This window comes from Peromyscus californicus, unplaced genomic scaffold (genome assembly GCF_007827085.1).
Source record: "Peromyscus californicus insignis strain IS unplaced genomic scaffold, ASM782708v3 Scaffold_4__1_contigs__length_199733344, whole genome shotgun sequence".
NCBI lineage: Eukaryota > Metazoa > Chordata > Mammalia > Rodentia > Cricetidae > Peromyscus > Peromyscus californicus.
In genome coordinates, this window is record NW_026294562.1 from 192,317,398 (window position 1) to 192,461,576 (window position 144,179).

General features: G+C 40.0%; 2 protein-coding genes across 17 annotated transcripts; one reads left to right on the plus strand and one right to left on the minus strand.

Annotated features, from left to right (window-relative positions):
• Positions 1–8,321: 8,321 nt before the first annotated feature.
• LOC128124468 (zinc finger protein 420-like) lies at positions 8,322–68,453 on the plus strand. Of its 16 annotated transcripts, none has more exons than XM_052760770.1 (7): positions 8,322–8,562; positions 10,140–10,297; positions 21,598–21,721; positions 22,334–22,426; positions 27,575–27,660; positions 33,179–33,305; positions 34,227–46,520. In XM_052760770.1, exons 4-7 carry the CDS (start codon positions 22,390–22,392, stop codon positions 36,338–36,340), a joined length of 2,364 nt encoding a protein of 787 aa, XP_052616730.1. In that variant the 5' UTR covers positions 8,322–8,562; positions 10,140–10,297; positions 21,598–21,721; positions 22,334–22,389; the 3' UTR covers positions 36,341–46,520. The 16 variants fall into 16 exon arrangements, 13 of the variants coding, with proteins under 13 accessions (XP_052616730.1, XP_052616731.1, XP_052616729.1 ...); XR_008222883.1 differs by lacking the exons at positions 8,322–8,562; positions 10,140–10,297; positions 34,227–46,520 and adding exons at positions 30,564–30,630; positions 47,320–47,377; positions 63,420–68,453 and having other exon boundaries at positions 20,483–21,721; XR_008222884.1 differs by lacking the exons at positions 8,322–8,562; positions 10,140–10,297; positions 34,227–46,520 and adding exons at positions 30,564–30,630; positions 47,320–47,377; positions 56,650–59,814 and having other exon boundaries at positions 20,483–21,721.
• Positions 68,454–71,184: 2,731 nt separating this feature from the next.
• On the minus strand, positions 71,185–120,002 carry LOC128124265 (zinc finger protein 420-like). Its single transcript, XM_052760438.1, is given in 9 exon segments — positions 71,185–73,288; positions 73,290–74,995; positions 75,897–76,023; positions 78,844–78,925; positions 89,664–89,774; positions 108,659–109,754; positions 110,683–110,809; positions 113,563–113,647; positions 113,801–120,002. Coding segments are annotated over 9 exon segments (3,534 nt in total). The 5' UTR covers positions 113,836–120,002; the 3' UTR covers positions 71,185–73,123.
• Positions 120,003–144,179: the final 24,177 nt, after the last annotated feature.

Consider the following 144,179-nt stretch of genomic DNA (forward strand, 5'->3'; position numbering starts at 1 on the left):
TACACTCAGGCAAAGGACAACATTAAAACAGGACTAGACAATTAAGCTTCTTTAATGTTAGGAATAGGTCTGAGCATCTCAAAATAATGGCAAGGTAAAAACATCTTACTTCTGTGGGAGCAACCATAGCTGTGCCGAGTCCAGCATGCAAACACATTCAGCAAGGGTCCCACTAGGACTTTGTTCCTAACTGGAAAGGGGCTAGTGTTTGACTGGTCAGACCTCACCTCACATACTTATGACAGTGGCTAAGATTAAACAACGCAGTTGACAACCTGGACACAATTTGAGCACCAAATGAAACTGTTATTTAACATTTTGACCTCAAAAGTGTTGTCGACCCTTGAGAAATTTGGAATAATCCCAAGCAGCATAAGTTATATTTTTCTGAGATGGAATTGTATCTTATTTCAGCTTTTAACAGAAAAGATGACAAATTTGTTTACATTTCTCACACTTATTTGTACATTTCAAAATGTCTGGTGAAAGCCACGAATGGTGGTGCAAGTCTTTAATCCCAGCACTCTGACCAGCCTGGTCTACATAGTGAGTTCCAGGTCAGCCAGGGATATTCAGTGAGATCCTACCTCAGAAAAGCATGTCTGAGGGCTGGAGACATGGTTCAGTGGTTAAAGTACTGGCTGCTCTTTCAGAGGACACAGGTTCTATTCCCAGCACCCACATGGCAGCTCACAACCATCTGTAAATCCAGTCCAGGGGAAACATTGACCTTTTCTGGTTTCCGTGAGTACTCCATGCAGAGGGTCCAAAGACATCCATGCAGATAAACACCCAACACATAAAATAAAAATAAATAAATAATTTTATAAAAAGCCCAGTGGAACCATCTGGGGTGATGTTTTCACTTTCTGATTTATGTATAGGAGGAGAAAAAGAAGTATATTTTATTTATCTGGGTTTAGCAGAGGAACCTGAGCTCAATACAGCCTTGGTTTTACAGTGAGTAATCTAACACACTGCTGCCTGCTACCTTGGTTTTTAATGTTACTAATCGTTTGTTCTGTAGGGTTGGTGGTCAAACCCAGGGACCCACAAAACTAGGTCAGTGCTTTATGACCCATCTACCTCACTAGCCCTGCTGGCAATTGTTGAAGTCTTTGCTCACAAATACCATCTGCCTGCCTCCTGTATCTACAGTGGAGGCACCAGCCCATGTATCCCTGTAATCAGGAGAAGGCGGGCAGCTGATAATGGAACAGGCAAACTCCTGTTCTGCAAGAATGGAATGGGGCCAGGCTGGAGAGATTGCTGAGAAGTTAAGAGCACTTGAGGCTCTTATCCAAGCACTTAGGTTCAATTCACAGCACCCACATGGTGACTCATAGCTGCTGTGACTGTAGATCTAGGGATGCAACACCTTCTTCTGACTTCCAGATACACCAGGCATGCATGTGGTTCAAAAACATACAGACATAAAAAAAAATACACATAAAAATTTAAAAGTGAAGGGAATGAGAAGAATTATTGAGGTAAGTGAAGTAAGAGAAGGGACAAGGAATTCGAGAGAGGGAAACCTACTTATTTCCATCTCTCTCTTTCCCTTCCTTCCAGGCTGGCCTCTCACTCTACAGAAATTAGAAAGCCATACCTATCGAGACAGCACCATTCTTAAGGAGTTTAAAGAGATCTGGAATAAGGAACCAAGAATGCATGTTAGCACAACAGGCTGCCTGTAATTAAGTCTGGGAATACAGAGAAAGAGGATCCCAGAGCAAACTGAATTGCAAGACTACCTGTGTCAGCCAACTCTGAGTTTGATTTAGAACCCACCCTCTGCTGGTTTGAATGAGAATGCTGCTCACTCCACTTTTCCCTTCTGGGCATATTTGCTAAACTTTATTTTGAAGGAAGGATGAAAGAAATAAGAGAAAATCAGAATAGATTTTCTCACTTAATTAGAAGCGCACTGCACTATACAATGCTCCCAGTCTTTTTGGATGAAGTTCTCTCTGAAGAAGACCCACTCAATAATCCTGTCGGAGAAGGAGTGAATATGACCAGAAAGAAATACTGCAGGCAGATTATGACGGTTTCCAGATTTGGAACTTCCCACACAGTCTCAGACTTAAGGTGAAAATAGGAAAGTTTAACCAATATCTTCCACATGGTGAACAGCACTATTTATTTGAAGACATGTTAGAGTGTGTCACAGAAGTGGACAGGTGAGTCTGATCTAACAGTACTGGTTTACACTACCCAGCTGTAACCACTGTCAAGTGTGGCCATTTGTGCTTTCTGAACTGAAACAGATTGTCAAGTAATAATCAATTTCTGCTCTCCTAAAACTGTCATAGTAGAAATCATAGCTGTAAAATGCATTTGGGGTCTCCAACATTTCATTTGCATATCTCTGGGAAATGAGTTCTTCTTTCATTTTCTCTTTTTAATAGGGGATTTTTACTGATTATTTGAGGATTCCAGGCATGTATACAGCAATATTCTTTTGGTACCATTCTGATTACTGCACAGTGTTTTCTTCTCTACTGCTGAATCTCTGACTGAGAGGTTAAAAACACTGAGGCTAATTGTAAGTAAGGTGTTGGAGAAAAGAAAAAGTATGCAGGCCACTAATTGATATTATAAAATGTTGTTCAAGCATTTTTACCAGGAGGTCATAAATGGGAAATGTATCTAAATATACATTAAAGTTTTCATGGCTCATTTTAGATATTTTATGAATTATAAACTTGGGTTTAATTAAATTTGTTTATTTTCTTTTTTATGTGCACAGATGATTTGCCTGCGAGTGTGTCTATGCACCACATGACTGCCTGACACCTGTGAATATCAGAAGAGGGATTCACATCCCCTAGAAATGGAGATAGCTTTGACCCCATTTTGTAGGTTCTGTGTATGAAACCTGCATCCTCTTCAAGTACATCAAATGCTACTGACCACTGAGCCATCACTCCAGCCCCCAACCCTAACCCATAGAGAAATTGGTCAGCAGATGACTCTTCCTTTGTCCCCTTCCATCTTGCACAGCTTCTTTAAACAAACAATAAGTTGTTAAGATTCTTTATCTGAGTGAAAAGGTACTGGTAGTAATATACAATTGCCTTTTGGGAGTGCTGCAAATGAAATACTGGGTTTGTGTTTCCCTGGGAATTTTAGGGTATATTCCTAATGTGTCTGGTTTTATAGTATTCGCTCAATACTGCCTTGACTTCAAAGTTGTGTGTTGAAAGGCTTTAGCTTCAGGAAAACCTTCAGTTTAATCTGAAGTGATAGCTCAAGTCACTCATATAGAGTGAAATCAATTGTGACTATTATATTCTCAGAGAGATAAGGAGAATCATTCTCAGAGAACAGGGCTCATGGGCAGAAATTTAGCTACTGAGTTACAAATGCAATTCAGAGGAGAGAAGCAGATCTCAAGCCTGCCCAAACTGGCCCCATTTCAACATTACCAAACCATCAACTGGAAGGAAACGGAGGACTGAAAAAACCCATCTATTCCCTACTCCCAAGTATACCTAATTCAATGCAGAAATAAAAGACATGTGAGGATATCAATATGGCATGACACAAAATGCCACAACCCTGTACTTAGGTGAGAGTAAACTCAATGACATACTAAACAAAGAATTCAAAGAATGGTTAGGAGAATGTACCATAAAATAAAAGTGGCACCAATCACTTCCTAGGGGGATTCAGTGAAATTCCAAACACTTGCATATCTTAAGGAACATATTTATGATGTGACAGAAATTCAATAAAGATAACAAAATAATGGAAAATGAAATGGAAGTGGTGACACATACCTTTAATCCTGGTTTATTGGTCTTTTTTTGTTTTGCTTTTTATCTTTGAGTTTTTGTAATTTTTTTGGTTCTTGGGTTTTTTTGTTTCTTTTTTTTAAAGATAAAGAAAACATAATGTTTAGTGCATAGGGAGTTGTAGATTATTTGGATATTTGGTAGGATATAAAATTGATCAAAATATATGGTATGAAAAATATATCAATAAAAGGTAGTAAATGAAAATAAGTTCAAGTCATTAAAGAATGAAATTGAAGATTTCAGAAGATGAAAATATGCTTCATGCTCATGGATCGGTTCAAATAATATAGGAAACATGACCATCCTAATCAAGGTAAACAACAGATTAAAATTCCCATCAAAATCCTGACATAATTCTTCATTTTATTTTATTTTTTTTACTTCTGGTGTTTGGTTTTCTCTTTGTTGCCCTGACTGTCCTATAACTCACTTTGTAGACCAGGCTGGCCTTGAACTCAGAGATCTCCCTGCCTCTGCTTCCAGAGTGCTGGAATTAAAGGCGTGCACCACCACTGCCAGACATCTTCACAGATCCTAAAGGAACAATTTTCAGCTTCTTTAGTTTCATGGAAACATGAAAAACCCAGGAAAGTCAAAACAAACCTGAATAATAAAAGAACTGTGGGATATTGCACTACAAAGCTATAGCAATAAAAACACCATGGTATTGGGGTGGGGGAACAGATACGTTGATCAATGGCATAGTTAGTGAGCTAAAAATCAGCTAAAGAATGAAATATTGTTGGGCTCCCTGCTCCAGGGTTTTAGCCCCAAATCCGATGGTTTCTTTGATATGGCATAGGGGGAGACAGAATGAAGTGCTTTGGAGCTTGCAGAAGACAGAAAGAAAGTGTGCTACAAAATTCTGTAAGTGACACACATCCTCCAAACTGTGCTGTGTCAGTGAATCCCATTGAACTCATGGTTAGATCCTTATGATTCATTGTCCGGGAAACATTTATTCTCTACACAAAAATGTAGTGATTTACTAGGGAAAAAAACTTTAGAAAAGACTGCTTTTCCCTTCACTGCATGGAATACCTTTTCCAAAGTCTCACATCCCATGCTGTAGCTTTAACTCAAGCTGAATCCTTGCCTGATAATCAAGGCAGGCTGGTGTTCTAATCCAGCCATGGCTCAGAATTCCCAACTATAAACTGCTCAGCCTCTCCTTATGCAAATTTTGTGGTTTTGGCTCCCATTTTACACACAAGAAAAACAGTACATGACTGAAATTCCAGGTCTGAAATAGGGTGTCCACAGTCAGCTCAGGGATGTTCAGGAATGATTTCATGTCATTGAGCCTTGCTTAGGAATTATTTTGGACACACAAATCAGTCTATAGAGAACTTATTCATGTAAACACTGTTTAGAACATAAAAAAGTTTATTTCCCCCAAGTTGAAAAAAATTTCCTTTAGAAATTTTCTTTTGGTGTTTTCATGTTAAAGGACCATCATGAACTTCATTAATTTTTAAAATATAGCATTTTATTGAAAATACTTTTATTGAATATACTGATTAAAATTTCTCCTCCCTCTACTCCTCCCAGTTCCTCCTGACCTCGCCTCCCATCCAGATGAACTCCCTTTCTGTCTCTCCTTAGAAAACAAGAGGCTTCTGAAAGGCAGCAGCAAAACATAATGAATGAAATTATAATAAGCTAAAATAAAGCCACCACTTCAAAGTTGGACACGGTAAATTAACCACTACGACAAAAGAGCCCCAATAGAAGGCACAGGAAGTTGAGAGCCACTGGTTCACACACTCAGGAGTCCCATAAAAACACTACACTGAAAGCTACAACATATACACAATGGACCTAATGATTATACACCTTGGCCCTGTGCTTGCTGCTTCATTCTCTGTGAGTTCATATGATCTTTGCTCAGTTTGTTTGGAGATCTTGTTTTTTTCTGGTGTCGTCTATCCCCTCTGTCTCTTACGGTCCTCCTGCCTCCTCTTCTGTGGGTTACCTGGGCTCTGAGATGTGGGATTTGCTGGAGACAATCCACTTAGAGCTGTGTGTTCCAAGGTCTCTCTCTGCTTAATGTCTGGCTATGAGCCTCTGTATTTGTTCCCACATGCTGCAGGAGGAAGCGTCTTTGATGGTGACTGAATAAGGGACAGATTTATGAGTATAGCAATATACCATTAGGAGTCACTTTGTTGTTGTTGTTTAGACCAGTAGTATTTTGGTTTTACCATAGTCTCTGGATATCTAGTCTCTGGTTCTTGGTCACCGGAGCAGTGTCAGGTATGGATTCAGGAAATTTAAAAGAAATCATCACTTCTCCTGATTCATACCACACACCAAAATTATACCAACACGAACTAATTCTAGAGGTTTATAAGCAGCAACAACAATGAAGCAGAAATAAATGCACTCTGTTTAAAAAGAAAACCCTAGAAGCAGATTGATTCCCCACAGAATTATGGCAGAATTTCAGAGGATAACTGATACTGAAGCTACTTAAAGTATTCCTTGATGTAAAACGAAGGCAAGGATTCCAGATTCAGTATGAAGTTAAAATTACCTGATATCAAACCAGATAAAGTGCAAAAATGAAAATTTTTAACTTTTATTATTATCTTTTTGTCATTTCACATGATATACCTTGCTTAGTGCACACTCTGATCCCTTACTCCCTACAGTCCTGGCCCATACACATCCTTCTCTCTGTCTGTCTCTCTCTCTATCCCCATCTCTCTCTCTCCCTCATTCCATAACTCTCTCTCATGTTCATTTCTACTCATTTTGCTTTTGACCCACGGAGATTAACCAGGGCCATCTGTGAGAATGTGGGTTTGGAGCTATGTTTTGGAGCCTGTTGGGCTTAGCAGAAGAGACACAAGTAAAGACAGTGATTCCCCTTCTCCTAAAATCTCTCCATAGCCACAGTTGAGAGCTATAAGGGTGGGACCCTGTGAGCCTCTCCCCCTCCTAGACTGATTGTGTCCAGGGCTGGCCTTGACTGAGCCCAGTGCAGGTGAGTACAGTTGCTGTGGGTTACTGATTACAACAGCTGTGTGGAGTCTAGAGTATGACATGTCCTGGCCGTTCCCCATGTTTTCTTATTTCCTTCCCACTGCCCCTTCCTCAGTATTCCCAGAGCATTGATGGGATAGTGTAACTGAGCTGTGTAAGGCTGTGCCATTTCAATGGCTTATTTTATGCATCTTGAACAGCCACAAGCTTCTACATTCACCCCTGAGTTTTCAAAAGGAATTTTCTGTGTTTTCCATAAAAGCACCTTCAGTATCCTTCCCAGAAGACCAACTTGTTTCCGTGTTAGCACAAGCACAACATCCCCATCTCACAGCACAGCATGACTTCAGCCCTGGGCTGTTAAAAGTCTGACTGACCACTGACTTCCTGAGATACCTATTTCCTTTCTAAACTCTGAGTAACTGAATTGTCTTCCCCCAAGTCAACGTTGCTAATAGTGTAATTCTGGATGTTTGAGTGGCAAGAGTGGAGTTCTGTGAGGGAAGGATGAAGATGGCTTTTTAGTGTCACTTCATTTGTATAGGGATGGTAATCATTATCCAGCCTCCCAGGAAAGCTCTCCAGAGTGAGGAACTGTGTCTAAAATTTAGAATATTTCAAATAAGTGTAGAATATACAGATGGGACTTCTCTTTTACCTTAACTAGTGCTACTTGCATGGAGCATTTTTATTTTAATTCTTTATTGGGGGGGGGGCATCCAGCTCCTCTACCTGTCTTCAAGCCTGATATTCTGTCTCCTACCTGATTGATCTCTTTGAGTTATTATTAGGGTTATTGCATTTTTCATTTCCTGTTTTATTTCAGTTTGGATTCGTTTTTCAGTGTTTCTGAGTACTTACCGAATTTAATTTTCATACCCTACAATGTCTTTACATCCTTCAGGCATTTGCTAGTGTTTTCTTGCCTACGGATCATTTTGTTCCAGTCTTCTTTTGAGTTGATTCACATACTTTACATGTTTTGACCATTTTGGACATGACTCTGGTTTTTGAGTTCTGTATATTGGATATCATTTAACTATTTTTTCTTAGGGGATACAGATACAGTTTGTGCTTTGAACCCGGGGCGTTTTATCTTAGTTTTAATTTGTTTTGGGGATGGGGCTTTAGTAACAGAATTTAGGGTGTTTGTTTTCTTTTGCTGTGTGTTTCACCCAGGAGGCTTGTACTTCAAGATGAAAACTTAGGCAGGATAACTTGTATCTGATGGGGTCAGAGCACAGGGTCAGAGCCCGGGATGCAGCGTCCTCCTAGATCCAGGTCTGGTCTAGGCTGGCAGCAAGCATGTGGGGAGGCTGTGCAGAGCGGGTCCAGGGCAGCCTGACAGCTGGAGCTGTGTGGAAGGCGGCTCAAGACGGAGTGGGAAGGACGGGTCCCCAATGGGCGGGAACACCTGCCTGTTCATTGGCCTTTAGGAAAAAAGAAACAGCGGGGTGGACTTAGATAAAAAGTAAGAAAAAGGGCCGGAGGTTGATGTTTGGAAAGAATCACGTAACCCGAAGCAGCGATGTATTGGGCGGGGCCAGGCGGAGCCGCTTCAGGGAACCAGGCTGAAGGGACAGGAAATTCCACCATTCCCTGTTGGACTCGGGGAATGGCGCGTTACGGGACTGGTTGAGGAAGACCCGGCGGGTTTTCGGAACCTGAAACCTCCGCGGAGCCGCAGTCGCCGCCCGGGGCGGCCTGGGAAAGTCACCAGTCAGCAGCGCAGTGGCGGGAACCGCAGCCCGGCGGCCCTGGAGCCTCCCAGGTCAGAGGAGCTGCGGGGCTGGGACACGGGAGGGAGGGACCGGGGTGTGCTCGCGGAGGCTGCTCAGAAGGACACAGCTTTCAAAATTTTGTCGTGGGTCGGGCGGTGGTGGCTTACGCCTTTAATCCCAGCACTCGGGAGGCAGAGCCAAGCGGATCTCTGTGAGTTCGAGGCCTGCCAGGGCTACAGAGTGAGTTCCAGGAAAGGCGCAAAGCTACACAGAGAAACCCTGTCTCGAAAAAACCAAAACAAACAAACAAAAAATTCTGTTGTGGATATCTTTCTGTTGTCGGTAAGGCTGAGATCCTATGAAGTGGGGTGTATCGTGATTTTTTTCTTTTATGGTTGCCCGAATATTTTCACGAAATAATCTCGTAGAGCATGTCCAGCGTCTGTAGTTTGCAAACGGGTTTTCTTTGATACTGTACCAGATAAGCGCTCCGAGAATTGTAATTCATCCATGGTTTCTTAACTCCCCTGCTCCACATCTTGCCTATTCAATAGAGTGGGCTTTGGCCGGAGGAATTGACTTCCCCAGAGAGCTTTGTAGATATTAGTCATATGAGGAACCTTTGTAGATTTGATTGAATTAGAAAATGTACGTTAAAAAGCACCACAGTTATGACTGTAAATATTAACATTTACTAAGCGAAGTTTTACTCGCCATTAATTTTCCATCTGAGATGTATGCAGTCTGTTGTAAACACAGAATTCCAAAATGTGTCTTCATGTGCTTAGTTGTTGATATTACACCTTAGGTCTGAATGATAAATGAGGACACGACTACTTTAAATGTGGTTGAGGAGAAGGTTTGTTGTAGGTATGAGGGAGAAAATAGCCAGAGGCATCTGGAAGGGCCCAGAATGGACTGGTCCATGAGAGGGGAGAGAAGAGGAGAGAGAGAAATGAAGAGAAGACGGGAGAGAGGTGGAGGCCAAGAGAGGAACCTGGAGCCTAGTGGCCAAAAGGGCACATAGCAAAAAAAAAAAAAAAAAAAAGGTCTGCTTTGATATGTTAATGGGCACCTCAGTTAGCCATTTGTCCTGAGTTTTTTGCCCCCTGACAAGGTCCAGGCAAGCCCAGTATACATGCTGTGAGAAGATGTTATCAGGTCACACTATTTTTATAGATAGAAAACTCATTAAGATGAACACAATATTAGAAAGCACCTTTTGAATAACTATGATTGGACACCTACATCAGAAAAATGTCTCCTTGTTCTAGAAATGCACTCTGCCCTTGCTCATGTGACAAACTGTTGTATTTTATGTCATGGTTTGTTGACATTCAGTGCTGTGACTGTGGACTTCTTGTAGGAGGAGTGGGAATGCCTAGACCCTGCTCTCAGGGCTTTTTTTCAGAGATCTCATCTTGGAGAAGTGCAGCAGTCTGGTTCTGAGGGTCAGAATAATTTTCTTGCAGTCTCCCTTGCTCCCCCTCAGGGTTCTTGGACAGACCACTCTGCATGTGTGTGAGGTGTGTGTGAAGGAGGTTTCACATCCCATAAAGTGAAAAGTTCAGAGATAAAGAGACGTTTTTCATGATATTTTCTCTCCTTCATGTTTATCCTTTGGCAGGTGTTTTCTTCTTACGCTTTTGTTCCATGGAAAGTTCCAGGTGCTTTCTGAAGATCCCCTTCCCCATATGCAAGTCTCACATTGCTCAGTGAGTCCTGCTCACTGAATCAAAGAGCCCTGCATAGTGAAGAGAGACGAGGCAGTAGCAACGGATCCAGGTATGTTACAAGGATTGAGGAAGGGGTGGTGGGGTAGGTGTCAAATGATGGTAGGAACAGGACATGAAATTAGTTTCGGCAGATTCTGTTTCATTAATGATTATGGAAAATTTCACTGAAAAAAATACTAGATGTTGTAATACGGATTTCCCTTTATTGACTGTGTATTAAGCAGTCAATTATTCTCAGTATTTGAAAAGTTGTGAGTCTCTAACATGACTGTTGCCCATTGAAAACAAAGTTTCTTTGACCCAGGCTGAAAGCAGCACCTTGGATATGGGTGTGAACTGAGCCATTTAAAGGCAGGTTGAGTATTTATTTGTACATATAGCAAATATCAGTAGTTTGTGTCTGTGTAGGCCTTGTTACCTTCCTTCCTTATCATTACTTGTGACCAGTACATACCAGGTTCCCAGTACTCCATGTATTTCCTTCTGTGGTGCTGGCCTCATATTGAACCAGAAAACCTTCTGGTATGCATAAAATAGTCTTGCCCCTATGACACCTGTGGGCATGCCTTGCCTGACAGATTGGGATTATTGCACACAGGATCCAAATCTGGTTATGGCCATTGATAACTGTGTCCTCTGCCCCATCCTGCATAGCAGTTTTTGACAAAATGAATTCTACGACCAGGGAGTCCAAGATATCTGTAGACAGTGTGAGTGGTCTGATCTGAGCTTTCTCAAGAGGGTCCCCTTGCTTTCTGACTCTCCTATTCATGAATTGTTTTGCGAAGTTCATTACAGTTGTAAGACTTCTCTCGGATATTCACATGCTGATGCACAATATGCTTTGAGCTGTGATCCAGGACCTTATATTTAACACACATGTGATTGTTGTGTGTAAAATCAGCACAGTTAAGGATAATAGGGATTGATGCATAAGTAATAGATTCAATAACTGTTGTTTCCTTAAGAAAAGTAAACTAGCAATGCTTAGGAATAGAGTTCTCAGCAGAGGCCCTTTGTGTTTCACTGTCCTTAAATGTAAGCTCAGAAGAACCTCCACTTAACCCACAAGGAACAATAATAAACTTCAGATTCTTAGCTAAACTGCACACCTTGCAGAAGGTCAGTTAAGTAACTGAGGAATATTGAACTCTGTAGAAGGAGCTCTCTGAACGATCATATGAAAGAAATTTCTCTGTTTTCTTGTGTATGCTTTTGAGACACAGTCATTATATATAGAATTGGTCAGCTAAAAACTATGTAACTAACCTGGGCTGTCATCTCAACATCTGTCAGCTGACCAGATCCTCTTGCTTCAGCTTCCCTAGTGCAATGATTAAAACCATGCTGTCCCAGGACTAAACATAGAGACCACATCTCAAAAAATAACTAAACAAAAAGAACAATATGCACACAACCATAATCTCTTTCTGTAATCTAAAAGCTTTCCATTTTTAAAATTAGAAATAGAATAGTTTAATCCAATAGTAAAAACAGAACATTCTATGTATACTGCAGTGCATTTCCTTGCTCTGAATATTCAGTTTTCTTTGAAGTTCTCATTAAAATCTAGATAAGAGGGCTGGAGCGATCAGGCAGTATATAGCATTGCTTACTCTTCCAAAGCACACAGAACATGTAAAGGAAGAACCATGAAAAGGTCGTGTTGATAACCAGCATTTCCCTTATTTCTGGGAGTCTCTGGATAGTTCAGGGAGTTTAAACAGGTTCAAAGTAGGTAAATACAAAGGATGAATCAGGAATTCTGTAAGAAGAGCATTCTTACTTACAAAGACTAGATTGCTTTAATTCTCCAACATGACACCCTTGTACAAAGCCCTCTAAGCAGAGTCCAGACAGTCTCATCCTTGAATGTCACCAGACCCTATCATGGAAAATTACCCATTTACCATGAGATCCTGGACAAAATGCTTTCTGGTGTAAAAGACATATAAGAAATTAGAGGCACTTTTAGTGATATAAGTGAGGTATGAATATTGGTCAAAGACAAGTTTTCTAAAGATGTTACAGAGATGACTCAGCAGTTAGGGATACTGGCTTCTTCTTCTAGAGGACCATGGTTTGGTTCCCAGCACCCTAGGGCACCATTCCAGTCCATGAGAACTGATACTTTCTTCTAAACTCTATAGGCAGGGGGCACAGATAGCAGTGACATATTTATTCAGCCAAACATATCCAGTCACATAAAATGAACATGAAAGTTAATTTTAATAAGAGATATTTTCTAGAATAATCATACTCTGTATTGTTTTTACTATACTCTACATTGTAATATGGTCTCATAATCAGCAAACTTGTTGGGAATATAAGATACACATTATAGATATAGAGGCAGATATGTACCATTATGAAGAGTATGTTGACATCAATCAGGATCCCAGTATCACATCTCAGATGCAAAAGTTATTTTGAGTGAAACTGTGCTTTCAAATTCTACAATTGTTAACCTTGATCAAATGTGGACACTGACTCAATCCTGTCTGCAGCTGGGCCTCACCTGATTCTACTCTAACATGCCCAGTTGAGATTCTCAGTACCCTTTCCAGAATGAAGAGAATACAGAATGCAGAAGTCATACAATAAATAAAAGTCAAAGAAGTTGTTTGTTGTTGTTTTTACCAGTAAGGACTGTAACTTCAGTGGATATAAACAATGATCCAATCAAGTAATAGAATCAAATATTTTGTGAAGTTACTTAATAGGAATATTTTGATAATCATGAAGCAAATAGAAAAATCAGCATTTGACAGCACTAATGTTTTTAAATTTATCTATGACTAGGCACAGCAATTACTGATGAATAATGATTTCAAAATTACACATGTGTTTATACTGCTGAATGTGGAGAATAATATAAATGGATGTACTATATGTTAGTGTGTTCAGATGAAATAGAAAGATCTGTGGTTGAAATGAATGTATTATCTATGTGAGGATTATACTGTCTTTATTAATTTTGAATAGATTGACTCAATTGAAAATTTATAGCTTCACATTTCAACTATTCTTTAGTATTGGAGCTCAGTTGTCTAACAGGATTTTAGGTTTCATAAACATAGTATCATTTATGATTTTTTTCTTCATTTTGTAAAAAAATTGGTTAGTTAGCTGCATAACAAATGTGTAGCACAGATGTGAACCTGGTGGCTAGAAAGGTATCTGTGCAATAAAGACATTTGCTGTTTATGCATGGAAACCCAGCTTCATTCTCTCTATATGTAGGGCAGGTCAAGACAGTACCTGACTCCAATGCCAAAGGTTTGGTACCAACTTTAGGGCTCAATGGCCATCATGTAGGCATGCATAGCACAGAAAAACATGCAGGTGAACACTCACATACTTGAATAAAACTATTATTTTAAAGAAATGGAAACCTGTCAATTGCAATAATTGTTCAGAATCTCAACATACATAATCCATAGTTTCAAGAAAAGGAAAAACACAGAGTTGGGAAGCTTTCCAAAGAAAAGGAAAGACTAAAGTCACCAGTTATATTTTGTTTTGGTATTCTCATTTTAAAGGGACATCATGAAATTCATTGATTTTATAAGATAGCTTTCTTCTTTTCCCCCCCATTTATTAAAAATAGATACTTTTCTCACACAATATATCCTGATTACAGTTTCCTGTCCCTCTACTCCCCCCAGTTCCTCCCCACCTCCTCTCACTTTTGGGTCCACTTTCTGGCTCTCATTAGAAAAGAACAGGCTTTTAGAGGTAATAACAAAGCACAACAAAATTAAATATAATAAGCTAAAATGAAAAACCATCACAGTGATGTTGGACAAGGCAAATCAGTAAAAACAAAGGAGTTCCAAGGGCAGGCACAAGAATCAGAGTCCCACTCATTCACACATTCAGGAATTCCATAGAATTACTAAACTTAAAGCTGTTAATATATACACAGCTGCCTGGTGCCAACCCATGAAGGCTCCGTGCTTGCTGCTTCAGTTTCTGAGTTCATATGATCTTTGCCCAGTTGTTCTCTTGGTATACTCCATCCCCTGTGACTCTTACACTCTTTCTGCATCCTTTTTTGTGAGGTTCCCTCAGCTCTGAGTAGTGGTATTCGATGAAGGCATCCAATTTAGAGCTGTGTGTTCCAAAGTCTCCCTGTGTTTTGTCTTGCTGCAGGTCTCTGTATTTGTTCCCAGTTGAGGCAAGAGGAAGGTTCTCTGATGGCTGAATAAGGCACAGATCTTTGAGTATAGCAGAACATCATTAGGAGTTGTTTTATTAGTGTTTCTTTTCTTTTTCTTTTTTTAAATTAGACCAGTAGTATTTGGCTTTATCATAGGTGTCTGTGCTATCTAGTCTCTGGGTCACCTGAGAAGTGTAGGGTATGGGTTCCATCTAGTAGATTGGACCTGGAGTCAAATTGAACAATGGTTGGTTACTCCCAAACTCCAAAAGCTTTCTGCCATCATTGTCCTAGAATATTTTACAGGTAGGACAGATTGTAGATAGAAAGATGTGGTCAATTGTGGCTGAGTTAATGCACATGTTTCTCTTTTGGTAACCTAGGAAGTACTTTCCTGTTCCAACAACACTAGAACATAGTGGTGAATGTTCTATGTAGGCACCAGCTACACCTCTCCATGTTTAATGAGTTGTGTGGGTCTTGTCTTCAGCATTAGAGCCTTGCTGTCACTTTGTGGAGAGCAACCTCTTCTTTTGGCAACAGCATGGATTATTTGAGGATTTCCATGGGATCCCTTTAGCCAACAACTCAATTGGATGTATCCTAGTCCTGGTACTGGAAACTTTATTTGGCGACTAGAGATGGCCAATTGGGACTCCATCTCCTTTATTATTTGGAGATTACCTTCATATATTTACAAAAGAGCACTTTGCAGTTCTTGTTTTTCTTACAAACATCAGAGGATTGCAAGAGTGCTACATGCAGCCGAGCTGTAGTTTTTTTAATTGCCTATTGTCAGAATCATTAAGTGTGGCAAGCAATATTATGAAAATAACTCTGACCTTCTAAGAGACTGGAACTTGTTGCTGGACCCCACAGCCAAAGTTAATAATACATCTTGAGGAAATTTGAGACTTAACCATGCTATGCTACTGTGTACTTAGCTTCTTTGTTTACCATGCTTTTAAGAAAACAATGTAAAAATAAACCTTATTTTCCTTGTATTTCTCATGTTGTCAACTGTTATACCCTAAGGTAATGCATAGCTATAACGTTAGGTTATGGGCTTTTCCATGCCCCCAAACCAGATAATGCATGTGTGTTGTTCGCTCAAAGTAGCAAATACAGAGGCTGAAAGTAACCTTCTAAAATGAATATGACCTGTAGGTATTGACTGATAAACAGTGATGTTTGTAATACTGTTTGTTATCTGATCAGGTGGTGTCAGTTGGAGCCAGTGACTTAATCCCTTGTAAAACTCTGTTAAAGATTTCAGTAAAGTATTCCATTCCTTCTGCATGTGATTCTTTCTATGCTGTTCAATAAAGACAGAGCACAGAGAATTGTTAGGGTCAGAGAGACACATTCAGGCGCGCACACACACACACATACACACAGACAACAGACTAACACATAGACATATTCACAAAACACTCTTCAGACAAGCAAAGATTCAAATTCATGCAACAGACAGAATGGGAGGGACAGAGATTCAAGTAGAGAATTCCAGTTTGGATTCATTCTTAGTTAAATGATTCCAAGAGAAAATGCTTACATTTCTTTCCTTGACTCAACATGGATGCATCATTGGTGACAAGGTATTAATCACTAATGTGTTTAATCTAAGCCCATATGCAAAATCTATTAGCTGGTGACATCATTGATTTACTTTTGCCTATGCAGGAAAACAATAAAATGTACCACAATGTGAAAAAGTGAACCTGTCATCTAAAGGTGCTCATGGGCTCAGAACTCTGTGCTCTATTGACAGACTTCTAGGTCTGGGTTTATATTTCTGTGGGCTCCCCCTCCTGCAGACCTGGACTGCCTTTTATTTGTCACAATAATGCCAGCACAGCTCGATCCTTAGAACCCACCAGAGAAACACGGTCCTCATTATAATAATGAAAAATCTATTTCTTAGCTAGAATCTGTAAAGAGATCTACGAATTCTAGAGTCTCATTTCTTTAGCCTTGCTGATGGGCATGGGTGCACATATAGAACTGTAGAGAACAACCAGGAGGCCATCTTGGATAAATGGCTAAACAATGTAGCATATATGGTACTTTTATTTCTCGTTTCTTGAGAAAAATCTAGCCTGTTTTCCATAGTGGCCACTCTAGTTTATACTCCCCAAAGCGATGTATAATATTGTTCCTTTCCTTACATTCATGCCAGATTTTGTTATTTATCTTGGTGAAGGCCATCTTGACTGGGGTGCAATGGAATCTTAAGGGAGATTTAGGTGCCATCTCCCTGATATCTGTGTACACTGAACTTTTTAATCAACAGGACTTGAGAAGGACCCAAGCTAGCTGCACATCCTAATCAGCAGATAAGTACATATGAGCATATCTTGTGCCTACTGACTTTAAAGACCTCTAGACAACTGGTTTTGAAACTCCAAAGGAAGTGGCCAAATCTCAATTCATATCCAATACCAATATAACACCACCATGAAATAAATGGATGATTAAGCAGCAACAGCAGTGAAGCAGCAATTCATGCACCCCATTAAAAAAAAAGCCCAGGAGCAGATTGATTCAACACAGAACTCTGTCAAGACTTCATAGAATAACTGATACTGAAGCTTCTTAAAGTGTTCCTTGATTTAAAAATGAAGCTAGGCTTCCAGATTCTCTATCTTCAGAATACTATGAAGCTAGTATTCCCTAATACCAAACCAGATAAAGACACAAGAACGAAAGTACACACTGAAGTGGTCATTTAAACGTTTGCTATTGTTTTGCCATCTCACATGATATATCTCGCATAGTGTACGCTCACATTTCTTACTCCCCACAGTTCTCGTCCGCAGTGCCAACACGTCTCTCTGGCTTCCCCTCCCTCCCTCCCTGTCTCCCTTCTCTCTGTCTCCTTATCTCTCTCTTATTTATTCCCTACCTCGTATGTTCATTTCTGTTCATTTTGTTCTTTGATCCACCAAGATTAACCAGGGCCACCTATGAAACTGGGTTTGGAGCTATGTTTTTGAGCTGTTGAGCTCAGCAGAAGGAACACAACTAAAGACAGTGATTCCTCCTCTCCTAAGTTCTGCCCATAGCCACAGTTGAGAGGTAAAGGGTGGGTGGGGCATTGTGAGCCTCTTCCCTTCCTAGACTGATTGTAGCTAGGGCTGGTCTTGAGTGAGGCCAGTGCAGATAAGTACAGTTGCTCTGGGTTACTGATTACTGTAGTTGTGTGGAGTCTCAAGAATGGCATGTCATGCCCATTGCCTCTCTTCCCCTTATTTCCTTTCCACAGCCTCTTCCTCAATATTCCCAGAGTCTTAGATGGCATGGTATAACTCACTTTTGGAAGGCTGTGACTATGTACCTTGCAATATCACCATCTAGTGGTGAAAGCAGAACAGTGCAGGATGAAATCAACACTAGGCTGTTAGCAGTGAGCTGATCGACCATGACTTCCTGACACACCTATTTCCTTTCCAAATCCTGAGTTCCTTGAGAAGTGTCTTCTCCCAGGTCAATATTGCTAATAGTGTAATTCTGGACATTTGACCAGCAATAGTGGAGTTCTGTGAGGGAAGGATAAAGATGGCTTTTTAGTGTCACATCATTTGCATAGTGGTGGAAATGATAATCCAGCTTCTCAGTAAAGCTGTCCAGAGTGAGTTATGGTGTCTAAAATTTAGACTATTTTATATAACAGGAGAACATGCAGTTGGAATTTCACTTTTATGCTGAACTAGTGCTACTTGCACAGAGAACTTTTTTTGATTCATTATTCTTCTGACTGAGCCATCCAGCTCCTCTACCTTGTCTTCAAGCCTGATATTCTGTCTCCTACCTGATGTGTTTCATTTATTGTTAGGTTCATTGCATTTTCTTTTCTTGTTTCATTTCAGCTTTTTTCTTTTTCTTTTATTTTTTTTTTTGGTATTTCTAACTACTGAGTGAATTCAGTTTTCATTTCCTACATTTTCCTCCTGTCCTTGAGCCATTGACTAGTGTTTTCATGCCCATCAATTAGTACCATCAATCAATTATTACGTTTCTCATTTCAAGTTTTTTTCCATGGTATTTCTTACTATTTATTGAATTCAGTTTTCATATCCTGCAATGTCCCCATTTCCTTCAGCCATTTGCTTGTGTTTTCATGTCCATCAGTCATTTTGTATTTATCCCGAGTTGATTCACATGCTTTATATTCTTTGACTCCCTTGATTATGACTCTGGATTTTCTCTTCTTCCTCTTGCATATCATTTAAATTGCTCTCCTTAGGGGATACAGCTATGGTTGTGATTTGAATCAAGGACAATTTGTCTCTTTTAATATTTTGTGTTCAGAATGGGACCAAAACAAATCAGAGTTTACCCTGTCTGTTGTATTTTATAGTGTGGTTTGATCCCAGAAGGCTGGCATCCCAAGATGAAAACTTAGGCAGAATAACTAGTATTGAAAGGGCTCAGTACCCAGGATGGAGGTTAGGTAGCAGAGTGCAGAGGCCTACTAGACCCAGTCCTGGACTAGGCTGGCAGCAAGCAGGTGGGGAGGCTGTGCAGAGTTGGTCCCAGCCAGCGTGACAGCTGGAGCTGTGTGAAAGGGAGCCTGAGACCGAGTGGAGGGACATGGCTCTGAGGGTTAGGGACACTATCCTGATCAGAAAAGTTATAGGTTAAAGAAAAAAAAAATGCATCTGTAAAACTAATTAAGGAATGGGAAGTGTGTGGCCTGAGTGTTTAAGAGGAACCACCGGGATGGTGGTGTAGTGGGCGGGTCCAGGGGGACCCACGTAAGTGATCCTGCCCAGAGTGACAGGAAACTCCACCATTCCCTGAGGGACCTGGTTTTAGTCACCCATCATCAGTGAATAGGCCAGAACTGGATCCTGGAGGTCCTAGAACTATCAAGGTCAGAGGAGCTGTGCAGCTGAGAAGTGGGCAGGAAGGGAACTGCCATGTTTTCCACGGCTGCTCATAAGGGTGCTTGTCTTAAAGCCTGATATTCTGTCTCCTACCTGATTGATGGACCTCTTTGAATTATTATTAGGCTTATTGCATTTTTTATTTCTTGTCATTTCAGTTTGGTTTTTGTTTATGTATGTTTAACCAATGAATTCATTTTTCATATCCTACAGTGTCCTCATTTTCTGCAATCATTTCCTTGCCAATGGATCATTTTGTTCCTATCCTCTTTGATTCCCATGCTTTATATGCTTTTACCTCCTTGAACATGTCTCATCTTTTTGAATTCTGTATATTGTATATCGTTTAAATTGCTCTCCTTAGGGGTTACCGATATGGTTTATGATTTGAGCCAAATGCTTTTTATCCTAGTTTTAATTTGTGTTGGGAATGGGACTTTAGCATCAGAATTTAGAGTGTTTGTTGTCTTTTGCTGTGCGTTTTTAACCCAGGAGGCTGTTTTCCCAAGATGAGAAATTACGCCAGATAACTTGTATCTGAAAGGTTGAGAACTCACTGTGGGGGTCAGATACCAGATGCAGGGTCCTCCTAGATCCAGTTCTGGTCCAGGCTGGCAGCAAGCATGTGGGGAGGCTGTGCAGAGCGGGTCCAGGGCAGCCTGACAGCTGGAGCTGTGTGGAAGGCAGCCTGAGACCGAGTGGGCGGGACGGCACAATGGGGTAGGGACAGAGCATGATGAGAGTGGTTTAAGGGAAAAGAGTCTGTGGGGGGCGCAGGAGGATTGTTCAAGTAATTAAGAAAAAGAGATCGTGGTAGGCAGGTTTAAAGAAAATGCGTAACCGGAACCGGGGCGTATTGGGCGGGGCCAGGAGGAGAAGGTCCATGGAACCAGCCTGAAGCTACAGGAAATTCCACCATTTTGTACTGGACTCCGGGAGCCCAGTGGTCAGTACCTGGGTGAGGAACACAGCTGGGTATTTGGGGACCTGAAAACTCCCCTGGGGCGACCCTAAGCTGTAGTCGCTGTCCAGGGTCGGGACCTGAAATCTCCCCGGAGCCGCAGTCGCCGCGCGGGGCGGCCTGGGAAAGTCACCAGTCAGCAGCGCAGCGGCGGGAACCGCAGCCCGGCGGCCCTGGAACCTCCCAGGTCAGAGGAGCTGCGGGGCTGGGACACGGGAGGGGAGGGACCGGGGTGTGCTCGCGGAGGCTGCTCAGAAGGACACTCAGCTCCCGCCGCCCGTGATGGAGTCGGTGGCAGTGGAAGTGGTAGTTTACATCGCCTGCAGCCAGGCTCAGACATTTCCACTCACTACAAGCTGGGTGCTTCCCTAATGGCCACTCGCACCCCTCAAAAGTGTTTGTCACAGTTCTCTCTTGCTCGTCACTTGCTCTCTTGTTTTCTGTCTGTCTGTCTGTCTGCCTCTGTCATGTCCGCACTCCGAGACGGCCTTTGGCTCTTTTGCTCATCCCCTTTCCCCAGTAAACCTCCCACCCTAGACCTGTTGCACATGGCATGTTCTCTTCCTGACCACCTTGGCCGTCCTCCAGAGGTACCCCGTTTTCCCCGGCTTTATCCTTACAGACACAGCTTTCCACATTCTGTTGATATCTTTGTGTTGTCGGTAAGTTTGATATCCCAGGAAATGGATCTTATCGTGATTATTTTCACTTATCTGACATTTGCCAGACTGTCATAAAATAATTCTTAAAATAACCTAGTAGAGTATTTTTATTTTCTATTGTTTGCTAACAGGGTTCTTTCTGCTATGGTGGCAGTTCCAAAGCTCCTGGAATTTAAATTCACCCATGCTTTCTAACTCCCGTTTTACCATTTGCCTCTTCAAGAGAAAGTGGCCTTTGTCCCTGAGACTAGACATTCTCAGAGAGCAGATAATAATTACATGAGGAACCAGTGCAGATATAATTAGACAGAAAATATATTTTATGGAGTCCCACACACATGGTTGTAGACATTAAGCAAACCTCTTACTCCCCATTAGTTTTCCATCTGAGATGTATGCAGTCTAGGATATAAATACAGCATTCAGAAATGTGTCTTCATATGCTGTGTTCTTATGTCACATCTTCGGTCCAGGCAAGCCCAAAATAAATAGTGTGAGAGTCTATCAGGCCACAGTATTTTATAGTTAGCACACTCATTAAAAATTGAATCAAAATTTTAGAAAGCCTCATTTGAATAATTATAATCCCTCACCTGTATCAGGAAAATGTATCCTTGCTTGAAGAAGAGCATTCTACTCATGTACACATGGCTAAACTGTCCTTTCTTATTTCAGGGTTTGTTGACATTCAGGGCTGTGACTGTGTACTTCTTGTGGGAGGAATGGGAATGCTTCGACCTTGCTGATGGGGCTTTTTGCAGAGATCTGTTGGAGAATTACAGCAGTCTGGATTCTGAGGGTGAGAATAGTGTTCTTGCAGTCTCCCTTGGTCCTCAGGGTTCCTGAGAAAACTTCTCTGCAAGTATGTGATCTGTTATTTGTAGACTAAAGTTTCTCAGTCTCGCCCAGGCCTGCTCAGGTAGCAGCTGTCTTTATAAAATAATCACTCAGAGGCTTAATTACAAACTGTTTGGTCTGTGGCTCAGGCTTATTGCTAGCTAGCCGTTACATCTTCAATTAACCCATTTCTATTAATCTATGTATCGCCATGTGTCTCACTGCTTTACTTGGCAGCTCTAAGCGTTTCTCGGACTCCCCCTTTCTTCTCCCTGTATCTCTGTTGGATTCCCCCCACCCCGCCCCGGCTATAACCTGTCTTGCCATAGGACACGCAGCTCTTTATTAACCAATGGTAGCCACACATTCACAGCATACAGGAAGACCATCCCATAGCAGTGTTTGAATGAGTCTCAATCTTAGAGAGTAAAGTGAAATCCTCAGAGAGAGAGAGACATCTTTCTTGATATTTTCTCTCCTTCATGTTTATTCTTTCGGCAGTTGTTAGCATCTTTCGTTTTCGTTTCATGAAAAGTTCTAGGTGTTTTCTGAGGAATCTCTTTCTCCTGTGCAGGTCTCACATTGCTCCGTCTGTCCTGCCCCCCCTTGAAGCAGAAAAAAGAACCCTGGATGGTGAAAAGAAAGGAGCCATTAGCAAAGGATCTAGGTATGTTAGAGGGTCTGAGGAAGGGATGGAGGGATGGGGAAGTGCACAAGTAACAGGACATGAAATTGGTTTTGCCACATTCTATTTTATATTCTATTTATATAGCATCTCAGGGATTCTAGAAAATTCCCTGAGAATAATCTCAGGATTATCCTATTGTAGTCCTTGGAAGTCTGTGTATGTAATTGTTAATAGTCACAGAGAAATACAGTTTTATTTGACTGTCCATGGGAGTGATATCGCTGGCTGTGTTCTTTTAACCAATATTAAGTGATTTCATGTCTATAATTTTACTATGGTGTTTAGTTAGAACCATTTAGACTACTTGGTTTCTCCTGCATGCAGAGTTTTGGGAGCATCTTTTAGTTCCTTCAGGTTCTGTGTCTTTTAGGGTACTTTCTCTATTTGGTTTGCAAGTATTTTATTGAGCATTTTTGCGTCTATGTTCCTGCAGGAAATTGTTTTGTAATTCTCTATCATTGTTGACTCTGTGTGATTTCAGTTTGATGGTGACTATGGTCTCGTAAAATGAATTTGGCACTGTTCTTTCTGTTTCTATTTTGTGTAGTAATTAGAGGAGTATTTGTATTAGCACTTTTTTGAGTGTCTGGGAGAATTCGGTGCAAAACCATATGGCCCTGGGCTTTTCGTTGGGAGTCTTTTAATGATTGTGTCTATTTCCTTTGGGGTTATAGGTTTATTTAAATTGTAGATCCAGATTTAACTTTGGTAAGTGGTGTCTATTGAGAAAACCACCCATTTCTTTTAGTTTCTAATTATTGGACTATAAGTTTTTAAACAATGACCCAATGATTCTTTTGATTTCCTTCGTCCTATTGATACATCCCCCTTCTCGTTTCTGATTTTGTTAATTTGGACATAATTTCTACATCTTTTAGTTAGTGTGCTTAGGGGTTTGTCTATCTTGTTGATTTTTCCTAAAGAATTAGTGTTAGCATTCTGAATATCCCCTTGGGGCTGCCCAGTGTCGTCTTTCTACGTAAAAGCCTCCATTAAGAAAAACCCCCTCCTTCTTCCTCTCTTCCTCCCTCCCTTTCTCACCATGATGTAGTGCACACCTCTGCTTTCCATCTTTCCCTCTCTTTCTCTCTCACTCTGTCTCTCTATACCCTCTCCCTTCCTCCTTTAATAAAAAACTCTCCACATGGATGTCATGTCTGCCTGGTGTGAGTAATGCCACCATGCTGCGGCCCACAGGGTCTGTTTCCGTCTTGCCTGGGGCACCCTGGCCCAACCCACCAAGACCTCTCGTGCAGCTTATCATAACAACCAACTCTGTTTCATTGATTCTTTATAATGTTTTCCTTTTTATTTTATTGATTTCAGTATTCAGTTTGTTTTCTGCTATCTACTTTTGCGTGAACTTGCTTCTTTTTGTTCTAGAGCTTTCAGGTGTGCTGTCAAATTGCTAGTATGTGGTCTTTCCAATTTCTTTATGTAGGCACTTAATGCTATGAACGTCCTTCTTAGCACCATTTTCATTTTGTCTTATAAGTTTGGGTATAAAGTATGCTATGGAGTCCAGCTCCAAGTCTCTACACACAGGGTTCGTAGAATAAACCATAGCGTAGCGAAAACTAATTTGGGACTTTATTTATTATGGAATAAATTCACACACAAACTGTTTGGGTCATGCTCTTTTATTATTCTGCTTCAACTTTTTCTTCACAGTCGATATACACATTTAATAGCAATTTTCGGCAGTAAAAAAGGTTAGAGAAAACTCTTGTCAGGGTCTCAAAGCATTCCTTGTATAAGTGATAAGAAACACAGGCAGCATAAGCTTGCCAGCTATTGATAGTGGGTGGCTGCAGCTGTGGATGTAAAAGGGAGGTTTCTGCCTGTACACTGTCTTCCTAAGGATATAAGCCTAAGAATTTAGAAGGGTAGAAGGCCAAACTATTAAGAGATCTAAAGAAAAAGTAAAGAAATCATGTACTACTCTACATTTCTTTCTTTTTTTTTTTTTTTAAAAAAAACAAATTGTACCTACAATTTTTTATTTTATATAACTTGGATACAATGTTCCATACCCATTTTTAAGATAAATGTGTTTGTGGGATTCACTCATCACATATTCACCACCATGCTGACTCAGTACATTCTCAAGGACCTAATTGGGGGCTCTTTCCAAGTCAGTCCTCTACCCAAGACCTGGGGTTACCACTGTTTGCTTTCTGCTACTATAGATTAGTTTTGTTTTTCTTAAAACTTCCTATGAGCAGGATCATACTCTATATTTTGATATTTATCCACATTTTACAGAAATCCATAGTTGGGTTTCATTGCTGAGTTTGGCTGGGAATAGCCACACAACTTGCTTATCCACCACCTCCTGAGGAACTCCAGCTGTTCCATTGTTTGGCTGTTATGAATACTATTATGAATAAAGCTATCATTTTGATTTTTTTTGTAGAAACAAGCTTTTCTTTCTCTTATATAATTACCTTTGAGTGTAATTGTTGAGTCATATGAAAGTATATTTTTAATTTTATAAGAAGTTGCCAAGCTGTGTTCCAAGGCGTGATACACTTTATATTCTCACCAATAACACACCAGGGCCACATTGCATTCTCAGGAACAGCGGACATGGCCAGTCTTTCTAATTTTCCATTTCCACCAAGAATACTGATACTGACCTTCGTTTCATGTGCTTTTGGCCAAGCATGTATCATCTTTATGATGTGTGTGTTCACATATTTTGCCCATTGATTTTGTCTTTACAGGTGGTTCAGGTATTTCTTATTCCTAGTCTGTGGTTCATATCTTTAGTTTTCTTCCCATGGTCCTACGTGAACTTTTGTTGCTATGGCAAACACTCTGTCCAAAATCATCTTAGGGGAGAAAGGATTTATTTGGCTTATCATTCCAGGTGACCGTCCTTTATTGAGGGAAGTCACAGGCAGGGACTCAAGCTGCTGTCATATCACACCCACAGCCAAGAGCACAGAGAAATGTGTGATGCTACCTGCTTCTTGCGTCTAGTTTTCCCATGTTTTCTATAGTTCAGGAGCCCCTGCCTAGGGAATGGTGTTGCCCACAATGGGCTAGGTCTTCCTACATCAATAATCAAAACAAATCCCCCCCAGACATACCCATAAGCCAACCTGATCTAGACAGTCCTCCCTCATTTAGGCTTCCAGTGAATCTAGCAAGTAGAAATTCCAAGCAAACCATTACTATTGTTGCTATGGTTTTGAGACAGGATTTCACTACATAGGCTGATTTTGAATTCACAATACAACCTCCCCACTCAACCTCCTAAGTGCTGGGATATCTTAAGTGTATTTAACACATTTCTTAAGTGTATTTAACATTATAGGCTAATATTATGTGGCAAAACTGTCAGTTTCTCTTGACAGCTTCCAGCAGGAGAGAACAGCTGGGAGCCTTATGCAAGTAACCAATGGGTGGAATGGTGTCTGTGGGTAACCATAGCCACCTGTGTAAATCAGATGGGGAAGCGAGCAGCTTTGATTCACATCAGTGCTTTCGTCAAAGGCTGGCTAGCAGAAAAAAAAAAAAAACCAACAGTGTCAGATTTAAAAAAAAAAAAATGTTTTCTGTCCTGTAGCCAGAGCATGGAGGGAACCTTGTAACTTTTTTGTGCAGTGCTATGAAGCCAGGCCATCTCCCTGTAGTTCTGACCATCTACGTAGCCTTTTTTTCTCTCACATGGTTAGCCGGTTAACAGCTTTTTCCTGTTAATCATGTAAATATCAGGACTTAAACATAGACATGTAGTTAACTGAGCCTGATATCTTGTATCATATAAAATGTTAACTACTAAGGGGTCAGAGCAGATAAACACTGTGAGTCTTGTTATCAGCTGCCATTGGTGGAAGCACAGGGCAATTCAGTATCTGTTGGACCTTGATTTAACAAAGTCAGACACTTTGTAATTTCATCTTTGAGTTTAACTGTGAAAGTCTTGTTTGTGATCTATCCACAGAGACTCCTGGTCTGGCCAAATTGCCTTGTAAGTAAGCTAATTATAGAGAACTGGCTTCTAAGTTTCTCACTATTATATGTAACAAAGACTGAACTATGAGAGCTTGTTTTATTTACCAGAAATACACAGTGTAGGGAGAAGTATGTATGATCACATCATCAAAAAGGCCCTTGGTGCCTTTCTTTCCTACCCATTTCTCCTTAATTTGTTTTTGTTATTCAAATTTCTTTAGCTCACTCTTATGGCGCTGGATTCAATAAGAATCAGGAGTCTGCATCTTCCTCTCCTTATAATTTTCCTGCTAATGCTGTTCTTCTTTTCTCTTTACTCTTGGTCTTGGTGTGACACACCTGCCCATTACTGTAGTGAGCTGTGTCCCATTTCTTCCTGTTTTCTTTAGAAGTTTATTGTAAAATCTGTTGAAGTTTGTCTAATGACATTTTAGTTTTCTACTGGGAATTTCTTATCACAGGGATTTGGTATTATGTGAGTTCCTTCCTCCCTTTTTTCCTTCCTTCCTTTTTTCTTTCTTTATTTCTAGTATTCTTGGTGGTAAAATTGCTAGTATTAATGTACTTCCTTCTAGGTAGAAATTGTTGTTTACAGGTTTTGTGTGTTGGATATAGTTTAGTACCCCACAGCTCTCTATTTGTCAATTTCTTTACATAATGTGATATTGTGTTCCCCAATATATTGTGCACCTTAATAAACTTATCTGGGGTTAGAGAACAGAACAGCCACTAGATATAGAGGCCAGAAAATGGTGGCACACCCACCTTTTTTTTTTTTTTTTTTTTTTTTTTTTTGGTTTTTCGAGACAGGGTTTCTCTGTGTAGCTTTGCGCCTTTCCTGGGACTCACTTGGTAGCCCAGACTGGCCTCGAACTCACAGAGATCCGCCTGGCTCTGCCTCCCGAGTGCTGGGATTAAAGGCGTGCGCCACCACCGCCCGGCTGGCACACACACACCTTTAATCCTAGCATTCCGAAGGCAGAGACCTGTCTGGATCTCTGTGAGTTCTAAATATATCCTCTGTGTTCTCCTGTGTATAGGAATGTGAACAGATTTCTGGTATCATTTTGATTTGGGGGTCTTTTAATGTGGTTTTGCATTGTTCAGAACAGAGTTGATTTAATTTTAACTTTGTATTTTTGATACCTTGATGTGAAATTTCAGCAAGAATTCCAGATTTTGGTCAAGAAATAGAAACTCAGAGAAGAACAACAAGAACAATGAATGCTTCTCTGGGAAATGCTCCCAAGGTCAGTGTCATGTTTACATTTTTTGAAGTTTGTTTTTTTTTTTTTTTTTTTTTTTTGGTTTTTCGAGACAGGGTTTCTCTGTGTAGCTTTGCGCCTTTCCTGGAACTCGCTTTGGAGACCAGGCTGGCCTCGAACTCACAGAGATCCGCCTGGCTCTGCCTCCCGAGTGCTGGGATTAAAGGCGTGCGCCACCACCGCCCGGCCTGAAGTTTGTTTTTATTATCGAAACCATTGAAGACTTTAATTCTCTACCTCTGGTAATGTTATCTAAAGTGTTTGTTTTTATGATTCATCTTTTTTTTTCTTCTCTAGTAATCAGGAGTAAGTCTGTAGATCTTTCACATACATAGCACAGCCCTTTCTCCTTATATTTTCATTCCATGTTTTACTTTGAGGACATAAATTTTCATAGACTGAAGACATGACATTGTGAAAGAGAATATATTGCAAATGGTATTCAAAGAATATATTGATAGCCAGTATCTACATAGGAAGGAAGTTCTCATGTGCCAGGTCACATTTCCAGAACCAGGCTTATGAATGTGGACATGCAAATACATGGACTTTTTTGGTGATATCACTGAGCAATTTATGGAAAATAGAATTGGAAGAGATTTGCTGTCTTGAATCCCAATAGTAAATATATCAGCACCCTAGAGAGTATGGATGATGGAAGGAATGTAGCTGGAGAGCTTTTATCTCCAGGTCCCGCCAAGTCCTGCCAGTCCCAGAGCCCACTTATAAAATAAACACACAGACGCTTACATTATTTAAACTGCTTGGCCATTAGCTCAGGCCTATCATTGTCTAGCTCTTACTCTTATATTTAGCCCATTTCTATTAATCGATACTTTGCCACATGGCTCATGGCTTACTGGTACCTTACATCTTGCTTGTCCTGGCTGCTGCTCCAGGCAGTCTCTCCCTCTGCCTTCCTGTTCCCTCAATTCTCCTCTCTGCTAGTCCCACCTATACTTCCTGTCTGGCTACTGGCCAGTCAATATTCATTTATACAGAGCGATATCCACAGCACTTCCCCTTTTCTTCTTTTTCAAAAAGGAAGGTTTTAACTTTAACATAGTAAAATTACATATAACAAAATAATTATCGAGCAAGAATTACAGTTACAATATTAAAGAAGATATCCTATCTATCTTATATTTGTGAGTTTAAGGTTTTATATCTAACTTACCTTTTATCATAACTAAGGAAAATTTTAAGTATTTAGTCTTTAACCACATCAAAGACCTCAGAAGGATATAATACTACCTGAGAAATGGGAGAAGGATGCAAGCAACTTTCAGGAGTCTTGTATGGTAGACAGAGTCAGCTGGCAGCCTGGACAGTCATCCAAAGTTCCCCTGTAAAGTTGGGGCATCTATCTTTAGCCCTCAGGGCTAGAGTCTCTCAGTTATTTTTTTGTGTGTCCTGTAGAATGTCTGGCAGTTTTTTTTGTGAAGCAGGCACCTAAAGGACCATTTTGTCAAGCAAAGTTTAGTGGTCACCTTTTCATGGGTCCTGCATATCCAATCGATCAAGCAGTCTAGGCAAGAACAGTTTCTTGTCCAAATGGCTATTTTTGCCAAGAAGAAGATAAACTCCATATAGAGTGTCTTCGATGCCCATCCTCCTCTCTGAAGTAAATCCAGTGCTGCCAGGAGCAGACATGTCTCACTGTCCAGAAAGTCTAAATTTTTAAAAATATTTTAAATGCCTCATTCTGTAGGTCTTTGAAGTATTTGAAGATTACTTATCTATCTGAAATATATCTATGTATACCTAGAAGACTTAACTAACATGGCCATAAGTATGATTATCATAGATGACTAAATATTAATCTACTTAATTATCCATTCTAATCTAAATAAGTTATATAAACATAATACCTCAAATGACAATAGAAATATATATACAGTATAACATTAAGTTTAAACTTGTATCAATAAACTAAAATCTATACCAATGTAAAACATTTTAAACATAAACTAAAATCTATACCAAATGTAAAACATTTTAAACAAGTTGTTGTTTTTTAATAGTAGGTTTATTAATCTACCCTTTTATCCTATCATATCTATATCCTATATATTTATATCATATCCCCGTTTCTTTAGAAAGAGATTGTATTTATAGTCAACCTGTTTTAAATAAAAATATTGGTTTTTTTCTGTCCCATACCAGAGGGCTCTTTTGATATGGGACAAAAGAATCTTTTAACCTTTTATTTTAGGAATATGTCTGGGTTTAGAGAGGTCGTGAGCCGATTCCATCTCCAAAGTCAGCTTGGTATATTTGGGAATTTGGGTGTAGCTTCTCTTACTAATTCCTGCTGAAAGGGGGCAATGTATCTTATGGGGACACAAAGAAAATTTTAGGATTATGGAGTAGTCCATGAGGGTGTATTGTCTGAGCCAGTTGCCTTCAAACCATTCTGGATGTTGGATCATCTGGGCCATGGTGTCATCGGAGACCTTTCAGGGGGTCTTGGCTGGTCAAACCTGATGTATCTTAATCTGGAAGAAATCCATAGCCTCTGGCTTTCTATGAAAACAAAAGCAGAGCCTCCTTTCCAAAGCAACATATCCTTACATCCAAATTTTGAAGCCAAGGTACCTTTAAAGTACACATTTTGGCATAACTCAACAGCTTTTACAATCAAATGTTTTTCTTCAGTTACGAATATCAAAGACAACATAATCCAGATTCTCTGTGTGTTAGCCATCTTTACGTGACTTATTACCTTTACTGTTTTTTTTAAAGACTTTGTTTTTAAAAACTATTTGTTTATATAACTGTATATATTTTTTGTTGTCTCTCTTTCAAGCCTACGTACATTTTTACATACATTGTAAACTATTCCATCTGAATCAGTCTTATTGTGAACCTATTGCTTTAAACTGCAGCATTCTAAGACTGAAACGGTGCTGTGGCTGCTGGCTCTGCCCACTTCAGCTTCCCAACATGGCAGTGGTACGTTTTCCGCCAGCTCTGGGAGCCATCAACTCTCAGAAATAGTGGGTCTATGTGTAGCAGCGTGTAGCCCAGAAACCTTTTTGTTTTGTACTAGCAAAGGCTAAATCCACCATGCAGCTTAAGGTGCCTCATTCCCGCTATAGAGCAGGTCCAGCGCGCACGCCAGGAACCCGCCATAGTAGATAGCAGGTCAAACACGCAGGCTGCCGCTAACTTGAAAGAGACAACTAGGAACTGTTTTTAGCTCTGTTTTAGTATCTTTTTACTCAGGTTTTAGGTGGAAACTCTTGCCAACACGTTGGGCGCCATTTGTAGCTGGTGAGCTTTTCTGTCCGGGTCCCACCAAGTCCTGACAGTCCCAGAGCCCACTTACAAAATAAACACACAGACGCTTACATTATTTAAACTGCTTGGCCATTAGCTCAGGCCTATCATTGTCTAGCTCTTACTCTTATATTTAGCCCATTTCTATTAATCGATACTTTGCCACATGGCTCATGGCTTACTGGTACCTTACATCTTGCTTGTCCTGGCTGCTGCTCCAGGCAGTCTCTCCCTCTGCCTTCCTGTTCCCTCAGTTCTCTTTGTTAGTTCCACCTATACTTCCTGTCTGGCTACTGGCCAATCAGTGTTTATTTATACAGAGCAATATCCACAGCAAAGGAATAACATTTTATTTAAGTATATATGTGTTCTCCATATTTTTATGCTCATAGCATGATGCATTATTCACCTGCATCCCTGAGTTCAATACGAAACAATGCCTTTGCACTGGAGACAAACACTGTAATGAACTGCCATGTGTGTAGAGAAAATTAAATTATATTTCTCTGCAGGAATAGCAAGTGCCTTTACCTCTGAGCCATTTCTCTAACCCCATGGTTTACATTCCTGTTGTATATTTGTGAGGCAGATAATGTAGAACCTTGCATCTTTTAGCTTTTGAGAAAGGAAGGAAGAATTAAAAATGACACTTAACTATGTAACCTAAAATCCTGTTAGATGATAAGCTCAAATACTGAAGCAAAGAATAAAGTTGAAATGAAAGATTTGAGTTTTCCATTGATCCAATCTCATGAGTTAAAAATTAATTAAGAATTAGTGTGATTCTCACAAAACTTAATACATTTGTTTCAATCAGAGTAGACTTTCTACTTGATCTGGATGCATTGTCACACACATTCCACTTTTTATACAATATTTCTAACTGTTCTGTAGTGAAACACCATATAGAATTCATGAAATTGTTATTATCCGCACTGTTATGTCAACTATTAGAAAAATTTACATAATATTCTGTCTATTTCTGACTTTTCTATTTACTTCTTGGTTATGAAAATTTTGTCATAAAATAACTGCACCAAATATTTGAGTCTGTGTGTTGTTTGGAACATTAGATGTATACGCTGATGTTACACGCCTTACTATTTAAAGAAAACACTATTTTTATTCTTATATGGATTATGCATTCCAAATTCTCTATCTTGGTTTTAGAAAGGTTGCAGCATTGCACCTAGGTCTCAGGATCTCAACTGAACATGTTAGAATATAGTATGGTGTGGCCCAGCTACACATAGGATCAATAGAGTGTCTGTAGTTGAGTTGGATTATAGAATTTGGAAGCACAGTTCAGTTTAGCTAATCATAAGTTAACCATCTGAGACTGACCCAGGGAATCTTATTTGATATTAACACATACATACTTCATAAAGGTAAATTTCTGCATGTGGACCTCACATGTGTGTTATATTCCCTAAAAGTTTGCCGATTGTGATACTATTAATGTCCTCTTCATAGAGATAGAAAATACAGTACAGCCTGTGGCCATTTTACTCTTTTAGTATAATTAAATTTCAGTTTTAGTTTATGTATGTGGGTATAATTGCCTGAAAATATTAGTGTGTGCTATATCCAGTCTGTATAGTTCAAAAGTGAGCTTGGGATCTCATGGAATTGCTGTTAAAAATCTGTTGTGTAGTACCACCAGGGCTCTGGGAACCCAACTACATTTTAAAGGACTAAAAATCATTACAGAATCCAAATAGCAGAGACCATTTTCAAATGTACTGGTTGTGGCAAATCCTTTATCTGCTGTTCACATCTTAGAAAACATCAGCAAATTCATGCAGGAGAGAGACCTTAAGAATGAATGTAAGGGCTGGGCGGTGGTGGCGCACGCCTTTAATCCCAGCACTTGGGAGGCAGAGGCAGGAGGATCTCTGTGAGTTCGAGGCCAGACTGGTCTACAGAGCGAGATCCAGGACAGGCACCAAAACTACACAGAGAAACCCTGTCTCAAAAAAACAAAAACAAAAACAAAAAAAGAATGAATGTAAGCAATGTAGTAAGTTGTTCATTGCATTGTCTATTAAAGGGCAGCAGTGATAACTTCTATCACAGTTCTGTAGCCCTGCAGAAAACTTTGTCTTTGAACAACTGCCATGCCTCATCTATGTCACAGATGTGTCTCTAATTCTTTAGGGTCTTTTATTTAGGAATGCATTTTGTACAGCAGCAATGGTATATTGGTATTTTTCTCTTGCAGTGTCTGTTAACATTCAGGGATGTGACTGTGGATCTCTCCAAGGAGGAATGGGAATGTCTAGATTGTGCTCAGAGGGCATTGTACATGGATGTAATGTTGGAGAATTACAACAATCTAGTCTTTGTAGGTAAGAATGCTCTTCTCTAGAATTCCTGATTCAATCATTTTTATTTACAATCTTTGTTTATATGTAATCTCTCTGAACTGTCTAGAAACTCCCAAAAATAAGGAAAATTCTGGTTATCAACATAGCTTTTTCATGGTGCCTCCTGTACATTTTTCTCTGTTCTGTAGGAGCATAAATAGTGCTATATTCTACGTGATCTCTCCAGCTCTCCCTTCTAGTTTTTAAAGAAAACTTCAAAGTTCAAAGGAAACTGAATATTCAGAGCATGAAGTAAATTGCAGTACACTCAATAATTGGATTATTGTGACTATACTATTGGATTTAATTACTCCCCTATTTCTGATTTTTACAGTTTAGTAGGTTTTAAGTGAAAATTGATCTGTTGGTAGTTAGCATGGGTTTTTGTTTGCTTCATTTATTTATTCAGTTTTTGATATGTGTTCTTTATGTTTAGCCCCGAGAAGGGATGATTTTAATCCTAGCAGTATGGATGCAGAAACAAAACTATATGTTGTGTTCTATCCCTACCTTGGTTACCATATGTGTTCCTAGCTGACCAAAGTGATCCAGTGTGGCTGTCTCAAAAATGTATACAGGAAAATAGATAAACATTATTTATATGATCTTTCAAAGTACTTCCCTGATTATTGCTTGGTCACTTATTTGTCCTATGTTCTGCAAGGTACACAGTTTAGATAAAGAAGGAGAAAGCCATAGTCGGTCCTTTTGGTTTGACATAGGTCAGACTGGAGTTTCTTCTGAGCATCTATTTAATGATGTGAGACAGAATAGACCTCTGGTGAGAGCTCTATCCCTGAAAATTGGAAGTTTATATGTAATAGAAAAACTTAAGGTTATCAGTCATTAAATCTCTTACTCATGCTTTAATTCCTGTTTTCCCTCCTTGTGGCAATTTTCCAGGTCAAAATCAAAGAGTCCAGAAAGAACACAAAAATACAGAGCTTGATAAATCTTTTGACTGTCAACATAAACTCTCACTGAAAGGAACCAATAGTGGAAAGAAAGCATACCAAAGCAGGAAAGGTAGAAACTGTTTCAAGACAGACTCAAGCCTTAAGAGACATCATAGAACTCATACTAGACAGAAACCCTATAAATGTACAAAATGTAGTAAATCCTTTACACGTTTGTCACAACTCAAACTACATTGCAAATTCCATTGTGGAGAAAAATCTTACAAATGTACAGACTGTTCTAAGTTCTTCTACCAGACTTCAGAATTTAAAAGACATTTGCATCAGAAAATTTGTGCACCTGGTGAATATGATAAATTCTTTACCCAGAAAATGAATCTTAGAACTCATCAGAGAAATCATACCAGACAGAAACCTTATAAATGTATTGAATGTGATAAATCCTTTACCACTACCTCGCATCTTAGAACTCATCAGAGAATGCATACAGGAGAGAAACCTTACAAATGCAGGGAATGTGATAAGTCCTTTACTCGGAAAGACCGTCTTAGAAGACATCAGAAAATTCATACAGGAGAAAAACCTTATAAATGCAATGAATGTGACAAATCCTTTACCCTGAAAAGCAATCTTAGAACTCATCAGAGAATTCATTCAGAAGAGAAACCTTACAGATGCAGTGAATGTGATGAATCCTTTACTCGTAAAGACCGTCTTAGAACTCATCAGAGAATGCATACAGGAGAGAAACCTTACAAATGCAATGAATGTGATAAATCCTTTATCAGTTGCACAGAACATAGAATACATCAGAGAATGCATACAGGAGTGAAACTTTACAAATGTAGTGAATGCGATAAATCCTTTACCCATAGAGGTAATTTTAATACTCATCAGAGAATTCATACAGGAGAGAGACCTTACAAATGTATTGAATGTGACAAATCTTTCATCCGGAGAATCCATCTTACATATCATCAGAGAATTCATACAGGAGAGAAACCATACAAATGCAGTGAATGTGGTAAATCTTTTAACGAGAGAGGCAGTCTTAATATTCATCAGAGAATGCATACAGGAGCGAAACCTTACAAATGTGTTGAATGTGACAAATCCTTTACCACTTCCTCACATCTTAGAACTCATCAGAGAATTCATACAGGAGAGAAGCCCTACAAATGCAGTCAATGTGACAAATCCTTTACAAGTGGCACAGACCACAAAAGACATGAGAGAATTCATACGGGACAAAAACCTTACAAATGCAGTGAATGTGATAAATCCTTTACACATAGAAGCAGTCTTAGTATACATCAGAGAATGCATACAGGAGAGAAACCTTACAAATGCAGTGAATGTGACAAATCCTTTATCTCAATATTCAGTCTTACTACTCATCAGAAAATTCATAGAGGAGACAAACCTTACAAATGTAGTGAATGTGACAAATCCTTTACTCGGAAAGACCATCTTAGAACTCATCAGAGAATGCATACAGGAGAGAAACCTTACAAATGCAGGGAATGTGATAAATCCTTTACCCTGAAAAGCTATTTTAGAATTCATCAGAGAATTCATACAGGAGAGAAACCTTACAAATGCAGTGAATGTGACAAATCCTTTATCAGGACATTTAGTCTTAGTATTCATCAGAAAATTCATAGAGGAGACAAACCTTACAAATGTAGTGAATGTGACAAATCCTTTACTCGGAAAGACCATCTTAGAACTCATCAGAGAATGCATACAGGAGAAAAACCTTACAAATGCAGGGAATGTGATAAATCCTTTACCCATATAGGCAGTTTCCATACTCATCAGAGAATTCATACAGGAGAGAAACCTTACAAGTGTATTGAATGTGAAAAATCCTTTACAACTGCCTCACATCTTAGAACTCATCAGAGAATTCATACAGGAGAGAAACCTTACAAATGCAGTGAATGTGAGAAATCCTTTGTCAGTTGCACAGAATGTAGAAGACATCAGAGAATTCATACCGGGGAGAAACCTTACAAATGCAATGAATGTGATAAGTCCTTTACCACTGCCTCACATCTTAGACTTCATCAGAGAATTCATGCAGGAAGGAAACCTTAGAAAGGCAGTGAAGGTGACAAATCCTTTATGAAAACTACTGTAGAATTCATCTTAAAATTCATGCAGAAGATAAACCTTACAATGCAGCAAATGTGACAAATCCTTATCTATAAAGGCAAACTTAGAACTCATCAGATAATTCATACAGGAGAGAAATTTTCCAAATGCCATCAATGTGAGTTCACCTCAAAAGCTATCTTAGAACTTATTAGAGAAATCTAGTAAGTCACTGAATGTGACAAATCCTTTAGCAAGAAAAGGCCATTTGAGACTTCAGTAGATAATCTATACAAGAGAGAAACCTTAACCAATGTCATGAATGTGACAGAGCCTTCATCAGTTGCTCAGACCATAGAAAACATCAGCAAATCCATACAAGTAGAGAAACCCTACATATGAATTATATGTGAAAAATCTTTTACATGTGCCCCCATCTCTTAGAAGAAATTAGAATGTTCATACACAAGAGAAACCTTACCAATGTATTAAATGCAAGAAATCTGCCACAAAATCATCCTGAGAATACACCAAAGTGTTTATACAGGTGAGAAAGTTTACCATGACTATGTGAGAAAAAACCTTTATTGTCTCAAGTCTGTCAACATAAAATTATGAAAGCTTTCAGTAACATTCAAATCTTAGAATATATCCAGAATTTATACTGAGGGAAATTCTAAAGATGTTAAAGTGTAGGAAAATTTTCATTAGAACTTTTTATACCTATGCAACCTTAAATGCTTCATAATGAAGATACAACACAGAAACCTGGAGAATGTGCTGTTAAGTAACCATTTCCTGGTGACTGCAGGCATGTGTGTTGTATAGGAACTGAGTCAGAAAACCTCAAAAGGTTTTCAAGCGATCCCTGAAACTGACAGATTTCAGTATGCTTAAATCAAATGAAGAAATTCAGATCCTAGTCCTTGAAAAGGTTTTGACAAAATGATCCACCAAGATAGGATGCTTTTTATCTAGTTGATATGCCTACAGGTGTGCAGTGTGCTCCCATTGTTATATATGTATATGCTGTATAACATGCTGGTTTGGAGCTTCATGATAAAAACTGTCTTTGAGTCCCCTCTGCTCCAGTAAGCAACTACTTGACCCTATTTCTCAAACTAACCCTAATAAAGCTCTTGGGTTTAACAGGGTTGACTTGGTTCTCTTTTTAGTTCCCTGTTGGGATAAGTAGCTTCACAGGTATAGTGCATTTCCCCAGGAAAAGTGTCTCATTAAACATGTGCTTAAGCAACTGTTCCTCCAAACTTGATGTACAACAGATAATAGATACCAGAAAGCATTTACATCACTAAAGCAGGGAAGACTTTTTGCTCACTGCTCCAGGTTTACTACTATAATAGTACTTCATTCAGGTAAATGTGCTCCACACAGATAGAATGTAAAGCCTTGGGGTGTTGTATTATATTTTCTTGGTTCTGACAAATAAAAGCTTGCCTGGAGATCAAATGGTGGAGCTAGCCACTAGTTACCCATAAGAGCATGGTAGTGGAGGCTCATGCCTTTAATCCCAGCACTAGGGAGGTAGAGACTGGAATATAAGGCGGGTGGAGACCGGATCCCCACACACACACACACTCACCTCTAATATGTGAAAGTGATTGTAACTGCCTTGATTCTCTGATTTATTTTTAAGCTTTCATCCTAATATCTGTCTCTGGGTTTTTATTGTTTTATGTGCCTGTCCTACTACATACCCACCATTTTATTTTATCATGTGGATGCTCAGTGGGAGTCAGAGTAGTATGCTCTGAACTTGTTTGCCCCACCTCAGGGGTCTCAGCAATTGGACTATACCTGTCTTAGGTTGGCTTGCCAAAGGGTTCTTAACCTGACTATCAGCCCTTGAAGATCATTCATCCCTGGGGAGTCACCCTGGGTGTGGAGGGACAGGCAATGGCCTGTGAATTTCAGAAAGCCAGGCATGCATAACATCCTGTGGAGAGCTATGAGTCAGATATCTAAGAGCCATTAACACCTGTAGAGTCACCTTAGTGGCCACCCTTTGTTGCCAGATGTCCTGTAAGAGACACTTAAAAGGAGGAAGTTTAAAAGTACCACCCCACCAATCAAAATGTAAGTTAAAATTCAGAAGGGATCAACCAGGCTTTTTACATCATGCTAAACATTTTCAAAAAATAAAGAGTCAAAGACCATAATCTCTGTTCTTGTCTAATGTGATTGGAAAGTTTTGTGTTTTAGCTGTCTACATTGACTGGGAAGGCAGCTATGGGCCAATGGACTGTCAGTGGAGCAGGCTGTGAGGGTTATAAGTTTTCCTTTAAAGATGTTTTTCATCCTCATTTGCTCTTTTGTATAAAAGTAAGGCTAGCTTTTTGTGATGATGGTCTAGCATTAATTTTCTTTCAGTTTTCAGCTATATTTTTCTGTGGGGCATTAGTATAGGAATTTGTAAAGGAATTAGAGAAAGGGGGGACCCACTCACAGTGGGGAATCCATCTGGGACCCTGGATTATTCACAATCCATACCAAAACAACTCTTCACAGAGAGATCTTTTATTAAGCAGGAAAGAAACGTTAAAATGACTGCTTTCTGACTCAGCAGGAAAACAAGAGCAAATGACCTTGCAGGTGGAATTCTTAAGAAGGAAAGAAGGGGAACTATGTGTTAGAATGGGCTAGCATGCAGGGGTAAAGGAGATAAAGGAGAAGGGGAAAGGGACAAGGGAAAGGGAAGAGGGATATTTGTCCTGGAGGGACAGAACACTGCCGCTGGATACAGGGATTAGAGATCTGGCACAAAAGCAAATGACAGTTTATAAAGGTAAAGGGGAAAACCCCCATGTTGGGATGAGGCGATTAAGCAAGGCAGAGGGAATGGGAGAGAAGGGCAAGACTTTCCAGAACCACATGTTCCAGTGGGCTAGTGGCCTTTCAAAGAATTCAGTGCTGAATCTGTCCAGTCCTGAGGCACTGTTAAAGGAAATTCTGACTGCATCGGTTTCATTACTTCCATATTGTTTGGCCTAGTTTTATGACATAGGAGTTTGAATTGTTCACTTGTTTCTAGGAAATCATCTTTTTCTTCTTGAATTCTCATTAATAGTGTATCAATTTCCACAGTACTCCATAAGGTAACATTAATGTCATTGACATATATTGTAGTATCGCTTTTTCAGATCTAATAATATTACTTTTTGAGATTCAGTCTCTTATTTGAATTGGTGAAGAAGAGTTTGTCACTATCTGTGTCTCTTTACTGCAAGAAGTCTGTACATTGACTCTGTCTATCCTTTGAGTCTCTATATCATTAATTTCTACCCTGGGTACTGACTCTCCAAACCTCCAGATGTGATAGAGAAGGGCCAATTTCTCCCTTTCTAAATCCTTTGAGTCTCTATATCATTAATTTCTACCCTGGGCACTGACTCTCCAAAACTTCCAGAGTAATCAATCAGATGTGATAGAGAAGGGACAATTTCTTCCTTTCTAAATGGGTTCGATGGCCCAACAGGATTCAGCATTTGGTCAGGAAATAAGTTGAATTGAGGGTTGTGAATTGATTCCCCCTTAAGTCACATGTTGATCCTGTGAATTCCACTGATTGTCTCATGGAACCACCTTCAGAACGACACATCCTGATTCTATTGCTACTCATAATTTCCTTCTTTTGTTAGTTTTAAAACAATGAATTCTCAATCCTTGTGTCCTTTGATGTCTGCTGCATAGGGTCGGTGAAAAATGAATTATGTCTGTTTCCTTCATCAAAGTTGATAATTTTCAACTATTGCCTCATATTTGTAGATGTAAGCACTACAAGCTGGTTTTCTGTTTATTGTCTTAATATTCTTGATGACATTGTTACTATCCTTCATTTAGTTCTCATTCATCTCATTTAGCTCATTGAGTACCTGGAACTCACTCTGTAGCCCAGGCTGGCCTCGAACTCACAGAGATCTGCCTGGCTCTGCCTCCTGAGTGCTGGGATTAAAGGTGTGTGCCACCACCACCCACCTCTTTTGAATTCTTAGTGTGGTAAATACCCATCATTGATTTGAGAGATTTTAGTATTTTATTTATCTAGGTCCTTTGAACAGTTTTTTGACTACTGTTTAATTTGATCATAAGAAATTTGGAGCTGTGTGTTATTTCTATATGATGGAAAAAGGTTAGAACAGTTCCCCCAAATCATGAGAGGTAAACATAGCCTCAGTTCACACAATGACCAGGATGATCAGGTAGAATGATGGTAGTATTAAATGACATCTTCTCTCCCATTGTGACTCTAAAGTACTTGAGCAGTAGCAAGGAAAGAAACCATCCAAGCATCAAGATTAAATATCAATTAAAACCATTAAATATCAAGAAAAGTATTTCATATTAGATTAAATGTAATGTCAGTGTAACAAAGTGCTATGTATATACTTACGCCATAGTCATGAATACATGTAGTAATAGTATTGCAACATTCACAATGAGTCCTTAATTTTGATATATGCATTAACATGTATGTATGTGTTTATATTCACATATGTGTATTTATATGTATCTATGCCAGGAGACCCATGTCACGCATTCTTACTTACATATGGAACTACAAAGTTGATTGCCAGAGAGGAAATCTATAACAACCAGGAGGTGAAGGGCATCACTGTAGTCATATATATTACTAATTGGGAACCTGAAAACTGCCTGGAAAAATACCAAGACACAGCTCTATCCATGTTTAGGAAGATAGGTGATAGGATTCTGAAGGATCTGGCATAATCAGTGATTAATTCCAAGGGCATACCCTGAGAATGAAGTCTCTTCTCTCCAGCAGCCATCATGTAGTTTCTGCCATGCATTCTCCTTGATGATTATGTCTGAACATTGTCTGAGACAATGGTTCTCAACCTGTGGGTAGAGACCCTTGGAGGTTCAAACTACCCTTAATCAGGAGTCACCTAAGACTATTGGAAAACACATTTCTGATGATCTTAGGAACTGAGGGACTGCTCCTCTATCCATCTCCAGGCAGGTCTGCTCACATGCAGATACATCCACATATGAGTACACAGAACTGTTTTAAAGGCTCACAGCTTTAGGAAAGTTGAAAAACACTTAATTTTAACATTTAGCATACAGACATCCCATTTAAAGACATACGGCTTAAATTATAATATTCTACCTATAAGTGCATTCACGTGGATTTCAAGGGATCAGTATTCTCACACAAAAGTGTGCATGCAACTTAGAAAACAGGTCCACATTGAAAGGAGGAGTAAATTGGAAAGATACATTTTACCCAAGTGAACCATGTAAAGCCTTCTTAGATGATGGTAAGAATGACTCTAACTAGTTTGTCATCTAAACTGGATGACAAATTTATTATCATTTTGAGAAAAAAACCATAATATTTGGCAGATAGACATGTAGTCCTCCAAGACAGTATGACACACATGGTAAATACATGTACTGTGTCTACCAGCTAAAATGAAATGAAATGTGGTTTCCAGATAGAGGAATTCTGGGAGAAATCAGTGGCACACAGAATTCACCAGCGAGTCATGGAGGAATCAGGAACACAATATGGAGGAGAGGTAATGAACCAAATGGCAGAATGTAGACTAATACAAATAGATTAATAAAGTGATTTTTTTATTGTTCTATTATTTAATAAAACTCAAGTGTCAGATATTGGGATAAAAGATTGATGATAGATCTACAGAGTAATGGAGAAACTTGCCTCTCCATGCTTCCCATATGGAAAAGGCCATGAACCTTTCCAAGCCCCCTCTATTCCTTCCTGTGTCTCTCTATCCTAATCTGAGTCCAACAAAACCTCTATGGTTAATTCTGGTCAGCGCATTGCTAAGTCCACACCCTGATTGATTCAAGGTCAACTTTATTGGCAGTCTTGGGAGTTTCACACGGTGTAATCAAAATGTCCCAAACAGGTTAATTTAAATTATTTGAGCTAGTTAGGAACATGCCCATGCTACCTAATCAATAAATCTTTTAAGTATAATTGGATTGAAAGTGTCTTTTCTCTGGGATCACAAACTCCATAACACTAGGTATTTTCTACTAACCTACAACTGCTGTATAGCAATGTGCAATGGTGAAAAATTTTGGAGCCCCTCAAACCTTTTGTCAGAAAGTGACTGATTTGGGAATGTGACTGTGTTTATATTGGAGATAATTTTCTGTTTATTTTGAGAAAATAACATCTTCCCCTGCCTTCTTCTATCAGTATGGAAGCCATTCTTTTCCTGAGCTGTGAGCTTGTGAGGCTATCATTTAAAACTTCACTCTTACCTCATGATACTATATAAAGAACACAGTGCCAAGTTCCTCATTCATGCTTTTGGGACTCTTCTTCCTCTAAACCTTCTTTCATGAGGGTAACTATTATCACCTGCCTTTCATTAAACAACTGCTGTCAATCTTGCAATACCCAGTGTGCTCTCTATTCTTAACTCCATTGAAAGCTCTTGTTCCTATCCCAAGCTCCTTTGTATAGATAGTTGGAACATCATTTGCTTATATCAAGCGGCCTTTTGTGTTTTATATATAATATATATGGCCCACTGTGAGTAAAGCCTAAGTATTTATTACATTTTATTTGCTACCATTCATTCTTTGTGTACTTTTCGGACCCACACAGCTTTGTATTCCATGAAATCCCCTTGTCATTTTTCTTGGTTATTTTCTGTGTTCCTGGAATCTCTTTCAGATTGTGTTTGCTTATTTCTAAATAATGAAGTATTTAATCATGCTTTCCTCTAGCACTTTGGAATTTCAAGTTTTCTGGGCAGTTCCTTGTTCTAGTTAGTGTTTTCTTTTTTGTAGGGTGAGAGAGATGGACCTAATATCACTTGTCTACACATGGATAATCATTTTGCCCAGCACTGAATGTTCAGTGCGCTCTCTCTCTCTTCCTGGGTTGGTTTTTGATGTATTTGGCTTACTTTGCTGTGGAATGTTCTGTATGTCAAATGTGTTGCTCTGATTGGTCAATAAGTAAAACACTGATTGGCCATTAGCTAGGCAGGAAGTATAGGCGGGACAAGAGAGCAGAATAAAGCTGGGAAGTGGAAGGCTGAGTGAGAGAGACACTGCCAGCCACCATGATGACAAACAGCATGTGAAGATGCCGGTAAGCCACGAGCCATGTGGCAGGGTATAGATTTATAGAAATGGATTAATTTAAGCTTTAAGAACAGTTAGCAAGAAGCCTGCCATGGCCATACAGTTTGTAACCAATATAAGTCTCTGTGTTTACATGGTCGGGTCTGAGCAGCTGTGGGACTGGCAGGTGAGAGAGATTTGTCCTGACTGTGGGCCAGACAGGAAAACTTTAGCTACAAATGGCGCCCAACATGGGGGCAAGAGTTTCCACCTAAAAACTGAGAAAAAAGATTCTAAAACGGAGCTAAAAACAGCTTCCTAATTGTCTTTCTCAAATGAGCGGCAGCTGCCGGTTTGAGCTACTGGCGGGTTCCTAGCATGTGCACTCGATCTGCAGTATGGCAGGAATGAGGCCTCTGCAAGTGGCACATTAAGCTGCGTGGTGGATTTAGCCTTTGCTAATACAAAACAAAAAAAGAAGTTTCTGGGTTACACGCTGCTTGGATAAAAGCATAGACCCAGGATAGCTCCCAGAGCTGGTGGTAAGCATAACCATGTTGGGAAGCTGAGGTGGGCGGAGCCAGCAGCCACAGCTGCTGCAGTTTAAAGCAATAGATTCACAATAAGACAGATTCAGATGGAATAGTTTACAATGTGTGTAAAAGATACGTAGGCTTGAAAGAGAAAGTAAAAGGTGATATATACAGTTATATAAACAAATACATAGTTTTAAAAAATAAAGTCTTTAAAGAGACAGTAAAATTAATATAAAAAAATAAGCCACGTGAAGATGAATATTACACAGAGAATCTGGATTGTGTTGTCTTTGGGATTTTTAACTGCAGAAAAACATTTGATCGTAAAAGATGTTGAGTTATGCCAAAATGTATATTTTAAAGGTACCTTGACTTCAAAATTTGGATATAAGGATATGTTGCTTTGGAAAAAAGTCTCTGTTTTTGTTCCTACAGAAAGCCAAAGGCTATGGATTTGTTCCAGATTAAGATACATCAGGTTTGACCAGCCAAGACCCCCTGAAAGGTCTCCGATGACACCAAGGCCCAGATGATCCAACATCCAGAATGCTTTGAAGGCAACTGGCTCAGACGATACACCTTCATGGACTATTCCATAATCCTAAAATTTTCTTTGTGTCCCCGTAAGATACAGTGCCCCCCTCCAGCAGGAAGTAGTAAGAGAAGCTACGCCCAAATTCCCAAATTATATGTAATTTTTACTTTGTTAAGGTTAAAACTTTCCTTTTTGAAAAAAAAAGAAAAGGGGAAGTGCGGTGGGATGTTCTGTATGTCAAATGTGTTGCTCTGATTATTCAATAAATAAAACACTGATTGGCCATTGGCTGGAAGTATAGGCGGGACAAGAGAGGAGAATAAAGCTGGGAAGTGGAAGGCTGAGTCAGAGAGAAACTACCAGCCACCATGATGACAAACAGCATGTGAAGATGCCAGTAAGCCACAAGCCATGTGGCAGGGTATAGATTAATGGAAATGGATTAATTTAAGCTGTAAGAACAGTTAGCAAGAAGCCTGCCACAGCCATACAGTTTGTAACCAATATAAGTCTCTGTGTTTACGTGGTCGGGTCTGAGCAGTTGTGGGACTGGCAGGTGAGAGAAATTTGTCCTGACTGTGGGCCAGGCAGGAAAACTTAAGCTACATTACTTTGTGTTTTTTTCTGGGATCTCTGTTCTGTTCAATATTCTATGTGTTTTTTTTAATATGTAGGACCATATTCCCTTTGTCCTTGTGCCTCTGTTATCATGACATATGTTCATATCTTGTGTGATGCCCCCAGCAATAAGATTTTTAAGGATAATTTCGATATTTGTGATTTTCTTGTTTCCATACAACTGTTTCTATATCTACTTTTGTGGAAAATATCAGTAATTGCTTATCAGATTGCATTAGTTCTGCTGATTGCTCTTAATAATATAACTATGTGCAGGATAGTTTTATGTCAACTTGACACAACTTATCAGAGGGGAGAGAACCTCAATTTAGAAAATGCCTTCAGAAGATGTGATATAATTCTTAATTAGGGGTTGATGAGAGAAGACCCATCCCATTGGGGGGGGAGGTGGATTAGTGGTCCTTGCTTGTATAAGAAAGCAAGCTAAGCAAGCTAGGGGAAGTAAGCCAGTAAGAAAAATGACAAAGGGATTTCATGGAATACAAAGCTGTGTGGGTCAGAAAAGTACACAAAGAATGAATGGTAGCAAATAAAATGTAATAAATACTTAGGCTTTACTCACAGTGGGATATATATATAATATATATATATATATATATATATATATATATATATTATATATATATCACAAAAGGCTGCTTGATATAAGCAAATATATCATCTACATGGCTTCTGCATCAGCCCTTGACTCTAGGTCTGGCTTGTTTATGTTCCTGTCCTGAATTCCCTCAATGATAAACAGTAACACTGAAATGTGAACCAAATAAACTCTACCCTACCTGACTTGCTCTTTGGTCATGATGTTTCATTGCAACAATAGAAACTCTATCTAAGACAAACCACATACACCATTTCATTCATTAGTCAGTTTGCATGGAAGGTCATTTCTTTGTGCACCATTACTTTACATTTTTCTCTTAAGTGCCTTGAAATTTTCTTCATAGAAGTGAATTCAACATTTCTTTGTGTTTTTCCTAGATTTTTCAGAAACAACCTGAATGGCTTAAGTTTCTAAATTACTTTTCACATTTTCATTATTAATAAATACAATAGTCAGGGGCTAGAGAGATGGCTCAGAGGTTAAGAGCACTAGCTGTTCTTCCAGAGGTCCTGAGTTCAATTCCCAGCAACCACATGGTGGCTCACAACCATCTGTAATGAGACCTGGTGCCCTCTTCTGGCCTGAAGGGATACATGCAAGCAGAACACTGTATACAAAATAAATAAATAAATAAAAATAGAATAGTCTTTTTTGTTAGTTTTGTGCTTTTCAATAACATGTGATGCACTTAGCAAATTTAACATTTTCCTGTGGTGACTCTGGAAAGTTTTTTGCCTGATCACATCATCATTAAAAAGGAATTTAGTGCCTTTCTTACCTGTTTCTCCTTAATTCTTTTTCTTACTCAAATTTTTTCTGGAGCACATGTTATATTACTGTCCTTTTAGTGTTTCTGCTAATCCTGTCCATTTTTTCCCTGCACTGTAATGTTGTCCTCAGTATAACATACCTTCCCTTTACTGTATTCAACTCTGTTCCATTTCTTCCTGTTTCCTTTAGGAGTTTATCATAAAATCTCCCCTGAAGTTTGTCTTATGACATATCTTTTTCTACTGGTATTTTCAGATCATAGGGCTTTTATTCATAATTTTTTTTATATTTTTCTGGGTAAAATTAGGGATAGTAGTTTACTTCCTAGTTAGAAATGATAGTTTGCTAGTTTTGTGTGTTGGAAATAATCTGGTACTCCGCAATTCTCCTATGTATGTATTTCTTTTGTAAAATGCCTTATTTCCTGGGTTGTCATAGCTAATTTCTCTCTGATTTTTCTATGTATACTTTGCCTCTAATTATTATCTTCAGCACAGCTTGAGTGGATGACTATTGTCATTTTATAACCCTCTTCATATGCTCTTCCTTCTCCATGAATTTTAAGAGCCCATGTTTCGGGGTGCAGTGATAAGGTTCATAGTCATTTTCTTTCATCACTCTAAACATACCCTTCCATGCTCTCCTGTCTGGAGGAATTTTGACAAGATTTCTGGCATCGCTTCAGTTTGGGGTATTTTTTTGTGGTTTCGGATTGACCTTAACAGAGTTGTATTAATTTTAGTTTTGCATTTTTGATACCTTGAATTGAAATTTCAATGAGAATTTCAGTCTCTGTTTCTGACAGATAAACTCAGAAAGGAGCAGCAAGAAGAATGAATGCTTCGGTGGTTAATGGTCCCCAGGTCAGTGTCATGTCTACATTTCTCTGAAAATTGTTTTTATTGTTGAAACCGTTCAAATCTTTAATTTTCTACCACTTGTAATGTTATTGAAAGTGTTTATTTTGCTTTATTTACCTTTTTTTCTTCTCTTATAGTCAAGATTATGTCTTTAAATCTTTCACCTATATAGCAGAGACTTGTTCCATAATATTTTCACTCAATTTTATACTGTGAGACCATGAATTTCCATGAACTTAAGACTTGAAGTTCTAAAACAATCTATTGAAAATGATGCTCAAAGAAATATATTTATTGCCATTTTCTACGTAAGATGGACTTGTGTCTTTTTGTATTAATGAGGGAGGACGGTCGCATGTGTCACATAGTTTGTATTTTTGGAATGGTCAGTTTTCCAGAAACAAGCTTATGAATGTGGACATGCCAATACATGGACCTTTTCACTGACATCACTGATCAATTTTAGAATATTCAGGTGAACCCCGCTTCAGACAGGATCCATCAAGTGTGCTTTTTTTTTTTTTTTGGTTTTTCGAGACAGGGTTTCTCTGTGTAGCTTTGCGCCTTTTCCTGGAACTCACTTGGTAGCCCAGGCTGGCCTCGAACTCACAGAGATCCGCCTGGCTCTGCCTCCCGAGTGCTGGGATTAAAGGCGTGCGCCACCACCGCCCGGCCAAGTGTGCATATTTAAGCAAGGTTGACAATTACATAATTTTGAAGCATACTTTTGCTGATTATAGCTTTACATCTGAGAGTGATACTGGGATTGTTTGACATCAACACATATTTCATAAAGGCACATTCCTGCATCGAGACCTAAAATGTGTATGGTATATTCCCAAGCTGCTGCTGAGTGCATGTCTGGGTCCATGGTCCTGCTGCAGCTGGGGCCTGTTGTGATGTTCATGGCCCATGTTAGCACCGGGGACTTTGGAACCATGCTGTGCTGAGCCAGCCCAGTCCTTCTCTGGTCCTATGGTGGCTGGTCCTGCCCCTTCCTGAATATCACAGTAGGCAAGCTGGCCCTATTCCTCAGAGGAGAGATTTCCCTCCACACTATAGCCTCACCCCTCACTATAAGCATGCACCTCACCTGGAAAGCACACTAGACCTGACCCTGGGGTTGGGGACACAGGTGAGCTGACCCTGAAGACATGAGGGCCAGAAAGTGACCCTGCCTACCCCCACCCCGTCGTGTGCCATATGGTGGCATGGGTGAGGGAAAGATGCCCCCCCCCCCCCCCCCCCCCCGTCCACTGCTTCCTACCTGTGGCAGGCGAGAGCTGGTCCTGGGGTATCTAGTGAGAGAACTAACCCTGCCCTACACCAACTACAACACACAGGCCCTGTATTCCACTGAGGCCTAACCTGCAGATTGCAAAGCAAGATCTCCATGATACTAGACAATGACAGGGTGTCAGAGAGGCGCACTGGGGAGAGCTCATCATCAGTGGTGTGGCAGAAACCAGAGGCCTAGAGTCAGATCAGTGACTCTGGTAATGAGCACTTCCAAGTAAAGATGAATGGACTAAAGGGTACACTGTGTCGCAATGGGCCATACTACAGCTTCTACAAGATTCTTCTTTTCTTTTTCTTTTTGTTACTGTTACTGTGGTTGTTTTTGTTGTTTTGTTTCTTTGTTTTTTGTTTTTTGGTTTTTCTTTTAAACTTGGTTTTGTTTTGGGGGGAGGTTACAAGGGCAGGGGGCAGATAGGATGCAAGGGGACAGGGAGATAAGTGGGACTGGAATGCATGGTGTGAAATCAACAAAGAATCAATAAAAGTTTAAAAAAGAGGAAATGAAGAAAGAACTCATTTTTTTTTCCAGGAGATCTGCATTGAAATGCTGCATTTATGTGACCCCAAATACATTCTACAGCTAGGATGTAGAATGCTACTGTGCCAGTTCTAGGAGAGTAGAAATAATTATTACATGACAATCCACTTCAGTGCAGTAAGTTAGGAAGCACAAATGGCCCCGCTTGAAAGCAGGCACAGCTGTGTAGTGTAAATCAGTACCATTACATCAGACCCACCTGTCCACTCTATCATGTCTTCAGATATAAATAGAGCTGTTGACCATGTGGAAGACATGGGTTAAACTTTGCTATTTTCATCTTAAGTCCAAGACTGTGGGAAATTCAAAATCTGGAAAAGGTCATAATCTGTGTGTAATATTTCTTTCTGGTCATAGTCACTACTTCTCCAACAGGATTAGTGAAGTGGGTCTTCTTCAGAAAGGAGTTCATCTGAAAGACAGGGAGCATCGTACAGTGCAGTGTGCCCCTAATCAAGTCAAAAAAATCTGTTCTGAATTCATCTTGTTCTCTTTAATCCCTCCCTCAAAATGCAACTTTGTTAAATGTGCCCAGGGGAGAAAAGTTAATGAAAGAACAATGACAAAATTATCATCACATTTCTAGGATTTTAATTCTTTGAAAAGAAACAACACACACATACACACACACACACTGAAAAAATATAGACACACATGTACAGACACACAGGCATATACACACTGACATACACATGTAGACACACTCATATATACAGATACATAATTACTGAAAAATAACTACACACAGACATATAGACAGTTTCACATACACAAATACAAAGACACATACAGGGACATACACAGACAACAACCCTTGAACATACATACAATACACACATAAATGCATTTTTGCATGGACACAAACTTATGTAGAGAACACATATGCACAATACTACACACACATAATACATAAATAGACATAGAAATAGACAAACACAAACAAAACACATATACATAACACAGAGAACCACATAGTCACACAGAGAAAACACACACACACACACACACACACACACACACACACACACACACACACACATTACTGATACTGAGCTAAATCCCACATCATTTTCTGTGTGATCATCATCAAGCACCAAGGCAGTGAAGTCCTCAGCATCTACAGTGGGCCAGAATTAGTTGAGAACAATAATGCAAACAAGCAGGTACAGTGCCCATGATATTTTTGTCAATTACAAAACAAGTTTGTATCACTGAAGGAATTCATAAGGAAAGACTGAATATGTTTCCTATATTAGAACAGATGTGAAATTGCTAAATACTTCTCTAATGAAATCATTGATCTTCATTGATAAATTCTAACATGCACTCCACTGCCTTCTTCATAAAGATGTATACTCACATCTAGATTTACCAGCTATCAAATAAGAATGTTCAGGAATTCTTCTATTTGGGAACTATTTTCCTAGCTTTCTGATTTGAGCATCTGATAGACTCTTAAATAATGCAACATTGCTGATACTATGTACCATTCGGTGGAAGACAAAGTCTCTCTGAGCAGTTAGAATCTGGTCTTTTCCCATTTTTGATTAACTACTTGTTGAAGAAGCATGTCATGGATGACATAGGCCACCACACACACATCATTGTATTCATGGTAAGTGCCATCACTAAGGGCCATGTCAATACTTTGTAGTGTTATCCATTCTGGTGAGGCATTGAATGAGCAATTCTTCAGTGTCTGCCAGTACCCATGTCGAAAACCATGGTGTGCATCTTTGTTACTACCCACCAAGCCACAGGAAACTTTTCAGAAGATTCTTGTCTTCCACAATTTACTAGGGTTCAGATCCAGATATCTGTGGGGTTCCCAGTACTTGGGACAATTTAAATCTATCCTTTCTGGTAGTTTTGGTGCAGCTGATTGGTGGAATTGACAACTTTACTCAGGGGTACAGGAAGAAGAGGCCCAGCCATGACCAGGATATACAGAATTGGAGAGAGGTGCATGTAAAATGAATCTTAAAAGGTCTTATTAATAAAAAAAAAACCTGGAGCCAGATATTGGGGTAATAACTGAAAGATCAGAGAAACAGAACAAGCCACAGCAACCTCACCTCACCAACTCCTCAGCCAATCCTGCTTCCATGAATCCTCAGACTGAAAGTCTCAACCCTGAGGGTCTCAGTTGAACTGCTGCTTAAAAAGCCTCTAGTTTCTGGTCCTCATGCCTTATACACCTTTTTGCTTCCTGGGGTTAAAGGCAAGTGTCTTTTCCAAGCAAACATATGAGATCTCAAGTGCTGGGATTAAAGGTGTGTACCACCATGCCTGGCTCTGTTTCCAGTGTGGCCTTGAACTCAAAGAGATCCAAAAAGATCTCTGCCTCCTGAGTGATAGGATTAAAGGCGTGTGCACCACTACTGTCTGGCCTCTATGTCTAATCTTGTGGCTGTTCTGTTCTGATTCCCAGGAAAGCTTTATTAGGGTACACAGTATATCACCCACAGGTGCATAATGATATCTAACACCCAACATAGACAGCCCTGTGTCCACTGAAAAGATGAACAGGAAGGTGTCTTATTTACATTTTTATTGCTATGAAGAGACACCAGGACCAAAGTAACTCCTGTAAAGTAAAACATTTAATTAGGGTGGCTTGCAAAGTTTCAGAGACTCAGTCCATTATCATCATGGCAGGGAGCACGGCAGACATGGTGCTGGAGGAAAAGCTGAGAGTCATACATCTTGGAGGCAAAAGGAAGTTGACTGACACTCTGGGCAGTATCCTGAGCAGAGGAAACCTCAAAACCCACCCCCATAGTGAAACACTTTCTCCAATATTTCTCCCACAAAGCTACACCTCTTAATAATGCTACTCTCTGTGAGATTATGGGAGCCAATTACATTCAAACTACCACAGAGGGTGACAAGCCATCCTGGCTTTTTGAATTGTTTCTTATTGTATGTATGTGTGGGCATAGTCTGCATGTGCATGTGCCCATGTGGGTGGAAGCACAAGGATGTTCTTTCTTATGTTCATTCTTTCTTATAGTGTCTGTCTTAGATACTTTTCATTTGCTATGACAAGATTTTATGACCAACGCAACTATAAGAGAAAGTATTTAATTTGGGGCTTCATGTTTCCAGAGGGTTAGAGTCTATAATCATCATGGCAGGGAAAATAGCAGCACACAGTCAGGCATGAAGCTGGAGCAGTCATTGAAATCTTACATCTGACCCATAAGCACAAGACAGAGAGAGAGAGAGAGACCTAACTGGGAATGATGCAGGGTTTTGAAACCCCAAAGCCGACCCTCAGTGAAAAATATTCTTGAGCAAGGCCACGTCTCCTATCCTTCCAAAACTGTTTTCTCTTCTATGGACCAAACATTCAAATATATGAGCCTACAGGGGGCCATTCTCATTCAAATCAGCAGAGGGTCCTAAATCAAACTCGGAGCTGACTGACACAGGTAGTCTTGCAATTCAGATTGCTCTGGGATCCTCTCTCTGGTTTCCCAGGCCAAGGTGGCTTGAGCTGATCTGAGGCATCATTAGTTAAAGCCAGTGAAACAAAAACTACTTCTTTTTCTTTTTATAGGTGTGATAAAGGAAGTGTATCACCACAGATTGTCCCACTTGGCTTTTTCAAAAGATTTGTTTATTAGATATGCCTTTGGACTATCTGCATTCAGTGCTAACAGTGACCAGAAGAGGGCAACAGATCCCCTGGACTGAATTTACAGATGGTTGTCAGCCACCATGTGCATGTTCAGGATAGAACCTGGGTCTTTGAAAGAGCAGACCACTGAGCCACCTCTCCAGCACTCAGATATTTTTTTCTCAGGCAGGGTCTCACTGAGTAGCCCTGGCTGGCCTGGAGCTCACTATGTAGATCAGGCTGGTCTTGACTGATGAAGATTAATCTGCCTCTGCCTCCAGAAGGCTGAGATTAAGACATACACCACCACTCCTGGAATTCACCAGATATTTTTAAATGTATAAATAAGTGTGGGAAATGTAAAGTAAATGTACTGTCTTTTCTGTGAAAGGGTTAAATAAGACACAATTCTGTTTTAAAAAACATAAAGAAGCCACTTGATAGAAATGCAATTTCTCTAGGGTCATCCCTTTTGAGGTCAAAATGTTCAAAAAGGGTTTCGTTTGGTGTTCTAAATTGTGTTCAGGTTGTCAGTTGTGCTGTTTTAACTTAGCCATCATTACAAGTGTATGAGGTGAGCTCTGACCAGTCAAACACTAGCCCCCTTTCCTTTAAGAATGAAGTCCTAGTGGGACCCTTGTTCACTGTGTTTGCATGATGGACTTGGCACAGCTATGCTTGCTCCCACACAAGTAAGATTTTTTTTTATCTTGCCATTTTTTGAGACACTCAGGCCCATTTCTAACATTGAAACAGCTTAATTTTCTAGTTCAGTTTTAATGTCTTCCTTTGCCTGAGTGTGATGCTTATTGAATATTTGTATTGATCAATTGGCTATATGTTGTTTAATTCATGCTTCGGAAATGTTCATATACTATTTATTGAATTTTGTTGGATCACATTCACATTAATTGGAGATGCAATGAATAAGAACAGTCTCTGCATTGTTTTCAAACATGTTTTTATGTTGCATTTTGTGACTTCTATAAAAAGACATAATATGAGGTGAAGCAATTCATGTCACTCTTTAAAATGTCACTAGTCAGCCTTGATTGTACACACAGTAATCCCAGTACTCAGGCACCACTGAGATGCTTTACCAAAGCTGAGGGAGCATGCATTGCTCCAAGCAGATCACTTGTAGAACATGTGCACACCCCTGGGTTCAATGAACATGTGCACACCCCTGGGTTCAATCCCTAGCACCTCAAAACAAAAACACACTTAAAAATACAGCAGAGAATTTTGCCTTTCCCTCTGTTTTGAAATCCTACAGGCAAGAGTATGACTGGCTACTCTTTTTGAGAAAATTTTATTTTCTAAAATTGAGAAGTAAATGTTGCCTGGAGTACTGGAGAGAAGGCTCAGTCATTAAGAACACTGGTTGCTCTTGCAGATAATCTAGTTGATTCCCAGTGCCCATAACCATCTGAAACTCCAGTTTGATGGGATCTGAACCCTTTTCTGACCTCTATGGACACTGCACTCATATGGTGCATCATCATACATGCAGACAAAATACTCCTTGAAAGAAAATATTGCCATGGAGCATTTTCTCCATATGTGTGTGTGTGTTTTGTATGTGATGCATGTTTGTATGCATATTTTTGTATATGTGTGGGAATGTGCATGCACATTCCAGAGACCAGTTCAGCAGTGTTCATGTACATGGTGTCCTGTAAACAATTTGATAGGGGACATGGATGAGCAAGATCTCTGTAGTAAGATATGAAGTCCTTTGGGTATACGCCCAGGAGTGGTATACCTGGGTCATATGAGAGTTCTATTATATATATTTTTGTAAAACCTTTAATCTTATTTCCACAAAGGCTGCTCTAGTTCATACTCTCATTAATGTCAATGACAGTTCCTTTTTCCTCACATCCATGCCAAAGTTTGTTGTCATTTGTATTCCTGCTGATGGCCACTGGACATTTGAAATAACTTCAAACTCATTTCTCCAGTGGTTAAAAATCATGCATATACATACATGCAGACATATACATACACATAAGTAAAAAATCTTTTTTAAATAAAAAAATTAGAAAGCTGTCAATTTCAGAAAAAGGATGGAGTTTTGCATTGAAAATAAGCCAAGATATAGAAGTGTTGTGTATTCTTTTTCTCACACTGGAAGCTAGAATAAAAAGAATGAATGAAAATGAGGACATGGCCACTCCTAGATATGGTTGAAAAGATTTTTATTGTAGATATGAGGAAGAACTCAGCCAAAGTAGAGAGAGAAAGTGGCAGATTGAATATGGCCTGCTGTGGATATCACTCTGTATAAATAAACACTGATTGGCCGGTAGCCAGACAGGAAGCATAGGTAGGACTAACAGAGAGGAGAATGGAGGGAACAGGAAGGCAGAGGGAGAGACTGCCTGGAGCCACCGCCAGGACAAGCAAGATGTAAGGTACCAATAAGCCACGAGCCACCTGGCAAAGTATAGATTAATAGAAATGGGCTAAATATAAGAGTAAGAGCTAGACAATGATAGGCCTGAGCTAATGGCCAAGCAGTTTAAATAATATAAGTGTCTGTGTGTTTATTTTATACATGGGTTGTGGGACTGCAGGGGGCTTGGTGGGACCTGGAGAGAAGCTCTCCAGCTACAATGGCCTGTAGAAGAGACCAGGTCATGAGAGGAGAGAGGGTTGGGAAGAACAAGAGAGGGAGAAGAATGAGACAAAAAGGACAAAGACAAGAAACAAGATGGTGCATGGCCAGCATGGCTGGGTTATATGAGAAGAGAAGCTGGGAGAAGGGAAACAAATCTCCGGAACTGGAGAGGTTTAAGAGGTTTGGTGTGTTGAATAGGCACTTCAGCCATTTGTCCTGTGTTTCTCTGTGACCTGACAAACAGCACCTGAAAATACTCAGGCCTTTCCTGGCCAGGATAAGGGCAGCAGGAAGAAGACAGTACAATAGAGGGCAGTAGTGCGTGCAAATGATCATGTGAAATAATACAAATTATACATAAATAATTACCCTCTACAACTCAATGGCAAGACCCTGTTGCTGAAGCTGTCACATACTTAGGGACAGAACACATGGAGGAGAGAGAAAATGGAGCTCTCTGATAGCTTAGAGTGGAATCATAGAGCAGGAATGTGTAATTTGGTTGTGGAATGGGAGGACAATGTAGAGAAGGCAATACAGCCAGGAATAACCAACACTATAGATCTCTTTCAAAAGTCTTCTGAAAATCTAGACTATAGACGCTCCCCAAATACATACACATATGTACATATAAAAACCTTTAAAATTGAGTTACTCTGTAGCATGACAACAAAGCCCCTACTAGACAATACAGTCTAGAATTAATCAAAATTTTTTGAGTATTGTAACAGAACCCCAGACTTTAGTCGGCCCCCAGCCATTAGCACAATTGACTTGATGATAGAAGTACCATTCAGGCTGTAAAACTCAGCACATAGACAACACCACCTTCCAAAACTAAAACAATGTCCTAATCCATCAAAGTCCATATAGTTCTGGGAAAGTCTCAAAATGTACTAATCTTATTTATTAGCTTCTGTAGTTCTGCTTCTAGCTAACTGTTCTTGTTAACTAAAGTATGTCAACACAGAACATAGTTTTTATCCTTAAAAGTTTACCCTGAGAAAGGTTCCGTGCTGTTCTGGGATCACAAATCCCCAGTGTGGTTGCCAGCAGGCTAATGAAGACTCTGTATTGGCTTAAACCCATGTCTAAGCATTCTTCTCTGATGAATACTCCATAACAGTACAATACAACATGACAGTTAATACAACATGTCACTAACTTTTTCCTTCTGTGTTTCCTCTTTGCAGTGATTACTCATCCTTCCCCTGTGACTATGATAATTTGAAAAAACTCAAGCATATGTTGGCTGCTTCCCACATCTTAAAGTTCCACTTAAATATTTGCACTTAACACAGTTTTTTTTAAAGATTTATTTATTTACTATGTACACAGAAGAGGGCACCAGATCTCATTACAGATGGTTGTGAGACACCATATGGGTGCTGGGAATTGAACTCAGGACGTCTGGAAGAACAGTCAGTGCTCTTAAGTGCTGAGCCATCCCTCCAGCCCCTTAATACAGTTTTAATTTGAAGTTTAAGTATAGATATGCAGAGTGAAACTACATCCTAAAGGGTCTACATGTTCTCACAATAACTGACAATTGGGAAATCATTTTTAGAATTTTCTCTTCATCTTTTGAACAAAATCCTATGTTAGGAAATTCATTGACCTCTAATAAGTCTATTGAGTGCTATGTGTGTATTTGTAACACAGGGACCACATTTGAGATCGGTGTGATGTCTATTTTTTTTCTTGGAATGTCATATATTAAGACTATGCAAACTTTTACTTCTGTTTTTAAAAACATTACATGGGGGCTGGAGAGATGACTCAGCAGTAAAGAACATGATGCTATCACAGAAGTCCCATGTGGTGGCTTTTAACCATCCACAATCCCAGTTTCAGAGGGATTACTGACCTCTTCTGTCTTTGCAAGGCACTAAGTGTACACATAGTGCACATGGATATATGCAAGCAAAACAGTTACACATATGAAAATAAATAAATTGAAAATACAAAACAAATTTTTATCTAAAGTGTTTGTTTTCTGAAAAGACTTCCTTTTCTTTTTCTGATAACCAAAATTTACCCTTTAAATCCATGTCTCTTGTGTACCACAGCCTTGTCTCCATTCTGTCTTCCCCTGATTCTTTGGTGAGGGCAAATGTTCTCCATGAACTTAAGACCTTTTTTTTTTCAGATTTATTTATTTTATGTATATTAATACTCTATCTGCATGTACACCTTTATGCCTGAAGAGGGCATCAGATCCCACTATAGATGGTTGTGGGCCACCATGTAGGTGCTGGAAATTGAACTCAGGACCTCTGGAAGAGCAGCTAGTGCTCTTAACCACTGAGCCATCTCTCCAGCCCCCCCAACTTAACACCTATAATTCGGAAAAGGTTAACACTGTGGCCAATGATAAATAAATATGCCAATACCCAATTACTGTAAAGAATGGATCTGTGTCTTTATGAGTGAGGCCTCATGTGACATGTAGGTTCAAGTAGAGGGTCTGTCAGGTGCCCAGAAACCGTTCTGTTTAATCACATATAACTCTGGACTGGAATCATTGAGAAATTTGTGGAAAGGTAGAGTTAGAAAAGACCTACTCTCTTGCCTCCTAGTACTGACTACTTAAGCTTTCTAGGGAGCACAGAAATTGACAGGCATGTGTGGCTTGATCATGCCACAAAACAGTTATTTTTGTAAGTAGATTCAGGTCACAGTTTCTTTCTTTCTCTTTTTGAACTTTAATGTCATGAAAGTAATGATGTGCCCACGTGTTTGCTGACATCTGGAATCTATTTGTCTCAGAAGAATTGCTGCTCTTACCATTCACTTGGTTAGGATACTCAGGTGTAATTTACCAAATTAGAGAGACCAGCAAGTGATTTTTTTTCCCTTTGGGGGGGGCGATGGAGTTGTCCTACCCTTTAGCTCCAGCTTGGCAGGCCTCTTTATGTAGCATTATGTTGAATCTTTAAGTACTAATTTTCTTGAGGGCATGGACTGAGTAATGTACATAAGACACCACATTTCATGGAGAAACTGAAAACCCATTAATTACATTCTTTTTTATCTCTGTATGGAAGGAAGTCTTTCCTTATTTTATAGGTGGAGGTTCTGAAAATGGGCTTTTATTAATAGGTTCACATCTCCATTTCTTTTCAATGGCACAGATAAACATCTAATATTGCTTCTTTATATTTTCATATATATGAAAAAAGAATAATATATAATACTTCTATATGTAACATAAATTTCTGTTAGAGACTAGCCTAATTACTAAACAAAACTAACATAAACAATAAAATTACTATATTTGGACCCAATAGTTTGATTTGTCTCTTGAGCCATTCTGTTTTATAAGATTTATTTATTTTTAATTTCTGCATGGGTTTTTTATTTTTCTGCATGTTTGTCCATGCTTCATGTATGTGCCACTGCCCATGGAGCATCATACCTCTGGAACTGGAATTGTGAGCAGCTATGTGGGTGCTGGGAATTGAAACCAGGTCCTCTGGAAGAGTAGAAAGTGTTCTTAACTGCTGAGCTCTCTCTCCAGCCCCTTTTGAGCCACTGTTATAAACAAAGTAACACTTGCAAAGCAATGTAGCATAACTAGAATTCTCACGTAATTTAATCTATTCAATTCATTCATAGAAAATTTTTATTTTACACTTGTGTGAGTCTATACTCACTTCATTTCATGGTTATATGGGTATTTGATTTTGGGGGGAATGCCCTCATTTTATTTTCAGTTCTTCACTAATGACAACATCTGCAAATTTCTGAAATTGTTATTTGTGTGTTGTGCATACATTTAGGGAAGAATTGGATAACCAACTGGGAATAATGCTCATTTTTTATGTACTTTATACTAGCCCAAATATTACAATAGAATAATCTCATGGACCATTTGATTTCATGTGCTGATGTTTGTAGAGTTGACATCATGCACTGTGGTTACACTTTTTGTTACTATGGCAAAAACAAGGAAAGAAGGAAAGGAAGGAAGGAAGGAAGGAAGGAAGGAAGGAAGGAAAGTAGGAAGGAAGGAAGAGAGCAAATAGGGGGGTATATGTGAGGGTTTGCAGGGAGGAAATTATATAATATTATAATTTCAAAATAAAATTTAACAATAGCAATAAATATTTTCTAGTTAAAGGTAAAAAGTAATGACGTATTTCAAATGTAGAAACCTGAAGAATATGACCAGACCCTTAAATACTCCTTCAACATTACTGTGCATCATAAAAATTCATGATTGAGAGAAATCATGTAATTCTACACCATAATGCGATCGTTGTGTCTATTTGTCAAATCTTTTATCTAGTGCTTAAATTGTAGACATGATAGAATGTTGATCCTGAAGAAAAAACCCGAGAAAATTCTTCAATCAAGACTCACCTTTTATAGCCAGGGAGCAGTAGTAGCCACACCTTTAAACTCAGCACTGGAGAGGCAGAGGCAGACAGACCTCTGTGTCTGTAAGGTCAGCCTGGTCCACAGAGTGAATTCCAGGACAGCCAGTGCTACACAGAGAAATCCTGTCTCAGGAAAAAAGAAAAAAAAAAAAAGACTTACCTTTTACTCACATTCAAAATAGTCATCCTCAAGCCAAACTGTACAACTTTAGCAAGCATGTGAGAAACTTTATAGTGACAATTTCTGAATGTGACAGCACATGCTTGATCATGCACAGCCAAGAATTTCCCAATTGCATGCTGAAAAATCAGATTTAATTAGTCAAGAAAATAAAGAGTAGTCTTTTGCCCACCTCCAAAGCACTAGTATAGACTGATACTAAAAATATTAAGTCACAAGATTTCAAGACATTAGACAGGATGGTGCCCTATGGTGAGCAAGACCAAACTAATACATGGATTTGACATGTATTTCATTGGAAGGGAATACTTATATTGGACTAAATACGAAAATATTCTTTGGAAAATTGTTTTTAATTCCAGGATTGGAGTTTGTTGATATGTAAAACAATTGGTTGGTTTGATCTGAAATAAACTGGTGCTGTGTTATTTCCAAATGATTCTATATTAACTTTTATCCATTGTTGCCACATCAGAGCTGATGAAACTAAGACAGGATATAGGTAGTTATGGAATGATCCCTAACCATCTGAGGACTCCAACCATCTTGAGAGAGTTCTCATTTCCTTCATGGATGAAGGCCTCTTTGCCTGATGGATGATGATGATGATGGTTGTATGTATATGGATGCTTTGCCTGCACATATGTCTGTGCACCATGTGTTCTTGGTATCCACAGAGGCAAGAAAACAGTGTCATACCCCCCAAGACTGGAGTTACAAACAGTTGTGATCTTCCATGTTGGTACTGAGAATCAAACCTGGGTCCTCTGGAAGAGCAGCCAGTGCTCTTAACTGATAAAACATCACTACATCCCATGGTTTCTATTTTTGAGGCAAATTCTCTCTATATAGCCCAGGAAATCCTAGAATTTACTTTGTAAATGAGTCTGTCCTTAAACACAGAGAGATATACCTGCCTCTGCCTCCTTTGTACTGGGATTAATGTGCCACCATGACTGCTAGGTTCCATTCCAAAACCATTAGAGTATTAAAACTAAGACAAAACACCCTTGACTCAAAGGACAAACCATAGCAATATCTCCTAAGGAAAGCAATTTAGATGATGCCCAAGATATGTACAATTTTCTGCACCCAATAATAGGTTTCTCTGCTGACACAGTAAGCATGAGCAAGCATTACTGAAAAAGCATAACAGGTTTATTTGAGCAAAGCAAACCCCAGGTGGGTTCTCTAGTCTCAGAGATCAAAGCATGAAGAACCATGCTCACTAACAAAAGCAGGGAGACTTTATAGGTTGTAGGTGAGTAGTGACAATGACAATGTGTCAGCCACAAACTGGGTTTTTGCCCAAGTATGGTCAAAGGCTGAGCACTTTAGGCAAGGACTTGGGCAGCTGGCAACTTCAAGGGAGGTAATTGCAGTAGCCACCAAGAATACATAAATGGGCTTTTTGGTCCATTTCCTTTGTTTGGTGACACTATGAGTGGGTGGAGTGTGGAAAGAGAAAGAAATGGGGCTTTCCTGATCATGCAGGGGCAGCTGGATGTTCCAACTGAACAATATGGAACTCAAAAGCCAGAGTCATGTTAATGGATATCAAAGCATTTGTAGCATCTAAATCAATTCAAAGGAACAGGAACAAAATGGTACCTAGGCAAAAAAACATTAGCAAACGATTGTTGGAGATGAGGACAATGTAGGATATGAAAATTAGATTCAATAACAAGTTAGAAACACCAAAGAAATCTCAAACTAAAATTAAAGAGGAAATGAAAAATACAATGAACCTAATAATAACTGAATCAGATTGTGTAAGAAACAAAATATGCAGTGAGGAAGAGGCTTGGTCCTGTCTCAACTGAATGTACCAGGCTTCGCTGACTCCCCATGGAAGGCCTTACACTTTTGGAGGAGGGGATAGGGGTGAGTCAGGCAGAGAGAAGGCAGGGGGATGCAGGACAGGAATGAGAGGGATATCTGTGTTTGGTATGTAAAATAAATTTAAAATTTTTTAAAGAAAAAAGAAAGTTATGAAAATACATATGTCATCTACTAAAGCATCATGGAAGATCATGATTAGAGCAAACTATTCATAGAATAACACAAGAGAAATTATCCATGTAAAGGAAAGTCACAGACCAGGTTTGAGGATGAAAATGTCTAGACTCAGAGATGTTGTCTATGTTACACAGAAACACAATTCAAGATGATTTAATGCAATAGATGCAAATTTGTTACAACACATAAAGACAATTCAATATATGTCATTAAATATCTAGGCTCAGCCGGGCGGTGGTGGCGCACGCCTTTAATCCCAGCACTCAGGAGGCAGAGCCAGGTGGATCTCTGTGAGTTCGAGGCCAGCCTGGGCTACCAAGTGAGTTCCAGGAAAGGCGCAAAGCTACACAGAGAAACCCTGTCTCGAAAATAAATAAATAAATAAATAAATAAATAAATAAATAAATATCTAGGCTCAATGAAAGAAGAAACATGACCATGCCAATAGATTCATCAAAATCTTGTGGGAAAATAACACATTATCCAGTATAAAATCTCTAAAGGGAAAACAGAAGGAATATGCTTCAGCATAATAAAGATAATGCGAAGAAATCCTAAAGTTAACATTCCACAAAATTAGAAAAGGGGAATAGTGTCATGCTAATCAGAAGAAAGGCAATGGTGTCAACTGTCTCTATAGTAACTTAACAAAATGCATCAGCTAATGCCCAGAGTTCAAAAAAAGGATGCTTTTTAAGGGACATATTCAGGAATGTCAAAAAGATAGTTATACACAATTCAAAACATATAAATATGCCAGTGATGGTCATATATGTGTTTAGTTCCAGAATTCAAGAGGTAGAAACAGGCTCTGTAAGGTGAAGCCAGCTTGGTCTACATAGCATGTTCCATGGCATCTAAGGCACCCAATAAGAACATTTTTAAAAAAAAAATGAAAGAAAATATAAATATCCCATGATGACTATATAGAGAACATATAAAATTCCCATACAATATCATTTGTTTTTTTACCTATGAACAAAAAGATGCTGAGAAATCAGCAGAGCACTCCATTTTCTCAAAGTACAATGAACTCACTAGCATGGCATTCAAACTTGAAATATGGCTCTGCAGGCTGCTGAGACAGAAGAATCATGAATGGCTTTATCAAATGCTGCCCCTGCATACTACAATACAAACCTTCCAGGCAAGGTATGTGTACTGCTGTAACATTGCCAAGACTATTTTATGGATAACAGGTTTTCTGGTTGGATGTGCAGCTAGCTACACAAAGTAAACACAGGCATGCCACTTGAAATCTGGATAAAATTCTATGAATTTCTTCCTCTAGGAGGGATTTCTTCCTCGAGGAGGGAAGTCATTCCTGATATTTTGTTATATATAAATTACTCAAACTCTCTTTACATGGTTCTCTTCACAGCACAGCCTAGAGCTTTCACCCAAAGTCAGAGGAACTTGTTAACAACGTACAAGACTATTTCAGAGATTCTTTATTGGTCCGAAATAGATAACAAGAAACTGCTGACTACACAGCCTATAATGAGACCATCACATCAGCGCATTCAAACCACAGAGGACATTACAGAAGAGACAAGAAAAGACCGTAGAAGCTGGAGGGTGGGCAGTTGACGAATGCCGATGTGGGAGCAAAACTGGTTATTTTTCAATATAACTAAGTAATTAGAATGGCCTTACAACGTTTTAATGTTTGGTTTATTATTAAAATGAAACTGCAAACAAAAACTATTTGTGTAAAGAAAGAAAAGAAGAAAGCAGAAGACTTCTAAAATGAAAGGTTTTGTTGTCAAAGGGAATGGAAGATGAACTGCAAGCTGAAAAGTTGTCCCATACTTATGGAATACTGACACACTGCTAGCATATATTCATTCAGAGAAGACAATGTAAGAGGAAGTTCGAGTTCCGTAAATATGTGAAACAATTCCTATGAAAGTCCTCCATGTATTTTGTGAAGAAACAGCCAAAATAATCTGCAAATGATATCAAAATGTGAAAAAACACAAAGCACTTAGAAACCCTGAGAGTAAGATCAAACCCATACATGATATGAAAATACATTATTATAATGCCATGAAAGGAACAGCAGGTATCAAATGGAAGATAAGGTAGATGGGATTTAACACTCTATGGAGACACACTGCAATTCTTCCCAAAATCCTGCAGGCACTGTTTTAGGATATGGAAATTTAATTCTAAAAGAGATAGAATCTGTAATAAAATAAAAATGTGCCAAAAAAAAAAAAAAAAACCTGACAGGTGGAAAAAACTTGAATGCAGCAAATTTTCAAAGTTTATACTAAATTCAACAGATATAATGGCAACCAGTCAACACTGGTATGAAGACATGGCCAGTGATATGAACGGAATAAGGACAGCCTCATTCCTATGCAGTCAAAAGGATATTTCCTCCTAGTATTAACTCTTACAGAGTATGTCTTCTACAACAATTCTCAATAGAACTCTCCAGAATCATTTCAAATGAAACAGAATGTCACAAAACTGATTTCATGTCTGGTTTACAGTGTCACTTCAACCCCTAATTACCATTGCCTCAATGCTGCCAACATTTCTGGATTCTTTGTTACTGTCTCCTCTCAATTCACAGTCCAGTGTTTTTTGTTCTACTCCACGGAAAACGAGCCTGGGTCAGAAGTGTGAGAAAGGCATATGGGAAAGACATTCTTCAGAATGCACCTAGATTCACTAATGTAGAACTGTGCTCAGTAGATAAAGATTTAAAAAAAAAAAAAAAAAAAAAAAGAGGTGGTGCATGCCTTTCATCCCAGTACTCGGGAGGCAGAGCCAGGTGGATCTCTGTGAGTTCGAGGCCAGCCTGGTCTACCAAGTAAGTTCCAGGAAAGGTGCAAAACTACACAGAGAAACCCTGTCTCAAAAAAACAAAACAAAACAAAAAGTCTCATTTTGGGCTGGAGAGATGGCTCAGAGGTTAACAGCACTGGCTGCTCTTCCAGAGGTCCCGAGTTCAATTCCCAGCAACCACCTGGTGGCTCACAACCATCTATAATGAGGTCTGGTGCCCTCTTCTGGTGTGCAGACAGAACACTGTATATGTAATAAATAATTAAATCTTTAAAAAAAATAAGAGGATTCTGGAAATGATTTCTTACCAGTCATATAGTTTAAAAAGACCAAAATTTATGGAGCATTTTTACCATGGATATCTTAAGGCCCACTTCTAACTGAAAATCACTCAAAACTCAAGGGCATAAAGGAAATGTCAGATTGTCATAACAATATTATACACTACTGAGTTTCTGAATTAATCATGGAACAAAAACAAAAGGAACCTAACACCTGACAAGACACGCAAGACAGAGAATGCATCATGACAAGGTTCCTTGTCCTTTGAGAATGACTGTATTGGATGACACATGAGACTCATTCACACACACCTCATGCATATGTAAAGTAGTTTGAAAGGGAATCCTGCGGATGAACACAAAGGCTGGGCATGGTGCACTCTGAAGATAGAGGCAGCCAAAGATAGCATGGTCTACATAGTGAGTTACAGCAAAGGGAGGGCTGTGAAACAAATACATAGTTTTAAAAAATAAAGTCTTTAAAAAGACAGTAAAATTAAGATAAAAAATAAGCCACGTAAAGATGAATATTACACAGAGAATCTGGATTGTGTTGTCTTTGGGATTCTTAACTGCAGAAAAACATTTGATTGTAAAAGCTGTTGAGTTATGCCAATATGTATATTTTAAAGGTACCTTGACTTCAAAATTTGGATATAAGGATATGTTGCTTTGGAAAAAGAGTCTCTTTTGTTTCCACAGAAAGCAAGAGGCTATGGATTTGTTCCAGATTAAGATACATCAGGTTTGACCAGCCAAGACCCCCTGAAAGGTCTCCGATGACACCATGGCCCAGATGATCCAACATCCAGAATGGTTTGAAGGCAACTGGCTCAGACAATACAGCCTCATGGACTATTCCAAAATCCTAAAATTTTCTTTGTGTCCCCATAAGATACAGCGCCCCCCTCCAGCAGGAAGTAGTAAGAGAAGCTACGCCCAAATTCCCAAATTATATGTAATTTTACTTTGTTAAGGTTAAAACCTTCCTTTTTGAAAAAAAAAAAGGGGGAGGGAAAGTGCTGTGGGATGTTCTGTATGGCAAATGTGTTGCTGATTAGTCAATAAATAAAACACTGATTGGCCATTGGCTAGTCAGGAAGTATAGGCGGGACAAGGAGGAGAATAAAGCTGGGAAGTGGAAGGCTGAGTCAGAGAGACACTGCCAGCCACCATGGTGACAAACAGCATGTGAAGATGCCGGTAAGCCACGAGCCATGTGGCAAGGTATAGATTAATGGAAATGGATTAATTTAAGCTGTAAGAACAGTTAGCAAGAAGCCTGCCACAGCCATACAGTTTGTAACCAATATAAGTCTCTGTGTTTACTTGGTCGGGTCTGAGTGGCTGTGGGACTGGCAAGTGAGAGAGATTTGTCCTGACTGTGGGCCAGGCAGGAAAACTCTAGCTACAGCTGTGTAAAGAGACACTGTCTGGAAAGATAAGAAATAAAGAAAAAATGAGCACTTTATTGCTAGGCATAGTTGTGCATGCTTTTAATTCCAGCACCCAGGAGGCAGAAGCATGTGGATCTCTTAGTTCAAGCCTAGCTGGATATTCAAAGTGAGCTCCAGGACATCTATGGCTGTCACACAAAGAAATCCTGTCTTGAAAAACCAAAAAAAAAACCACTTTATTTGCAATATAATGTGCATACAACTTATGTAGAGCACTGAGCCTTGTGCACTGGAGAAGCTAGGAAAGCTTAACACACAGCTTACCTCTTCAACAGAATGAGGTGTGAAGCTGCTATACCTAGAACACTAGGAATGATGTTGTTTTACAACCCGGTGATCCTTTGCTGTCTGATGAGACAGGCTCTACCTTACCTCCCAGAATATATGTTTTTTACTTATCCAAGACCTTTCCCCTAAATCTTCAGCATTGCTTTTAGACCATAAAACACACTGTTATGAGTGAGGTCACTAGTGCTTTACAATAGTCTGAGTAACTTCTATGTTATCTTAGGGTCAGGCCAAACCTAACAGCCATAGGCCAGTTGTACTTTATAAGGAATCTCAATGTAAACATGTCTTAATTTTTTGTGCACTTGGGACTGAGTTAATTGACTATTGTTATCTGAGTATTTTTTTCAAAAGTTGTGCTGTGCTTAAATATGACTAAAGCAAAATGATCTGTGTCAGACTATAGAAGTCCTGTTCCAGCACCAGTTATAATAAAACTGGGCTGAGCCAAATTTCATTCTTGTTTCTTTGTTGATCAGTTTTTCCATCCTGGTGTAAAGCCTGCAGGGGAATCACCACAGCTGGCACAATGTGGGACACACAACCCTCAGAGAAGGTAAGAAAAGTTTTCTTTAAAATGAAATTAGGGGTTTAGGAAATCCAGATCTCGCACCCAAGGGGTAGTGATCATAAGTGAGAAAGTGAAAATTAACATGTGTTCTTCACAGTCCTTTGAAACAAAGCATTTTGTTCAATTATAAAAATATTTGTTTTAGATCCAAAGGAACAAATATTCAAAGCAAAAGCTCTACAACTTTATATGCATATCTTATGAAAAGAGAGATAAAGTCCATGTTAATTATTTTACAAGTTGGAGTACGATAATGTATTGTTTGCAGCTACTCAGAAAAAAAGGGAGAGATGGAATTTTTCAGCCACAGATATGGGAAGGTCTTAGTAGGATGTGCCACAGTAGACTCCAGATGCACAGGCTTTCCAATAACACTCATTGAGTGATCTTGCTAGAACTCAAAGCCCTTGAACCTCCAGCTTTTATGACTGCCAGGGTTTGATGGAGCACAGTGAGTTCCAAGGAATGACCCACGGAACTCCAACACCACAACATGAGCTAGCTTGCCTGCCTCAGAACTTAATGTAGTTATTTGATTGATTTTTGTTTAAATGTTTAATTTTTCTCATAACTGAAATAACTCAAACTTAAAGGTCCTTTTATGGGAAATGTTTTATTTTTCACTCATCGTGGGAATAACTAATTTTCAATAGTCCCTTCATGGGAGAAAAAAACAAAGCCTATAGTATAGAAATAATTGCTATCAGGGTACAAAGCACTAAGCCAATGAATGCTGTTTGAATTTCTAAAGGTATTATTCATATAATATATGGAGTATATTATCTTTTCCTGATCATCAAATTAATGCTTAAGTAAATGCTTAACTTTCATGGTAAAAGCAAAAAATTTTAAATTGAAAGCCGGGCGGTGGTGGCGCACGCCTTTAATCCCAGCACTCGGGAGGCAGAGCCAGGCGGATCTCTGTGAGTTCGAGGCCAGCCTGGGCTACCAAGTGAGTTCCAGGACAGGCGCAAAGCTACACAGAGAAACCCTGTCTCGAAAAACCAAAAAAAAAAAAAAAAAAAAAAAAAAAAAAAAAAAAAAAAAATTTTAAATTGAGTCTTATTATTAGGAATGCTCTTATCTGTTTAGTACTACTAGAGATTTGTCTCTGTTCTTTAAGTTGCTTTCTGAACATTCTCAGTTAAATTCTACAACAAATGTACCACTTAAAACAGAACAGGCTTATTAAATAATACAGTTACCAAAGAGGTAATTCAAAATAAACCCTTAAAGATAAATAGCCTATGAAAATCATTGTGCTGCTAGAAAAAAAATCAAGGTCTTTTATTTGTTATACACTGATAATAATTGAAGGGGTTACATTAACATGTTACTGGGATTCCATAAAAACTCATCCAAAATTTTCCCTCTTAAGATTTTGAACATGCCCCATGGGTATTGGTAAAATAATATCTAAAAACTCAATAGATTTGGGATTTTTTAATCGAAAAGATACTGCTTTTAATGCTTTTTACAGATGACCCATTAAAGGGATAAGAAACATATATTCTTATTTAAATACCACATATTTCTCAAAGATTGTACCCATTCCAAGTGATATAGCTAAAAAGACTAAGCTTGCTACAATCAATCAGTTTAATTAGATGTTTCTCAGTGATTAAAATTTTTAACTGACTTTGCTGTCTCTTTAAATGTAGATGATTGTTTATTGGATGAACTAAGAAGAATCAGTCTTATAGTCATAATGAGTAGTGTTGGATCCCTAGTTTGTACATCTTCACCTTAAGTATTAATCTGTATTATTTAATGATACAATTTTAAATGTGTTGCACAAACATACCTTAAACAAGAGTAGAAATATACATAGAGCATAACAAAATTGACCTTCAATTTGTATCAATACACCAAAATCCTTATCAATGTATTTTAAGATTAACAGTTGTTTGATTGGGATTAAAGAAGATTCAATAATCTATTGTTCACTATTTCTATAACATATCCATCTTTTTTATTTAGAAAGAGATTGAGTATGACCATTAGCCATATATAATCAACCTCCTTTAAATAAAAACAAACTATCATAAACAATATTTTGAGAATTTGAGTGCAGCTTTCCATACTACTTCCTGCTGATTGGGGGTGCTGGCAATCTTATGGGGATCCTGAGAAAATTTAAAATTATAGTTAAATCTTGGCTGTAGTAGTCTGAGGCAGTACAGTCTCAACCAGTTGCCTTGAAGATGTTCTAGGTGTTGGATCATCTGGGCAATGGTTGTCATCAGAGACCTTTCAGGGGGTCTTGCTTGATCAAACCATATAAACCGGAAAGCAATCCATAGGTTCTCATTGTCTATGGAAACCAAAGCAGAACCTCTTTTCCAAAACAACATATCCTTAGATCCAAATTTCAAAAACGAGATACCTTTAAAATACGTATGTTGGTTTGACTTAGTAGGTCCCACAATCAAATGTCTCTCTGTAGTTAAAAATCCCAAAGTAAATGACTACAATTCATCAATAGAATTGGGAGAGCACTCCATAAAAATAGTGGTGATTCTTTGCATCTATTAGCTCCTGTAATTATTGAAGCCACTTCAGCCCTTTCATTGCCTATTCCAGAATGAATTTTTGAACTCAAAGAGAAGTATCTAAATTGCTCTGTATGATTAGTAAAAATAAGTAAAACTACAAATATAACTAGAAAACTATTAGTAAAAAGTCAACCAAGATATGAGTGAACTGGAGGCAACAGTAATATAATATAGAACTATAGATTATTTGTTGCTCAAAAATAATCTTGGTTGTCAACAATTACCTGGCATGTGTTGCTTGATTGTATCAGATTTTCTCATACTATTGATGATCAAATCAATACCCTGTATAAGGAGACAGATAATAATCTCTCAAGTGACTTTTTTTTTTTTTTTTTTTTTTTTCGTTTTTCGAGACAGGGTTTCTCTGTGTAGCTTTGCACCTTTCCTGGGACTCGCTTGGTAGCCCAGGCTGGCCTCGAACTCACAGAGATCCACCTGGCTCTGCCTCCCGAGTGCTGGGATTAAAGGCGTGCGCCACCACCGCCCGGCCCTCAAGTGACTTTTATAAGCCCCTTGTGGCTAAGAGCCTTTCCTGTTTCCTTGGTTCTGTTAGCTATTCTTATAATTCCCTTATGCTTGTATTAATTAGACTTTACATAGAGTCAATGCATTCAACCAGAGCCTCTATTATGGCTGCTATTTTTCTTCAAAAACTTAGAAATGGGAAAATGTAGAGGGCAGTCTTGTGCACCCAGATAAGGAGTGGACAATCCAGGAAAGTTAAACACACAGCATACCTCTTCAATGGACAGGCCCTGTCTTATCTCCCAGAATTTGTTTTTACTTATCTGTAGTAGAGGCTGGGCCCATAGGGTCGAGGAAATTGACTCCGATTGATTGCCAGGGCATGTACATGATGCACTTCCTTATGAACCAACATGGAGTCTGGCTGAGGGCTTAGTAACATGCACCGTCAGAGTTTCTGATCATACCCAGCCAATGAGGGACAACCACACAATGACACAAGATTAGGACACAGCATGAGTTTTGGGAGGATATATGAGGCCTTCCGTGTTATTGAATAAATAAGTTTGTTGTTTGCCTTCAACTGACTCCCAGTGTCTGTGCTGTTGATGCTGTGCCTTCACATGCCCTATCCTTAGGGAGCAATTAGTGTCCAGTAGCATCTGGCACCCAAGGTGGAGCTTCTGTTACTCTCTTTTCTGAGACAGATTCTTTTTTTTTTTTAAGATTTATTTATTTATTATGTATACAATGTTCTGTTTGCATGTATTTCTGCAGGCCAGAAGAGGGAGCCAGATCTCATTACAGATGGTTGTGAGCCACCATGTGGGTGCTGGGAATTGAACTCAGGACCTCTGGAAGAACAGCCAGTGTTCTTAAGCACTAAGCCATCTCACCAACCCCCCTGAGACAGATTCTTATCGTCTCCCTCCCTTCACTCATGGTGCTTGACAGCCAGACCCCAAGATAGTGTGTTTCGGTTGAAGGGCCCTCAGTGTTGTGATCTTTTGGTCTGTTCAGCAAGGAAGCATTGGGACTCCCATTTCTTTCCTTCTTTTGTGTTGTCTGTCATGTTTGCCTGCCTGTCCCATTAGGGAGGCACATTTTTTTTCTGTTTGCTTTCATCTAGAACCTCCACAAAATGACTGGACAACCAATGAGGGGTGCCTGGAGACATCTTGTGGGCATAAGGTCTGAGGACTAAAAAGCTACAGAAGTGCCCCACTAAGCATAAGACAAGGGTGTGATACAAATTTTCATACTTGTTAATGGTCATCTTCTCTCTGTTGTTTGCTTGCTGTTTCTCTATAAAAGATGGGTAATCTTTTCTACACAAACATCACTATGTCAGATATCTCTACAACATCCAAATGATGAGGAGAAAGTCATTTTGGGCCCTGCAAAATCTGTAAAGGAGAAAGCAGCTGTAATTATTAAGTCATGTACTGTTTCCCTCTCTGGTCTAACACCAGTGCAGGCACCTATGCCACCATCAAGGTATTCTTGGGGTAAGATACCCCACTACATGCCTCCCTCAGGAGGTAAATAGTCTTCCACAGGGCCAAGAGTCTTACAACCCTCACAGCCTGTACCACTGTCAGGCCATAGGCCCATAGAAGCCTTCCCAGTCAAGGTGGACAGCTAACACATGAAATTTTCCTATTAAGTCAGAAAAGGACAGAGGTTATGGCCTTTGACTCTTTATTTCTTGAAAGGGTTTGGCATGACATAAAAAGACTGCTAGATCCCTTCTGGATTTTAACTCGTGTTTTGATTGGCAGGGTGGTGATTTTAAGCTTTCTCCTTTTTAACAGTCTCTTACAGCACATCCGGCAATGGGCAGACACTAAGGGGACTCTACAGGTGTCAAAGGCTCTTAGGCATCCAAATCATAGCCCTCCACCATCATAGCCCTCCATCGCTGGTTGTGCATGCCTAGCTTTCTGAAACTGATAAGGCTGCTTACTGATCCTCCCCACTTGGGGAGACTCCCCAGGGATGAACACTCTTTGAGGGCTGAGAGTCAAAGACAGGTAAGTGCTTGTTTGGCAAGCCAATCTAAGACAGGCACAATCTAATTGCTGAGCATCCAAGGCAAGGTAAAGACAGCCAGGGCATATAACTCTGACTGCTGCTGAGCACACATGTAATAAAATAAAAGGGTGGATAAGTAGTGGGGCAGGCCCTATAGTTGAGGAAATTGGCTCAAACAAGTTACCAAGCAAGCACATAATGTACTTCCTCATAGGCCCACCTGGATTCAGCTTGAGGGCCTAGTAACTGACACTCTTTTGATTACATTTTATATATTGGTAAGGTTTCTTGTTCATGAATAATCTAATGTCTTCTAAGACATGGGGGAACTGATAAAGAATTTTTGACATGTAGTACACATGAAGGGTTTCTCTCCTGTATAGAATCTCTAATGTTTTCTATGATCTGAGCAACTGATAAAAGATCTGTCACATTCCCTACATTGGCAAGGTTTCTCAACTGTATGAGTTCTCTACTGAGGTCTAAGATGGGCTTTTTTTTTTTTTTTTTTTTGGTTTTTCGAGATAGGGTTTCTCTGTGTAGCTTTGCGCCTTTCCTGGGACTCACTTGGTAGCCCAGGTTGGCCTCGAACTCACAGAGATCCGCCTGCCTCTGCCTCCCGAGTGCTGGGATTAAAGGCGTGCGCCACCACCGCCCGGCAGGATGGGCTTTCTTGCTAGAAGATTTGTCACACTCACTAAATTTCTAAGATTTCTCTCTTGCATGAATTTTCTGGTGACTTTTAAGATGGTCTTTCCGGGGAAAGGATTTGTCACATTCACCACATTTGTAAGGTTTCTCTCCTGTATGAAATCTTTGATGAGAGCTGAGGTTGTGTTTATGGAAAAAGGATTTGTCACATTCACTACATTTATAAGGTCTCTCTCCCGTATGAATTCTCTGATGAAGTCTAAGTTGTGAGGCACTGGTAAAGGATTTGTCACATTCAATACACTTGTAAGGTTTTTCTCCTGTATGCGTTCTCTGGTGAGCTGTAAGACGGTCTCTTTGTGTAAAGGATTTATCACATTCACTGCATTTGTAAGGTGTCTCTAATGTATGAGTTCTCTGATGAGCTCTAAGATGGCCATTCCGAGCAAAAGATTTGTCACAGTCACTACATTTGTAAGGATTTTCTCCTCTATGTCGTCTCTGATGAATTCTAAGACTGAATACCCTGGTAAAGGATTTGTCACACTCATTGCACTTGTAAGGTTTCTCTCCTGTATGAATCACTTGGTGAGTTCTAAGATAGTCTTTATGGATAAAGGATTTGTCACATTCACTGCATTTGTAAGGTTTCTCTCCCGTGTGAATTCTCTGATGCGTTCTAAGATAGTCTTTGTGGACAAAGGATTTGTCACATTCACTGCATTTGTAAGGTTTCTCTCCTGTGTGAATTGCCTGATGAATTCTAATATTGCTTTTATGGGAAAAGGATTTGTCACATTCACTGCATTTATAAGGTTTCTCACCTGTATGAGTTCTCTGATGACTTCTAAGATGGTCTTTTGTGATAAAGGATTTGTCACATTCACTGCATTTGTAAGGTTTCTCTCCTGTATGAATTCTCTGATGAATTGTAAGAAAAGATTTATGAAAAAAGGATTTGTCACATTCAATACATTTGTAAAGTTGCTCTCCTGTATGCATGCTCTGATGAGCTCTAAGACTGACTTTGTGTGTAAAGGATTTGTCACATTCACTGCATTTGTAAGGTTTCTCTCCTCTATGAATACTCTGATGCAATTTAAAGGATGAGCCACTGGTAAAAGATTTGTCACACTCACTACATTTGTAAGGTTTCTCTCCTATATGAATTCTCTGGTGAGTTCTAAGATTGGCTTTCTGGGCAAATGATTTGTCACATTCACTACATTTGTAAGGTTTCTCTCCTGTATGAATTCTCTGATGAGTTCTAAGATGTGAGGCAGTGGTAAAGGATTTGTCACATTCAATACATTTGTAAGGTTTCTCTCCTGTATGTATTCTTTGATGAACTCTAAGACTGCTTCTCTGTTTATAGGATTTATCACAGTCACTGCATTTGTAAGGTGTCTCTCCTGTATGAATTTTCTGATGAGCTCTAAGATGGTTTTGTCGACGAAAGGATTTGTCACATTCACTATATTTGTAAGTATTCTCTCCAGAATGTATTCTGCAATGTCTTTTAAATTCTGATGTCTTGTAAAAACACTTAGGACAGTCTGTACATTCGTTGGGTTTTTCTCCACAATGGAAATTGCAATGTACTTTGAATTGTGACAAATGTGTAAAGGATTTACTACATTTTGTACATTTATAAGGTTTCTGTCTACTATGAGCTCTCTGATGTCTACTAAGGCTTGAGTCTGTCTTGAAGCAGTTTCCACATTTCCAGCTTTCGTGTGGTTTCTTTTCACTATTGGTACGTTTCAGTGTGAGTCCATGTTCAGAGTCAAAAGATTTATCAAGCTCTGTATTTTTGTGTTCTTTCTTTCCTGTGTGGACTCTTTGATTTTTACCTGGAAAATTGCCACAATGAAGGAAAACAGGGATTAAAGCATGAATCAGAGATTTAATGACTAATTATCTTAAGTTTTCTATCACATATAAACTTCCAATTCTCAGGGATAGAGTTCTCTACAGAGGTCTATTCTGTCTCACATCATTACATGGATGCTCCAGTCTGACCTATGTCAAACCAAAAGGACTGACATTGGCCTTCTCTTTCATATCTAAACTGTGTACCTTGCAGAACACAAGACAAATAAGTGATCAAGCAATAATTAGAGAAGCTCCCTGAAGGATCATATGAATAATGTTTTATCTATTTTCCTGTATGTATTTGAAACACAGCCAGACTGGATAGCTTTGGACAGCTAGGAACACATTATGTAACCCAGGTAGGGATGGAACACATATCCTTTTGCTTCTGCATCACTACTGCTAGCATTAAAATCATGCTTTCTCATGACTCAACATAAAGAATACATCTCAAAAACTGAATAAACAAAACAAACAAAAACCCATGCTAACTACCAGAAGCTCAACTTTTGTTTGAAACCTCCTGAACTGTAAAAATCAGAAACAGGTGAATAGTTAAATCCAACAGTAAAATCAAACTATTCAAATTGTTGTGTGTACTGCAATATATTTCCATGTTCTGAACAGTCAATCTTCTTTGAACTATGAAGTTTTCTTTAAAAACTAGAGGAGTGCTGGAGAAATCACTCAGAATATAGCATTGTTTATGCTTCTATGAAGCACTGAAAAATGTAAAGGAAGGCACCATGAAAGAACTATGCTGATAACTAGAATTTCCCTTATTTCTGAGAGTGTCTAGACAGTTCAGAGAGATTACATATAAATAAAGTAAGTAAATGAAAAGGATGAATCACAAATTCCATAGAAGAGCATTCTTACCTAGAAAGACTAGATTGTTGTAATTCTCCAACATTACATCCATGTACAATGCCTTTTGAGCACAATCTAGACATTCCCATTCCTCCTGTGAGAGGTCCACAGCCACTTCCCTGAATGATAACAGACTCTGTAATGGGAAGTTACATATACATCATGTGCTGCTGAACAAAATGCTTTCCTAGGTAAAAGAAACTAAAGAATTAGACACTTCGGTGATGTAGATGAGGCATGGCAGTTGTTCAAAGACAAAAGTTTTCTAGCAGGGCTGCAGGAATGTGTTAGAGGTTCACCACTGCTTCTCTTCCATACACAATTTAATGAAAGATTTATTACATTGCTTCCATTCTTAAGGTCTCTATCCTTCATGAATTTGCTGATATTTTCTAAGACCTGAGCAGCAGATAAAGGATTTGCCACAATTGCTACATTTGAAAATGGTTTCTGCTGTTTGGATTCTATAGTGACTTTTAACGTCCTTTAAAATGTAGTTTGGTTCACAGCACCCTTGTGGCACTATACAACAGGTTTTAACCCCAATTCCATGGGATCCCATGCTCACTTCTGAACTATACAGACAAAAGGTATACACAGTACACAATCATATGTTCAGGCAACAATACCTGTACATAAAACAAAACTGAAATTTAATTATAGTAAAACAGTAAAATGGTCATAGCCTGTACTGTATTTCCTATCTCTATAAAATGAGGATGACATTAATAGTATCACAGTCAGCAAACTTTTAGGGAATATAACACACATGTGAGTACTACATGCAGAAATTTACCTTTATGGAGTACGTGTTAATATCAAATAGGATCCCTAGGTCAATCTCAGATGGTTAACTATGATGAGCAAAACTGAAATGTGCTTCTAAATTCTACAACTGTTGACCTCACTCAACTATGGACACTGTATTTATCCTATCTGTAGCTGGGATACATCACACTAAATTCTACCATGGTCAATTGAGATCCTGAAGCCTAGGTGCAATGTTGCACCCTTTCTAAACCCAAGATATAGAATATGGAATGCAGAATCCACTGTTTTCTTTAAATAGTAAGGAGTGTAACATCAGCGTGTACATCCAATGTTCCAAACACATAAACTCAAATACTTTGTGCAATTATTTTGACAATATTTCACAATGACTAAGTAAATAATCAGAAATAGACAGAATTATTATGTAAATTTTTATAAAAGTTGACTCAACAGCACAGATAATAGCAATTTCATGAATTCTATATGGTGTTTCAAAACAGGACCGTTAGAAATATGTGTAAAAAATGGAATGTGTGTGACAATGAATCCAGATCAGGAAGAAACATTTTATGATTGAAACATATATATTAGGCGTTGTGAGAATCATACTAATTCTTCATTAATGTTGGATACATTACTACTCATGAGATTGGCTCAAATGAAAACTCAAATCTTTTCATTTCAACCCTATTATTTTCTTCAGGAATTGAGCTCTCTCATCAACCAGGATTTTATATTACACAGTTAAGCGTCATTTATAATTCTTAACTTCTCAAAAACTAAAAGATGCAAGGTTCTACACTCTCTGTCTCACAAATACACAACAGGAATGTAAACCTTGGCGTTAGAGAAATGGCTCAGAGGTAAAAGCACTTGCTGTTCCTGCAGAGAAATCTAATTTAACTTTCTCTACACACATGGCAGCTCATTACAGTGTGTAACTCCAGTGTCAGATTTGTTGCCAAGCTCAGGGATGCAGGTGAATAATGCATCATGCTGTGTGCATAGACGTATGGAGAACACTCATATACTTAAATAAAATGTTATTTGTAAAAGGAGAAGTAGAAACCTGTCCATCCCCACAACACTTAAGAATCTCTTCATATGAAATACATGGCCTCAGGGGGAGAAAAAACAGGGTGGGAGCAGCCTTATACCTCCAAAAGCAAAGAAGAGTAAAGGGTTTAAGTGGGACATTTGTTTATGCTTCAAAATTGATGGCTTATGCACAGCACCAATTCAATTCTCTCCAGAAAATTCTTAGTAATATATCCTACATGGTGCAATACAAAGGTGGAGACACTGGTACTTATACCCTTCTGAAAAATAAAGAACAACAACAACAAAATAATAATAATCATCTGCCTATTGACAACTTACAACTGAGTATTAAGAATCTCAATGTTCAAGGCCAGCCTGGTCTACAGAGAGATCCAGGGCAGGCACCAAAACTACCTAGAGAAACTCTGTCTCGAAAATCAAAAAGAAAAAAAAAAAATATCAGGACTTCACAGATGAGTAGATTTCCAATAGTAACACGCCTATTATCACTGTGTAATATTACATGTCAAAGGGAGAAACAAGTATACTTCAATTTGCACGTGAACACAAACCCTTTAATTTTATGGAAGAAGCCAGCAACTTATTCCTTCTATCATCCATACTATCTAGGGTGCTGATATATTTACTACTGGGATTCAAGACAGTGAATCTTCACTAATTCTACTTTTCCATAAATGGTTCAGTGAAGTCATCAAAAAAATTCATGTATTTGCATGTCCACATTCATAAGCCTGGTTCTGGAAACCTGACCTGGTACATGAGAACTTCCTTCCTCATTAATATAAAAGGACCCAGTCCATCCTATGTAGATACTGGCCATCAATATATTCTTTGAGTACCATTTGCAATATATTCTCTTTCAGAATGACAGGTCTTCAGTCTATGAAAATTTATGTTCTCAAAGTAAAACATGGAATGAAAATATAAGTAGAAAGGGCTGTGCTATGTATGTGAAAGATCTACAGACTTACTCTTGATTATCAGAGAAAAAGAAAATAAATCATAGAAAACAGATACTTTTGATAACATTACCAGAGGTAGAGAATTCAAGTCTTAAACGGTTTCAATAATAACGGTTTCAATAATAAAAACGAATTTCAAAAAATATAAGCATGGCACTGACCTCGGGAGCATTTACCAGAGAAGCATTCATTGTTCTTGTTGTTCGTCTCTGAGTTCCTGTCCCTGGACCAAAAACTGGAATTCTTGTTGAAATTTCACATCAAGGTATCAAAAATACAAAGTTAAAATTAATACCACACTGTTATGAACAGTGCCAAACCACATAAAAGACCGCAAAATCAAAATGATACTAGCAATCTTTTCAACATTTCTATAGACAAGAGAACACAGAAGGATATATTTAGAGTGGAGAAAGAAAATGACTGTGAACTTCGTCATTGCACCCAAAAACATCAGCTCCTAAAATTAATGGAAAAGCAAGAGCACATGAAGAAATTTATGAAATAACAAAGGTCATCCACTCAAGGTGCACTGCAGATCATAATTAAGAGGCAAATTACACATACAAATAGAAGAATGAAATTAGTCATCATAACATAACAAATAAAGCATTTTACACAAGAAATTGACAAATAGGAGAGCTGTAGAGTACTAGACCATGTCCACCACACAGAACCAGCAAACTACTATTTCTACCTAAAGGATTAAATTAATATGGGAAATGTTACCAACAACAAAGAGAGAGAGAGAGAGAGAGAGAGAGAGAGAGAGAGAGAGAGAAGAAGAAGGAGGAGGAGGAGGAGGAGGAAGAGGAGGAGGAGGAGAAAAAGGAGGAGGAGGAAGAGGAGGAGGAGGAGGAGGAGGAGGAGGAGGAGGAGGAGGAGGAGGAGGGAGAAGAAGAAGAAGAAGAAGAAGAAGAAGAAGAAGAAGAAGAAGAAGAAGAAGAAGAAGAAGAAGAAGGGAAAAAGGGACCATGGGCAGAAGGGCAAGGGGGGGTGGGGATGAATGAATTCACAGAATACCAAATCCCTGTGATAAGAACATAGGTAGGAAAGAAAAGCACCCAGGTCCTTTTTAATGAAGATGTGATCATACACACGTCTCCCTACACCATTTATTTCTGATAAATAAAACAAGCTCTCATAATTCAGCCTTTGTTCCATATTATGGTGAGAAACATAGAAGCCTGTTCTCTATAATTAGGTTACTAACAGGCAATTTGGTCAGATGAAGAGTCTCTGTGAATGGATAACAAGTAGAACTTCCACAGATTAGACTCAAGGATGAAATTACAGGGTGTCTGGCCTTGTTAAATCACGATCATTCAGAGACTGAATAGCCCTGTTCTTTCTCCAACAGCAGCTGATAAGGAGACTCAGTGTTCACCTGCTCTGATCCTTTAGCAATTAACAATTTGTAGGAACATTCTAACCTCAGTTCATGACACTAGATATGAGGCTCAATTAACCAACTGTCTATGTTTAAGTGTTACATGTCTATGTTAATTTACATGATTAACAGGAAAAAGCTGTTAAGCAACTAACCATGTCCAGAGAAAAATAGCTTTATGCCTAGTTACAGTGAGAAAGGCTACATAGATGGCCAGAATTACAGGGAGATGGCCTGGCTTCATAGCATTGAACAAAAAAGTTACAAGGTTCCCTCCATGCTCTGGTTACAGGACAGAAAATGTATTTTTATATCTGAGACATTTCTTCTCTGCCAGCCAGCCTTTGGCAAAAGCTCTGATGCAAGTCAATGCTGCTCACTTCCCCTTGTGATTTACACAGGTCGCCATGGTTACACAGACATAATTCTGTCCATTGGTTATTTGCATATGGCTCCTAGCATCTGGGCTGCAGCAGTTCTCTCCTGCTGGAAGCTCCGAAGAGAAACTGACAGCTTTGCCACAGAATGTTAGCCTACAATGTTAAATACACTTAAGGAATATAATAGTTTAGCCTTTTGCCCTTGTTAACCTCTTAGGCTAATCACCTTAGGAAGTTAGTGTACAGCCAAAAATCCCCCTTTTATATCCACAGCTGCAGCTGCCCACTATCAGAAGTTGGCACTTATGTAAGGAATGCTTTGTGACCCTGAGAAGAGTTTTCTGTAACCTTTTTTACTGCCTAAAGTTGCTGTTAAATGTGTATATAAGCTATGAAGAGAAAGCTGAAGCAGAATAAAAGAACAGGACCCAAACAGTTCATGTGTGAATTTATTCCATTTTTACCCCTCAGGTAAAGTGCCAAATTAGTTTTCACTACGCTGTGGTTTATTCTACAAATCCTGTGTGTAGAGCCTTGGAGCTAGACTCCATGGCATACTTTATACCCAAACTTATAGGACACAATGAAAGTGGTACTAAGAAGAAAGCTCATACCACTAAGTGCTCACATAAAGAAATGGGACAGATCTCACACTAGCCACTTAGCATCATACCTGAAAGCTCTAGAACAAAAAGAATCAAGTTTACTCAAGAGGAGCAGATTACAGAAAACAAACTGAAGACTAAAATCAATAAAATAAAAACAAAGAGAACATTACAAAGAATCAATGAAACAAAGAGTTGGTTCTTTAGGAAAATCAACAAGATAGACAAACCCCTAAACACACTAACTAAAAGATGGATGAATAATGTCCAAACTAACAAAATCAGAAACACAAAAGGGGGACCTATCAACAAACACCAAGGAAATACAAAGAATCATTGGATCATAGTTTAAAAACCCGTAGTCCACAAAATTAGAAACTAAAAGAAATGGGTAAATTTCTCAATAGCTATCACTTACCGAAGTTAAATTAGACTGCTGGTAATGAGGAAACCTTCAACCTGTAATCTCTCCTGCCTGCAAGATGTGCTGGAGCAATGGTGGTGCAGAACTTGGGGGAGTGTCCACACACATGCACAGTCAAATATATTTTTTTAAAGTATTGATGCTTATATGGGAAACCAATAACATGTACAATTAAATAATCTAGAGAACATTTACAGTAGAATACTCTAAAACAGATGTTCTCAACCTGTGGGTTGCAAGCCTTTATGGGGGTGGGGTAAGAATGGGGGATGGGTGAGGAGAGGGGAGGTAGAAAGACTTTTTCATAGGGGTTGCCTAAGACAAGAAGAAAACACTTCTGATGGTCTTAGGAACTGAAACATCACTCCTGTATCCATCTCATGATTCTGCGCACATGGAGATAAGCCCACATGTAAGCAGCTGGAACTGACTTTAAGTGTTGCAGCATTAGGAAGGTTGAGAATCACTGCTCTAGAATCATTTCTAGAGAAACAGAATGTGGCAAAAGCATTCTCATATCTCAGTTGCACTTTCATTGTTTTTATTTTTTTCTTTAGATTTTGTATGTTAGCTGATGGGTATCAATGTTTTGTAGCATGTATGTAAGTGCTCTATATTTGTGCCTGGTGTGAACTGTGGTAAGAAAAGGCATCAGGTCTCTGAAACTAAAGTTATAAATGGTTGTCAGCCTCCACATTGATGAAGGGAAATGAACCCATGCCCTTTTCTAGACAAGAAAGGGCTATTAACTGTTGACTCACCTCAAAACCCCTACCTCCATGCCTTTTCCACTGTCACATGAACCCCTCAAAACCTCTACCTTAATACATCCAAAATACCTGGTATATTTTGTACTGTCTAATTTCTCTCTGCCTTCCAGGTTTGTAGGTTCTGCATAAAAGTGAGCCGTTCTGGCATATCAATGAAACTACCTGAGAAAGAGATTCTTCAGAAAGCTCCTGGATTTCAATCACAGTATTGTACGAATAAAGAGAAAATGATGTAAAGGATTTTACGAATGGTTCACCAGGTCTTATCCAGTATATAAATACTGACAACAATTAGGGACCATATTCTGTTAGCCTAACTTGAGTCCTACCACTTCTAATCACAGCTCAATCAAAACACAAGGGTGGAAATGGAACTGAATGATTGTGATGACAGAATTATACACCACTGTGTTTCCGAGTTTATCTTAGAACAATAATTAAAGACTAACACCTCCTAAAAGGACAAACACAAAGACTATAGTATCATGCAAAGCACTTTTTATAAGGCCCTCGAGGCCTCCATGTGGCCAAACATGCCTTATGACCTGCAGCTAAGAAACTCTACCCACAGAACACTCTAACTGCCCTAAAGTCCAGACACAGCCCCTCCAGATACAGGCACACACGCTTCTCTCATAGAGTAAAAATCCCACGCTCTAGACTTGAAACCCTAACAATCTTTACACTGGAAATCTCCACATGGAAAGTTCCACCCCTAAGAAACGCTATATAAACCCTGTCTTCTGCTCAGCTCTCTGCTGCTTCCTGCCCAAGCAGAAGCACACCCTCGGGTTTTCCCTCCAAATAAAACTCTCATGTGAAGTTTGTTGTGTCGTGTGACTGCAAGAATACCTTTCCCTTCAGAGTTTTAACACTTGCATTGGGTAATCTTTCCCCATGGGAGCAGAGCTGTAACACTTGCACTGGGGAATCCTCCCACATCAAAGTTCCAATTCAGGAAACTTTTCCCCTCAGAGATGTAACACAGTGATGCTCTGATTGCAATAGGCTCTCCTGCTGCCTGCCCTCCTCATCTGGGTTTAAGATGCACTTGGACCCTATCCCTCATCTCAGGTCCACGTGATACAGATTCACCATCACCTTCTGGTTCACAGATTGCTGAGCAACCCATCCACCAGAAGCAATTCACTGTGTTTCCGCTTTGGCTAGTGCAAATGCTTCAGTGAATCCAACAAAGTGACAGTTGCTCACAGAGCACCCCACTAATACTCTAGGAGGAGGAGGTACCCTGCATCCTCAAAGCTATGGCTTGCCCTCTTCCCCTAACCCTGTTCCCCCACCCTTGGAGATGCAATCTTGCAGTTTCTTTAGGCCCAACTGAGATATTGCACCACTTCCTACCCTCTTCTCCCATCTCCTTTTTGGAGGTGCCCATAATCCCTAGCTCCTCTAAGCCCTTGTGGCTTTTGAGACTCCATTTTCCAACCCTTTCTGTGATGAGACCCCTCTCCTAGAGCTCCTTTCATCCTTGCCTTCTGCACCCCTTGCCTTCTGGCCTTGATGAAAGCCTTGGTACCAGTGCCCAGTCTCTCCTTCAGCAAAGGCAGACTAAGTCTGTGAGCCCTGCTGAATGCAGTTAAGTACACACAGAATGGACTGGGTTTTCCTCCAGTCCTGAGTCCTTGGGGATACCTGACAGAACACGCTACAGTGACATTTTTCCTCCCAGGCCCCTCTCTCATCCATACCCTCTCATGCCCCACTGGGATATCTTTTAGAAAATCTACAGTCTTTCCACTAGATGCTGGATCTGAAGTCCCCAAATTTACTTGCTTTTGCTACCAACTCTGGCCTCTATACTGTTAGAATTCTGCCCTCACTCCAGCTACATGATTGCACATGCGCAGTTCAGGAGTTAAGCCAAGAGTCTTACATCTTACATCATCAGTGTGCGCTCACGCAATCAGCGCATCTGTGGGGTAGCTCCGGAAGCCGCTTCATGGGGAGCCCTTAAAAACCCTACCCTCTCTCTCTGCTCTGCTCTCTCTCCCCCCACCCCACTATCTTTCCCTCTGCTCTCCACATGTGCTCCCCACCCCCTTCCTCCTAGTAAAACTCTGAAACTAATAGTGGGTTCTGTTGTGACCCTGACCTATCCACACGGTAACCAGAGCTGTTTATCATTCATTTCACATATCCTCAGACAATCAAACCAAAGGGCCACCTAACAGCACCCTAGAACCTAACATTATCTAGAACTATTACAAATTCTGAGAGCAATCAGGGAAATTGAAAGAGATTTCCCCATTCTCTATTTCTCTTTGCACTGCCCCAAGCCTGTTTGTATTTGTCTGGTTCCCCCCTCTTTCATCCCACAGTATATAAATGTCCTATTTTTCAGTTATTGTTGATGGAACTGTATGATGTAAGCTGGGAGCCATAAGCCAGACCTAGCAGGAGGGGGAGAAATCAAAGGATCAGGACAGCTGCAATGTGCCCACATCTCACACACACTTCCCTAGCTTGTAGTCTCTCAACTCTCTCCTACAGCATCTTCTGTCTTTACTCAGGGTTCAAAAATTCCCTATCTCTTAGCCTTCTTTTTGTCTCAGCTCACTGGATTCAGTTTTACAGAAATTCAGATGTCTTATTGGTATGAATGGCATTAGCCTGCTGTTTTATGCTCTCCCATGATGTAGAATATTATTTTAAGGTGTGTTACATTGTTTATGTTGTAGAATATTTGTTTAATCATTCAAAGATGTATTGCAATCTTTTATGTTTCATTTGTTTAACTCTGTAAAGCTGTGTTACTTTGCCTGTCTAAAACACCTGATGGTCTAATAAAGAGCTGAATGGCCAATAGCAAGGCAGGAGAAAGGACAGGCAGATCTGGCAGTCAGAGAGTATAAATAAAAGGAAAAATCTGGGAGGTGAATAAGGAAAGACATCAAGGCCAGCCACCCAGCTGCACAACAAGCCAGGGAATAAGAAATAATGAAAGGTAGCCGGGCGGTGGTGGCGCACGCCTTTAATCCCAGCACTCGGGAGGCAGAGGCAGGAGGATCTCTGTGAGTTCGAGGCCAGCCTGGTCTACAAAGTGAGTTCCAGGAAAGGCGCAAAACTACAGAGAAACCCTGTCTCGAAAAACCAAAAAAAAAAAAAAAAAAAAAAGAAATAATGAAAGGTATACAGAAATAGAGAAAGGTAAAAGCCCAAGGCAAAAGATAGACAGGGATAATTTAAGAAAACTGGGCAGGAAACAAGCCAAGCTAAGGCCAGGCATTTATATTTAAGAATAAGCCTCAGTGTGTGATATACATGAGAGCTGGGTGGCAGGCCCCCTCCCGAAGACAAAAGAGCAAAAACGACCAAACAACCTTTTGGTATACCAATGCGGGCCGAATTTCCATGCAGGTCCTGGAAAAGCTGGAAGAAAAAAAGAAAGGAAGGAAGGAAGGAAGGAAGGAAGGAAGGAAGGAAGGAAGGAAGGAAGAAAGAAAGAAAGAAAGAAAGAAAGAAAGAAAGAAAGAAAGGAAGAAAGGAAGAAAGGAAGAAAGGAAGAAAGGAAGAAAGGAAGAAAGGAAGAAAGAAAGAAGACTCAATGCTGTTCAGCTGGCAACACTTAATAAAAAATGCAAGCCAAGTAAAAACCACTTGTGGCAACAAAGGTACTGGCTGCATACACCTAGAAAGATTGTATGCAGTTCCAGGTCATGCACCGCCGACCAAGCTACCTAAGATTGGCTTTCGTGACCCAGGAAGCAAGTGGAGTCATTAGATAGAGCCGTGCAGAGGAACCAGGTGTAGTTTAGTAGTATAACGTTTACTCATGCAATCAAAAAAGACTAGAAGTATGTACCAAAAGAGGCCCAGATGTAAAAAAAATCTCTAAACAGGTGACAGTGTGTTTTACAATGTACATAGGCTTAAAAAAAGAAAAGAAAATGGGTATAGACAGTCACAGAAAGAAAGAAATTATTTTAAAAAAAAATGAGGTCTTTAAAGAGAGGGTAAAAGTAATATAAAAAAGAATAAGCCATGTAGAGTTGGGAAATACAGAGTCTGGATCCTGCATGTTATTGTATTGGTTTTGCATTTTTTGATTGGTAATAAGCAAACAACAGCTGCTGGCAGACATGGGCTTGTAAATAGGACTGCAAAATTGAACCAACCGAGATTCTTTGGGGCTATCTCAACTTTTAAAAAAAGTCAAAAATATATTTGTCAAATGGAAATCAAAAATCAAAAAAACCACATTGGATTGTGGTTGTGTGTCATTTCTACTGGGAATTTATTCACCCAAGTTCCTGTAAAGTCAAAAGAAGCAGGCAGTTGGTAAAAAGTCCTTTAGAATGTGACCTTTGCTTTTGAACATCTGTCCTTGAAGGGTTCTCTAGGACTAGTTCCCAGGGTCTTAACAAGAGAAATGTAAAAGACCACATGGCATTATGGATTAGATTCTGACACTGCTTATAAACTGTCCCTGACAGATACCTAAAAGAAAAGAGAAAAATTTTAAAAATTTAAAAAGAAAAAAAAAATGCATTGGAGTTTTGTTCCCACAAGAGACAAGGGGTTGTGGAATTCTTCAGGAATAATATGGTTCAGATTTGATCAAGGGAGACTGCCAGAACCATGACAGGTGTTTCTGAGATATGACCTTGTAACCTTTTATTACTAACAACTTGTTAATGAATGGATATACATATGCTTGGGAATTTGTAACTGTAGAACAATAAAGAGCACACAGAATGAAGAGCATTTGCTCATGTGATATGTTAAAGAAATCTTTTCCTTCCCTCGCTCCTGGAAGTTTTTCTCTGAGGTACTCTGGGTAGAGGCTGGGAACTGGACTGGGACCCTACAGATAGGGTTTAAGACAAGGGTATTAAAGCTACACCTCCATACAATGATATACAAGAATGTACCTCTGGCTGCAGCTCAATTGCTTTTACACAAATCAAAGAAGTTAAATTTGGGTCACCTATTACTGTCTTCTCTCTACACTCCCTGTCCCAGCTTCTAACATAAGTCTCCAAACACTACTCCCTTCCAGAGTTCTCTTGTCTTCAAGTAGCACTGGTAGAAGTTGGCATATTTACCTTCAGCCATGCAATGTCTCAACCCGTCAGACTCAAGCTGCTGATTTGACTCTCTTTAAGGTGTATACAAATCATCTGTTTCAGCAACCAATCATAGTTGGTTCCAAATTCTAGAGTCTGCCTCATCAGATGACTATTCCCTCCTCCTGATCTAGCCATTCCTCTCTCCTCGCCTCCTCAGTAATTATCATCTCTGTCTCCTGGAGCCTGCTATACTTTCTGGAGCCCCACCATATGGAAAAACCTCGAGTTATTAAGATACTTGCTCCTCTCCCTCTACTGGAACCAACCTCCTTGTTTCCTTGCCTCCTCCACCAAGGAAAGGTCTGCTGGGCTGCACAGCTTCCTTAAGCCTCTGCAACCTGTCCCACTGTCTCTCGGCTCCAACCTGAAGTCTCACAGCTTATCTATGCCATAAATGAGACTTTTCTCCTGACTCTCAGCTTGAACTTGGAGTATGTAAAAGCTCCTTTGGATGGAGTTTGTTTTGCAACCCTGCCTCCCTTTCTCCATGGATGTAGATTTTACTAAAGCCTTGTTCTGTTACTACAGTGTGGCCTCGGTACAGTTCAATGGCCACAATTGACATGTTGGATTTTCAATGGTGAGAACTACTGTAGAGAGTTCAATGAAGAATAAGACTGAATTCATGGAGACCTGAGGACACTCTAGTAGAGTGTCAGAGTGAATGACAGCTCATGAAAAGCAGTGACATGGAAGAGGAGTGACAAAGATACACTGAGAAGTTTAGGGAGCACTGGACAGTGTTTGTAAGATATCTGTCCATGGATGGAGAGATGGCTCAGAGGTTAAGAGCACTGGCTGCTCTTGCAGAGGTTCTGAATTCAATTCCCAGCAACCACATGGTGGCTCACAACCATCTGTAATGAGATCTGGTGCCCTCTTCTAGCGTGCAGGCATACATGCAAGCAGAATACTGTATACATAATAAATAAATCTTTTTTTTTTTAAAAAGATATTTGTCCATAATAATGTGACTGAGGGTTTACAAGCATAGTAAGTCAATGTGAAATGATATACAGAAAGATATTTAAAAGATTGTATAGAATTTAATGAAATAGAAACTAGACACAAATATAATGAGTCAAGGAAACAAACTTGTTTCTGTAAATTGACAAAAGGATGGATGAAGCACTTTTTACCTAGTCCAAACTAAAAGAATGAATCCCCAAGTAATAGAATTGGAGTTGAAAAAAAGATATTGCGACATATCCCAATAATATCAGACTTTCTTTATGGAGTATTCTGGAAAGTCATACACAACAAATTGGAACTGAAGAAGAAAGGGACAAGCTCCTAGAAATAAGTGAAAAACTGCTAAGGTATAAAGCTAGAAAGGCATTAAACAGTGCTGAGACTGAAGCAAGAAGTTCCCTAACAGTGTCTGAGGACTGGACAGATTCAGAAGAGAATTCTCCTTTCCTTTAGACAAACCTTACACTAAGACCACAAGGAGAATATCACATAAAACACAAAGAAAAGGAATGGTAGAAAGTCATCATACAAAGCTAGCTTTCCTCCCACACCCAAAGCAGCAGAGGCCAAATACCCAAGCAGATGAGCCCAAAGAAACGTATTCAAAGAAAATCCACAGACCAGATTCCAGGATCAACATAGACATAGAGATTGTGTCTAAATTACATGGAAATGGAATGAGAGGTGATTTAATGCCAAGAATGCAACACTGTTTCAATATATAAATTAATCAATGTTAGACACCAAATATGTAGACTCAGTGAGAGAAGAAATAGGATCATGTCAAGAGATCCATGACAGGTCTGTGGCAAAGTATAATACCTGCCAGTTATAAAAGCTCTGAAGAATGTGACAAAAAAAAGAATATATCTCAGCATAAAAAAAGACAATGAGACACAATCCTAAACCTAACAATACAAAAGGACAGTTGGAATCCTTTTGCCAGATGACAGAAAAGGGTGACTTCCACACTCAAAACATTGCATCAATGGTTACACAGTTCAGACATAGAAAATTTTAAAAGTGATAATATAATTCAGTAATAAAGAAAGGGGACCTCTTCAATAAGAAATAGAATGCTGCAATTTAAAAGTGAAAATACTCATGAGAAAGCTTAAGATCTCACAGACCTCCTCATATGCTATATAATGCACATATAACATCACTTTTTTTTACATACCAATGAGAAGCTGAGAAGTCAGCAGACCACTCACAGGGTCTAAAAACCATCTTAGACTCCCCAGTGGTAGTAGCATTTATAGTGTCAAAAACTGCTATGCAGGCTGGGACAGGGGGCAGAGATATCAATGGCCATAACCAGATTTGGATCCAGTGTGCTACAATACCAACCTGCCAGGCAAGGTGTCATAGTGGCAAGACCATTTTGTGGGTAACAGAAGGCCTTCTGGTTTCATCTGAAGCTGGCTCCACAGAAAGAAATACATGGATGGTACTAGGAACCTGGCCAAAAGACAGTGATGGTAAAGGTCACAGGCCCTAGGAGGGAATACACTACTGACATTCTGCCTCAGGTACAAATATTCAAACTGTATTTTACTGATTCTGAGCATACCATAGCCTGGTGTTGCTTTCGGCCTGGGTCTAAGAAACTTGGCTTTCAAGGGACAACAGTTATTTCAGTGACTCATAACTCAGCAAATACTGAGAACAATTAAATGATTACTGTATGGACTATAATGGGAATTTCATCTTCTCATATCTCATTTGCAGAGAACATTACAGAAGAGATAAAAGATTTTAAGAGCTGGAGGATGGGGAGGTGACGTGAAAAACTCTCTAGCCATATGACATGCTAGTTGGAATTAAGGACAGATTACGGCCCGGATACTTGGCCCAAATCTGCCCAAATCATACATGAAATATGAGAAGGAAAACTGGGAAGAAAACATGTTTACCCTGCAACAGGACAGATGGTAACAAGGGGTAATGGTGAGTAAATGAACCAATGCAATCATTAAATAATAATACGTAATAATTATAAAATTTATACAAGCAGAATTTAAGAGGAGATATCAATGACTTATTTGGTGGTAGAACTTTTGTTTGATACTATCTGATTTTGCTTTTATTTGATTAATTAAAACTGAACAGTAATAATAAAAACAATAGTTTGCAACCGGCCAGCAGGAAAGAGTCCAGCAGGCAGGCCATTCCACCACCACCACCACCCATTGGACTCTGTGACCTACAAGACCCACACCGCCACCCAAACCCACCAACCCAATCATCCTCCCATGGTCAATCATCCCCTGCAACATCAGCAGCTCCTAGAGGCACAAACTCCACCTATACCAGTTGGAAAAACAGACCCACTCTGCCGCCCAATCCCACCTACCCCAGTAACCTCCCTGTGAACAGCCTTCTCCAGCAACATCAACAGACCCTATAGGAACAAGCACCACCCACACCAGTTGGAAGAACAGGCACAGGCAAACTTAGACCAGATGGAAAAACAGACTCCATAGGCACAGGCACAACTCACACCAGTTAGAACAGACCCAAAAGGCAGAAGTAGAGGCCACAAGAGCCAGAAGAACTAGACAATACACTGGATCTGGGCACACAAACCCCTATGAACCTCAGCTAAGACAACCCTACTCAATTTAACCACCAGCCAATCACCAGAACCCTTGGCCATTCAGGCCAAAAGGCAATAAAGGAAACAGACAATAAAGGAACAAAAGAGCCATCCAATAAAGATATCAAAAGAATCAACACCAGTACCTATAATTATCCAAACCCAGAAGAGTAAACAGCAGTGTAAGAATATATTCAACAACATAAAGAGCAATATGGCACCACCAGAACCTAATGGTTCTACAACAGGAGATTTGATCATTTCTTTTAGAGTTCCTACTTTAGTTCCATAAGGTCTTTAAAGTCAGCAGGCATCAGATGCGCTTCTACACTCCTGTCTCCTGATTAGGCTGTGCAGTTAGCTCAGGTACTTCTCAAGCCATGTTAACAAAAAGTTCTGCGTACATAGCTATCAGGGAGATACAGACTAAATTTCCTTAAAGATTTCATCTCGCCCGTCATAATGGTCATCACCAGGATAAATAACAAATTCTGATATGAATGTTAGAAAAGGAACACTGTTATACACTACCTGGAATTATAAACTAGAGAAGCCACTTTGGAAAGCATTCTATATTTTTCTTAAAAAAAAAAAAACCAAAAACTAGAAACAGAATTAACCTATATACTATACTATTTAGACATTTATCCATCAATGCTCCTCCGATTGTTACATACAATTCTCTGTGTATACCCATGCCGATCTCATAGGCTGAGGAAAAGAGACTCCAGAATTACTCCAGCTCCTTTAGAAATTCTTGCTAAGAAATAGATTTGTCATGAGTATAATGAGGATCAGGTTGCTCTGGTGTGTTCTGAGGTTTAAGCTGTGCTGTTGTGTTCACGAGGTGTAAATAGGCATCCCAGCTCTGCAGGGAGGTGAGCACACAGAAAAACAAATGCAAAGGTAGGGCCCATCATTAAAGCACAGGGTTCGTTCTGAGCCCATGGGCACCTTTCACATGACAGGACTGAGTGTTTCACAATGTGGTGAGTTCTATTGCTTCTCTCTTTATGGAAAAACAATGATGTCCTATGTAATAGATTCTCCATATGTGCATGGATTAAACAAATTAGTGATTTAACTCCTTGTCACAAATAATGCATCCTAGCTGAGTCAAGGAAAAAAATGAAAGCATTTTCCCTTGGAGTCATTGAACTAAGAACAAGTCCAGATCTGAATTCTAAACTTGAAGCTCCCTGTCCCTTCCATCCTCTGGGTATCTCTTCCATGAGTTTGAATCTGTGCTTCCCTGAAGGCTGTCTTGTGAATCTATCCCTGTGTGTCTGTATGCTGTATGTGTCTATCTGTCTGTGTTCTCTGTATGTGTCTGTCTACAACAAAGTGTTTTTCTCTGTCTTTATGGGATAGAATAGAAAGCATCACATGGGTAGGTATGAGAAATCCTTAACAGACATTAAAACCCTTGGAACCGGAATATGGATGGTTACAAGCCATCACATGAGTGTTCTTTGTTGCTGAGCCATCTCTCCAACCCCTAGGTAACATTATCAAAACTGGAGTTTTAAAGGTTTGCATAGTCTCAATATATGACATTCCCAGAAAAAAAGTAGACACTATCCTGATCTTGAATGTATTTACTGGAGAAGCAGCCATTTCTCCTGTTGCTCTGCTCTTGAGATTGTGTCTCAGAAAGAACGACCAGACCTCTTTTTGCCCTTTCAAATCAAAGTGTCAAAAATGCTCATATAAACTACATTGATATTAACAACAGATACTGGAGACAATACAAGAGCAAGAACATACGCACAGTGCTAGTAGGAATCCAACTTACTGCACCTACATGCAACTCAGCATGCAGCTTTTTGAAAAATAGAACAAACAAATGAAAAATGAGTCTGGATGTGATGGTGCACACCTTAATCTACCCATTTGAGAGGCAGGACCAGGTGGAGTTCTGTGTGTTGGAGAGCATCCTAGTGTGCATGAAGATTAGTTACAGGCCCCCCAGGCTACACAGTGAAAATGAAATTAAAGCATATATTTCCCACAAAATATTCACTTCAAATCTGACACAAAACACTAAGAGTGAAGGATTTTAAATGACAAAAAGATTTGCCTTGTAAATTTGGGGGAGACGGGGTACTTAGAAAAACACAATATTGAATAATAAAGCTTTGTTGTTTACACTTCAGCACTGGGACTATCACTGATTCAGATAACTGCATGACAGAGCCTCAGTGAGGAAGATGAGTAAGGTGGCCATTAAACAGATGATACCGATACCCATAGCCTCAGACAGGGAACAGCCCAGGACAGACAGAAGAAGGGTTGAACCTTGGGAGATGGTTTCCTGGCATAGTCAATAACCAACCTGCCAAACATCCTATCAATGCCAGTCCCTGATCCAGCCACACCAACTGTGGCAACAAATACACTTTGCTGTGGTGTGAGTTTCCCAGGAGAACAGGTTAAGAATTACTGTTCTGGAACCTGAGTTATAGAAAGCTGTTAAGGCACAGGGCACATTAGGAGAACCGACCCGAGAAACTGCATGAGCATCAAGTGATCTTAACTGCTGAACCACCTTTCTAGCCCCTGGTTTATTCTTTAATTAGCTACTGTGAATATTTAATGAACAGTGAGACGGAATTCATGGAGTATTGAGGACACCTTCTTAGAGTGCCAGCTCATGAAAGACAGTGACACAGAAATGAGGTGACAAAGAAACATTAAGGTTTAGCAGCAATAGGCATTGGCTGTAATAGACATTTGTCCATAATTATGTGGTTGATAGCTTATAAGCATAAGAACAGTAGATCTGAGATAGTATGTAGAAAGATATTAGAAAGGTTGCGTAGGAATTCAAGAAATAGAGACCTAAAGATAATACAGTGAGTCAAAGCAACAGACTTGTTTCTATGAATTGACAAAAATACTGATGAAATGTTTCACCAAATCCAAGCGATAAAAGAGTGAATCCCCAAGTAATACAACTAGAATTGAAATGGGGACATTACAGTGCATGCCAATGGCATCAGCATTACCTTATGAAGAGCTGTGAAAAGTCACACACATAGAAATTGTAATTGAAGAAAATGATGAGCTCTTAGAAACAAGTTTCCTTTAACACTGTCTGAGGACTGGACAGATTCAGTACAGAATTCTCCTTTCTTTTAGACAAACCTTATACTAATGTCAAAAGGAAGACAGTAAATCAAACACAAAGAAAAGGAATGCTAGAAAGTCATGACAAAGAGCAGGCTTTCTGTACCTTGGCACCCAAAGCAGGTGAGCCCAAACAAGTATGTACAAAGGAAAATCACAGGCCAGTTGCCAGGATGGACATAGGCACAGATATTGTCTCTAAATTACATGGAAATAAAATGCAAGGTAATTTAATGCCAAGAATGCAAGACTGTTTCAACCCCTATGAATTAAACAATGGAAGATGCCAAATGTGTAGAGTGAGTAAGAGAAGAAACTGGATGATGTCAACAGATCCATGAAAGACTTGTGGCTACATATCACAATACTCAGTATAAAAGTGCTGAAGAATCTGAGAACAGAAGGAACATACCTCATCATAATAAAGACAATGAGACACAAAACTAAACATAACACTACAAAAGAAGGATTACTATAATCCAGTCAAAGGGTGTCCAGTCCCTCCACACTAACTCAACCCAAAGCATCAATGGGTAGACAGTTCAAGAAGGACAGAGAAAAACTACAAGATGCTCCAAAATTCTAAGAGCAGGAAAAACTAAGAGGCATCAATTATCTAACTAAACATTATATTAAGTTTATAATAGCCAGGCGGTGGTGGCGCACGCCTTTAATCCCAGCACTCGGGAGGCAGAGGCAGGCGGATCTCTGCAAGTTCGAGGCCAGCCTGGGCTACAGAGTGAGTTCTAGGAAAGGCGCAAAGCTACACAGAAAAACCCTGTCTCGAAACACCAAAAAAAAAAAGATTATAATAATGAAAACATTTAATATTGATAAGACCCAATCAATGATATGACTGGCACAGGGACAGCATCACTAACTTGAACAACCAAACTAAATTATATTTGCCTCTGAGCATTAATTGTTACATAGAGAGTCTTCTAATACTTACAATAGGAATATTCTGAGATTATTCTCAGTGGAATTCTCTAGAATCATTTTGAATGAAGTAGAATCTGGTGAAACCAAATTCATGCTCTGTTTCTACTGTTACTTGAGCCCTTCCCTATTCCTTCCTCGGTCCCTATTACATACCTGAATCCTTTGCTACTGCCTCCTCTCTTCACCATTCAGGGCTCTTGGTTCTGCTTCACAGGTGACCAGATCTGGCTGAGCAGAAAGCACCTGGAACTTTGCATGGAACAAAAATTAATGATGAGTAACACCTGCCAACAAATAAACATGAAGGAGAGAAAAATGTCACCTAAAAAAATGTTTCTCTTTCTCTGAGGATTTAATTTTACTCTGTAAGATGTGAGGCTCATTCACACACAGCTCATACACATGCAGAGTAGTTTTCCCAGGAAGGGAGACTGCAAGAAAACTATTCTCACGCTCAGAATCCAGATTGCTGCACTTCTCCAATAGGAGATCTCAGCTAAAAGCCACAGAGAAACCCTGTCTCGAAAAACGAAAAAAAAAAAAAAGCCCTGTGAGCAAGATCTAGACATTCCCTCTCTTCCTACAAGAAGTCCACAGTCACAACAGTGAATGCCAACAAACCATGAAATAAAATACAACAGTTTGGCCATGTGCACATGGACAGAGAGTGCTTTTCTTCAACCAAGGGGACATTTTTCTGATATGGAGGAGTGACCATAATTATTTATTCAAAAGATGCATTCTAATTTTGTTTACTTCTAAAGTGAGTTTGCTAACTATAAAACATTGTGGTCTGATATGCTCTCACAGTCTGTATACTGGGCTTGCTTGGACCTAAGTTGTAACATAAGAACACAGCATATGAAGGTACATTTCTGAATGCTGTATTTACATTCTAGACTGCAATATCTCAGATGAAAAATAATGGGGTGTAAAAACTTTGCTTAGTAAATGTTAATGTTTTCAGCCATAACTGGAACGTTCGATAAAGTATATTTTCTGATTCAATCATCTGCAATGGTTCCTCATATGATTACTATCTACAAAGCTCTCTGAGGAAGCCTATTCCTCAGGGGCAAAAGCCACTCTATTGAATGGAAAAGTGTTCAAACGGGAGTTAGAAAGCATGAAGTAATTTAAATTCCAGGAGCTTTGGAACTACCACGATAGCAAAGTGAACCCTGTTTGCAAACAACAGACACTACAGATCCTCTATTAGATTATTTTAGGAATTACTGTATGGCAGAACAGTCTGGGAACAGTAAGGTAAGTGAAAACCACGATACACCCCACTTCATAGGATCTCAAACTTACCGACAACGGAAAGCTAGCCACAACAGAATTTTGAAAGCTGTGTCCTTCTGAGCAGCCTCCGCGAGCACACCCCGGTCCCTCCCCTCCCGTGTCCCAGCCCCGCAGCTCCTCTGACCTGGGAGGTTCCAGGGCCGCCGGGCTGCGGTTCCCGCCACTGCGCTGCTGACTGGTGACTTTCCCAGGCCGCCCCGCGCGGCGACTGCGGCTCCGGGGAGGTTTCAGGTCCCCGCGACACCCCGCCGTGTCCTCCGCACCCAGGTCTGCACCACGTGGTTCCCAAGTCCAACAGGGAATGGCGGAATTTCCTGTAACTTCCCTAAACACCTCGGAGCGGCTCCTCCTGGACCCTCCCACTACAAACTCCACTTCCGGTTACGTACCTGCTATAAAAAAGCCTACCGCAGGCTCTTTGCAGGCTCTTTTTGTTGATTAGTTTTCCAGGTCCACCCCGCTGTTTCTTTTCTCCTAAAGGCCAATGATCAGGCTCCGTCTCAGGCTGCCTTCCACACAGCTCCAGCTGTCAGGCTGCCCTGCATCCCCTCTGCACAGCCTCCCCACATGCTCGCTGCCAGCCTAGACCAGACCTGCATCTAGGAGGACGCTGAACCCCGGTATCTGACCCTGTGTTCTGACCCCATCAGATACAAGTTATCCCGCCTAAGTTCTCACCTTGGAATACAAGCCTCCTGGGTTGAAAACACATAGCGAAAGACAACAAACACTCCAAATTTTGATGCTCAAGTCCCATTCCCAGAACAAATTAAAACAAAGGAAAGCAAGTTAAATGATATCCAATATACAGAATTCAAAAACCTAAGTCATGTTCAGGATGGTCAAAACGTGTAAAGTATGTGAATCAGTTCAAAGACAGAAATGAAATGATTTGTGGGCAAGAAAATAGTAGCAAGTAGGAAGTGAGGACAATATAGGATATGAAAATTGAATTCAGTAACTAGTTAGAAACACCGAAAGAACCCAAACTGAAATGAAACAAATAAAAAAATGCAATAAGTCTAATAATAACTCAAAGATCAGGTAGGAAACATAATATCAGGCTTGAAGACAAGATAGAGGAGCTGGATGGCTCAGTCAAAGAAAATGATGAATTAAAACAAATGCTCCACGCAAGTAGCACTAAAGGTAAAAGTGAATTTACAGCTGCATGATCTACTCTTATATGAAATAGTCTAAATTTTAGACACAGTAACTCACTCTGGAGAGCTTTACTGAGAAGCTGGATAAGCATTTCCATCACTATGCAAATGAAGTGACACTAAAAAGCCATCTTTATCCCTCACAGAACTCCACTATTGCCACTTGGAATTACACTATTAGCGATATTAACTTGGGGGAAGACATTTCAGGAACTCAGGATTTTGAAAGGAAATGGGTGTCTCAGGAAATCAGTTGTCAGCCCATTAACAGCCCAGTGCTGAATTAATTCATCCTGTGCTGTAATGCTTTCACCACTAAACGGTGAAATTGTTGTTTTGCTAACTCAGAAAAAGTTTGTCTTCTGAGAGGCATGCTAAAGGGGTGTTTATATAAAGCATAGAAAATTCCTTCTGGAAACTCAGTGGTGAATGGAGAAGCTTGCCAGACTAAATCAGTTTCATATGTAAAAACTAGGCTGAGAATGGCAAGCTCACCACAGGTTTACGTTGCTAACAGTCTTCATGCTGAAAAAGACAAGCTCACAAAACAGGTTTCGATGAAGTACAAACTTTTGTAAAAACTGCACAGGAGAGGCCTTGGCATGTTTAAGCCAAGGCGCATGGCAGGTGAGGGAGACACGCCATGCAGGCAAGGCAGGTGGTGGTGTGGAGCGCTAGAAAGTTACTCACACCATGCAGACACAGCATCCAAGCAGAAATTTTTTTGGGTGGAGGGAAGGGAGAAGGGAAGAGAGGGAAGAAGAGAAAGAGAAAGGGAAGAAAGTAAGAGAGAAAGTGTAAACTAACTTGTAGCAAAAGAGAAAGGGAAGGAGGGGGTTTCTTAAAGGGGACTTTACGTAAAATGACGTGGTCAGGACGCTGGGCGGATCTGAATGCTAACATTCCTCCAATTTTGATTATTATGAAAAGGTGAGTTATGGATAGCAAGGTGCGGGGTATGAGGGCACTGAATTCTCGAGACTGCTTCCTCCTGATTTGGGGGCAAAGTGGAGAGGGAAGTTGGGAGTCACGGACAGCGCGGGAGGTCTAAGTGAAGAAGCATTCAGTTAGCTGTCCTCCTGGAGACTCTTGAGGGAGCTGAGAAGGCAGGTTGCTAAGGGAAAAAAATAGTTGTTATCGTTGGCCTCGTGAGCAGGGCTAGCCATGGGAAGAGTGGTAACTGCCAGAAAGAATGGGAGGGGGAAGTGCCCTGGTGTACAGAAGAGGCAAAGGTGGATGAGCCAGATGAAAGGGCAGATGTCCCCTTGAGTCTGGTGGTACCAGAGTGAAATTCCAGGAGCTTAGGGAAACGGCATGCCAAGTCAGGAGTACAGGAGCCATCATATCTGCTGTTTCTCTGGAGTGGGGAATGCCTTTATCCATCCAATAAAAGTGTCAATGAATTAGGAGATAATGGAGTTTTTATGAGTGGGCAAGTGGGTGAAGCCCACTTGTGCCAGGTGTGCCAGGTTGGTGTTCTTAGTTGGGGCAGTGGCTGGTGGTGTATCTGCAGGGCCCCTGAGGGTCTGGCCTTGGCATGAGTCTGGCAGGAGGGGTGGATCTGTGCAGGAACCTGGTCTGTAAAATAACTGGAACAGATTTGCATCTTGATGTCATAGCAAATGCTATGGCTTTGGGTTAAAAGGTATGAACATTTTCTAGTTTCAGCCCAATGAAACACATCTTTAAATCTATGACCAGAGGAGATTTACTGAATGGAAGTGGTTGAGTAAGTGAAGGAGGAGGAGGGAGGCTTCCTTACCCTTTCTAATGCTAACCTGCCTCCAAAAGCTGGGACCAGTAAAGTCCACAGACATTTAAGGACTCCCAAGACTGTCTGTAGTCAGTGCTCCATCAGCTTATCAAAACTGCATTTATCAATGTTAAAACTCTGAACTTATGAAGTTACCTCTGAAACCAGTTTATCCTGTATCATGAAGTCTATGAATGAGGCACACTTATCTGTTCTTTTAACAGGAAACTACCAAGTATTAGCTCTAAGAGAATGAGGCCTGTGAATTTTACATAGAGAATTAAAAAGACAGCTGAAGCCTTGGTTGCTACTGTTGAACTGACGAAATCTGGTTGTCAAATGACATCAGAGATCCGAGAAGGATGAATTTTACCTGAGTTAATGATTGAAAGTGGCAGAGACTTACTTGCTGGTTACCTAGGGTCCTCCATTGTCATTGAGGGCAGAGGTCTCAGGATGACAACATCAGTCTACAGCTGCCAGGCCTAGGCCCACCAGGCCTCAGAAGATTTGACAGTTGCGGGGTAGGGACTTGTGGGAAGGACCAGCCTATCTTGTCTAGGCAAAAGTGAGGCAGTGGATTCCCCAGAGTCCTACTGCCCATGATTTGAAGAGGCCCTGGCAGCAGTTGAGGCAAAAGGCAGTAGTTGAAGTTGCTGTGGGATGTTCTGTATGTCAGGTGTGTTGCTGATTGGTCAATAAATAAATCACTGATTGGCCAGTGGCCAGGCAGGAAGTATAGGCGGGACAAGGAGGAGAATAAAGCTGGAAAGTGGAAGGCTGAGTCAGAGAGACACTGCCAGCTGCCAAGATGACGACAAACAGCATGTGAAGATGCCGGTAAGCCACGAGCCATGTGGCAAGACATAGATTAATGGAAATGGATTAATTGAAGCTGTAAGAACAGTTAGCAAGAAGCCTGCCACGGCCATACAGTTTGTAAGCAATATAAGTCTCTGTGTTCACTTGGTCGGGTCTGAGCAGCTGTGGGACTGGCAGGTGAGAGAGATTTGTCCTGACTGTGGGCCAGGCAGGAAAACTCTAGCTATATAAAGTTGAAAGGCAGTTTTTGCTCAGTGGTGGTGCTGCAAGCTGGAGCAAGTTCTGGGTAGAGATTCTTCTGTGCCCATCCATCTTCTTTGGAAGAAATAAAGGTGCTGCCAGGAGCCAGCATGTCTCTATCACGAAAAGCTTTTTAACTAAACATTTTAAGTGCCATATTCTGCAGACCTCTGAGCATCTGAGGACTGTCTGTCCATTAGGTATGAAGGACTGTCAACTTGTGTTCTCTAACGGTCTCCAATATGCTAGCAGCTGTCATAAGACTAGGAATTGATGTCTCCTGAGAAATCAAAGAAAAGCAACAGGGGAAAGATGCCAGCACGCAATGGGAACAGGAGAAAAGGGGTTTGTAAGTCAGGGTGTGGCCCAACTCTGAGAAAAGGACCCTCTTGGGGGACTAGAAACTCCATCATAGAATATATATCTTGTTTATCAGAGACCCCATTTATCAAACATATGACATCATTTCTTTAAATTCTCTAGAAGCTTGGTGTTGAACATCTGGCAAAGACATAGGCATGAATCTCTAAGTTAGCTTTGTTAATCTGAATAGATCTTTGTAAATTTAAATTTCCATTATCATATAAAGTGTACTATAAACCAGTGTTGAATCAAATATAGCTTTACATCTCTATCATTATACAAAAGGTCCATACCAATACAAAATATTTGAGACTTGTTTTCTTGCTCTAGAAGGAGATAAAATGAACAGGTCATCAGGACTAAATGTATTTTTTAACCTTAGTAAACCTTAGTAAAAGATGGCTGCCAGCCACATGGTCATCTACATCATGAAGTCACCAGCCAAGATGGAGGAGAACCACTGATCAAATTTTTTTTTTGTTTTGTAAATCCAAGTCGCATGCGATAGGAATTCCAATCACGCCCCCATGGTCATGCATGCCAGGCGGGACACTTAGTCGTTTCCACCTAGTCATTTCCGGGTTATATATCCTGCACAACCCATGCGCCATGGCTGCGTGGTCATGTAATCATGCGGCATGACCAAGTGATCTATGCACATGCATGGAGTAGCTACATGGGCCTGTGTGTGCAGGTGTGAGCTGGCCCTTAAAAGGCAGGCCCCATGTTCCCCTGCCCCCTTCTCACATGTGTCCTTCCACAGGCCTGATCACATCTATGCCTTTCTCCTTGTCTTAATAAAACTCTTGCTAGTGGATTCTGTCGTGTTTCGTGACTTTTCCTTGCAGGGTAAAAACCATCAGCATGCATATACTCCGAGAGAGATGTTAAACGGGAGTTGAGTAAATAAGAAGGAAGGGAGAAGAAAGAAAGTGGAGAATTTTCTCGGTTCCCTGACTGTCTGGCCCAAAGAAATACTGAGGCCAGTCTCATATCCAGGGGGCTGGTCAAAGGCAGGTCAAAGGCTCCACCATAGACCCAAGTGGGGGTATTGAATAGAAGGCAAAGTGGCTAGTGAACAAGAAAGCAGACTTGTTACAGTCATGAAGGAGCAGATCTGCCATGGGTGGAGGCAAGGAAGGTCCTAGCGTGAAGTGGGTATCTGTGGCTGCCCCTGCCAAGGTCATGCCACCAAGCAAACACGCCACATGCAGCAGAACTGGTGGAAGAGGTTTGAGAGGAGGAAAGCAAGAGTGAAAGACTGTGTCAGAGTGAGGGCTTGGGAGGGGCAGGCCCTGATCGCTCACCTTAGCCACAAATGTCCCAAAAAATACAGCACAGGTCCCACGGAGGAGAGGAGAAAAAGGAGTCACTATAGCCTGTAGTCGCGGGTGTCCCTAGGACTAAAGGGAGGGCTGAATGAGGATCAAACCGTTAAAGAGGGTTGTCACCACAGTCAACGGGGGCAGGCTTACCCTGGCTAAGTCAGAGGAGTCTCAGCACCTTCTTCAAAGACTTTTTGAAGAGGCCATTTTTAGTATTATTATGCGGCACTGTGTTATTCATGAAATGGCACAGTTTACCATTCGAGAAAAGTCATGAGGTACGACAAAACCCACTATAAGAGTTTATTAAGAGGGGAGTGCTTAGGCCTATGGAAATGGTTATGCAGGGAGAGAGAGGAAAAAGAGAAAGAGGGGGGAGGAGTCTGTGACCCACTTTTTATGGACCCCCCACCCCCACCCATGCCCCGCACATGTGCATATGGGCTTATATAGCTACAGCCACAAATGCGCATATATTATGTGATTACACTGCACACAAATTACATGTCCATGCAGCACATGGATTATGAAGGACATAATGCCCTGGGATGACTGAGCCCCTTGCTTGGCTACTGGACAGCACATGTGCAGTCATGTAGCTGGGGGAATGACCAGGAATTCCAATAGCCATGAGCACAGAAAGAAAACTGAGCTCCAAGAGGGATCTCATCCATAGGAAAAGACCAGGATCTGCAAAAGCCATGGGATTTTGGGCTGTGGAATTATAGGCAGCACCCAGATAAAACTTACTTGATTGTTGCTGGTAGTGAGCAATTGGTGAGCTGGAAGGGGAGCCTGGCATGGGTAGACAGTACAATCCCGGGTCCCAGCATACCTCAGATTGAGGAACTGCTAGGAGAACCTGCCGAGTTTTCACAGCACCAATTTTGCAAGTTAGCATGCTGTTATTATTGACTAAAAAAAATTTACTCTTTAAAAAAATAATAATAATGGGTTGGAGGGATGGCTCAGCACTTAAGAGCACTGACTGCTCTTCCAGAGGTCCTGAGTTCAATTCCCAGCAACCACATGGTGGCTCACAACCACCTGTAATGAGATCTGGTGCCCTCTTCTGGCCTGCAGGAACACATGCAGGCAGAACACTGTATACATAATAAATAAATAGTAAATTTTAAATAATAATAATAAGCTGGGCATGGTAGCACATGCCTTTAATCCCAGCACTAGGGAGGCAGAGGCAGGTGGATCTTTGTGAGTTCGAGGCCAGCCTGGTCTGCATAGCAAGTTCCAGAGCCACACAGAGAAACCCTGCCTTGAAAAACCAAAATAATAATAATAAATAATGAACAACTTGTTTTTCAATGACTATTCTCAGTAATCAAGCACTTATGTCTCATAGTAAATGATTGGACGTTTCCATATGAAAAAAAAAGAAAGATGTTTTAAAGGTTTAAATAACATGTATGTATGTTGTAAAGGTGTAAGAAAGTGATTAAAAATGGGCAGTGGTGGTGGTGCATGCCTTTAATCCCAGCACTCAGGAGGCAGAGGCAGGAAGATCTCATGAGTTCAAGGCCAGCCTGGTCTAATAGCTAGTTTTCAGACAGCCAAGAATACAGTCCCTGTTTCAGAAAAACAACCAAACAAAAACAACAGAAAAGCATGCCCCACCACAAATAGCTTTCTCTATTTTAAAACCTCTCTTTTTTTGTAAGTAGAAATAGTTAGAGAATAGTTCAATCCCATAGTAAAATCAAAATATTCCAATTACTAAGTGAACTGTAACGTATATCCCAGCTCTGAACATTCAATTTGCTTTGACCTTTGATGTTCTCATTAAAACTTAGGTAAGTGTGCTGGAGAACTATCTCAGTAGTTACAGCATTGGTTTCTCTTGTAGAGAACACAGAAAAGTGTAAAGGAAATACCATGAAAAATTCTGCCTATTACCAAAGTTATTCTTATTTCATTTCAGAGAGTAGGTAAATGCAAGAATGAGTTATGAATTCTCCAAGAAGAGCATCTTTATCTACAAAGATTAGATTGCTGTAATTCTCATGATTTCCTTGATAAAATAGACTCAACAAATTAGAGACACTTTTGTGATGTAAAGCTGGCTTTGCATAACTTGAGTCCCACTTCTAATCATAGCCCAGTCAAAAACTCAAAGGCAAATATCTAGCTGTATAATCGAGGTGACAACATTAAAGACTACTGAGTATTTGAATTGATCATGGAAAAGGCATGAATGAAGCCTAACATATCACAAAAAGGAAAAAATGAAGAGAAAAAGTCTCTCTCTCTCTCTCTCTCTCTCTCTCTCTCTCTCTCTCTCTCTCTCTCTCTCACACACACACACACACACACACACACACACACACACACACACACACACACACAATGTCTTTTCATCTGAGGATTTCACTTTATTCTTTGAGATGTGAGACTCAGTCAAACAAAGCTCACACATTTGAGTATTTTTCCAAAGAACCCTTAGGAGCAAGGGATACTGCTAGGAAACTATTCTCACCCACAGAAACCTGACTGCTATAATTCTCCAACAGGGGGTTTCTGTGCCACAATCTCTGTGCAGGGTCTAGACATTGCTCTCTCCTCCAGGGGGAATGCCACAGTCATATCACTGCATGGCAACAAACCATTAAATTAAAACAAAAGCCATTTGTCTGTAAGTATAGATCATGGGTCTGTAAGTCAGGGTGCTTTTCTTGAACCAAAAAAATTTTTTTTTCTTATATAGGTCAATGGTCCTAATTATTCAAAAGTGGCTTTCTAATTCTATTTTAATCTAAAGTGAAGTTTCTAACTGTAAAATTGTTACAGAGCCAGGCAATGGTGTGTAGATGTTTTTCTAAATGGTCTTATTAATACAGAGCCAAATGCAGAGTTAAAAGCCCAGAGATCAAGCAGCAGCCAAGAGTTAAGACCACCTTCTTACCCCCTTGCTGTCGTCCTTCCCCTGAGAAAAAGACCTACTTCCTGTGTGTCTGTATTTTTTACTGACTTTCTATTCTGCCTTCTCATTGGTTCTAAACCCAACCACATGACCTCCTCATCACTGCCTGTCTGTACAGACCTCCAGGTCTCTATGGTTGGTATTGAGATTAAAGGCATGTGTCTCCATGCTGGCTGTATCCTTGAACGCATAGACATTCTGCCTGTCATGTGATCAGGATTAAGGGCGAGTGCTACCACTGCCAGACTTCTGCTAAATGGCTTGCTATTAGCTCTGACCCCCAGGTAACTATTTATTAACATACAAATAAAATCACGTTTCAGCACAAATAAAATATCACCATAATGGTGACACATGCCTTTAATCCCAGGAAGGAATATGGCAGGACACAGAAAGGTATAGGGGAAACAGGAACTCGCTCTCTTGAGGCCGAGGATTTCATAAAGGTAAGCTAATAGCTGGCTATTCTGCTTCTCTGATCTTTCAGCTTTCACTCCAATATCTGGCTCTGGGTTTTCTATAAGACCTTTTAAGATTCATGTTATATGTGTCAATATATGTTTACAGTCCAATACAAAGGAACAACGTGTAGAACTGCCCTTGACACTGTAACAGGACAAGGGTGCAGTTGTGTTTAACATAAGGATTTAACCGAGCTAGAGAGGCCAGAGTGAGGCTCAGCAGTTAGGAGCACTGTTTACCCTTCCAGAAGACTGGGGCTCTGGAGCAATGCCCTCATGGCAGCTCACAACTGCCTGTAACTCCAGCATCACAGAACAGTCCCTAACCCCTCTACCTTACCTGATGAATCCATTATCCTTATCAAGTCACCCTCTTCCATGTTTTGGATCTTTTGAGACACACTGAGTTTCATTTACACTGCTTTCAGTGAGAGGAGACTGACTGGAGAATTGGAAACTTTACATGTAGCTCCACTTCCAAAGATAATGATTCCTTTTCCATTCAGTAACCATTAACTGTCAATAATTCCTCAGGAGCGGTGAGGCTGCATGAAGTTGTCACTTGCAGGTAACCACAGTGGTGGTCAGGACAGTATTCTTGGCAGTCTTCTCAGACTTGGGGCTTTTATATTCTTTCACTTCTTCATCAGCGTTCCTGGGGCATCAGATATGGTGATGAAGATGTTCCATACAGAAATGGACGCACTGTGCGATGTCAATAGAACAAGTCCTCCAGAGTCACTTATTGTCAGCACTTTGACCAGGAGAGAGTCTCTGAAATAACTACCACTCGCTGCAAATAAAGAACCATCTCTGACCAAAAGTAAGAGAAGCACTAATCTGGAAAGAATAAATATTTACAAGGCAACATGGCAATGAACCCACTAACAAGTATGTAATATTTCAATGCATAGAATCCATGACCTCTCCATTGATGTATTTTTGACTATTTACAGTGCCATCCACGAATAATCAATGGTACAAATCCAATGAGTAATGAGATGGTGGCCCCACAATCCTACAGACGACAAGGTACAAGTGGCACATCTTTTCTGGCAGTTGGTATTATGCCAGGCAGGGTCCACAGCTGGGTAAGATCATGAATAACTTTTCTCTTCCAGCATTTTGCTTAGTACTTTCAGATGCTATGAAAGCTCACCAGCAGGGGAGAAGCTTCCAGGTCAAGTCATCCCATGATCCTGGCAATTCCAATATGCTAGAGTTTCCACTGTAACTGGGGCTGCATATTCATCAATACTCTCTCTTCTCGGGAAACCTCTGACCCTGCCGCACATGCCAGACCTCAGCTGCTCTCCATGAACCCTTCAAAACCAGTACCATGTGGGAGATTCATTATTTGACAAGTTCTGTTACAAGATGAATGTAGACTTGACCCCTCACTAGAACAGAACTCATAGAATGAATCAATCTCTCTCTCAACTGTGGTCCAGCTACACCAACAATGGCTACTTGTGTACAAAAGGTCCAAGAATCCAGTAATTGTTTAGTCCCAAGGCTGGCTGTCTCAGCTGGTCTTCAGTACATGCCAGAATCTTGAAGAAGCAGGCTCTCATGCCAGTGAAGGAATGGACTTGCTATTGAGGTGAGAGTAAGCAGACAAGCAACAGCTTCTTTTTTCCATGTCCTTATGTAGGCTTCCAGCCGAAAGCTTGGTCCAGATTAGAGATGGGTCTTCCCACTTCAAAGATCTGGATTATAAGTGGATTTTAGCACTTCAAATTAAACAAAAATCTCTCACAGGTGTGCCCCTCCGTTTTTACATTTTAGTTAATTACAGATATAGACAAGTTGACAACCAAGAATAGCCATCACAAGTATCAATATTCTAATACAATGTTTTGGTATTAGACTAAATGTTTCCCCAACTTTTTTTCAGTCCTGCAAAATGATCTTCCAGCACACCCTTGAGGAATTCTAAGCTGTACATGAGCATGTATGCGCTATGTTGTTCATAGTTTATCTCTTTAAAGCTTTGTAGTTTCTTGATATTTGAAGAGTCACACATTAAATTAAGCTGGATATAAGTCTCTATTAATACATTTTCTTGAGTTTCATTTCATGATGACTTTTCAATCTACAATATTAGCATTGTGTAAAGGATTTAGCCAAAAGAAATTGAAATTCAGTTCAGTTCTTGGGACTTACACAGTGGAATTTCTAAGATACAACAGGACATGAGGAAAGCACAATGGCATTCAGTATTTGCCCACAGGCAGCAGTGTACTAAGAGTCACTGTTCTTTGACTGAACCATGGGTTCTAAGCATGATTAAGAGTCATACATGGACACAGCCCAGTTTGGATATCTGTCACTGACAGTTTTGTAACTGTATTTTCATGTGTCTCCCTGTACACCTCTCACTCTCTCCTCCATGAATGCAAAAGAGAGAGAGCAGTCTCCTCTGTGAGGCTCCCTATGCCTATATATTCTGTGTTGAATCCTTTTAACAGGACCAGGTACTACCATGGTAGTAAGCCTGGAGCAGTGATCACAAACAATCTTGCCTGATTTAGCTGACCAAATGCTTTCTCTTTAATTTTAATTTTGTGGTGTACAACAGGATAGGAAGAACAAGATAGGTTTTAGCACATGTTGTACGAGAGACTTTTCCTGGGAAGACAGAACATACACATGCATCTACTCTCACAAAATGAGAAATGAATACAGAAGCAAGTACAGATGCCACTGATATATCTTGTTGAACCAATGAGCTTTATTGGGGATACTCAGAGAAATATGGGAAAAGAGGTGCTTAAAGGAACAAGAGGGACTCAAAGATAGCCGCCATCAGGAAACTCAAACCCAGCATGGAATACAGCTTTTGAACACTGGACAGCTGGAGCACAATGCAGGCATATCTACACGTTAAAGGGCATCCTATTTGGGTGGCTCAGTTTGTCAAAGCCTCTTCTAAACAGCAGAGTGATCTGAGTTTCTTCATGGGAGTTAACCAGAGTGAATTCTGTCAGTTTCAGGGACTTCCGGAGTTATTTGGGGGTTTTCATTTCCTGTCTTAATCACTTTCCTTCAGGATGGAACATTTCAGTTTCCAGGAAATGGTTACATAAGAGCATATTCTTCAGGCTTTTCCATTTTGTCTTCATTATGAAGTATTTGAGGTTGAAAAAGTAGAACGTCTTAATGAAAATTTTCCTACATAATATTTGAATAATTTTCCTCAATATAAACTCTTGATCTTTTCTACAATTTGAACATTACTTACAAGATTTTGGAAGTTTCTCATGTTCATAATGATTCTCTAGTGTGAAGCCTGCAATGGTTCCTAAGAAGAGAACTTGGATAAAGCATGTGCCACATTATTTACTAATGGAAACTTTCCTTCCCTACTATGAATTTTCTGATGTTTTCTTAGACCTGAGAGGTGGGTAAAGACTTTGACACATTCCCTGCATTTGTAAGGTTCCTCTCCCGTATGAATTCTCTGATGTATTCTAAGTTGGACTTTCTGAATAAAGCATTTGTCACATTCACTGCATTTGTAAGGTTTCTCTCCAGTATGAATCTTCTGATGTCTTCTAAGATCTGAGCCACTAGTAAAGGATTTCTTACATTCACTACATTTGTAAGGTTTCTCTCCAGTATGAATTCGCTGATGTTTTCTAAGACCTGAGCAACATGTAAAGGATTTCTCACATTCACTGCATTTGTAAGGTTTTTCTCCCGTATGAATTCTCTGATGTATTGTAAGTTGGGCTTTCTGGATGAAGCATTTGTCACATTCACTACATTTGTAAGGTTTTTCTCCAGTATGAATTCGCTGATGGGTTCTTAGGTATGTCAGTCGGCTAAATCTTTTGCCACATTCATTACATTTGTAATGTTTCTCCCCTGTATGAATTGTCTGATGGCTTCTTAGGTGTGTCAGCTGACTGAAGCGTTTGTGACATTCACTGCATTTGTAAGGTCTCTCTCCAGTATGAGTTTTGTAATGGTATTTAACCTGATACAACTGATAAAAGCACTTGTCACAGGCTTTACATTGGTGAGGTTTCTCTCCAGAATGATTTTTCTGGTGTATACTGAAGTTCGAGTGGTTTCTTTGATTTTGACTGATGGGAAACAAATTTAAACAATTCACACAGTCTTTAAATTTGCAAGGTTCTTCTCCAGAGTCCCCATTTTTATGCCTCTTTATGACTGATGACTCAATAGAAGCACCCTTGTGGTTACCATATCTGTACTTAATGTAGTCTTCTGCAGTATCACTTGTGTCATAAGTTGAATATTGGAAGGATTTATGAATTATTTTGCCAAGCTCACTACATTTATAAGACTTCTCTTGGATATTCACATGCTGATGGACAATATGCTTTGAGCCTTGATCCAGGAATTTCTTATATTTTCCACATATATGATGGTTCTCTGGAAAGTTAGCACAATTATGGTTAATAAGAATTAATGCCTAAGTAACAGATTCACTAACTAATGTTTCCTTAAGTTCTCTAAGGCAAGTAAAATAGCAATTCTTAGGAACAGAACTCTCAGCAGAGGCCTTTTGTGATTTACTGTCATTAAACGGATGCTCAGAAGGACCTCCACTCTGATCTCTATCAAACCAAAAGGATCAATGATAGCCTTCTCATTCTTTTCTAATCTGCATACCTTTCAGAAGGTTGGACAAATGGGTCATCACGCAATAATGGACTTTGAGATGGGAGCTCTCTGAAGCATCATAGGAAGAATGTTTCTCTATTTTCTTGTTGTTTATGTTTTTGAAACAGAGTCCATTTTGTAGCCTTCGTTGGCTAGGAACTTGCTATGTAAATCAGGCTCACCTGGATCTCACCAGGTCCTCTTGCTTCAGCAACCCCTAGTGTTAGGATTAAAATGATGCTGTGCCAGGACTATAGACCATATGTCAAAAAATATATAAAAAAATAAAAACATGCTTACCAGCAACAGCTCTTTATGTTAAAACCTCTCAATTTTTTAAAAAATTAGTAAAAGGTGAATTCTTTAATTCAATACTGAAATCAAAATAGTTCAATTAAAAAGTATACAGCAATGCATTTCCTTGCTCTAAGTATTCAGCTTTCTTTGAGCTTTGAAATTTTCTTTAAAAACTACAAAAGAGGGCTGGAGAGATTGCCCAGAATATAGCATTGGTTAATCCTGTAGAGAACACAGAAAAAATGTAAAAAAAAAAAAAAAGTACCATGAAGAAGTTATGTTCACTATCAGAATTTCCCTTATTTCTGGTTGTCTCTAGGCAGTTCAGGGAGTTTACATACATACAAAGTAGGTAAATACAAAGGATGAGTCAGGAATTCTACAACAAGAGCATTCTTACCTACAAAGACTAGATTGCTGTAATTCTCCAACATCACATCCATGTACAAAGTTCTCTGAGCACAGTCTAAACATTCCCACTCCTCCTGGGACAGGTCCACAGTCACATCCCTGAATGTCAATGGATCCTGTAATGGAAAATTACCCATTTACCATGTGCTGCTGGGAAAAAAAGTTTTCCTAGGTCAAAGAGATCTAAAGAATTAGAGACTCTTGTGGTATAGATGGGGTATGACAATTATTCAAAGACAAACTTTTTTTAGAGATGCTACAGAGATGGGTCAGAAGAGTGCTAGCTAGTCTTCCAGAGGACTCACACTTGGCTCCCAGCACCCACATGGTGCTACACAACAGATTCTAACTCTGGTTCCATCAGATCCAATACTCTCTTCTGAATTCTGCAGGTGTAGCATTCACGCATACATTAAAGCAAGTATACTCAAACACATAAAATAAAAGTAGAAGTTAATTTTAATAAAGGACACTTTCTAGAATAGTCATGCTCTTTATTGTATTTTCTATCTCAGTGAAAACAGGATGATATACTCTCACAATCAGCAAACTTGTCAGAAATATAAGACACACATTTGCGATGTAGATGCAGGAATGTAACTACAAAGGCTGTGCTGAAATCAAACAGGACCACAATGTCTTCTCTCAGACAGTCAAGTTATGATGAGCAAAACTGTGCTTCCACACTCGACAACTGTCAACTTTGCTCAAATACAGACAGGGGATCAATCTTGTCTGCAGCTGGGCCTCACATGACTCTAACCTAAAATACTAAGCTCAGATGCTAAGGCCTAGGTGTAATGCTGCACTGTTTCTAGAACAAAGAATATGGAATGCAGAACTTATGGATGAATTAATAGTCAAATTAGTTTTTTTAAACAGTAAGGAGTATGTATACATCGAACATTCCAAACAACACATAGAATCAAATACTTTGTAACATTATTTTATGAGAATATTTTTGACAACCATGAAGTAAATAGAAAAACAGCATCAGACAGTGTGAATATTATCTAAATTTTTCTAAAATTCCACACAACCAATACAGATGAATAAAAATTTCAGAAATTCCATATGGGGTTTCACTACAGAATAATTAAACTATACTAACTCTTCACTAATTCTGAGTATAACATTGATCATGAAATTGGCTCAATTGAACATTTGAATCTTAGCTGGGTAGTGGTGGTGCACACCTTTAATCTCACAGGAGGCAGAGGCAAGTAAATCTCCGTGAATTTGAGGCCAACCTGGTCTACATAGCATGTTCCAGGACAGGCAAGGTTACACACAGAAACCTTGTCTTAAAAAGCCCCCCCCCAAAAAAAAAGAGGAAGAAGAGGCAGAAAAGAAAATTTGAATCTTATAAGTTCACTTCTATTCTTTTCTTCAGTATTTGAGCTCAATCATGTAACATGATTTTAGGTTGCACAGGTAAGTATCATTATGACTCTTCCTTTATTTTCCAAAAAATAGAAAATGCCAGGTTATATACTGGCTATGTCACAAAACAGTAATATAACCCATAATACTGGGGGCTGGACAGATAGCTCAGAAGTAAAGGGCACTTGCTGTCCCTGCAGAAAAACCCAGTTTAATTCTCTCTACATACATAGTAGCTCTTTACAGTGACTGATTCTAGTGTCAAGAGTCTGATGCCTATGTACTATGTCCATGAGACATCATGTAGGCATGCAGTGCCCAAAAGATGGCTGGTGAATACTACTATACTTACATTTTAAAAAAATTTCAAAGAAAGAAATCGCCACTTTTCTTCTGAATCTCTACCTGCATAATACATAGCTTCAGGGAAAGGAAAAAAACAAAATACAGGGAGCCTTCCTCCTTCAAAAGAAAGAAAGAGGGCTGGAGAGATGGCTCAGCCGTTAAAGGCTAGGCTCACAACCAAAAATATAAAAGAAGAAAGAGAGCAAAGTCATTAAAAGGGACATTTGTTTATGCTTCAAAATTGAGGGCTTATGCACAGCACGAAGTCAATACTCTCTAGAAAATTCTTACTAATATATTCCACGTGATGCAATATAGAGGTGGGGACAGGACTGCTTACACCCTGTCTGAAAAATAAAACAAATAACAAAGAGAAAATACTGATCTGTCTATTGAGAACTTACCACTGAACACTGGAATCAAGAGCATGATATGAGCAGAACCTCTCCTGAGACAAATAGATTTCAGATGTCAACACACCCATAGGTACATCATCACTGCGTGAAATCAAATAGCAAAGAGAGAATCCACTATACTGCAATCTGCAGCTCCTCACAGAAACATCAGTTTTATGGTAAGAGCTAGCCACATATTCCTTCCATCATTTGCACTCTGTAGGGTGCTGAAAATATTTAGTATTAGGATTCAAGACAGGGAATCTCATTTCATTCTACTTTTCCATAAATTACTCAATGATGTTAGCCAAAAGTTGTGGGTATTTCCATGGCCACTTTCATAAACCTGGTTCTGGAAACCTTACTATCTCTAAAAAGTAACCTCTGTGTGGCCTTCCTTCTTCACTAATATATAAAGACACAGGTCCATGTTCTGCATGAACTGGGCATCAATATACTTCTTTGGTCATCATTTGGTCATCATGGAATATTTCAGAATTGCAGTCTTAAGACTATGACAATTACGTCCCCACAGTAATAACTGAGGGAAGATACAATGGGATGAGACTGTGCTATGTATATAACAAGATTTAAAGATCTAATCTGGATTATCAGAGAAGAAAAAGAGTATGAATATGAAGAATACAAAATAAACACTTTAGATGACACTGCCAGAGGCCGGGAATTAAAAGAATGAAGTTTCAATATAAAAACAATTTTCAAATGAATCTAGACACAACACCAACCTGGGGCACATTTATCGGAGAAGCGGCCATTCTCCCTGTTGCTCTTCTCTGAGTTTCTGTCTCAGGAACAAAGACTGGAATTCTTCTTGACATTTCACATCAAGGAGTCAAAAATATAAAACTAAAATTAATCCAACTCTGTTATAGACAATGCCAAACTACATATAAAGACCCCCAAATCAAATGATATTAGCAGTCTTGTCAACATTCCTATAGAGAGGAAAGCATGGAAGGATACATTTGGAGTGCTGAGAGAAAGTAACTGTGAACCATGTCACTGCACTCAGAAACACTGGCTCTTAAAATCCATAGAGAAGTGTACTTGAAGAAAGTTGTGAAATAACAAAGGTCATCCACTCAGGCAGCACTGCAGATCATAATTAGAGGCAAATTATACTTTAAAAAATCAGAGAGAAGTTATCCACAAGGACACAGGAAATAAGACATTTTACATAAGGAATAGATAGAGGAGAGCGGAGGAATAACAGACCATGGCCAACACATAAAACCAGCAAAACACTATTTCTTACTAGAAAACTGAAAAATACTAATAGTAACTTTACCAACTACAATATTAAAAAAAAACATAACAAATAAAAGCCCTGTGATATGAAAATCTCAATAGAAATGGAAATATCAAAAGACACAGTTCAACAAGATTTTGTGATAAACTCCTAAAGGTACTAGGGGAAAAAAATGTAACCTGGCTCATCACGTAAAGGGCATGTATGTTACACCTAGGTCAACAGTACACTACAGAGAAAATTGACAGGCATTAGCAGGAAAACGGTAAGAAAGAAAGATGCATGTGCTCTCCAGTCTCACTTAATCCAGAGAAATGAGAGTGGGCCAGAGACATTTGAATAAGACAAGGAGAGAAAGGAGAAACACAGAGGAGAGAAAGGCACCAAATTCCTTTTTAATGATTATACACAATCACACAAAAAGGTCTTCACATACTCCAGGGGGAAACCTCAGACTTGATAAGTGTTTTAGCTATTTTTGAAAAAATACAAAACTAACACACAAAATGACTAGTTTTCCTATATGTCAATGATGACAATTTTAGAAGTAAATTAGAAATTAAACCCATTTAGGTTGCATTAAAAAGATCTAGGAATAAGACTAAGTAATGATGACTTTACTTTTATGAAGAAATCCCTAAGGTATTCAGGGGGAAAAAGAAATGAAAAATAAGAGTACACAAGGAAATGGACCTATCCAAACTCTCTAAAAGCCATGGTGAAAATATTACTAACAGCAACCAGTGGATTCGAAGCAATCTCCATCAGCCAAATACTGATATTTTTCACAAAAGTAGATAAGGAAACAGTCACATGGACACAGAAAAGTCACATGTATCAAAATTAATCCTAAGAAAGGGTATTCCTGGGGGTATCACAAGATCTGATCATACATCATAACTCAGAGGCACAAGGCAAAGACAGCATGATCCCGCACATAAAGAACCATGAAGAAAATTGACTAGAACAGGGAACATAGAAATGAACATATACCAGAGAGATCATATAAGCTACATATGTCAACAACAAACCCAGGAAAGAGAGAGCCCTTTGAACACTCTGTGCTGGGAAAATGATTGATTATCCATGTGCAGATGAGTGACGTTTAATAATTTAGAAATAAGCAAACCCTGTCTGAAAGAGATTCCAGGAGCACAGAAGAATAACAAGGAGATTTTATGGAGTACAAGCTGAAAAGGTCAGAAGTACACAGTGAATGATAGATAGCTAAGGGAGAATGAATGATAATTGAGAAAGTGAAATTGAAATAAATGCCTAGGAGGTTAATTTTACATATGTGTGTGTATGTATATAATTCTTTCTATAGATAGATTAGATAGATGATAGATAAATAGACATTTACACACACATATGTCTTATGTTCATCCATGTGTCATGAGTCATTCTGAATATTTGCATACTATTATTAAACAATGTTTTCATAACCATGGCATCATTATATGTAGATATACATATGTATCACATCAATCGTATTTATAGCATCTCAAATAGTTTTCTTGGTAGGCAATGCACATTCGGATGGTTTCTTACCTAGCAAATGCTCCAATGTTATAGAGTGACAATGGGAGAGTAGATGAAACTTAAAACCAACTTCATTCCATCTGATCATATCTGGTCATGGAATAGACCGATGCTATGTACATCCCTCAGGATTCAGGCGAACTGCTCTACTCTTTTCCATCATATTGAAATAACAGACAGTGGCCAAATTTCTTAAATGATCAATTTTAAACAATAGTTGAGAAAGTGTACGGAGAACATAGGTAAATAAAATACCAAATTCTCTCAGAAACAACCATGGATATTTATCAATTACACCAAGAATTCAAATGATGCTCAATGAGTTAAGCATTATGACAACTAAATTAGGATATTAATACTATCACCAACACAATTAAGACAATAAAAAGAAAAACAGCTTGTAGCTGTGACATCTACACTATGAAGCAATGGTGAGAAATTCTCAACTTTGATGAAGGAAACAGACATAATTCAATAGCTTCACTAATCCTACCAAGCAGAAACCAGAGGACATAGGAATGGTATATTGTATTAATGAGGGTTCTCTAGAGAGCAGAACTTACAGAATGAATCTCTCTACATATAGAGAGACATGGGATTTATTAGAAGACTTATAGGCTGCAATCCAGTTAATCCAACAAAGGCTGACTATGAGCAAAAAAACCTTAGAATCAACAAAGACTGGATGTCTCAGCTGGTCTTCGGTATATGCTAGAATCACAAGGATGTAGGCTCTATGCCTACATCTATGACAGTAAGGAATAGATTTGCTAGCAAGGCGGGGGCAAGTAGACAAGGAGCAAAAGCTTCTTTCTTCCATGTCTTCCTTTATACACATTCTCTCCAGTCTTATTTAAGGTAGATTTTTACACTAGCTAGAGGGGATGGAGTGAGGCTTGGTGGTCAGGAGCACTGGCTGTTCTTCCAGAGGACTGGGGTTCTAGAGCAGCAACCAAATGGCAGCTCATAAAACTGTCTGTAACTCTAGTTCCAGGGGATCCCATGCCCTCTTCTAGCCGCTTTGGACACTGCACATGTGTGGTGCACAGACATACATGCAGAACAACCACCCACCCATACACAGGTAGCAATAATAATAACAGAACTAGCTATAGACATTCGAAACAGACAATGAAACAAAGAGATACAGTAGAAAAGGAAGACATTTAACTCAACCTTTTCAACAATGGTGTGATTGCATATAGAACCTACCTGAAGATACCACCAAAAACTTTTATACTTGACAAATGCCTTAGTAATATTGAAGAATAAAGAATTATCATACACAAATCAACAGTTTAGAATATGGCAATAATGAGCAGGTTGAGAAATAAATTAGGATAATATTGCATTTACAGTCACTTAAAAGACCCATAAAGCCCCCAAAATATTGTAAAATGTGTTCATAGTTTTCAACTATGACAGAATTACAAACTTGAACATAACTGATACTCCATCTCACCCTAGCCAGAGTGGCTAACACGAAGAAAACAAATGGCTGGAGAGATGGCGCAGTAATTAAGAGCACTTACTGCTTTTCCAGACCACCTGGGTTAAAATCCTAGGACCATCATTCAGACTCACAACAATCCATAACCACTCTCCTACAGGACCCAATGTCCTCTTGTGGCCTCCAGAGGCACCAGGCACACAGACATACATGTTGCCAAAACGAATGTATACATAAAATAAGATAAAAATACCAAAAACAGAGAGGGGGGAAGGAGGCTCTTAGGCAGAACCACAGAGTAACTCTGTAATTTGCTGCTAGCCTCATATACATACCTATTTTCACAACAGTTATATAATGAGTATCCCCCCCAAATAATAATAAACAACAAATATAATCAGATGCCCAGGAATGCATTTGAGGAAATGGCAAAGTGGATCCTTATTCTAATTCCTGTTGGGAATGCAAACTACTGCAAACGGTAGACATCCCTTCGAAGGTTGCAGAAACCACCAATATTATCCTCCCACGCTGAGGGACACAAGACTGTTCCAACATGTATAGATCTATCAATGTAAGACAGCAAATATCTAGACTGTAATAGAAGGAACATGATCATGTCAATATATCCATCAAACACCTGTGGGAAATTTTCACATTTGCTTGTTATCAAAGATCTGAAGAATCTGGGAATAGGAGAAACATGCCTCAGCATTATAAAAACTAGAAGCCACAAACCTAAACCCAACATTTTGTTAAATGAGGAAAACTGGAAAAATTCCAATCTCCTCAGGACAGGGACGAGGTGTCTATTCTGTCCACACTAACTCAGCACAGTGCACCAATTGCACCCAGAACAAAAAGGAAAGAGAAAATATTCAAATTAAAGGAGTTAACAGAGGTCGGGTAGCAACTTACTCCAAATTGTAAGAAATACAATTCTCAACTTCAGAAATCAAAAATATCCCATGAAAAAGCTCAGCTCTGATAATCTTTGAAATGAGCCATAAAACCCATGCTCTATATCAGCTGGTGTTTTACATATCAACAAGATGAGGAAGAGAAAATAGCAGACCACTAAGACCAGTATAGTGTCTAAGAAATATCTTAGATTCCCTGATGATAGCATTCAAAGTGCCAAAATGTACTGTGAAAGCTAGTGGGCAAGAAAAGTCATCAATGACCTTACCTAGATATGGGCCACCTGTGCCACACCACCAGCCTTTGAGAGACTTTGGTTAATCCCCTGATGTAGCACAGCAGTTCAGAGCTACCAGGACAGATCAGCAACTGTCTGCTCAGCACCCTTGTGTTGTCCTACTATGTATAGTCTGTAACCAATGTCTCTCCTTGAACCTCAGAACTATAAATGACTTCTGGTATATTTTGCTCCTTAGGAAAATTTTCTGCGTATGAGTTTATTCAGAAAACTCTATTAAATAATTTAAGACAGCCAGTCAGAATCTATGTCTCTCTGGATTGGTGGGATATGAGGAAGGTTTGGAAACTCACATGGGAACAGAAGGATATAACACTCTGTGTTTCACTGAACTTGGATTCAGATTTTAGACATCTACCAACTGTGTGTGTCAGCACTGCACAGAAGAGCTGTCTCCTGTATCACAGTTTGATGGTTTTTTCCTTCTGGTTTCCTAAAGCGGTGTCATAGTGTGAAGACAGTTTTCTGTGTAATGAAATGCTCTCTGTTAGGGCTGGAGAGATGGCTCAGAGGTTAAGAGCACCGACTATTCTTCCAGAGGTCCTGAGTTCAATTCCCAGCACCCACATGGTGGCTCATAACCATCTGTAATGAGATCCGGTACCCTTTTCTGTGTACATAATAAATAAATTAAAAAAAAAAATGCTTTCTGTTTAAATTTTTGGCCAGTTCCAGAGAAGGAAATAAGTACAATGTACTGGAAACGTGGCCAAGAGCCTATGACTAGGAGAGTGACAGGCCATAGGAGGGAATCCACTCATGACATTTTGCTACATGTAGAAATACTCAAACTGCTTTTACCTAGTTCTGGTCACACCATAGCCTGGTGCAGCTGTCAGCCTGGGTCAGACAACTTTTATTTGCAATGGGTAACAGTTATTTCAGAGACTCCTAACTGGTCACATACAGAGAATGCATGACTGCTGACGGCCATGAAGAGGAAATCCATATGACCTGGTACAAATCCCAGGGAACTCAACAGAAGAGGGGGAATAAGGTGATTAGCTATGACACACACAATACATTAAACAGTACTCACAAAAATAGAAGACTAAATGTACATTTAGTACAGGGAAACACAAAGAATGTGAAAGTACAGAACAAGCCAGGTATGTAGAGCAGAGCTGGAGTTATCCCACCTGTGATTCCAGATCACACTGCAGAGTCACAGGACCAGCAGAACAGGGAAGTGTCACAAGAGTAGATATACAGCCCTATGCAACAGAGCAGCAGATCCAGAAACAGAACCAGAGCAGTGACCATGTGAATATCACCAAAATAAGACGTGCAAGTTTCATGATAAGCAACTTCACCAACCAATAGTGATGGGAAAGCATGTACCCAGACAGAAAATATGAAACTGGGTTGGTTCTCTCCCACTGTACAATGAATCACAGACTTTCATGTATAAGCTCTAACAGTGAAACTGACAAAAAAGACACATGCTATAAAGAGCATGCACGGAAATCTTAAAAATTAAGTATGAAGAAAGAGCCTATTGAGCAGTTAAATATATTAGCTAGCTATTTGTAGTATGACAAGTTAATACTCAGAATGTCTCATAAAATAAAGGAAAAAAACACAAACAAATAAAAATCATTTCAATTAACAAGCAAATAACTTTAACAGATCATGCTAAAAGGCAGTTACGATGGCCAATTAGTACACATTAAAAATGCTCCACGCTGTTAGTCATGAAAGAAATGCTCACCCAATGTTCACCAAGATCCCCTCTCTGCCTAGTCAATGACCACATTCAAGGTTTCAACAAAACGAATCCTGCAGAAAATACAACAGAACGAACTCAGAAACACAGTATCCGTGAGAATCCAACTTACTGCAGCTGCCACGTAGGTCAGTGAGAAGTTTCTTCAACATTCAGATAAGCAAACTATCCACATAAGATTCAACCATATTACACATGTGGTTTCATATGAAACGATTAATTACAGTCCGTTCTTGCAAAAATGATTACTCACTGACTAACATGCATGTGAAGAGAAACAGCAGACAGAAAACAGAAGGATTCAAATACATATGTGCTGTGGGATGGTCTGTATGTCAAATGTGTTGCTGATTGGTCAATGAATAAATCACTGATTGGTCAGTGGCCAGGCAGGAAGTATAGGCGGGACTAACAGAGAGGAGAATTGAGAGAACAGGAAGCTGGGTGAGAGAGACACTGCCAGCCGCCATCAGGACAAGGAAGATGTAAAGTACCGGTAAGCCACAAGCCACGTGGCAAGGTATAGATTAATAGAAATGGATTAATTTAAGCTGTAAAAACAGTTGGCAAGAAGCCTGCCACGGCCATACAGTTTGTAAGCAATATAAGTCTCTGTGTTTATTTGGTTGGGTCTGAGTGGCGGGTGTCAGAGATATGTCCTGACTGTGGGCCAGGCAGGAAAACTTTAGCTACAAATGGCACCCAACGTGGGGCTCGAACCCACGACCCTGAGATTAAGAGTCTCATGCTCTACCAATACTGACACACGGCTTTCATGTTCTCATTCAAACATGAGAACACAAATCAACAAGGAGGTTTCTCTTATGTAAAGATTCTAATCAATTCAGTTCAACAGGAATGGGATATTTCTGCAAAATAAATAAAGTAATGGTAAACGAATATGAAATTTGAGGCAGCACAGAGATCAAAAAGCTTCAGAAGATCAAACCAAGATTTCAAAATCTATTAAAATTACAGAAATAAAAATCATTGAGTATTGGCGTGAAGAAAGACAATAGGCAATATCAATGGGAGGACAATTAGGACAGATTTAAAACTCTGCAGAGATACTAAGCAAGTCCTATCAAAGTCCTGACAGCATCATTTTAGGAAATGGGAAAAGTGACCATTAAAGGAATAGAATCTAAAGAAACTACCAAAAATGTCAAAGGAGAGAGCTCTGGAAACAAACCTAAGGCACGATTTCCCTAATTTTACAAGATCATAAATTATAGTAGGGAAAATCATTTAATATTGAAATGAGAAAAGAGAAATGATTCAAACAGGGACTCCAGCGTTGACATGCACAGTCGTATAAATTATGTTTTCTCCTAGTTCTTACATATAAAGCCAGTGACATGTAAAATAGGATAATAATCTTGAGGTTATTTATAGTAAGGTATTCCAAAACATTTCTAGAGAAACAACGTGGCAAAACCAATCTCATGTCTCATTTGCACTTTCTTTGTTTCCTAAATTTTCTCTTTGGAGTTTTTATTTAAGCTGATGGGTATCAGTGTTCTACAGCATGTATGTATGTGCTGTGTGTTTGTGTCTGGCACCCACTGAGGTAAGAAAAGGCGTCAGACCTCTAGAACCAAAGTTATTACTGATGGTTGTCTAGCCACCATGTGGGTGCTGAGAATGAACCCATTCATTCTTCAGGGCAGCAAGGGCTATTAGCGGCTGAGCCATCTAAACACATGCCCCCATTCCATTTTCAACATCACTTGAATCACTAACCACATCTAATTCAGTCCCTCCAAAATACCTGGTACATTTGCTACTGTGTCCATTCTCTCCACCTTCTAGGCTTCTCTGTTCTGCTTCAAAAGTGAGCAGGTCTGGCTTCTGAGTGTGACCTGTGCAAGAAAAAGATTCTTCAGAAAGCACCTGGATTTCTAACACAATACTGTGCTCACTGGATAGTGAGAAAATAAAATGATTCTACAAATGACTCCCCATTTGCCATACTGTGTCAGAATAGTGAACACACTCTGGGACCATTTTTCAGTTAGCATAACTTGAGTCCCACCACTTCTAATCACAGCTCAATCAAAACACCAGAGTGGAAGTGGAACTCAATGATTGGGATGACAATATTATACACCACTGAGTTTCTGAACTTATCATGGAACAAAAATGAAAGAAGCCTTAAACCAGCCAAAAGGACACTCATTCACAGAAACCTCACACACTTGCAGAGTAGTCTTCCCAGGAATCCTGAGGAGGGGCAAGGGAGACTGTACGAAAACTATGCTCACCCACAGAAAGCACACTGTGGCAACTCTGCAATATCCAATCTCTGTACAAAGCCCTCTGAGCAGGGTCCAGGCATTGTCCCTCCTCCTCAGAGCAGTCCACAGTCACTGTCAACAAATTCTGAAATTAAAAATAAAGGAAGTGAGTGTTTGAGCCATCTGTCTTCCTGCACTGCTTTAATCCCAGCACTCAGAAGGCAGAAGCAGACAGATCCCATGTGAGACCAGACTGGTGTCCATGGATTGAGCCAGACAGGCAGGGCAGGATTGAGATACTTATTCAACAAAACAAAGCCAAAACCAAACAAGGACACCCATGCCAACTTGACCATGTGTCCATGGGAAGGGAGCTTTTCCTTTTTGGAACAGGAAGAGAAAATTTTTTCTCATATAGTTGAGTGATCAGAATTATTTAAGAGATGCTTTCTAATTTTGTCCTAATCTATTGTGTTTTAAAACTGTAAAAAAACAGTGTGGCCTGATATCCTCTCACAGCATGCATACTTACAGTGCTTTAGCAGAATCTAAGGTGTAATATTAAGAATTAAACATATGAAAGCACATTTCTGAATGCTGTATTTACTTTCTAGTGTGTATGTCTCAGATGGAAAATAAATGGGGCTTAAAAAGTTTGTTTAGTAAATGTCAATGTTTACAATCATAACTTTAAAGCTTGCTAAAATATACTTTCTGATATCTAATGCAGTGGCTCCTTAAGTGATCACTGTATAAAAAGCTCTCTGGAGATGCCTGGTCCCCAGGGGCAAAGGCCACGCTCTTGATTACCACAGTAGTAAAACAGGACTTAGAAAGCATGGATGAATTTAAATTCCAGGGGATTAGCAAGTGCCACAGTGGCTAAGAGAACCATATTTGCAAACAAAAGATAATGTTAGCCCTCTATCAGATTATTATTCTGTAAATAATATGTTCTGGCAACCATAAGATGAGTAAAAAAAAAAAAATCAATATAAGGCCCAGTTCAGATGATGTGAAATTTATCGACAATGGTAAGACACAGCAGAACTTCAGAGTCCTTATGAACAGCAGAGAAACTGCTCGCACCCCCGGTCCCTCCCCTCCCGTGTCCCAGCCCCGCAGCTCCTCTGACCTGGGAGGCTCCAGGGCCGCCGGGCTGCGGTTCCCGCCACTGCGCTGCTGACTAGTGACTTTCCCAGGCCGCCCCGGGCGCCACCTGTGGCTACACGGAGTTCTCACAGCCCGCTGAGACCCCAGCCTGCGTCTGCAGCACTCCCGGATCGGAACAGAGAGAGGGTCTCTAGATCCCAGAGGGAATGGCGGGTGCGGGAGTTCTCCCTTCCTTCCGTTCCTCAGTGCCTCCTCTCGCCCCACCCATCACATACCTGTTCGGGTCACGTGCCCTCCGACTCCCTCCCACCCACTTCCTCTGCCCCGTTCAGATTCCCATCCTCCTCGCTATTTCTGGGTCTTAAAATGTCTTTTGCCCATTCGCTAGAGACTCTGAAGTTGGCGACATCCCCGGTTCAGCTGTGAAACCCGGTGGCTCCCTCGCCCTCTGCACTGGCAATGGCTTGTGGGAAATGCTGCTGCTCGGGAAAAGATTTCTGCTCCCTGGGCAGGTTAGCTGGCTCCGTTCAGCAAGCTTAACGTAGACAATCAAAACACATGTCACTCTGACTTGTGTATAGATAGGACAGGGAAGCAACACAGTATCCTTAAAAAGCTGTAACTGAACTCGGGCTCAGCTTTGGACTGAGGTCATATGAACAGCCTGCAGCAAGCAAGTGTGGAGTTCTTGAAATGGGCCACCTTAGTCCTCAAGGACATAAGGCCACTCAGAACCTGGTATTCTGCCTCTCCCTATGGCAGGCTGTAGCTTATCTGAACTTGCCACTTGCCAAGAGTCTCCTGAGACATATCTCAGAGGAAGGGGCGAAAGAGAGAGAGAGAGAGAGAGAGAGAGAGAGAGAGAGAGAGAGAGAGAGAGGAGAAATGAAAGCAATCTAATTCTCAACACTCCCCTCGTGTGCAAGAATGCCCCCTCTATAAAATGTGCCATGAAAAATGTCAAAATAGGATCTTTATAAGATTATACAGACATTCTGTGAAACATAGTAGCCTTCATTCAATGTGGTCTGGCACTCGAGGTGACATTAAAAGCCCTAAATATACAACAATAACAACAAAAAAGGACCTATCTATTCTAACAACCTGAAACCATAATAATGAGGTGATTCAAAACAGAAAAACCACGAAAAATAAACAAATATTAAAGGAAAAACATGTATGTATAAAAAGAGGGTGTTTACATGCACCAGTGTCTTCCCTTCATGTCATAAGTACATCACAGCCATGCCTTATGCCACAGAAAGTAAGAAAGCATCAGAGCCCCTGACACTTGGGACCATCTCTCTGGCCCTGGAAATCTGCTCTTGGTGGAAGTGCATTATCTCTGAATTATCCAGCACAGGTTCCCAGTTCTAGCCCTCTTTCTTCCCTTACCTGAGACTTGAGTGAATCCAGTGTTAACATTACCATGTGGCCAATGTCTTTCCCTTATGTGGTTATAACAGGTGACGATAAGTACACTGTCACTGTGTGTTAATTATACCACATCTACTAATATGATGACTGCCATATTTAAGTTACTGGACCTCTAAATTTGCTGAAGTGTCTCAATTGCATGAACAGAATGTAAATTTATCAACATTCCTACAGACAAGACAGCAGGGAAGGATATATTTAAGTAGTCAAAGAAAGTAACTGTGAACCCTACTATACCCAGAAACACTGCCTGTTAAAATTCACGGAGAAGGAAGTACACTTGAAAATGTTGTGAAACAACATAGGTCATCCACTCAAGCAGCACTGCAGTTCATAGTTAGAGGCAAAGTATACACAGAAAAATCAGAGAGAAACTATTAATGAGAACACAGGAAGTAAGACATTTTACATGAGGAATAATAAATGAATAGAGAGCTGAGGAGGAACAGAACATGTCCAACACACAAAAACAAAATGTTGTTTCTAACTAGAGAACTACTACTAGTAATTTTATCCACCAGAATAGAAATGGAAATGTCAAAAGACAAAGTTCAACAGAAACTTCTGATGAACTCCTAAAGGAATTAGGAAGAAATGGAACATGGATCAACACAGTAAAGGGCACATGTGTTACACACGGGCCAACAGTACAGGGCAGAGGGAAAAATGAACAGCATTAGCAGGAAGGCTGTGAGGAAAGGAAGAAGTTTGTGCTCTCCAGTCTTATTGAATTAAGAGACATAGGAGTCGGCTAGTGAAATCTGAACAAGTCAAAGGATATAAAGGAGACCTGGGTAGGAAACTCCATTGTAATAATAATGAAATCATACACACAATGCCACACAGATAACACGGGAAAATCTTGATGAGTGCTTTAAGTGCTATAGAAAAATACAAAACTAACACACATAAAAAAAAAATTCTCTAGTTTTCCTATATATCAATAATGACAATTTGAGGAGTAAATTAGAAATTTAACCCATTCAGGTTGCTTCAGAAAAAAAGTGCAACAATAATGCTAAGTAATGATGACTTCACTTCAAGGATGAGATTTGTAAGGCACTCAGGGATAAAAATGAAAAATAAGAGTGGCCGGGCGGTGGTGGCGCACGCCTTTAATCCCAGCACTTGGGAGTCAGAGCCAGGCAGGTCTCAGTGAGTTCGAGGCCAACCTGGTCTACAGAGCAAGGTCCAGGACGGGCATACACTTTGACTGCCAAATGGCATGTTGAAAATGGTTATATTACTAACAGCAAAGAGCAGATTCAAGGTAATCCATAGAAGCAAAATACTGACATTTTCCACAAAAGTAGATATAGAAACAGTCACATGGACACAGGAAAATCACAATTAACCTTAAGAAAGAGTATTCTTGATGGTATCACAGGACCTAACTGTAAGGATTCGGTCCTTAATTATGTCATCAGCCTTCGACGGCGTCCCAGCCTAAAAAGCGGGTGGGCCCTCTGTGCTTCCCCCTCTCCTTTCCACTCCTTCCTCCCATCAGCCCCCCCTCTCTCCTCCCTCTCCCCCCCCCCCCCTGTCCCCCCTTCTCTCCCAATAAAACTCTAAAAAGGTAACTATGACTTGTGACTCTCCTCCGCGGGCGGAGGCCAGCCACAAGGAGTAGCGCCAGAGTGTAACCAACTAGTACACATCACACCACAGAAGCACAAGGACAAAGGTAAGGTAGCATAGTACAGCACAAGAAGAAACATGTAGAAAACTGCTGTGGGATGGTCTGTATGTCAAATGTGTTGCTGATTGGTCAATGAATAAATCACTGATTGGCAGTGGCCAGGCAGGAAGTATAGGCGGGACTAACAGAGAGGATAATTGAGAGAACAGGAAGCTGCGGGAGGAGACACTGCCAGCCGCCATCAGGACAAGGAAAAGAACAGTTAGCAAGAAGCCTGCCACGGCCATACAGTTTGTAACCAATATAAGTCTCTGTGTTTACTTGATCGGGTTTGAGCGGCTTGGGACTGGCGGGTGAGAGAGATTTGCCCTGACTGTGGGCCAGGCAGGAAAACTCTAGCAACAAATGGCGTCCAACGTGGTGGCAAGAGTTTCCACCTAAAAACTGAGAAAAAAGATTCTAAAACGGAGCTAAAAACAGTTCCTAATTGTCTCTCTCAAATGAGCAGCAGCTGCCGGTTTGAGCTGCCGGTTTGAGCTACTGGTGGGTTCCTTGTGTGTGCTCGACCTACAGTATGGCGGGAATGAGGCCTCTGCAAGTGGCACATTAAGCTACATTGTGGATTTAGCCTTTGCTAGTACAAAACAAAAAAAGAGGTTTCTGGGCTACACGCTGCTTGGATAAAAGCATAGACCCACGATAGCTCCCAGAGCTGGTGGTAAAGTACCACCGCCATGTTGGGAAGCTGAGGTGGGCGGAGCCAGCAGCCACAACTGCTGCAGCTTAAAGCAATAGATTCACAATAAGACAGATTCAGATGGAATAGTTTACAATGTGTGTAAAAGATATGTAGGCTTGAAAGAGACAAAAAAGGTGATATATAGAGTTATAGAAACAAATACATAGTTTTAAAAAATAAAGTCTTTAAAGAGACAGTAAAATTAATATAAAAAATGAGCCACGTAAAGAGTATTACACAGAGAATCTGGATTGTGTTGTCTTTGGGATTTTTAACTGCAGAAAAACATTTGATTGTAAAAGCTGTTGAGTTATGCCAAAATGTATATTTTAAAGATACCTTGACTTCAAAATTTGGATATAAGGATATGCTGCTTTGGAAAAGAGTCTCTTTTGTTTCCACAGAAAGCCAGAGGCTATGGATTTGTTCCAGATTAAGATACATCAGGTTTGACCAGCCAAGACCACCTGAAAGGTCTCCAATGACACCATGGCCCAGATGATCCAACATCCAGAACCGTTTCAAGGCAACTGGCTCAGATGATACAGCCTCACGGACTACTCCATGATCCTAAAATTTTCTTTGTTTCCCCAGAAGATACAGCGCCCCCCTCCAGCAGGAAGTAGTAAGAGAAGCTACGCCCAAATTCCCAAATATACCAAGCTGACTTTGGAGATGTGTAAAGGTTAAAACCTTCCTTTTTAAGAAAAGAAAAGGGGAGGTGCTGTGGGATGGTCTGTATGTCAAATGTGTTGCTGATTGGTCAATGAATAAATCACTGATTGGCAGTGGCCAGGCAGGAAGTATAGGCGGGACTAACAGAGAGGAGAATTGAGAGCACAGGAAGCTGGGTGAGAGAGACACTGCCAGCCGCCATGATGAGAAACAGCATGTGAAGATGCCGGTAAGCCACGAGCCATGTGGCAAGGTATAGATTAATGGAAATGGATTAATTTAAGCTGTAAGAACAGTTAGCAAGAAGCCTGCCACGGCCATACAGTTTGTAACCAATATAAGTCTCTGTGTTTACTTGGTCGGGTCTGAGTGGCTGTGGGACTGGCAGGTGAGAGAGATTTGTCCTGACTGTGGGCCAGGCAGGAAAACTCAAGCTACAGAAAACTGAACAGAACAGAGATCCCAGAAATAAAGAGGTAATGTATGCCAAATATGTCGAAGATGAACCAGGGAAGATAGACCCTTTGAACATTCTGTGCTGGGAAATTGATTATCCATGTGTAGAAGATTGACAGTAGAACCACATCTCTCACCCTATGTAGAAATCATTATGGACTAACTATATCAAGGACCATCCTAGAAAACTTGAAATGCTAAAAGTGCTATAAGAAAGCATGATTAAATGATTAATAATTCAGAAATAAGAAAACACTGTCTGAAAGAGATTCCAGGAGCACAGAAAATAACCAGGGAAAAATGGCAAGCTGCAAAGGTTCAAGAAGTATACAAAGAACGAACAGCAGCTAAGAGAGTGAAATAAATACTTAGCAGATTTTCTTCACCGAAGAGGTTAATACGGACACCACACAAAGAGCTGCTTAATGTAAACACACACAGTCCAAACTGTCTAATACAAAATTGACATAATCCAAAAATGAGACAGCATTCACAAAACAAGGTCTCTCTCTCTCTCTTTCTCCAACTGTGTTTTATATGGTTGATACCCTTAGTCATGAAATTACAAATTCAAAACCAACTTTTAGTGCTTCTCACCCTGATCAGAATGGCTAATATTAAGAAAAGCCAGGCATGGTGGGAATACTTTTAATTCCTCCTCTCCAGAAGCAGAGTCAGGGTCAGGCGCATTGGTGGCTCCATTTCAGCCTGGTCTACATAGTGAGTTCCAGACCAAGAAGAACGGCACAATGAGGCCCTGTCTCAAAAAAATAAAAAAAAACAACAACCAAGAAAAAAGCAGGCAGTGGTGGCACATATCTTTAATCCTAGCACTTGGGAGGAGGCAGGCAGATCTCTGTGAGTTCAAGACCAGCCTGGTGGGCTGGAGAGATGGCTCAGAGGTTAAGAGCACCAACTGTTCTTCCAGAGGTCCTGAGTTCAATTCCCAGCAACCACATGGTGGCTCACAACCATCTGTAATGAGATCTGGCGCCCTCTTCTGGCCTGCAGGCATACATGCAGACAGAACATTGTATACATAATAAATAAATCTTAAAAAAAAAAAAAAAAAAGACCAGCCTGGTTTACAGAGGGAATTCTGAGACACCAAGGGCTACACAGAGAAACCCTGTCTCAAAAAGGCAAAAAAAAAAAAAAAGAGTAGAACATGATATTAAAATCAACAGAAGTGAAAATCATATTGATTAATGAATGTCTAATGGGAAGGAATATCTCCCATGTTTTCATCCATGTACAGATCCCATATTTCATTTTTGTCAACATGTTTGTAGCTATAGTTCATGACTCTACATGAAGAACCATGGGATGGGAACAAGAGTTCTCAATAGAGTTAGGAATAGAAAAATATATGGCTGGAGAGATGGCTCAGCAGTTAAGAGCACTGGCTGCTCTTCCAAGAGGTTCTGAGTTTAATTCCCGGCAACCACATGGCCGTGGCTTGTGACCTTTTCACACAGTAACCAGCACCGTTTATCATTCATTTCACACAGATCTCTGTGAATTTAAGGTCAGCCTGGTCTACATGCATTTTCCAAGACAGCCAGGACTACAGAGAGAACCTGTCTCAAAGAAAGAAAGAAAGAAGAGAGAAAGAAAGAAAGAAAGAAAGAAAGAAAGAAAGAAAGAAAGAAAGAAAGAAAGAAAGAAAGAAAGAGAAAGAAAACTCCAGTCTTTTTAAAATATCCAATCTCTCTAAAAATCCAAAATCTTGCCGGGCGGTGGTGGCGCACGCCTTTATTCCCAGTACTCAGGAGGCAGAGCCAGGCGGATCTCTGTGAGTTCGAGGCCATCCTGGTCTCCAAAGCGAGTTCCAGGAAAGGCGCAAAGCTACACAGAGAAACCCTGTCTCGAAAAACCAAAAAAAAAAAAAAAAAAAAATCCAAAATCTCTTTTAAAAATTCAAAGTCTTTCAGTATGGATTACCCAGGGTCCAGGGATTTTGCTACATTCGGCATGGACTATCTGAGGGGGGAAAAATCTACTATGCTCTTGTGTCTGTTAACTTTATTCCTCTAAGACAAAATTCTATCAATTCAGCCACAGCTCCATCAGGCATTCAGGGCAAAAATAAGTCTAGATACACCAAGCTCTTTGTCCCTCTACTTTATTTCTTTGGGATGAAATCCTGTCTACATAGCTTCAGTTTCATCTGGTCCCCTCTCATAGTCCTGCTAAGGACTAAGCTCTTATGCTTCCCCCCTCGTCTTCATCCTCTGTTTCTCCACCATACATCCTACTTGCTCTATATTCCTGGCTCAAGAGTTCTGCCTTACCATCTACATTGCCTCTGTGTTCTTTTCTTCTCCCTGGTCATGCTGTTCTGTCTCTTTACAGAAAAATGCCTGTCTTTCTTTCCCTGGCTACATGGTTCTCTGCCTCCTCAGGAATGTTGCTCTACCTTCCACCTTGATATGTAAAAACTTCTTTTGTCCTCAGTCAGTTGCTCTGGAGAGCCACTAGGCCTCAAGGCAGGATAATGGTCTGAGTTTTATTAGCACAAGAAACAAAGCTATGTGTCTCCTGCCAGCTTGTCTTTGTCTATGTGACCTTATCTAAGTATTGGCTCCTACAGGGCAGTTAGTTACCTAGAAGTTCAGCAGGTCTGGGGAGCTGAACTGTTAGCCAAATGGTCTGGGAAAATTTGGGCATGCAAGAATGTCATGTAGCAGAAGACAGATGAAATATTAAAAGCTGAATAACACCGAATATTCATAATAAATGGCTTGCCTTTTGACAGACTCTTGGCCGGTCAAAGTATAGCTTTAATACACAGCTGAATCTCTATAATATATTCTTGCAGCCCTCAAGATTTCAGCTGTGGACTCCTATCAAAATTAAATAAAATATTTTCTTACTTCAAGAGGGAAGAACCAGGGCACAGTCACAATCAAGCAAAGAAAAACCAAACTCCAACTGTGTAAACAGTGTCTGGGATCCACTCACAATCTTCTGGGCTCCTCTAAAGACCTTGGGTCACTTCTCCAGCTTTGCCCTCTGTAGCACACACAGTCCTCTAAGCTCCAGCTGGCTCCACTCCACTGCTGCTGCTGTTCTTGGTGGTCATCCCATGTGAGGAACCCAGGCCCCTGCCGGGACCCCTGCCTTGACTATTCTGCAGCCATGACAGGCTGTAGAAAAAACCCAACAGGATGTAGGCCCCTGGCACAGCACGATGTGCCCTTGAGCCCCCAACCTTGGGCCTAGTTCTAGTTACAGGAAAACCCTGCCAGATGTTCCAGTACAGTAAAAGAAGCCAATTAAAAGTTACAGCTAACAACAGGAAAAGACCCTAGGAGGGACACATGGATGACCCAGTGAAGGAGAATTGGATGAGATCTACATGAGTGGACTGGGTGTGGGGGTGGCAGAGGGTGAGGAGTGGGAGATGAGAACATAGGGAAATGGGAGGGTCAAGTTGGAACAGGGACAGAGTGAGAGGGCAGGGAGGAAGATACCATGATATGCTGTGGGATGGTCTGTATGTCAAATGTGTTGCTGATTGGTCAATGAATAAATCACTGATTGGCAGTGGCCAGGCAGGAAGTATAGGCGGGACTAACAAAGAGGAGAATTGAGAGAACAGGAAGCTGAGTGAGAGAGACACTGCCAGCCACCATAAGGAGAAACAACATGTAAAGATGCCGGTAAGCCATGAGCCATGTGGCAAGGTATAGATTAATGGAAATGGATTAATTTAAGCTGTAAGAACAGTTAGCAAGAAGCCTGCCACGGCCATACAGTTTGTAACCAATATAAGTCTCTGTGTTTATTTGGTTGGGTCTGAATGGCTGTGGGACTGGCGGGTGTCAGAGATTTGTCCTGACTGTGGGCCAGGCAGGAAAACTTTAGCAACAATGATAGATGAGGAAACCATGGGAATAGGAAGAGGCAGGGTGCTGGGGAGGCTCTCAGGAATCCACAGGGTTGACTCCACCTTGGTCTGCTGGCAGTGGTCCAGAGGGTGCCTGGACTGGTCTACTCTGGTGACCAGCCTAGCAAATAATCTAGCTGTCATCATAGACCCTTTGTCCAGTGACAGATGGAGGCAGATACAGAGATCCACGGCCAGGCACCAGGCTGAGTTCTGGGAATCCATTCGATGAGAGAGAGGAGCGATGCTGCAGGCAAGGGACGTCGTGATCATGATGGGAGGACGTGCAGAGATGATGGACCACACTAGTGGAAACGCATGAACTGTGGACTAGTGGCTGTGGAGCCCCCGTGGAACTTGATTAGGCCCTCTGGATACAGAAGATGGTTGTTTGGCTCGAACTGTTTGGGGGACATCCAGGCAGGGCAATTGGGATCTGTCCCTGGTCTATGGGCAGGCTTCTGGGAATCCAGTGCCTGTGGTGTGATGCCTTGCACAGCCTTGGTGCAGTAGGAAGGGGCTTGGACCTGCCTAGGCTCAGTGTGCTGAGCTCTGCTGACTCCCCATGGGAGACCTGGATTTGGGGGATGTGGGGATGCGGGGTGGCTTGGGACAGAGGGCTGGGGGGTGGGAGAAGGGGGGGGACTGTGGATAGCATGAGGAGTGAGTAGAAAATTTCTTAATAAAGAAAAATTAAAAAAAAAATTATACCTCAATAAAAGCATTAAAAATCATTGGCCATAAAAAAAAAGTTACAGCTAGCAGGCTCATGATAAAGTAAAACTGTAGGAGCCACAAAAACCACTGAAAGACATAATAGTTTTCCTGCAGCTGCGAGTTAACCAAGAACAGTGCCTGTGGATGGGAGGTACATCAATCCTGAGTCTGTTCCTATGCTTCACCCCTCTTCTTTACTCCCTGTAAATACCCTGCCCCCTTGCTACTCTGGGTCTCTTCTGCTCTGCTACTGTGTCAGATGGACGGACTGACGGAAAGGTCCGGGTTAATTCACAATAGTAAAAAGACTCTTTGCTTTTGCATCTGATTTGGTCTCTTGGTGGTCTTTTGGGGACTCTGGGTACAACATCTGGAGGTTACCCCGAGATCCCCAATCCCACCACAACCACCCTCTGTTTAGTCTTAGGTGTCTATTATCAGGTGATGTTTGGATTTGCCAGGCAAGCCTTTTCAATTTCTGGTTTCTGTTTCTGGCCATTTGTGGCAATGGGAGCTCCATCTATGAAGCCCACATAAGATCTATGGTGGACACACTGGCAGATTGTGGGCTGGGGTCCTGGGAGACGTACCAGGGCTCTTCTGAAGGGTCAGGAGACCCATCTGTGGGGGACTGGCTTCCCCTGGTTTCTCTGAAGAAATAAAGTGGGTCGTGACCACAAGCTGATAGTTACTCATTTTCAGATCTGTGCACAGCCATATGTCTTGTCTGTCATCGTCTGTGTGTTCGTTGCTGTGGTTGTTCCTGTTTGGGTGGTTAGAACAATTAGAACAACCTAATATCATGGGCCAAACTAATAGTTACCCTACTCCATTAAGTGTGTTTCCTAACAACTTCATGGATTTTAGGGATCTTGGATGCTGCATTGGGTTAGAAGATCTGAAACCTGGGGGCCTGAAGAACCTGTGTGAGCAAAGATAACCCGCCATTTATACTAACTGGCCACAAGAAGGCACTTTTGATCTATTATAGGAAAGACCAAGGATGTTATTCAGAAAGAACACCAAGACCAATTCCTGTATATTTCTGTGTGGGAAGACATGGTCTACTACCCCCCACCCTGGCTTAGGTCCCTGGTCCCTCTGGATGGGAGGTACATCAATCCTGAGTCTGTTCCTATGCAGTCTGTAGACCCCTAACTCCCCCTTGCTTTACTCCCTATAAATACCCTGTACCTGGGTACAACACTATGGTACTGGCATCTCCAAAACTCCTGCAGTCCCTTGCTGCAACTGGCCTGCACTTGCACCATTAGCCCTTCATAGGCTCTCTTCCTGTTTACACACCCTTAAGTTCTGTGCATGACCCCTTCAGTCCTAGGCCTTCAACTACCACTGAGACTACACCTTCATCAATGGCCTCACCGGGCCTCTCACACTGCCAAGCCTCAGCTGCTGTCCATGACCCCTTCATGCTTTCAAGACAAGTACCTTGGGTGACTCTTAGACATTACCGAGTCTGGCTACAAACACAAGGTACAACCATGGCTGCCTCTAGAACACAGCTTCTCTGTGCTCTCAGGAAATACTTCCCAGAAGATTTCACCTCAGTGATGCCGGTCTCTTCTTAATCATTGCTAATTTCTTAGCTCCAGCCATCAGGCATCAAATGTCCCAATAACACAAAGGTTTTACTTCAGTGGTGCTGGTCTCCTGTTAATTGTGGCTGACTTCAGCTCCAGCTGACCAGAATGAAAGAATCTATTCAAAATAGCAAATGGCTCTGATAGTGTCTTTAAATTTCTCTCTGAAACCTTACAATTCAGGGCTCCATCTTATGCACTGCTCTCAACAATCTTATCTTCCAAGCTCCTAAAGAACATTCCATTGAGCTCCCCACACCCAGTGGCTTTTCTAGCCCAAAGCTCTTCTATAGTCCTCCTCAAAACATGATCAGGTCTGTCATACCAACTTTTCTGAGGATTTTATTGCTTCAACAAAAACACCATGACCAAAATACAAGCTGGGGAGGAAAGGGTTTATTCACCTTCCACTTTCACATTGCTGTTCATCACTGAAGGTAGTCAAGACAGGAACTTAGAACAGGGCAGGAACCTGGAGGCAGGAGCTGATGCAAAGGCTATGGAAGTGTTTCTTACTGGCTTGCTTCCCCTGGCTAGCTCAGGTCACCTTCTTACAGAACTCAGGACCATCAACCCAGGGATGGTACCACCCACAATGGGCTGGGCCCTCCCCCATTGATCACTAAATGAGAAAATGCCTTACAGCTGGATCTCATGGAGGCATTTCCTCAACTGAGCCTTCTTCCTCATTGATGACGCTAGCTTGTACAAGTTGACACAAAGCCAGCTGGTACAGGCCAGTAGCCACTGAATGTACAGGGGACATTAATAACACTTTGTTCATAGATAGTGGATCTATAATAGCAGAGACAGTGAGTTGCAATGGTCGCACTTCTAAGTGTCTGTATTTCTAAGATTTGGCCCTCAGAGAGGAACAACTACAAGAATAAAACTTGGGCTATGTGGACTCAAGTACTGAGTTCTTCTGAGCTCTTCATTCGGCATATATTGGAATTAAAATGAAAGAGGACCTTCTGAATCTGGAAGGTTTCTAAGAGAATAAACGGTTTAAATGTCAAGGGATATACTTATATGGTTACAGAATAATAAATTACACAATAGTGAATGTCCTAGTTACTTTCCTGTTACTGACATAAAACATATCAAACCCAATATGGGGAAGAAATTGGTTTAAATTATATTACAAATTACAGTCCAGCACTGAGGGAAACCAAGACAGGACCTGAAGTAGACACCATGGAAGGATGCTGCTCGCTGCCATATTCCCCATAGTTTACTAAGGAAATCACAGTTATCTGTGTAGGCAGAAGTTTCTGTCCCAATTGCCTGGTCCCAAATAACCACAAAAGAGCCATATTATTAATTATAAATGCTTGGCCAATAGCTCAGGACTATTACTAACTAGCTCTTACAACTTAACCTATTTCTTTTAATCTATGTGCTGCCCCAAGGCTCCTGGTATTTACCTCTCTGGCAAGTCTGGCTTACTTTCCATCTGGCTGGTGACTCTCCTCCAATTCCCTTTCCTCTTCCCAGCCTTCTCTGTGTCTGGCTGTCCCGCCAATACATCCTGCCTGGTTACCAGCCGACGCTTTATTATCCAATGAGAGTAACACATATTCACAGTGTACAAAAGGCTTGTTCCACAGCATATCTGTAACATGAGTTCTAAGGGACCTGATACTTTATGGCAATGGAGGGTACCAGGCACACATGTAGTGCAAGGCACACACATGCACATAGAAAAAAAATTCTCATCCCTACTGAAATGTGAAAACTGACACACAACTAGCATGTTTATATTGGAGAAGACAATGTAGAAGCATGTTTGTTCTCTATAAAGATTCTAATCAATCCCAATGAAGACTTTCTTGGCATTTGTTGTAGAACTAGAGAAATTAGTTCTAAAATGAAGAAAATTGTGAAAAAGCACAAAGACTAATTGAAAAATCTTGATAAGAAGCTCCAAGCTAGAGGTCATTTGATAAAATACTTAAAAACCTAGGTACAGTGGGTCACAACTTCAATCCCAGTACCTAGAAGGTGAAGGTAGAAAGATCTGTCACTCAAAAGAAGCCTAGACTACAAAATGACTTCCAGAGAAGGCAAGTCTACACAGTGAGAGCCTGTTTCAAAATATATATATATACATTCAAAAAACTTAAATTAGCCAGGTAGTGATGGTGCACACCTTTAATCCCAGCACTTGGGAGGCAGAGGCAGGTATATCTCTGAGTTCTGAGCCAGCCGGGTCTACAGAATGAGTTCCCAGATGGACAGGGATGCACAGGGAAACCCATCTCAAAACAAAACAAAAACCAAACACAAAATTAAATTATTCCAATGCAAACCACTGAGTATTGTCATGACAAGAATTCTGCATGAAATGGGATGAAGCGTCAATATTCTCAGGAAAATTTTTAGTGATCTATTAGATACAGTGCTACATAATAGCCTGATAGCCAGGCTACACAGTGGAACCCTAACTGAACAACTTTTAATGCCCCGTCCCTCGGGCCAGGTTATTTGATGAGACCCGAGGAGGCACCTCCTGAAAGATCAATGGGGGCGAGAGAGAAAGGAGACCAGGCGCATAAAAGAAGACAGAGTCAGTCTGAGTCGTGTCGAGGTCTCATTTATTGACTGGGTATTGAGGCTTATAAGCAGGGCTTCAGGCAGGGAGGGGGAGCAGGGGAAGCAGGGAGAGAGAAAATTCCTAAGGGAGGGGTCAGGGTGAGGTCACTTTGATCCCAGGCCCCCTGCAGCTGACAGGCTCCAGAAAGTTTATCTAATCGCATCTCCTGCAGTTAGGCCAGGAACCTCTTGTCAAGGCTTGACAAAGTCCAGGACACAGCTGTCTGGAGTCGGTTCCCAACATTTTAAAAAGACAAGGCATAAATGATTTTTGTAGTTTGAAAAATTAACACTCTGTATCCTATCCACATGTGAGATGATAGACAAGCAGACAACAGGTGTTGACAGACTAAATCTCACTGCTGTGACATTAAAAACCAAAGAGAAACAAATCTATTCCAAGAGCATCAATTTTAGGGCAAGGCCAAGCCACACATATCGGCCATGTTCATTGCTAACTATAGATTTAAATCTTTACTAATCAGTTCAAAGATAGAGTAAGTCTCTAATTCTTTTCAATGTATTTCTCAGATTTTAGCAAGGACTTCCTGGTGTTTACATATGCACTTTAATGAGCCTAATTTTGGAAAACTGACAGACCGCTGGTGGAGGCTACATAATACTGAGGCCACAGTAAGTTCCAGGACAGCCAAAGCTACACACAAAAAACCCTGTCTTGAAAAGCCAATAAAAAATGATAATGGATAACACTGAGGCCCAACTTGGTGACTAATGAGCAATATTAGGGTGACTTACAGAAATTTGGGTAAGGGGTTGCTCACATGAGCATAAGGGACTCGAAAAAGTTGACATCATGAAAATCCATTTTTTAATGGGATCCATCTCATGAAGTTAGAAACCTGAAGCATACTGCAAGCCTGCAGGCATATCTACAAGATGGACAATGTCTTTTTTTGGTGGCTCAGTTGGTTAGAGCCTCTTCTAGGCAACATGAACAGTCTAAGTTTCTTCAAAGGAGTTATACCTACAGAATCTTTACAATTTCAGAGATTTCTTGAAGAAATTTAGAGGTACCTATTTCCTCTCTTAATCGGCTTCCCTTCAGGATGGAACATCTCAGTTTCCAGGAAACTGTTACACAGCAGCCCATTCTCCAGGCTTCTCCATTTTGTCTTCATTATGAAGCTTTTGAAGTTGAATAGGCAACATAACTTAATGACAGGTTTTTCTCCCAGTTTCAAATTTTCAAAATTTTCCTCAGAATAATATCCCAATGTTTTTGAAGATTCAAACATTCCGTAAGGGCTGTCACAAGTTTCTCACATTCATAATGATTCTCTTTTGAGGAACCTACTGTGGTTTTAAGGATAAAGCTCTGCTTAAAGCACATGTCATATAATTTCCTATGGAAAGTTTTCTCCCTAGTATGAATCCTCTTATGTCTTGTAAGACCTGAGAGGTGGGTAAAGACTTTGCCACATGAACCACAGTTGTACAGTCTCTCTCCCACATGAATTTTCTGGTGTTTTCTAAGGGTGTATTTCTGGACAAAGGATTTGTCACATTCACTACATTGGTAAGGTTTCTCTCCTGTATGGATTCTCTGATGAGTTCTAAGATGGTCTACCTGGATAAAGGTTTTACCACATTCACCACATTTGTAAGGTCTCTCTCCCGTCTGAATTCTATCATGGGTTTTAAGGTTGCATTTCTTGATAAAGGATTTGTCACACTCACTACATTTGTAAGGTTTCTCCCCTGTATGAACTTTCTGATGGATTCTTAGATGTTTCAGCTGGCTAAAGCATTTGCCACAATCATTACATGTGTAAAGTCTCTCTCCAATATGGGTTCTGTAATGGTTTTTAACCTGATACAACCCATAAAAGCACTTTTTTGCATTCTTTACGTTCATAAGCTTTCTCTTCAGCAAGAATGCTCTGGTGTCTTTTAAGACTTTTGGAGGTGTAAAGAGATTTGCCACTCACTACATTTGTAAGTTTTCTCTCCACTATGGGTTCTGTAATGGTTTTCAAGGCGTGACAAAGTACAGAAGGAACGACAACATTGCTTACATTCATAAGGCCTCTCTCCAAGAATTTTCTGATGATTTCTAAGGTATGCGTAGCAAAAGAAGGTTTTCCCACATTTGTCACATTGGTAAGGTTTCTCTGCAGAGTGGATTCTATAATGATGCCTTTTGAAAGCTGGTGAATTACAAAAGCATTTACCACATTCTGTACATTTGTAAGTTTTCTCGCCAGTATCTCTCTTCTGATGTTTACTGAGGCCTGAGTAAGTCCTGAAGCATTTCCTACATCTCCTGCATTGGTGTGATTTCTTTTCATTACAGATCTGCTGTAGCATCGGTTTACATTTAGAGTCAAAAGATTTACCATCCTCTGAATTTTTGTGTTCTCTCTTTCCAGGATGGATTCTTTCATTTCGACTAACAGTGGAACACAAATTTAAAGAATTGCCACAGTCGTTAAGTTTGCAGGGTTTTTCTTCAGCATTCATGTTCTTAGGATTGTTTTGGTGTGATGAGTCAGTAGAGGCATCCCTGTCGTTACTACATGTGTTGTTGTTGGAGTCTTCTGCAGAATCACTTGTGTCATGAGGTGCACACTGGGAGAATTTGTGAAGACTTTTGCCAAGCTCATTACAGTTGTAAGACTTCTCTTGGATAGTCACATGATGATGCACAATATGCTTTGAGCCTCGATCCAGGACCTTCCCGTACTTACACTTGCAATGGTTCTCTGGAAAAAATAACACAATTGGCATAATAAGGATTGATGTATGAGTAATAAATTCAGTAACAGATATCTCTAACATGAGTTCTTTAAGACAAGAAATCTTGCAGAGGATTTTGTGCTTCATGATCATTGTATGGATGTTCAGAAGAACCTACAATCTGATCTTCAACACATTGTCAGGATTAATAACAGTCATCTCATTCTTTGGGCATTTTTGGGAAGGAGCTCCCTGAAGGATCATATGTAGAATGTTTCTCAGGCTGAGAGATTTCTATGAGTTTGCAGACAGCCTGGTCTATAGAGCGATCTCCAGGACAGCAAGGGTTACACAGAGAAACCCTATCTTAAAAAACAAAAACAACAACAAAAGACAATCATGTTGGCTATGAACTCACTCTGTAAACCACACTGACTTGAAAGTAACCAGATCATTTTGCTTTAATCTCCTCAGTACTGGGGTTAAAAATCATACCCTGCCAACCCTAAATAGAGACCTCATCTAAGAAAAATGCTTGTTCACCATCAACAGCACTCTATTTTAAAAGTCTTCTTTTTGAACCAAAATTCTTGACTAGTTTTATCCAATATAAAATCAAAATATTTTAATTACTAAGTGTTCTGCAATGAATTTCCTTGCTCTGAATATCCAATTTTCTTTGAACTCTGAAGTTTCCATTATGAATTAGATGAGAGAGCAGGTGAGATCATGTAGAATATAGCCTGGGTTACTGTTAGAGAGAACACAGACCAAAGTAAGGGAAATACTTTAATTAGAAATCTGAGTTTACATATGTATAAATTAAGTAAATACAAAAGATGAATCAGGAATTCTCCAAGAAGAGCATTCTCACCTATATAGACTAAATTGCTGTAATTCTCCAACATCACTTCCATGTACAAAGCCCTCTGAGCAGGGTCCAGACATTCCCACTCCTCATGGGAGAAGTTCACAGCCACATCCCAGAATGTCAATAGACCCTGTAATGGAAAATTACAGTTACCATGTACTGCTGGCAGAATGCTTCCTTAGACAAAAGAAACCTAAGAAGTTATAGACACTCTTGTGATGAAGACAAAGCATAATAATTATTGAAAGGTAAGTTTTCTAGAGGTGCTGCAGACATGGTTCAACAGTTAGGAGCACTGACTATTCTTTCTTTCAGAGGTTCCAAGTTAGGTTCCTAGCACCTGCATGGTGCCACACAACAGAATTTAATTACATTTGCATAAGATTCAAACTCTCCTCTGAACTCTGCAGGCATCAGGCAACACAGTACTCATGCAGACATTCAGGCAAATACTTCTGTTGTGGTTTGTACAAGAACTGCCTCCCATAGGCTAATAGATTTGAATACTTGGTCACCAAGGAGCAGCACCATTTAAAAGAATTAGGAGGTGTGGCCTTATTGAATTAAGTGTATCATTGGAAGTGGGCTTTGAGGTTTCAAAAGCCCCTTCCAAGCCCAGAGTCTCTCATTCTTCCTGCTGCCTGCATGTCTGGATGTAGAATTCTCAATTTCTTCTCCAGCACCATATCTGCCTATCTGCCACCATGCTTCCTGCCATGATGATGAACAAAATCCCTGAAGCTGTAAGCCAGCCCCCAATTAAATGCTTTCTTTTTATAAGGGTTGCCATGATCAGGGAGTGTCTTCACAGCAATAGAACACTAAGACAACATCCTCACATGGGAAATAAAAGTAAAGTTACTTTTAGTAAAAGATACTTTCTAGAACAGTCATCTTTTATGTTGTATTTACTATCTCTGTAAAAACAAAATGACCAGGTGGCAGTGGTGAAAGCCTTTAATTCCAGCACTTGGGAGGCAGAGCCAGGTGGATCTCTGTGAGTCTACAGAGCAAGACCCAGGACAGGCACCAAAACTACATGGAGAAACCCTGTCTCGAAAAAAAAAAAAAGAAAACAAACAAGCAAAACAACAACAAAAAAAAAAAAAGAAAAAAAACAAGATGACATAATAGTCTCATAATCAGCAAAGTTGGAGGGAATAAGATAAACATTTGAGGTCTAGACATAGAAATGTATCATTATGAAGAGTATGTTGACATCAAACAGTATAATGCCAAATTTCAGATGGAAAAGTTATGATGAGCAAAACTGTGCTTCCAAATTCTGTAAGTGTCAGCCTTGCTCAAATATGGACATTAAACCAACATTAAGCAATATCTGCAGCTGACTTTCACCTGACTCTACTCTAAAATGCTCAGTTCAGATGTTAAGGCCCAGGTAACTGCTGCATCCTTGGCAGAACAAAGAGGTATACTGTAGAGGGCAGAATTGAAGGATGAATTAAAGATCAGAGTTCTGTTTTGTTTTTTAAACCATAAGGAGCATAAAGCATTCCAAGCAACTCTGTGGGGTTATTGTTAGGTCTCAAACCTGGGACAAAAGGCTAACTGGGGTGCCTATTAACATATCAAAGTGGACATTGGCTGCCAGAATCTACCAGAATCCCTCAGTCTTTACCTGTTACAGGGTATGACTGGCATACCCCACCCCCTACCCCTAAACTTCTCCAGCCCAGGGGCTAGGTTCCCTTTCCTATATAATCCAACCATTTTGGCTATGCTGGTCCTTTTTTATCCTTTTTACCTTTTACCCTCCTGGCCTCTTGGTCTCAAGACTCTCCCTCCCTTCCCTACCTCCTCACATTGCCTGACTCAGAGTCATGTTCACCCTAGACTCTCCCAGATGTCTCTGCCTCTGACTATGCTCTCCCTTTTATCTACAATAAGTCTCCTCTATCATACCTAGTACTGTTATGCCCAGATCGTGGGGACCCCCAAAAGACTACCAGGGAGACTGAATCCCATATGTAAAAGCAAAGAGCCTTTATGCAGCAGAGAGTCTTGAGACCAGGCATATCATAGCAGAGGTTGGGGTGAGGGAATTTCTGGGGTTCAGGACCCTGATTGGCTGACATTTGTCTAGGGGTACAGGGAATGTTTGGAAAGTCAGGTATTTCCCCTTAGATGCAGGCCCTCCCTGGGTGGGGTCAGCTCATGGATCTGGGTATTACCTGGCAGTAAGCCTATTACAGAAGCTGTGTCTGGGCCTCTAAGCCTGTCATGGCAGTCATGTGGTCAAGCTGTTTTAGGCCCCCCACTGTAGCAGTAATGTCCTCCTTTTTTACTTCTTTTTAAATTCACTTTTATTTCTTTTTTTCATTCAGTAATTTCATGAGAACATTTTGATAACCATAAAGAGAAAAATCTGCATCAGACAGCATTAATATGATATATAAATTTTTCTAAAAGTAAGAGATGAATGAAAATTTCAGGAATCCCATATGCTGATTTGTACAGAATAGTTAGAAAAAATATGTGCAGATAAATGGCCTATGTGGCGATGCAGTCTGATGAAATAGAAAGATTTTCTGTGATTGAAACAAATGCATTAAGCTGGATGAGAATTATAATAACTCTTCATTAATTTTGAATATATTACTGCTCATGAGGTTGGACCAAATGAAAAATTGAAACTTATAACTTTATTATTTGAGCTCAATTGTCCAGCATGAGTTTAGGTTACATAGATAGTATCTTTTATGATTCTTCCTTTATTCTTCAGAAAACAAAACATGCCAGGTTATACACTGGCTCCATCATGAATGTATACTAGAAATATAAACCTGGGGCAATCTCTCTTCAGAATCTCTACCTATGAAATACAGTATCATCAGGGAAAGGGAAAACAATGTGGAGGTGAAGGGTCCAGGAATATAGAAATATAAAATTATAAACTTAAGGAATGGAAACTGACAGCCATCAGCTAGGTTACCTATTCTTTGATAATCCCCTAACACTCACTACCAAAACCAAAGTTAACTGTTAATGAGTTCCACATGACGACCTGCCTTGCATTGCTTCGTATTCCTCCCTATGGGAACTCATCGATGTCAGAAAAAATTGCAGGTTTGGACAAACATCAATTAACTGAGTCAAGAAGGGCTGCAGGGATATACAAATATTGTTTAGCTAAAACCCCCTAAAACATTGTTAATGGAAAATTGTAAAAGCCTAAAACAATTTGTCTCTAAAAATTTGACTTCAAAATTATAAAAATTCCTTTGTCTATGTCTCATGCTTATCCTTTACTATAAAAAGAGGCTCATAGCCCCCTCCATCTGCCACAGCCTCAGAATTCCAACATTGGCTGTGGTCTCAGCTAGTGGATAAGCTTTTGTGCCCCACGGTGTTTTACTTTTATTTTTTTAAGTTTTTATTTTTCTGGAATACAGTTTGCTTCTGGTTTAATAGACTTAGGTAATCTGCCCCCCATTATTGTAAGACCCCAGACCCAACAGAGGGAGCC

What these genes read in the sequence shown, in the direction of transcription:
- LOC128124468 (XM_052760768.1), top strand. Translation starts at nt 21,529, where the DNA reads ATGTATCCTTGCTTGAAGAAGAGCATTCTACTCATGTACACATGGCTA. An exon ending in CAGCAGTCTGGATTCTGAGG is followed by an intron (nt 21,722 to 22,333) that starts GTGAGAATAGTG and finishes TCTCCTGTGCAG; the next exon opens with GTCTCACATTGCTCCGTCTG. An exon ending in CTCTGGGAAATGCTCCCAAG is followed by an intron (nt 27,661 to 33,178) that starts GTCAGTGTCATG and finishes TTTCTCTTGCAG; the next exon opens with TGTCTGTTAACATTCAGGGA.